The sequence below is a fragment of the Sphaerodactylus townsendi genome, linkage group LG12 (genome assembly GCF_021028975.2).
Source record: "Sphaerodactylus townsendi isolate TG3544 linkage group LG12, MPM_Stown_v2.3, whole genome shotgun sequence".
In the NCBI taxonomy this organism is placed as follows: Eukaryota; Metazoa; Chordata; class Lepidosauria; order Squamata; family Sphaerodactylidae; genus Sphaerodactylus; species Sphaerodactylus townsendi.
The window spans coordinates 17,260,163-17,404,341 of NC_059436.1; the positions used below are offsets into that span (position 1 = coordinate 17,260,163).

At 45.7% G+C, this 144,179-nt stretch overlaps 1 protein-coding gene across 1 annotated transcript; it reads right to left on the reverse strand.

The window, feature by feature from the left end:
- Positions 1-4,220: 4,220 nt before the first annotated feature.
- IGSF9B (immunoglobulin superfamily member 9B) lies at positions 4,221-111,307 on the reverse strand. Its single transcript, XM_048513098.1, has 21 exons — positions 110,998-111,307; positions 76,513-76,710; positions 71,943-72,089; positions 65,033-65,184; positions 63,261-63,378; positions 56,843-56,984; positions 53,062-53,207; positions 47,752-47,894; positions 41,587-41,727; positions 40,363-40,479; positions 36,116-36,266; positions 33,829-33,940; positions 27,711-27,886; positions 26,512-26,738; positions 24,349-24,433; positions 23,345-23,523; position 22,285; positions 21,919-21,964; positions 18,628-20,259; positions 5,224-5,345; positions 4,221-4,451 (listed from the first exon to the last, which is right to left on the reverse strand). Exons 1-21 carry the CDS (start codon positions 111,062-111,064, stop codon positions 4,228-4,230), a joined length of 4,326 nt encoding a protein of 1,441 aa, XP_048369055.1. The 5' UTR covers positions 111,065-111,307; the 3' UTR covers positions 4,221-4,227.
- Between the last annotated feature and the right edge of the window lie 32,872 nt (positions 111,308-144,179).

A 144,179-nucleotide genomic window follows, 5' to 3' on the forward strand; every position in this document is an offset into this window, starting at 1 on the left:
TGTAGACTAGACAACAGGGGCCAAAGCAACCAGGCCCCTATATTTCACATGGATATAACAAGCCTTAGGAAACACAGGAGGGAGCCCCAGAGCATAAAGTGCATCTGAATTAAGTAACATTACGAAAATATCTTAAAAACCGGCATGCTGAGGTCTTAGGATGCAAATCCTAAACATGTTGCCTTGGAAGAAAGTTCAAAGAAGCTGTTATTTTTAATAGAAGGCTGTCTTGCTGCTAATAATACACACTGTTTGCAGCTTTCGTAGGTAGACTTCAAAGTATTTTGCAAAACACAGAAGTATTATTATCCCTCCTTCGCATGTTGCAAAATGCTCAAGTCAACTGTTATCCCTCCTTCATCTATGTATAGCCATTTAACCATTACACCTTCTTCACAGTTGGAGAACTCTTGAGGCCCAGGGCATGCAAGCAGACTACCCAAAGTCCACAATAAGAAGATGAGCAGAGCCAGGAAAAGCAAAGCAATCTACATATTCCAGGACTGGCACACCTCATGTCAATAGGTCCGAACTACCATTTTTAACAAAGATCTTTTACAGCCTTGATAAAAAAGGAACTTTCATTTGACCGTGCAAAAGTGGGACAAAAGACATCACAGATGTGGAAACAACAATCCTTCTGACAAACAGAGGGAACAGCAGTGCTATGCATGATTATGGTAGGCTGGTTACTGTATAAGTATCCAGCACATCCTCTCTAAAGAAAAGATCAAACTGATGCACAGAGGATAAGTTTATATCACACAAGAGTATCTACCCATCCTCCTGCTCTATCGCCTGCTCTCACAACCCTTCAAAATTTCATAATGACAAGCTTTTGTGGGAATCGCCTGGACAGAAGACTTCGAATATATTCACGCTAAAAATAAAATTCAGTTGTCTTTGGATCAGATCCAAAAAGGTACACTTCCAGGAGTGGAAGAAGTCTTTTGAACAGGGAATGTCCACTTCTTTGAATAAGAATGCACCTTTGGATTCAGCCCATAGTTTCTACCAAAGACTCATGGGAACTGTAGTTTTGTAAGGGTGTCGAGAGAACCCTAGCACCACTCATAGCACTGCAGCTCCCAAAGAACTGGGAAGGACTATTAAACCAAACTTAAAAAGCAACTCCTCTGCCCTGCAACTCCTCTGTCACCACAGGTCAGGATCCACTGGAGCACACAAAGATTCTTACCAGCCCAGTGATACTTTGGAGTTTCGTTTCGCAGACAGCTGCCCCAAGCTTCCGAACAAACAGCTGGGACAAGGGAGTCAAAATTCATTTGAAGAGGAAAATATCCATCCAGGACACACACTTATAGATGTGCTCAATGCAGCTCTTTACATCCTGGCCAGATGCACATCCACACTAAATCATTTAACCATTACACCCGTTTACCTTGGAACCCTGCTAATTCCATCTGTCAATTTCAGTTAGCACAGGCTTCAAGCCAAGACCAAATGCAGCTTGCTAGCCTTTCCTTATAGTCTGGCAAGTTTGGGATATGCTCCCTGCCCCAGTTTTTCAGTCTGAAAACTGGTAACAAAAATATGAGATTTACAGCCCAATTGGGGGTGGAGAGGTGAAAGGAGATTGGGGGGGGGGGGTGAAAGGAATTGTGGATGTGGCACGGGCCAGCACCAGAGTGTCTGCCCACCCTGCTGGCATAAGGGGCAAATACGCTGGTGCAGAGGGTGAACACATCGGTAGGTGGGTGCTGCACAACTCTGCTACACCTGACCCAGAAGAGGCTGCCACCAGGGACCTATGCCAACACAAAAGGTTATGCAGCTGGCAGCAAACTGTCATCAACTTCCAAAGGTTTAACAAGTGGCATAAGTCACTTGGTATGCTGCAGTGGCACTGCCCCAGGCACCACCCAACGCCCTCCACGCACACACACACACATTGCATTGGGCTGTTAATTGAGCTCCTGGGAACTACCATACATCATGGGTGCACCAACTTGGGCCTCAAGGGTCACAAATTAGCAGAAGCTACCAAGTTAGCTAGTTTATGAACTCACAGCTCCCCTCTTTTGTAGTACCAGGCCAATGTCCCCCTCCTCTGTTAGCCTGGCTCATTTGGGAGGGACAAAGTGCAATGCTGTGGGGGTAGGAGCGGTGAGGAGTACTTATTTTAAGTCAGTGAGGAACTGATTAGGAAATGCAACAAAACAAGGAAGACTGTTGGTCTGGACTCTCTCAACAGATCAGAAGAAAACTGGGTTACTGAGATGCACACAAATGTCGCAGGACAGGAAAATTGAATTTGGTTTCATGTCACTACTGGAAATGAGTTCTGAACTCAACAATGCAAGATCAACCGTGGCTGCACCATTTGCCACTGGTGGGCACTGTGACTTGATTTAAACATGATGATGGTATGGCAAAAGTACTCTCCGGTGGGGCTCTGCATGGGTGGCAGCCCGGTTTAAATAAGATGCTGTACAAAATAAAGCTCTGTGGGGAGAATGCTTTTACTCTGGCCTACATCACATTTAAATCTTGCCTGGAGCAAGACCTGCGGATGGAACCCAGAGGGGATACAATGGGCTATGTTCCCATCTCCATTAAAGCCTGGGAGACCATTTTTAAATTCCACATCATGTTAAAAGCAACATGCCCCATAAGGAAAAAAAAACATTAAAATCTAACATATTAGGGAGGAAGGTTCTATTTTTGCCCTGTCCATCCTCAGCTACCTTTCACCTTGCAGATTATTTTTTGAATGCACAAAGGAATGCTCAGTATATTTTTCCAGAAGATTCAGTCCAAAATGGTACAGTCCGTTTCACCATCTCCAAAATCTACCCCCTCCTGCAGCAACTGTAGCCCAGACCTGACCAGCATAATAGGTATGCGTAGAAAAAACCAAGAGTCACAGAAATCACAGCAGAAATGTGACTAGTTTACACTTAATGCAGAACAGCGAAACAGCCTCTCCTCACATCCCAGCAACAATCTTGTGGACAAAGGCCCTGATGCAGTGAGGTTTCATAGTACAAAAACTAACTTTTTTCATAGCATAGTACAGTACAGATACTACCCTATCATGATGATCATCTTAAAATTTAGCCAATCTAAAACCTACAATTTGCTGGAAAGTACAATTGGAGGATGCAGAAACCTGGCATTTTTTAAAAAAAACAGGCCCCCCCCCCACCTTGCCAGTCTTTCATGTAAATTCTCACATATTATGTTGATTCAACTGTGCAAAATACAATACACACTCTAATCCTAGGTCTTCATTTGACAGATAAGAAAGTAAACTATAATTTGTATTTTTTTCCCCCACGCAGAATATTCAGACATCAAGAAGGTGTGACAGTTGAGACACAGAGAATTTGTTTCGTGCTGGTAGGTTTTTCTGTTATGATTTTTGCAACACTTAATACAGTTATTGGATCCAGTGGGTCATCGGTTGCAGCTTGGAATCTCTGACACTTAATTGCATCTTATGGTGTCCCAACCTGTTTCCTGAATTCAGGCTAACTTCTTTTCTCCCACCCATCCCCCAGTGTTTTCTACCTAAAGTGAACACACATTGTATAAATAGACATTGTATCCTGCATCTATGATGTTTTTTTTAAAAAAAATCTATATATAAGTTTGGAATCCAGGTCGCAAAATTTCATCCCCTTTCCATGACACGTAAGACTGAAGCTACAGCACAGAGAAGAGGCTTGAGGCTCACCTGATTTTTACACAGGTAGTTGTTTTAAAGCTCGCTCGCTCTCTCTCTCTCGCTCTCTCTCTGCTTTTCAGACACCAAGCTCCAGGCTCCTAATTTGTGAGACCTTCTGCTGGAGATCCAAGCAAAGTGAACTAGATTAACTGGGCTGGATTATCTTCCCTCTATCCCTTTCTATTTTCAAAAAGGACATTTTCTATCCGGATGGATTGCATTGCAACTAAAGATGCTGCAGGAAGATGTAAGCTCTGCCCTGAAGGGGCTGAAGACTCGATGCTCAGTTTTCCCCTCGACCGAACATCGCACAACGGTTCCGTGCTTCACACGTGGTATTCATTGTTGTGATGCACGGGCGCCCTGCCAGCACACAAAACAAGACTGTAGCCCACCCCAAAATATATTAACGACACACCTGTGCTTCAGTGTCTTCTTCACCTGCCACTGAACTGTGGATTCTGCTGGCCGTGTGATCTTTGCACCCCATTCCCTGCCCCCGCCTTCCCCTCATCCCTTCTCTGGCTGGTGCTACTCTAAAGTAAGGTTGCGTGCCCACTGGAATCATCATGGTCCACACTGTTAAGAATGGCGGTCTGATCTTCGGGCACCTGCCGATGGCAGAGGTCGTCCTTCAGCGCCGACAGGCGGGCAAAGGGGTCCTGGCGAGGGTGTCTCTTCTTCTTTCGGAGACAGACGGCTTCATCGGGCCACAGTACCTGAGAGTTAGGATGTTGCTGAACCTGGGAAGCAGAACCATCTGGGGGGAAATGACAGAACAGAACGGAAGGAGAGTTAAGCTTTGCCGGGGCACTCCGAGTAGACCAATGGGAATTTTTAAAAAGCCAACAGCAGTAACCCCCAAAAGTGCACAACAGAGCACCAATGTGCAGTCATTATTGTCACAAATGAATAGTTCTCGAGTGTAGGAACAAGAACCAAAAAAAAAAAAAACCTCAATACAGGAAGGTTGCTTGATGCAGTTGAGGAGAACATGGAGGAAGATGTAGGTCATGGGGTTGCTGTGAGAATGGATGAACCTCAGCCAGGATTTAATCTGAATAAAAGACATAAATCAAAGGTGGGGGGAGGGGAGAATAACAGGGAAGGGGAATTAGGGGAGACTGAGGAGAGCTTGAGGAACTGGAGGTAGATGGGAAGAGGAAATGAGAGAAAAGTTGGGCCTGAATTTAAGGCAGATTGACAGGGAAGCCTGACGGTAGACTTGTGTGAAATAACAGCTCAGGAGCAGTAAAGGTGAGGATTAGGGAACAGGGCTATAAACTATCTTTGAGGAAACAAATATCCTAAGGCAAAAAAACCTAGCTGGTGGATCTTTCACCTCTGAAGATCCAAGGAACAGGTGACCTCTCGCACAGATCAAAATCTGGAGACAGTAGCAACCTGTGAGCCGAAAGGCAGAGCCAATTCCCATTCCAAGTCATGGACTTCAATGAGCATTGTGCCAGGCCCAAGGGGGTGGATGCAGACACAGGGAGGTTAGTTGGGAGCCTCGTGTTCCTCGCACTCACTGATCTGTTTTTTGGATTTCGAGGAGCCCTTGGATGGCTTTTTGGGCTTCTTTATCCGCTGGTATTTCAGAGCTTCGAGCCTCTCAGGTGCAGCAGCGTTCCGGGTTGGAGATGGACGTTTTCTAGAAAGACAAAACAGACAAGCGCCATCAGTGGCCCTCTGCCATATTCTGTCTCAAGGAGGTCTCTCTGCTGGGAACAGGGCATAAAACCTCAGCCAGATCTGTCATGGAAAAGGAAAAGATGAGGAAGCCAAGTGTGGTGGAACAAAGCCCATCCCAACGCACGGCAGCTGGAGGCAAAGCCATTTCCTCACCTCTTTGTAGAGGATGTTATCCCCCCCGCCCGTGATGCCCTCAACCAGCCCAGTGGTTTCTTTCCCTGGGGATTTTAATGTTTGACTCCATGATAAAAACTGCTCAGGTCGAACCAGGCAAAGGTTACAGAAAGACATTGAAAACCAGCCCTGGCTATCCCTGTGAACAAAATGAAGGCTCTCGTGAAGGGCTGTGACTCTAGAGGAACCTGTTGAGCCACACTGCAAAAAAAAAGATATATTTTTAAAGTAAAATTGCACGAGGCTCTTGGTTTAACTTGGTTATCTGCAATTCCAAAACAAAAATCATTAAATTTGAAATTGCTTTGTCCGATAAGGCACTTTTGGAAATTAAAAGGGAGAAAGGATAAAAAAGACACATTCATGTGTTCTTAGTGGCAGGGCAAAATTAGCAAATCTGACTACTAAAGATGCATCCCAGCCACACGACAGAGAGAAAGTGAGAGAGAGAGACACAGAGACAGAGAGAGGGAAGCAAGAAGGTTATAAACTGAACATGGAGGGTACTCACAAGTTGACAGATGCAATGAAGTAAGACTTTTAATCCTGACCCATTTCCAGTATACATTTAAATCTTCCATGTATTTGTGAGGACTGACTTAGAACTTCTGTACATTCGTAACAAACACATACTGATCAAGGAGGAGTGAAGCTTGCAAACCATCTTGCAAGAGACAACGGTGGGGAAGAAGCAGACCTTCTTGACTACAAATAACTGTCATTGCCCAGTATCAGGGTTTATCACTTCACTGAATTCCCCCTCTTTAAGCTGACAAGCCCAGCCTAGAATCCAGTTGTTGGGGACACTATAGCCAAAAGCATACTGTAGATAACACCTTCCTACAGAACTTCCTACAGAATTTACAGAATATCTACAGAACAATCTTAATTTCTAATTCATCATACTTTTCTCTCTCTCAAAAACATGCTTTATTTGATGGTCAGGGAGAAAGAAAGGAATGATCCAAAGTAAATGTTATTTTTTAAAAAAATGTGAACAAATATGCCATCTATGGTGAGACTTCATGAGGGTCCCATAAACGATTGCTGAGTTTCCACTCAAAATCTTACTCCTAACAAGCAAGTATTATGGTACAACCAATTTCACAGGGTAGCTGTGTAGATCTGTTGAGTACAGTTAGATTTAAGTCCAGTAGCACCTTATTCTTGTATCTATTCTTGTATCTACTCTCATAAGCTCATGCCCCAAAAATCTTGTTGGCCTCTAACACGTTATTGGACTCAAATCTAGCTGGCATAATAAGTGAAGAGTTTGGGAGATAGGAACAGAATGTCCAGATCACTATGCAATGGTTCACAATATTGGGGCTATCAAAGACCCAGATGAGTCAAGTGACCAAAAGGTAATGTTTGGTCTTCTGTATACCGGTAATTCTTTCCTCCATCTCAATTTCTAGGTTATGAACAGTATTTTTTAAAATCAAATTTTACATTTCCACTATGTGGTTGAGGAAGGGGGTCCCTCTCCATGGCTACTAATGACAGATAGTAGCCAGCCTGATATTTCTAGGTTCTTAGGCATCCTGGTTTTGCTCTGCAAAGCCCCATCATTCTCCATCTTCACCTATAACAGTAACAAAGATCTTATATTTTTTTGTCATTTTGAAAAAGGCACTATTGCAAAGTTTGCAAAAGACTTGGGGAACAAAGATGAAAATGAAAAATAAGTTCTGCTAAACTGGTGGCAGGCGTGGGGTGGGGCGATAAATGTAGCTTAACTGCCCAGCCCCACACTTCAGATAATAAGGTACCAAAGAAGGCTTCTGACAGCAATTACAAGAATTCTGTGCTGAGGACAAGAGTCCACATACAGATTCCAGAGGGGAAGCCTTTATTTGCTTGCTGAATCAAAGATTTAAAAAGTCTTGTAGCCTCAAAGGCAACAAATTGATTATGGCAAAAGCTTCTTTTAATTAGGGTCGACTTTGGTCAGATGCACAAAGTGATCTTAGTTATTGGTACTTTGGCACAGAGAAGATGGAAACAGCAAAGTCAAAAGGCAAAGAAATGCAAGAGGTTCTGTCTGTGACATCTTCATACAAAAGCATACAAACAAGCACAATTTCATCACTGCCTAATTAAACCATGTTCAAACTTGGGATACAACTAACGAAACATAGGCCCCTTCCGCACACGCAAAATAATGCATTTTCAAACCACTTTTACAACTGTTTGCAAGTGGATTTTGCTATTTCGCACAGCTTTAAAGAGCACTGAAAGCAGTTTGAAAGTGCATTATTCTGCATGTGCGGAATGAGCCAAAGAGTAAAAAAATATCCTTCAACAGGAAACTCCCTTCCCTTCAGCATTTCCCAAAGATTTTTTTAAAAAAATTAATTAATTTAGATATGTAGGGCCCATTTTTCTTGCTGAATCATATCACAGTTCTTCCAAATCATCTGAGAGCATGTGCCAGAAAATACGCTGATTTGTTGCTACAAATCAAAAACCTGGCTCTAAGAACTGTGGTATCCAGAAGGTACGGCTCTAACACAGTTGTCAGAGTTACTTCCAGTGTAAAACTGAACTGGTTTAAATTTTCTAGTGCAAAGGATTTCAACAGAAAGAGATGCCACTCTGCATCCATAGACAATAATTGCCCAAGGCATTAGGTTAGCCTCCCTGGAAATCCCTTCTGCAGCTGCTGGTCCGGGGGTTATTTTAATTGTTATTTTAATGGTTATATTTCATTTATGATATTCTGTTGTGTTTTGTTATTGTTTTTAGCCTGTGTAAACTGCCTAGAGACGCAGGTGGGGCGGGGGTATAAATTTTAATAAATAAGCTTGATATGTACATTTTGAAAACAGGTTGTCTGTTCTGGCATATATTTGTGTTGAGAAAGGAAGGGAAGACTTGGAGGTACTCAGCATTTTTAAAACCAAACTGGAAATTTGCAGGTTGCTAAAGTTTGAGAAAACATATAAGTGCAAGCATAAATATGGAAGCATCAAGTTGGGCCAGGAATAGTTGGAGCTGCAGTCCATAGAATCTTCTGTTTGATGAGATGAATGTACAATAAAATGGGAGGGTGGAAGAAAATGGTTCTTATTTATGCAACCTGTGGTTAAACTTCTACTGTGCAACAACAGCAAAGAAATGCAACCCAATTTGGTATCCTCTTGATTAATTTTGCAGAACATTTTGAATCCCACATCGAATGAAGAGGGCCCTACTTGACTATAATGAAATGTTAATCAAAAAAGCTTTATTGCAAAGGAATAATTAACTGCTCAATGGTAGATTGGCTATACAGTATAGCTTGTACATCATTATACAGTTTTTCGACTTAGAAGTATCAAAAATGAAAGAAAGTAATCGATGGTGTTTGGAAGGAAGTCGTCTATTAATTTCAATGAGCATTCAGTTGTTACAGCTGGGAAGTAAAACTTCTTGAAATACTTCAGTAAATACTGCCAGCTCAATGCAAAATAACATTGCAGGTGCAAGATACTTACCTGCAAAAAGTAGAAGTAATTTTTGGAACAGAAGGAATTGCAAATGACTGTTTTCTTTCATAGTTTAGATCCCACCTAAACTCAAGCAAAATGAGCATGCCTGTTGCTCATAGGGGCACATTTATCTTGGCCATTTAAATATGTTTCATGGACAGCTGGACCTTATCATCGCTCCCCATTAAAACAGCTAAGCACCTTGCTGTTGCATATGATGCCAAGCTATTGTGCATCCTTTCTCCATTCTGTACACTTGGCCCAGGGAGCAATAAGTTTGTCCCTTATTGTTTCACAGACCCATGACAATGATTCAGAAGTACGTTGCTATATTGGAGATACCTACCTGCAATTAGGAATACTGCAAGTACTCTCTGATCCCGAAAATGAAAATAATGGACATTTGTTGTTTCTCTGCTTAAAATGAAGAAGAGTTTGAATTTATACCCCACCTTTCTCTCCTGAAAGAAGACTCAAGGTAGCTTAGAAACTCATTTCTCTTCCCAGAACAGATACCTTGTGAGGCAGGTGGGGCTGATAAAGTTCTGAGAGAACTGTGACTAGCCCAAGGTGGTCACCCAGCAGGAATGTAAGAATGGGGAAACAAATGAGGTTCACCTGATTAGAATCCACCACTCCTAACCACTAAACACAACCAAACCATGTCTAAGTCTGCAAATTCTAATCTCACTCATTCCTTTTAAGCCATAAACCTGGGGGCGGAGATGTCACAATGCTTTTACAATATCCAATAATGCCCATCCATTATGGTTGAAAACAATAGTGTGTTATTTTTTAATGTAAACGAGACAGGATTTGAAACAAGGTTGCAACAGGAAAAGGACAGCATTACTGTGACCAAATGAATGTTTAGAACATAAAATCTGCCTTTCTAAATCAGACCAAGATACATGTTGTCCAGAACTCTGCTTATGACAGTAGTCAACCAGGTGCCACTGAAAATTCAGAGGAATAGTCTGAATGCGAAAGCACTTGGTACATAGAACACAGACCCTGAAAGGGGAAGTTTCATTTTTTTACTTTTGGGGCTTATATAACTAATCATGTTCCATTGAATTTGCCTTATTTCACGATGTTGGAGAAAATGTCACTGCACGCTATAAATAGCATCTGAATTATAACCAATTCTTACTTCCTCAATGTATCACAAGCTTCCTACTGTATAGGAATCTCCATATATTCGGGTGTTCTGGATGTCTGATAAATCCCAAAGTATATATTCCTTTGATCTGGAAATATCCAATACTTATTAAGCATGGTCAGTGATAATTAACTAATGTGAGTTTCCAGTGGAGGCCTACGACACATTACCAAGTTAGACCGATGTCATTCTTCCAGCATTCTGATACTGATCATTAATACATATTTTGAAAGAATGTCCATATAGTATAAGAGGAAGATACTGGTCTATTTCTGTTCATTGCTGGCTTTGTGTAAGTCAACAGATGTGGGAACATGCTACATGTGAACTTTAAACTCCCACTATTAGGTTACGTTGTGCTGTCTAGTCACGGCTGACATGGAAACCCAACAGAGTTTCCAAGGCAAGAGACATTCAGAGGTGGCCTGCCATGGCCTTCCTCTGCATGAGCTGAGAGAGTTTTGAGAGAACTGTGACTGGCCCAAGGGACCCAGCAGTCTTCAAGCAGAAGAGTGGGGAACTGAACTCAGTTCTCCAGATTACAGTCTGTCGCTCTTAACTGCTATACCATGCCGGCTGAGTAAGATTACATTGTTCTATATCGATTTGTCTTCTGGGGTTGTGAGAGCCTTTCAGTTATACCTGATGCTAACTTCTGCAAGCACTCCCTAAATCAATGTGAAGGTCCCAGATTCTTCCCAGTGCTTGGACAGACATATTATTCCTGAGCCATCAGGTTTGCCTGTGTTCCATGTAGGTGCTAGCTAAACCACAGTAACAGAAGACGAGTATGGCAGCTCACAACTCTCAAGGCTCCTCCTGGAGCAGCCAGCTCCAAAAAGAGAAGAACCACCTAAAAGAGATGTGTGATTTCTTTCTGGAACAGTGGAACAACGCCTTTGAACAATGACAGCAAAGGAGACTTCAGCAGAGAACGGTGGAGTTCTGCAAGCTTGCTATGGCAGCTTACCATGAGTTATCACTTCTTTGTGTCTTCTTGTTGGGCTGCAGGTTGGAATAACGGAGGAAGAAATGCAAGGGAAGATTGCAGAGTCTTTGCACAATGCTGGGACAATGCATTCAAAGAAGCTTCTGGAAATAAGGACGCAATGGGCATGGTTCTCCCAATGCATCAGATTCCAGATTTGCAGGCTTTTTAAAGCAAACAGACCCCCCCCCGCCCCCCCCCACTTCCTTTGCAGAGGGCTGACAGCTTCTATACTGGTGTGGTGTTGTTATATAGCAACTTGGCAAGGTGAGACAGTGCAAATGGCCAGAAACAGCAAGGAGCCCAAGCCCTTCCCATCCCCCGCGCATACAGCTGCTGCCGCAGCGGCAGCACCACCAGCAGGGAAATGACAGAAGAGGGAAGCTGATATTGAGCAGGGCACACACCAGAGAAAGGCATCCTTTCTAGAGGGTTTGCAGGGACAGCACAACTTGTCTACACAACAGATTTTCACCATGCGGACTGGAAAGTGATGGAGAAGGGGGAAGAGGGAAATATGTCGGGTTGGGAAGAGAAGGGGAAAAAATGTGGAAGGAGGAAGAAGGAAAACAGGAAGAGAAAGAATAACAATGGAACCAGGAGTGAGAAAATAAAGACAACGCAAAAATAATACATATTTTTTTTAAAAAAATTAAAAAGAGAAAAGCACTCAGACAAGAGGATTTACAATTTCTCCAAGCCAGAGCGAGTGTGAAATGCATGCAGAGGACCAGCACATGGACAGCCTTTAAAGGGGAAAACTGTTTTCTTCCAAAAAAAGACAGACAAGTCCTCATACTCCAAAGAAATACGCCAGAGTGACAACTGTGTGCTGGGCACATAGGAGTCCTTCCCCCCACCCCCAAGACTTCTCTAAGGCTTTGAAAAAAAGGTGCTGTCCTGCTTTAGGGAAGAGCACCCGAGACAAGAGTTCGGCAGTCAAACACTGCAGGCTGTTCACCAACATGCCTTGTGGCTTTGGGGTTTCCCACTGCAGTTATGTGATCAGTGCTGCTAAGAACTTTCTGGTTAAACAGATAAGCACAACCAACAGAGTACATGTATATATAGGCAGTCCCTGTGACACAGCAGGAGCAGAAGACAAAGCGTTAAGACCATGGATCAATGGCAGAGCACATGGGAGGTCTCAGATTCAACGCTTGACATCTCTGGTTAAACCATCTCACGCAGAAAGACTTTGACCCTGGAGAGCCACCATCAGTCAGAGCAGATGATGCTGAGCTAGATGGCCAAATGGCCTAACCTCCAACAAAGCAAGTTTATCTTATGCTCACACAAGGTGGCACTTGGCACTGAACTTAAGTTTCTTGAAAATTCCAGCCTTAAAAAAATAACACAGGAAAGTTTATAGCCTTTATGGATGCGAAGGTATGCTCGTACGTGGGTGGGCAACTGTGGACATCTCAGCAGATGAATAAGATATTCAGTACAATACAAGAGAAATTATTCTGACTCATTCACATAACTTATACAGGGTCAAGGTAGTCAGCACTTCCACTTCTGATGAAAGGAATTTTGACTCTCAAAAATGAACATTCCAAAATGATGTCAGTCTCTAAGGTGGTATGGGACATGAATGTTCCACTGTAGACTATTAATCCCATTTAATGTATTTATACCCCATCTTTTTCCGCAATGGGGACCCAAAATAGCTTACATCATTCTCCTCTGTTTTATTCTCACAGCAACCCAGGTTCAGCTGAGAGTGTGAACAATGGCTGTGAAACAGCACTTCCAAGGTGGCTGTAGAAGGAGGCAGGAAGCCTAGGAACTATACACAGTGTACCATGGACATTTCGACAAAGGAAATCTGATTTGGTTTAATGCAGAAACCAGGCCTATGCAAGTGATAACCAGTGCAGCTCACCAGCCTTGTCTAGCAACCAGCCAGCTGTTTGCTAGTCACTTCTGGTTTTGAAATCTCAGTCCAGTGCCAAAACAGGGAGAGGGTTACCAAATTCTTAATAAGTCACCAGGTCCCCTTAGGACACCAGTAGGGGTGGGTGGTGGGTTGCCAGCTCCAGGCTGAGAAACTCCTGGAGACTTAGGAAGGGAGCCCAGAGAGGGCAGGGACCTCAGGGTGGAGAACAATGCTATAGAGTCCACCCTCCAAATCATCCATTTTCTCCAAGGGAACTGATCTCTGTAGTCTGGAGATAAGCTTTATTTCCAGGGGATCCCAGGTCCCACTCGAAGACTGCCATCCCTATGTGTCGCTTTAACCATAGCTGGTCATCTATTTTGCAGTGTTGTTTTGTTTTGCTTTGCCATCAAGTCACATCTGACATATTGCAGCTCCTGGTGAGGTTTTCAAGGCAAGAGGTGTTCAGAGCTGGTTTGTCATTGCCTCCCTCTGCATCACAACCCTGGAATTCTCTGGTGGTCTCCCACCCAAATGCTTGCCAGGGTCAACTCTGCTTAACTTCTGAGATCTTGATAAGATCAGGCTAGCTGGGACTGTCCAGGCCAGGGCGCTGTCAGTTATACTGGATTTCAAACACAGCAAGCTTGCCTGAGAGATACTTTGGAAGTCCTTCTCACAGATCCAGGACAGCACAAACTTTTTACATTGGATAAAGAGCCAGCCAGTGCCAGCAATGTCCCCAAATGCCTGTCCAAGATAACTACATTTGTTTGCCTTGTGGGAGAGAGAGAGGGAATCCATTCATACTACTAGTGCTGTCTGGTCACATTGATCTACTACACAAGCCTCATAAACTGTATCTGTTTCCATGTTTATGGCTCCATAAAATAAGAAGCTGGTAGGAGACTCTTACTGGCCTGCTCATAAAGCTATCAGAACTCTTTACCCACTGACAACTTTATAAGCCCAACTCATAAAGCAATCACTTGCTCCAGTACTTTATGGGATCCCTTGTTTAAAAACCAGGATGAACCGTTTATTATCTCGTGTTCAGCTGAACAACCCATTCCCTCTTGCTTAAGGAGAGCCTTCCGGCAAATCGAAGTTGTGTCTCATAAATAAGGGCTTGCGCCACCAGTGGCCTTTCAAGCCAAGCACCACCCATTTATGAACCCATCAAGGGCTTGATAAAATCCATTTTTGTCATCCTGCTGGGACTACAGAAACAGAAGAGGTTGTGAAGCACCTGACAGCTGCTATACAATGCCAGCGAACTGAGATTACCTTGATGGGTCTCAAATCATGCAGATCTGTATCTTGAGTTAAAATGTTAGTGGTCAAAAAAGGGCAACCAAAGCTAATTAATGATTAGACCACCTTCCCTTCAAGGAATAGCTAAATAATATGGAACATTTTTTTACAAAAAAATACAGCTGGGGCAAGGAGATGACAGAGCTTTAAAAAAACTCTACCACAGTACCAGAACTCAGCAACTCTTGATGAAGCTGATGGAAGGTTTATTCAGGTCGTGACAGAAGAAAGTGCACCTTCATGACACTTAACTTACAAAACTCACTGACACAAGATGCAGGCTGTCAAATCAGATATTTTTAAAAAGGAGACTAGTCAAATTCTTGTAAGACACATTCAGGAACATTCTGATCTTAAGAATCATTCAGTCAATTTTAAATCTGAGAGTCGTCCTAAACTGGGAGTTCTCCTAAACCCCTCCTCCAAATTCAAGATTTCTAGTAGTAGTAGTAGTAGTAGTAGTAGTAGTAGTAGTAGTAGTAGTAGTAGAAGAAGAAGAAGAAGAAGAAGAAGAAGAAGAAGAAGAAGAAGAAGAGTTGGATTTGTATGTCCCCTATCTCTCCTGCAAGGAGACTCAAGGTGGCTTACAAGCTCCTTTCCCTTCCTCTCCTCACAACAGATACCTTGTAAGGTAGGTGGGGCTGAGAAAGTTCCAAAGAACCGTGACTAGCCCAAGGTCACCCACCAGGAGTGCGGAAACACATCTGGTTCACCTGATAAGCCTCTGCCACTCAAGTGGAGAAGTGAGGAATCAACCCCTGTTCTCCAGATTAGCATCTACCTGCTCTTAACCACTACACCAAGAAAGAAAAAAAGAATAATCTCAACTACTTCTGCCAAAATGGAAGAGCAAAACTACAATGGCTGGAAAAGAAATGCTGCATAAGTTGCCGCCACCAGTGGTGCCAGCTCCTGTCAGTGCCTCTCACTGTGCTCAACTCAAAGCCAGAATAGCCAATGCCTACCTCAGGCCCCGGACATCTTTAAAGGCCAGCAGCTAGCCATGCATGCATGATAGAGCTTTCAGAATTGCCAAGGCAATTCAGGAAACCCTACAGATCTTGCACAGTTTTCCATGCCGTCTTGGGGTTCAAAGAGGGCAGAAGCATTAGCTGCTTCTGGGGTGGAGAGGGAAAGGTTGCCCCCATAATGACAAGCAGGGGCTACAGGCCACCGAAAACTACTGCCTGGGGCTACAGCCCCATTGGAAAGTTGACCAGGTTTCCACCATTCTCCATCCTGCTGGAGAAGACCAGGGGGGAGGAGGGAGTGTATAAAATAAAGGAAAGATGACTTAGGTTCAAAGTTAGAAACAAAGTCCTTGAGACCAGAAACTAACAGAAACCCCTTAACACCTGTTGTCTATCTGCCCTATACAAAGGAAGAAAGGAGCTCATCAGGGACCTTCCTGCAAAGTTGGTACTGAAACTGGCTGATGTGGGTTTTCCAGGCTGTGTGGCCACAGTCTAGCAGTTTTCAGAGGCATGTCATGGTGGGATGTGTCACAGAGAGAGCGAAAACTACCAGACTGTGGCCGAACAGCCTGAAAAACCCACAACAGCCAGTTGATTCCAGCTGTGAAAACTTTCAACAATACATTGGTACTGGAACTCTGGTACCAGTCCTGACTGATTGTACTATTCCCTACACCGACTATTACTATGTGTGTAAAGTGCTGTTAAATTGCAGCCCACTTCCAGTGACCCCACAGACTTTTCAAGGCAAGAGACAAACAGATGTGGTTGGCCACTGTTTGCCTCTGCATAGCAATCCAGCTCTTCCTTGGCAGTCTCCCATCCATACACTTTTGTACAAGCAAACATCCCAAGCAAGAGATCTGAGTTACTGCAGAATGGGGAAACCCAAAAGCCACAGCGGCCGAGTGCGCAAAAGTTTGTCTTGGATTTTGCAACGACCTATTCCCCTTTAAAGGAAAAAAAAATGTGTGTGTGTGTTATTGAAAAAAGCCCCTTTGAGATGCCCTCCCATGCCCCTCTCCCCAACCACGCCCCACAGTCCCGGCACCGTCCTTTCAGACATTGATCACCCTTACCTATTGAGCTGAGGAGTGGCTTGTCTCGACAACACTGCCCAGATAGCTGAGATTAATCAAAAACAAAGCAGTTATAAACACCCGCAAGGAGCCAAGCTCCACAAGACATCAGCACGTCAAAAGAAAAGAAAAAGAAGAAAAAGAAGAGAGAAGAGGGGAAAAAAACTCCAAAAAGGAAGAGTGAGGGAAGGGGGCAAGAAACCCAAACACAAAAACAATCAAACAAAGCTGGAGAAAAAGAAACTGCCAGGGAGAAACAAAGATAGGACAAAGAAAGCGAATGGAAAGTATGGTTTCGCACCTGACACAAAGGGCAGAACTACACTGCGGGCTTTGCCGCTTGAACAGTAATTTCCTCTTCCTGGGTTATCTTGGGAGCTGTAATGCTGAATGGGGTGTTGAGGCTGGCCTTACCATTAAGTTGGATGAGAGGGTCCACCTCAGAGGGGGGCGGATTTTATAGATTATTTTGGGGCTTTTTTTCCCCAAAGAGGTACTATTTGGCTGGGACGGATGGCCTAGGAGTCTCTAACAGGCAATACTTAGCACCTCATCAGACTCATGGTGGGAGAGCCATGATAGTCCCCATAGCACAGAACCTATTATAGGTCCCTAGCGTAGATGTGCCCTGAAATATCTCTACGGATGAGCATGACGAGCACATCAATAATCCATTAGGCTGTCAATCTCTCTCTCTCTCTGCCTGCCTATGACATATTTCATATATTTTAAACTACATATCTTTACAGGTTGGTGAGGTCTTGCTAACCTCCAGGTCCCTAAAGTACAAAAATCTCCCTCCTGTCCAGTCTCCTTTAATCAGCACCTGGTCACCATGTTGAATGGCCTTCTGAACAGCTTAGGATCTTCCAGGTAACAGAGAGTGGAATCCAAAGGGGGGGGGGGATCACAGAGTGAGAAGCAAATCTCCCACACTGCGCTCCCATACCACATCTTTATTTATTTATTTATTAATTATTAAATATTATTAAATATTAAATATTATAAAAAATATTAAATATAGCAGCCCAAACCGCCGGCACTTACTCATGCACCAGACCAGACCCGCACGCTAACCCACCACCCTCTTTTAGAGGTTCCCCCTCCAGTGTAATTTTTCTTCGGCTGCCTACCCCCATGCGATTAAACATCGGTTCCCATAAGGCGAGGATCGTAGAGGGTGGGGGGATACAAGCACCACTATGCAGAAAACAAAAACTGGTTTCAACAAAGACGAAAAGATGGCAGGAGAGCATGGCCTACAGATGCTGAGAAAGACAGAGGCAGGGAGGGGCGAGAGAGAAGGAAGAGACAGCAAGAAAGAGACGCTTTGCCTGGTGCAACCCTGGTACCTGGAAAAACCAGCTGCCGGAGATGAGCAGCTGTAGTCCCTTGCATGGACAGGATCCGAGCATGCTGACAGCCTCCTGATTGGACTTCTGTGTGTTTGGGGTGGACTTTTTTTTTTCCTCTCCTGACAAGCTGTTCGTGAGGCTAATGTCTCGTTCTCTCTCCTGGCCCAAGTCTCGGGGGCTGCAGCACCCCTTTTGGAGATGGTTGTGGTAAAAGGCAGCTCGGGCGGCCATGTTTCGTTCATGGTGGATGACAAACCCGCTCGGGGGGAAGGGATGTGAAGAAGGCAAAGAGCAGACCAAAGGCCTTACTGTCCCAGGAAAGCAAGCAGCCAGGAACTAGAAGAGGAAAATACTGGTAATTTCTCGGGTCGCTTGCCCGACGGGGAAGGGGGGAAAAAAGTAAAGAGACCCAAACTTGTAACTTGACACAGTCAGACCCTCTTCATTCATCCCAGCACACAACTCCCAAGCCAGAGTAAGCCTGAATTTTTATTTCTTGTGAGGGCAAAAGTGGACTCCTGAGCTTCAGAATGACACACAATCACAAACTAGCCAAAAAAATTAGGTACTCAGTTTATCTAAGCTACCAAGGTGAGCAGTAGAGATATGGGGGAGGGGCCAATGGGATGTGGCCCAATAGCATGTTTTAAATGGGAAGGAACCTTCTCAATGCCAGCTGGAGGTCATCTCCAAAAAGGATGCTGCAGAGTGCCTAAGAAAACTCTATGAAACGGTTGATGATGGCAGGGGAAGAGCTCATGGGGAGGGCAGGGGGGAGGTGAAGGGGGAAGGGAAAGGGGGGGTCAGGATAAAGGGACCAGGAGATGTCTGCACACTTACCCTGAACTGGTTGTCGGCGTCGGCTCCGGCCTAAGGATCTCCTCCCCGCCTCTTCTCGGTGAGGGGATTGGTCCAAAGACATCCATTGGCTCTACAGGCAGAGAGGGGCATTGAGTGGGCGGGTAACCAGTGGCCAAAGAGGTGAAAGCCATGGCAGGACGAAAACTGGGACTCCCTCCTCGGCTGCTCGGGGCAGGAGATCCTGTGGACGGAGTAGACTTGCGGGAGAAGCTGACCGCCGCCGGAGGCTGCAGGGTGATTTCGGACATTTCCGCCTGCTGGATGAGGCCCGGCCGGGGTCTGGCACGTGCTGTTAGCTCCGGGGAGCTGTTGCGGGAGCTGAGGGGGCTTTGGGTCAAGGGGGAAAGCCTCGAAGGTTGTAGCACCACCTGATGTAAACTGGGCTCAGCCCTCCTGACTTGCCGAGGGCTGGGCCGAGGTCTAGGTTGGGGGTCGTACCACCTGGTATCCAGGCCGAATGTGCTTGTGCCACTGTGGCTGACTGACTCGGACGGCCCGTGGTAAGGCAACACAGGTATGCCCATGCCTTGACTGGTATGTCTTAGCTGCCCTTGGCTCACCATTGGTTGCATAGGTTTGTCCTGCCATTTGGTGGCGGTGGGCACAGGGGGTTGGCTTCTGCTTGGTGACTTGCCAGTCCAACTCTTTGGTGCCTCCAGGGCCAGAATGCCAGGGTAGGATGCAGGGACCTGGAGAGAGGAAGGTGGTGGCCCCCTAGGAAGACTGGCCTTTGGCTGCACGCTCTCAACCATTTCACAGTGGTGAAGCTGGTGAGGAAACATGATGGGTGAAGACTCCAGACCACTGAAAGGGAACTCAGACCTGCCCCATAGTTCAGGGGATCGTCCCCCTGTTGGAGTCTGAGTCAGGGGCAGCGTGCTGTTGGAAGCATTCTCTCCATTTTCCTCTGGGATGGTCGGATGTCCAAAGGGCCCTTCCGGGTGCAGAGGAGGAGAAGACATGACAGAACTGAGAGGGCTGACCTCTGGCATGTAGAAAGGTGGAAGATCCATCTCCCCTGGGCTGCTGCTGCTGAGGTAACCATAATACGGGCCGTGGTGGAAGGGCCTGGGAGCTGGAGGCCTAGCCTGGCCAGTAGCTTGGAGCCGGCTCTCCAGGATACCTGTCCCCTCTAAGCCCCGATGGAATCTGGGACTATATGCTGGTGGCTGAAGATAAGACTCCTGGCTAGAGGAGAGAGGTGTCAATTGGGACTTGAGGGCTGTCACAGAGGAGGGCATCACAGGGTCATCGTTTTCTTCATCTGACTGGCGGAACTCTGGGTACATGTCTGTCTCCTCCACAAAGGGAAAGCCCTCTATTCGGCGGGTCTTAAGCGAAGGCTCCATTTCTGAAGGGTCCATGACAAAACGGCCGTCAGGCCCACGGCTGATGAGCTCGATAGGGGTGGTTGCCTCAGCTTCTGCCTCAGCCTTGGAAACGCTGTATTTCTTACTGCTGATGGCTCGCTTGGTCTTCTTGTAAAGAGACAGCTCCTTCTCCTTGCTAGGGCTCAGCATTCGCTTGGCCGGTGGGCCTTGGTCATCAGAAGACTCCGAGGGGGGCCGAAGCGTGCGGATGCTCTCAGGGCTCACTTTGCCAGAGGACAACCTGGGCCGCAGAAATTACAAAATGGTGAGTGGGTCTGAAGTCTGCTTGGTACCAGACCAGGAACAGAAATGGGATGAAGACAGAATCTGGACCTCTTTAATGGTGTGTCAAAGAAATGAATGGAACTTAGAAGAGAAAGATCAAAATCCTATTAGAATGGATTTCACAATCAACTCTTGTCCCTGACTCACCCTCTGATGTACATAAGAAACTGCCTTTTACTGAGTCGAACTACTGGTTCGTTGAGCTCAGCACTGTATTTTAGCCTGGCAGTGGCTCTCCAGGTTCTCACTCAAAAGTCTTTTTAAAAACTCCCTATCCGATATTTGTAAAGAGAGAGACCTGATCTGCACCCTCCCTTCCTTTTCCTGGATGATCACTGAAACATCATCAGGGGAAATATTTCTCTTTAAAGACCTGAGCGTTTCCATTATGCTGAAATTCAGGGATCCTGAAAAAACTACACACATAGAATAATGAAACATTTCAAAAAATACGACTCCCTTCAGAACTAGTCCTTTATGTGCTGAAAAAGGTACTCCTCTTCCTTTCTCAATTGTTTGTCACAGACAGGACTCATTTTGAAGGAATTCCTAGTTTGGTTTGGTTTTTTAAGTCGTGACACGCGGGTACATTTTTTTCTGGGCTCTCCACTTTTCAGAGTTGTGGAAGTTTACTTCTCTGGAGATTCTGAAAATCTCTTCCGGAGGTCCTGGAGCATCAGGGAGGAGCGACCTGACTTAAATGCCTGAGCTCTGCTCCTCAACGCACCACACAACTTGACACAAGATCGAGCAAAATCCTGGGTGTTTAGAAGGAATTAATCCCAACTCAGACAAAGCTAGGGGAGTCTCTTTGATTGTGGTTCCTGAGATATTTGAAAATTAAAAAATGAAAGATTTTTATAAAGTCCTATCCTTTTCAGAACAGTTAAATAAATTGTGGGAGAGGGCATCTGTAAATAAGATGTCACATTTCATGCAAATAAAATGAAAAACGGCAACAAAGAATGGACTTTTTCTATCTATCAAAACTGACAAACTTGTATTGATGTTTGTAAAAGGGGGAAATGCACTCATCCCAAATAACTGAAATGGCTTTGCATGTTTTATTTATTTATTTATTTATTTCTTAAATTTATATACCGCCTGATCCCCGAAGGGCTCCGGGCGGTGAACAACATTATTTGAACATCAACAGGAACGGTCATACAAATATAAATACATAAGCTCCATCCCATAAAATAGCTTAAAACTCATAAAAACAGCAAATAACCATAATACATAATAACAACAAGAGGCGTCCAACCCCAATTTAAAACCTTCCCCCATGAGGGGGGGGCGGTGGGGCCCCTCAGTATGAGGGGACCCTGATGTAACTGTCCCAGGCACAGAGCAGTGAGGGGGCAATGTTGCTACTGTTATTATAGTTTGAATATTCCTTGGTCATTCTTATTCTTAATTAATAAATCAAAAGGAAAAGGAATGATTCTGGACAGCTCACAAGGGGCTCAATCAGCGTTTCTGCTGAATACCCAACCTGGCTCTAAAACTCTACGCTACCCCCAGCCAATTCTGTTTTGTGGAGGCCCTAACCTTTTGGTGATCGCTGCCCAATATGTCACTGGTTGGGTGGCACCTATAACAGAGAGATACTTACGGCGATTCCAGACTCTTCCTGCAGTGGGTTATTGAGAGAGGAGGGTCTGAAAAAGAATTTAAGAAATAAAGTGTGGAGAGAGATTATAATTGTAGGTTTTAAGCATTAGTTGTATAGGATTTAGGACTGGGGTGCTTTCTTTAGACAGTCTTTTAGCAGAAGCCCACCCCATCTAGTGAGATCAAGTGGCCCAGTGATCCCATTTGGGAATCATCCATTTGGAGTGAGCACGGGGGGAGTGGGGGGAGATGCAGACACACAAACCTCTCACTCTGATTCACATTCCTCTTACTAACACTGGGGACAGTGTATCAGAACCTGCTAGCTGAATAAAAATGGCAAGGAGTTTTGCCTACACAATTTCACCCTTCATTTCAGTTTCAAGCTTCACACATCATTGTTTTCTATAGGTGGAAACTGAATCCTAACACATCCCATGCCTATCGTACCAGACACATTGACATATTTTTTCCTAATTCCACCAATGACATGGGTCTTTTAATGAAGAGGAGGCAAAGTTAGACCCAAACTCTGTCCTGGGAGCAGGAAAGGAGGGATGGTAAAAGAAGAGCTTAGACAGCTTGAATATCTAAGAATAACAGAAAATAAAATGCTGCCCTCAGCACCAAGGACAGAGCAAACAGCACACAGTGGGCCTTTCCCCACTTACCTTAAGCCCTGCACTACTTGAGGAGAGTAGCGCAGGGTCTCCTGGCACTCCCCACGAGAGGGGCGGCGACAGCGCAGCCTACCTGGAATCAAGTCTGCAATTGAACCTTATCATAGACTTGGAAAAGACCCCCTTGCAGAGAGGACTACACAGCCAAGGGCAGGGAATTTGTCTACTTCCCAACTAGCGCTCACTGTAGCTAAGGCTCATTCCGCACATGCAGAATAATGCACTTTCAAACTGCTTTCAGTGCTCTTTAAAGCTGTGCGGAATAGCAAAATCCACTTGCAAACTGTTGTGAAAGTGGTTTGAAAACGCATTATTTTGCGTGTGCAGAAGGAGCCTAAGAGAGACTTGTTTTTGACTGTGGAGAAGAATGAATTACCTGCCTTTTCTAGCACTGCATTCCTAATTCAAATTTGGCACCACCCATTTGCTTCTTAAGGTACAAACTCCCCACCCCCCATCCCCCGTCACAGGAGATCCAAGCCCTGATCTTAATTGAGAAACGCTGTATGGGGCCCAAAATTGAGGACATACCTACCTGGGAGTAAGCCCAACTGAGCACAGTTGGATTTATTTCTGAGTAGACATGCCTAGAAATAAACTATTAGTAAATAGTCTCAGCCTCAGAATGCAGCCAACATGCACATAACATACTTCCCCCAAATTTTTGATGCATCTGTCTGTCTTCACCCAGAGATGACAACCACTGAGGAAATTCTCTAGGCATGGTAGCAAAATGGATGGTTTTACTGCTTTTCTTTGCGCTTGAGGCTTTGCTCGCTTTGCCGCCTGCTTGTTGACGGCTAACAAGCTGGCTAAGCGTGTGCTGAACAGGATGGCAGCTGCGAGGAAGCAAATGGTGGCGACAATCCCCGCCAGCACAGGTCGGGCCAAACCTTCGTCTGTCAAGTCTGGCGGGGGGAATATGTCTGGGACAGAGAAAAAACAGAACCTTTCAAGATGGCTTTCTTGGAACGATAGCTTCAACAGAGACAAAAAAATAGCTAAACAAAAGTCTTTTCCACAGAAATTGCACCACCCTCATCCAAGGAGGCAGCTGCGTAGAATTGGCTATGTAGAATCAGGATAGAGGAAACCCGGCTCTTCAAGAGACCCTGGGACTTCAGGCATCTTAATGATTTCAAACACATGTCAAAAAGAGATGCTTCAAGGACTATGCCAGTATGTTTCCACTTTTAAGTGCAAATATAGCAATCACAAATATTTTCAACCAACACACAAAAAAAGCTGACATCAGGAATATTCAAGTTTGTCCAAAATTTCTGGGACTATTAAACCCAAACTAAAAAAAATAGCGATAAAAAAGGTGTCCACCCCTAGTATATATGTCATGGGGGAAAGTTTAATGTAGCTCTCTTCCCAGTGTGCTAGTTTAGGACGCAGGGAGCTTTTTAAAGGGGATACCATCCAAATACATGGTAACCAACCTTCTGCAACTGCTTAAAATGATACAGTCCATAATTCTCACTAAGACATGCAGACATGAGTAATATTGTTTTGGATACTCATACTGCCAGTTGGTTTTTATAGCATCTGAAAAATAATTCTATACCAGTAACTGAAGTGCAATACAATCGAGTCTTAACATTAATACTTAGCATTTATCCACAGCCCTTAACATATACTAACATAAACTTAATCGCAATGGCAAGTTCCCATTTGAAACAAATCAACCCACCAGGGGAGCACTGGGGACTAGGATATGTTTCTGCAAACCCTGGGTCTTCCCCTACCTGTGCTGGATACCCCGGCAATGTTGCTGGGTTCACTGATGAGGTCCTGCATGACAGCCAGAACGCGGAACTCGTACCATGTGTCCTACAGCATGAAGAACAATACATGCTATCACTCGCAGCCAGCAAATGAAAAGGGAAACACGACAAATGGTGATGGATTTACTCTTGATTTAGGTGTATCACACTTCACCTAGGGTCTTGCCATGTATGTATTTTGAGAGAGATCTACCTGTGCTATATAGTCAAAGAGATATTAGTGCTGGTGGCCAACCCAGAAATGTGAATATTAAAAGTCTTGCCAGAAGTATGATCATAGATAAAGTGGTGGTGTCAGGGATAACAATTGACATCCAAAGGTATTTGGTGGGTCTGACTTGGCCCTCTCCTTTACCTCTTCATATCTTCAATTTACACGCACCAAATATTAAGGAACCGTAATATGTAATGGCTCCAATGAATGAATGAAGTTAATGAATGAAGCTCCACTGAAAAACATTGTGTCTGGTGTAATGTCCTGTGTCCTTTTAATTTTTTTTCTTCTGTGGTTTTTCTCTTACAGAACTCAAGATAGTTCTACAATGGCTCATTCACTGCTTCAGCAACCATTTCACTTTCCATTTTACATTAAGGAAGACACTTGACTGAATGTTCCAGCCAGGACAGCCCTCCAACCAATCAGCATTTCTTTTGCTTAAGAGGTTGTAAAGCACTGTAATGGATGATGAAATCGTAAGTGTGGCGTTGCATGCAGTCGCAGGATTCCTCCCTGAAAAAAAAGCCTTCCTACTACATAGTTCTTTTTCATTACCCCAAATGTACCCTCAGTTATATCCTAGGAAATACTTGTATCGCATGTTAACAGATATGACTGAGTGCTAGATGTAGGGACTGATGTAGGTCAAAGACTTACATAACAATTTTTAACTTAAGTACGTTGAACAAGGAAAAAGAAGAAAAGTGCAATAAAATTAACAACCCTCCCTGAATAAATCATGTTCGGAATACAGAGACTTCTCTATTTTTCTTCCATTTGCGTCTACCACATTACACTTTCCTTGGATGCCGTCTTAACCAAGCCTGTCCAGATCCCATTTTCTTAGCAGTGTTTCCTTCACTTTTCTTCAACTCAGATATCTAAGTAATCCTCACAGCCTTGGACCAGAGAAATTAGACTTGCTGAGCAGCTCACCATCACAAGCTATCAGAAGGCAAGCCTCTTCAGTTTCAAACCTTTTCCTGTATTCACCCCCCACCCACCCCCGCTGCATTTTTCTTGTTCTTATAACATTACAGTCTGGTTACACGAGGCCTTATCTCACAAGCTGCAATGTGAAAATATAGTATGTCTACATCAGCGTATCATACACAATGCTCAAAAGGTTTTAGCCATCTATGTCAAATTAATGGCCAACATCAACTCTAGTTTTGCCAGGAGTACCTGGCATGGAATCCCTGAATACATTTGCAAAAATACTGCATACAGCAGAAAAATTCTGGGACTTTTTCTGAGTTCACTGTTGTGTGGAATTATAGCAAGTGGGTCAGTTGAGCCCACTGTGAAGCAACACCACGCTAAACATTCGGTTGGCCCTATGAGGGGCAGGACCTTTACGGCCCTGGCCCCTACATGGTGGGACACGCTCCCTAGTGAGATCAGGGCCCTGCAGGATTTGAATATTTTTCACAGAGCCTGAAAAACGGAGCTGTTCCACCAGGCCTTTACATCAGGCCAGCCGGATCTAAACTGAAACCTAAATGGAAATCAACTGTTAATATGGCCTCCCAGGGATGTATAAGGGTATGGGGATGGCGCCATTATTGTTAATGTTTTTAAGTTGATTTTATCCTGCAATGTTGTATGATTGTGCTGTTTTATGTTGTTATTACTGTTGTTCGCCGCCCTGAGCCCTTCGGGGAAGGGCGGACTATAAATTGAAATAAAAATAAATAAATGAAAATAAAGACTATATAAGCAGCTCCCCTGCAATTCACAGCCTCAGTGACTGTTGGTGGTAACAATGGCCAACTGTCATTCTAATAAGATGGTATGTCACTGCTAATCTTCTCACTGAATCCTGAGCAGCCTCCCCGGAAATCCAGGGTTCACCCAAATCATGGTTGGAACCAATGTCTCATCAGATCAGTCATGCTTCCTCTTACCTGAGTCAAATCCTTGGCAAAAAAATCACTGTCACTCCCCAAAATGGCATCGTCTAAAATTTCCCATCTTTCTCCTATCCGGAATTCCATGATGTAACGGTCAATCGGAAAGCTATGATTCGCTGGAGGAAGCCATGACAACAGGACACCTTGCTGTGTCCGATTGGCTGTTAGGCACCTCGGTGGAGTAACCAGTACCAATGGTTCTGGAGTTGTTACAGGGAATGCTGAGGATAAAATGAAAGAAAATAAGGGGAACAGAAAGTGAGAAAAGCAAATATTTTAACAGAAGCAGCAGGGTCAAAAGAGAAAGTTGAATTCATAGTGCAGTAACACCAGAGTAATTCCGTCTCACTGTGGTTCCCTTACTATAGCAGATGGCCCCTCCCCTCCCCCTCCCTTGCTATCCCTTCTGCCTTGAATTCCCTTCCCAAAACACCTATTTTATTTCTATCCCACCCCCTCCACTGCTGCACCCATATTATGTCATCTCCTTCTTTTCCACCAAAGCCTTCTGCAAAACCCACCTTGTCCACAAAGCCCTTGGCTTAGTCCCCCCCCCCCCCCCCCAGGAAATCAGCCAGAAATAAATGTTAACCTCACTTGCTACGAGAGCCAAAGGGAACAGCACTGGAAGGGAAGATGGAGGTGGGGAACGTGGCACCCCCTAGAGAGGCTCAGGCCCTGCAGTCTGCCGTTAGAGCCCTGCCAAATCCAGGGACTGATAGTCATCCCTTGGCCTACACACATGCTCCTCTCAAGTCCTTTGTTCCTGAAGAAGAGATTTTTGGTGCTCCTATGATCCATACCGTCACTGATGGACCAGGAAGGCTGGGATTGCAAGGAGCTTCATGGCTCTTCATTCTTACTCTGAACAACTCCTATTAAAGCACCATGAGAATCCCATGACCTGGCTCCAACCTTAGTTCATTGCAGGAGAACACGTCTGTCTTGCTTACTGTCCTGCGACAGAACATCGGAAGACCTCTCCTCCCTGGGTTGCCTTCCCACTTTTAGAATTTACTAGCTCCTCAGAGTAGGGATCGTATGTTTTTGTAACGTTCCATGTAAATTGAAAAAAAACATATAAAGAACAATTTCCCAGCTTGTTTCTTTTTAAAAACAATATCACAGCCGCAAAGCTTGATCTGTCAGACTGTAGAATGCCATATTTCCCAGTCCTCTTCTCCAAGGCTCACCTAGAGTATTCACAGTGACCACCTCGCTGAAAGAGCTGGTGCCCAGCTTGTTTTGAGCCAAGACACTGAACTGGTAGGCAGTCTCTGGTTCAAGGGTGTCCATAAGCAGCCAACTGGGGCCAGCCGGGACTGGGAGAGAGAGCCAGTCATGAGGTCCAAACTGGGCTCGTTTCATCCTGGTGAGACAGAAGAAAAACAATCCAAGGGACAGACACTTTGCAGGAAAGGAATCAAAAAGAAAGGACAAGAAGAAAAGAGGGCAGAGAGAAATAGGGTCAATCAACTAATAGTGGAGCTGTTAGAGAGGTGGGATCGAATCTTACCAAGAATGATGACCGCACTGTGCTTACAAAAAAACATTTCAAAATTCTACACCCGAGTAAGCAAAATCTACAGCAAAAGCTGGTCCAGAAACCTCTGTGCAAATTCAGCTAGTCAGAAAAAGCTGTCCAAATTCAGTATATTTTGCATATTCTATTATTTAGTTTCTGCTGGTTATAAGGAAAGGAAAGGACCTGTATGGAACAGAGTAACCAACATCTTTTGATCACTGAAAATCCTATTCATTAGGTCAGTTCTTTGGGCTTCCAAGATTTCAGCATGCATTACCTACATACCTGCAAGCATCCTGCTGCCACCATAACCACTAGGTATTCATAGGAAGCTAAATTCAGAGCTCTTTTGGGGGTGGCTGGTATACTAAGTGAAACGGATAAATAAATAAATAAATTATGTAGTTTGCACAATAGACAGCTGATGCAGTGCAGTGGTTAATAGATTATGTAGACCAAGACACGTGGGTTTAAATGCAAGCTCAGCCATAGAATTCAGTGGGTGATCCTAGACCTACCCCTACCTCCCAAGACTCTTTTACCCTTCCTGAAAAAATAGAGAGGAACAAAAAGTGATCACTCTTGTGTGCTTCTTCTGTGATTACACAGAATCACATTATATCTCTCCCACATAGACCCATTTATTCCACAACAACAAGAGGCAAAGTAGGGTTTCCAGGCCCCCTTGGCCACCGGTGGTGAATGAGGAGGGGTACAATTGCCAGATTCAGATTGGAAAACTCCTGGTGATTTGAGGATAGAGCCGTGGGAGGACTGGGACTTCGGTGGGGTGCAATGCCACAGAGTCCAGCCTCTAAAGCATCCATTTTCTCCAGGGGCACTATGTAGCTTGGAAATAAGATTATTGCAGGGGATCACCAGGTCCCACCTGGAAGCTGGCATCTCTAGGGTCAAGAGACCTCACGGCAATTTTAAAATAAAGGTCACAAGGACACTTTCATGTCTAGCTTGGTCCTAAGGTTCATTTATATAGACACAACTCATGAACTACAAGCAGTCCCCCCCCATTAGGGGAGTAATGGGCAGGAACAGTAAGTTCCACGACACTCTGCTGCTCTCTATGGATCCGGAGCCTGATTATTTCCTGCTAATGGATACTCCTGTGCCACAGAGCCAGTTCCGATAAAAGCCATAGATGCAGATCTTAGGCAGCCTGAGTCACCATCAACAGGACTGCTGAGCTCAGCACACAGCCTGGTTTTGCATTTAATCAGGCCCACCTGTACTGCAGCCCCAGTGAAGAAGGTCTCCGCTTTGTGATTTCATTCCCTCTGGCCTCATTCCCAGCTCTGCTAACGCAACTCAAGGCCAAGCACCCAAATGGCAGAATGCCCGTTTATCTGAATGCTCTACTTTATACTGTGGCAGTCAGATGCGCTTATAGGGAACACCTGCTTCAACGGGATAAGAACTGCTGGCTGTGGCAAATGCAAGGGCACACACAGTCTTCAGCCTGGATCCAGCTAAGATAGCAAAACCAGTGGCTGATACCTCCAAAGGTCCATTAACAAAAGGGACACTGAAACTGCAGACCTTTGAGTTGCTGAAAGGAAACCCAGCCCACGTTGCCCTTTAAATCCATCCATTCTCATATTGATGGGTCTGTGCCTTTTCCCATCTAACCTGTCCTTTCTATCAACAGACTTTGGCCCCTTCCGCACATGCAGAATGATGTACTTTGAAGCTGGATTTTATTGTGCAGAATAGCAAAATCCACTTTCAAACAGTTGTGAAAGTGGATTGAATGTGCATTACTCTGCATGTGCAGAAGGGGCCTTCATCAGTGCAGCAGGCTGCCTCAAGCAGGTCTCTGGAATAGCAGCCTATAATTTTTCTCAACGAACATCTGAAAACACATACTCTGCTCCTTGTTCTGCATCTTTTTCATTGCTCCTCTGATTCTGCAGCTTTATGGATCAGAAGAAGGTGCCTTACAAGGTTAGGCACACTGTTGGTCCATCTAGCACCTAATTTTCTCCTCTGACTGGCAATAGCTGCCCATTTAGGCCACACATATACAAAATGGCACAACACAATTCTGAGACAGTAAGACAAAGGAGCTTAATGGGGCAGGGAGAATTGGACAGCCAAATATAGTTTCTAAGTGCATTAAATGATGAAGGGCTTTTTCGGAAACTTACTGGGGGGAATACTCAATGAGTGCATTGCAACAATGGGATTGTAGACTCACAGGAGGTGCTGTGTGTGCTTTAGGCCACATTATTTGTCCAGTGCAGTGGTGAGGCCTACCAAGTCTGTACAGTACCCTTCACAAGACAGTAAGCTGCCCTACTCCCAAGAATCCTCTGCAAAGTACTGAAGTTCAAAGGTGGATATGGATTTCTTGAGAGATGAACTTGTGTGGCATAGATTCTCTGATGGAAGGAAGATTCAAAGCTGCCCTGCCTGTGATCCAGAACCTTGTAACCACAGATGTAGTTTAATATGGGAATCTACCACCACAGATGCCTGCACTCATCCCCCACGCTTCTGGCAAGTTCTCGCACAGCCTTATGCCAAGAACCAACCCCCTCCACCACCCGCTTAATGCTTCTTTTTCACGCCATATTAACCTATTTTTAAAACCAGGCTCTGAAAATATCTATGGTCCTTAATAGTCAAGTGAAAATGTGCCAAGAAAACTGGCAACAGGCACTGCAGAAGCAGCTGGCACTTCTCTAACAAGGTGAGATGTTGCTCGGAAGGAAGTTTAGTCATTCCTTCTCAAGGACATTTTACTCACAGGACAGCTGTGCGAATTTTGCACCCTACGCCTGTTCCTACAATTGGGCGGGGTTTTTGTCTTTCCTCTGCTTTCCTCCCGCTTCTTTTTCTCTCATATCTTTTTCTTCCTTACGCCAGCTTCTCCTTTTGTCTTCCTATATAATAACTCTCTGCTTCCTGAGTGCCAGCAGTATTCTGTTTCTGAAGCAGAGGAGATTTTATTATGAGAAGCGTGTAACCAGCCTTTATCACAAAACTCCATCTGGTCAACTTTTTAAAAAGGGAGAAAGGAGAGAAAGAAGGCAAAAAGTGAAAACCAACAGGTCTGATAGAAAACACGACTGGATCGGAGAAGGTCACAGTCACCTCTACAATTCTACATTACTGCTGGACGCCAATGAAGGGACAGAATGCCAAGCAGCTCAGAGGCCAGATGAGGGAGCAGTCACTCCTACAGTGCATAATAGTTCAGAAGGCAAGAGATCTGCTGGAGCAGCATTTTGATGTCTGGCCACTCTGTCTATCAGTCAGGATTTTGATCCCTAAGGGATGGCTCAGTCGTGCATGCTAATCACTTGATTGTTTAACGCTGGATGATACGCAGTAGAAAGTGTCAGCTGACCCCAAGGCTGAAATACAGGGCCAGGTGGGGGTTCCTTTGATTCAAAGTGCATGTGATGACCCCACAGAATCACCTCTGGTTGTTATGAGTGTGTCTTTAAATAACCACAAAAGAATGTCCCTAATATATGGAAATTTGGATAGATTCTGCTTCCTTTCAAACTCCTTAGATTAAGGTCTTGAACAATAAAACCATAAAACTTAAATACAACCCATATGTAAAACACTTCCCTTTAACTCTTCCCTGCCGTCTCTAAAATTAAAATGAGCAACAAAATAAGTAGATTGAGGGTCAGAGTCCAGGACACATTCTGTTTACATTCCATTTTCCATTCTACACTGATTCCTATTTCTGTCCTGCAGACACCTTTCTCCCACCCTGCTCCATCAAACCTAATAGACACCATTAGAAAGAATCGCCTATGAAATGACAAGAGATAAAAGTTCTTTCTGTAATGACTCATTCACAAATTCAAATCATAATTTCATTCCACAGTCAAGAAGCAATGGATATGTAAGGGAATCATTCTGTCATGCAGATTATGATATTGAGTAGCTCCTTAGCCAGGATCCTTGTGGTTTGGGGATTTGGTTTAAGAAGGAAGAATGTCCACATCACACAGAGAACTGAGATTTCTCAAACTCTGGTAGATTCCAGTGCACTTTGCAGCTGAACTTTACTGTGCGGAACAGCAAACATCCACTTTCAAACAATTATGAAAGTGGATTGAAAGTGCATTATTCTATATGTGCAGAAGGGGCTCTAGCACAGAGGCTTGGCAGCATGATTACAGAAGTTTTTGTTGATGGAGAGGAAATCACTGATTCACCATTCATTTCTTTGAAGTACTGCCTGAAAACAGGGCAACAAGTAAGACTACTAACAGCCTAGTGGTTAACTGTTGTTCAGAAGTTGCCCGCTCCAAAAGGGTTTACCCAGTTGGAAAGGCTTTGTTGCCAGTGATCTTGACACACACTTTCTGTGCGTGTGCAGGTGTTTTCTGTTGTTTTTACATAAAGATGGTGTCACAAGAGTGGCTGAATGATACAGAGTGGCTTTAATAATTATATAAGAGAGAATTTCAGAAGATACAACTCATCATAGTAGAGTTGTCACTGTCAGAATTGCTGCATCTATAACTGCAGCTCCACTTCTACATAGTTCTTAAAGTCTGGAAAAGAGATAAGAGAACTCTCTGGCACCATTTGAAATTTCAGCTTTTTGGAACTTTGCCAGAAAAATTTAGGGCAATGCCAGATTTTCTTCTGAAAGTCCTCTGAAATCTCCAAAAGATTATTGTATACTTTCGTGCCAGTATTCAATTTGTCCCCGGCTTTCTCTTGTGGGGAGAGGAAGGGGAAGGAGCTTGTAAGCCACCTTGAGTCTCCTTACAGGAGAGAAAGGTGGGATATAAAGCCAAACTTTTATTCTTCAGACTCTCCTTCATCTTGTAAGCAGTAGTTTCTCAGGCTATTCAAGCCCTTATCCAGCCCTTATCCCATAGCTAAGGTTTTGGGGTTCTAACGAAGGTCTGAGAAAGAGCAGCCCTGAATTAGCAGGGCCCACCATTGCTGCCTGGGAAGGGCACTGAAAAGAGGCCCCACCATGCCTCCCCTTGAAGGGCAGAAGGCAGGCAGTGGCCACGCCCACTATGGGCATCAGCAGGAAGGGCGGCCGGGAGCCTATGTGAGGCTTCGACCCGGCCCTTGGCCCCACCCTGGAGCAGAGTGGTGCCGAGTTTCCCACCCACCTCTCCCCCTTTTCTTGCTGCACAATCTCCCCAACTAACTGCTACAGGAAACAATTTTGAGGGAAGAAAATGTGCCCAAGGCCCAAATCCATTTGCAAATGGATTTTGGCTCATAGCTTACAAGCTTGTTACTTCTGAACTGGGAAGGAGGGGGAGCTTGCTTTCAACTTCTACCAATTATGAAAAACTTGGCAACATCATTGAGTGCAGGAGGACTGTCCCGAAGTTGACCTCTGCTTGCATTCCAGAGGGATGTAGCACATTCTATGACTTCGGATGAATGCACATGATGCAGCAGCCCTGTGGCTGGCAATGTGGTCAGTGCCTGTGGATGGAATCCAAAGTGTTGAGATTCATGGGAAAATAAGGTGAATGTAAACACACGTAATATAAATAAAATCATCATCTCTCTTCTGAGCGCAGTCATTTAGCCCCATTCTGTACTTCGAGCAGGGACCTAAAATCTTCTTTAAAGGCAAATCTGTATCTCTTGTTCCTTCTGCTCATCACGAGAAGACAGCAGACATTTAAGCACATCAGTTGGACAAACAGTTAAAGTGAACTCAGCCTGAGAATGGAAAATCCCAGACCTACTCCAAGCTCTGGCCGAGTAGGAAAGAAAAGAAGCAGAGAGCAAAGCATGCTGGGATGACTCACAGAGGGCCGTACCAAACTGAGAATGTCTGTTCGTATCCGCCATCATAGCCAGGCTCCCAGGAGACGTTGGCAGAGGTCATGGAGACTGTGACACGCACACTGCCCGGGGCGTGGGGGCTGGTGCCTGAAGGGAGAGGGGGAAGGACAGCAGAATCATAAATTAGGATGCACGGAGAGATGTGGAGATCTACAAGCTAAACAACCGGGATGTCCTTTCAGTTTTGAGCAAATGCCACTGTTTTAGAGATCCCCCCGCTTCGACTTCCCTGCTGCTTAACCTCAGCTTTTTCTAGGGGATAATTTTTTAAAAAGCATTGAACCCATTACTCCTTGTTCCAGTCTCTGGAGCAGCAGAAAACAAGCTTGCTCCCTCGCCAACATGACATCCCTTCGAATATCTAACCATGGCCATCACATCACCTCTCATACTTCTCTTCACCAACCTTCGTTCAACCTTAACCTTCATTTGTACCTATATGGTGGCTTGTCTGAGGAAGGAGCTACTGGTCTGCTTTCTATAGCACCACCAGGAAGAAGACCAGAGAATGGGACTAAAGATGCCAGCCCAGCAGAGATCAAGTGGCACATGGCCATCAAGGCTCTCATTCCTCAGCATGAGCAAACTGAGGTAGGCAAACCAGGAGAACCCTACAGAATGGCTCCTTCCCATTTCAGCACAATTCCAAACTCCACAGAGGTTAAGTTTGTCTACAGAGGACCCATGTGATTGACTTCTCCCACGCAATCCTGAAGTTACCAATCAGCTCAAGAAAAAGATGTAGCTGCCATGGGTCCTAAATGATGAACATAATGGCATAAGTGGTAAGGGAAACATGCTCAGCCCAGCAAGGAAATAACCTTTTTCTCTCCTAAGCTACCCAGAGATGTGGACAAAGTAAAAAAAAAGGGCAGAGATTTAGAGGCAGCATCACTAGAGCATGAAATTAAAAGAAAATGTTGCTCTTCATCCTGGGAACCATTTCTGACTTGTGCCTTTGGACCCAACATTTGCCAACATATGAGAAATATGATCTTTCCTTGACACTGAATAGCAGATCATCTTTCTCCTAATTATCTTCGGAACAATGTATTTGCCTGGGGACCCAAGAAGAGGACCCACAGAGCTAAGAAACCTCACAAAACTCACAATCAAAAGGACCAGTCTCTAAAATGTAGGAAGTCCATAAAATTCAAGAAAAAAATCTGGACGAATCTCAACAAGCAGTCTCCCTATGGTCCTTCGGACCAGGGAATAATGAGCCAATGGTTTATGGGGGCACAACAAAGCTATTTCCTATCCTCTCTGTTCAGTCTCACTCAGCCACACCTTTATTAATGATCTGAATCATCTTTATTCATCATTAATTATTGGTTGGATCATTGTTTGTACGGACTTGGCTGATTACTCTTTTATGGAAATGTTTATTGTTGTTTTGCCAGGTTATCACTTGATTGATTGTACTACACACATTTACTGGGGGAGGTTAGGAATCAATTGTTTCTATTTGATAATTCTGCTTCATCTGGGGCATTCCTTAGAATATAAGCATGGGGGAGCAATCAGTTAGCTAAATATTCTTCTCTGTTTTCATTATTCAAATGTGGTTCTACTTTCCAAGTCGTTCTCATCAACACACTACTAATTCTCCTTCCATTCTCCTTTACAAGAGACACTTTATCAGCCACAGCACAGGGATTCCTCTTGCCAAATCATGATGTCCTCGGTGCCTGTATTTAGTCTTCATCCACTCTGACCTTGCTGCTGAACATCCCATTCAATCACCTTGTTCTAGTCTCCATCACTTCCCTGGATCTCAATATAGTCTGCTGACAACTTCTCTTACTTTCTTTCGGAACAGTGATTTCCCAAGGATGTACAAAGGCTATTTGCTTCCTTTTGTAAACGTTTTTGTCTTCCAGAACACTTTCTGCACACGTTTGGAACACCTCTCTGCAAAAACAAGTCTGCAAATTTTGCGCTGGGACGTTTCCATGACTCCTCAACCACCACAGTTGCCCATTCAAAAGCACAGTGTCGCATATCATGAGCAGACTGTTTTCTCAAAAGTCGATATGAATCACTACTGAACAACCAGCTTCATTGCACAAAACCTTGTGCTTTCTTTTTTTTTAGCGCATAGAGCTATTTGCAAACTTATTTGTACGTTATGTCCCTTTACTTCAGTAACGAATACAGTCTTTTCACTTAAGGGGGAAAACCAATTACAAGTCTCTGCAGTTCTTTGATGGCCAAGGTGCAAGAAAAGCTAACAAACCTTTCACACTGTTCCATACCTACCAATGACTGTCAGATGAGTGCTAGCAGTTATGCTTGTGACAATGTTGGTAGCGACACATTCCCACTCTCCGTGGTCCTCCTTACTGAGAGATCGGAACTGCAGGCTGCCACTTGGAAGGGTGTTGTGCTTGCTTCTGCTGGGCTTCCCTACCTTGGTCAAACAAGAGAGAAAGCGCAGGGAAAGGAAGGAAAAAAACACAACTCAGAGACATGTTGCAAGGGCATGGGAGCAGGTATCCCATGCCCTCCCTCCTGGGGCCACGTTCAGATGTCTAACGAAGGGCGAAGCAAAACTGATGACTCGGATAGTCAAGCCAGGGCCACTTCCCCAGAAATAGTCTGGATGGGTAAGGGAGGTGTGGAGAAAGTAGCTAGGAGCAAAACTGGTGGGCTGGAGAAACAAGGAAAGACTTGCAGAACAAAGTGTAGCAGAAACAAGCAAAGGCAGAGCAAGGGATGGAATCTGTGAGCTGCACTTCAAAGTGCCTCGTTGCACAGATAAAGTCTGCAGACAGGAAGAGGAAGTTGTAAAAAGACAGGAAAGGGCAAGCGTCAATCACTACGTGGAAGGGAGGGACAAGATGGAAAGCTCTTTAGTCTGCTGGGCCCAAGGAGGCCTGTGACAGGGATGACTTCGGACACATGTTCTACCATTAAAAAAGCAAAACTCCTTGTGACATACCAAGGTGTTCAAAATTTTGAAATTTAAAATATGCAGGCTGTCTCAACTGTTAGGGCATAATTAACTAATTCTTGTTCAGAAGCTCTGAAATGCTTCGCAGGGTCAGACCAAGGTCAACATGGTCCTGCATTCTTTATAAAAATCCAAGCCACCAAAAGGTGCCAGAAGGTCTACCAGAAACAAGCCAGCGGTTCACTTGTGGTCTGCAGGCTTCCTTCCGTACACTCCAGCTCATGGTTTTCCAAGAGATGCAGAGTTGCCCTCCCCCAACTGGGCTCTATCCCAAAGAAGAAAAGGAAGAGGAGGAGGAGGAGGAGTTTAGATTTATACCCCACCTTTCTCTCCTGTAAGGAGACTCAAGTTGGCTTACAAGTTCCTTTCCCTTCCTCTGCCCACAACAGACACCTTGTGAGGTAGGTGGGGCTAAGAGAGCTCTGAGAGATCTGTGACTAGCCCAAGGTCACCCAGCAGGAATGTAGGAATGCAGAAACACATCTGGTTCACCAGATAAGCCTCTGCTGCAGCCTGCATGGAGGAGCAACTGATGATCCTTCAGGGGCCACTGCCTAATGCCAAGGGGTGAGAATTCATCAACATATACGTGAAGATTCAAGAAAAGACTCAGAACATCATGCGTGTTGATTTTTTTTCAGATAAATGTGGTGGTAGGAATAATGTAAATGTTTGCTACGACATTAGCAAATAGGGAAGAAACACCTCAAGATCTTTTATTGAACTAATCTCTGCCAAAGCCTGTAAAATTCTGCAGAACTCTTCATGAGGCAGGAACTAAGTGAAGAGTTCTGTAAAGACTGCATATGCTGACCTAAGCAGGAAGTACCACAGCAAGATATATCAGCCTTAAATGACTTAGAAAGGAGGGGAAAGATATGATAAAGGCAGGCACTTGAAAAACAGAGATTCATATTATATGACCAGTATAATATGTGCATATTGATTCCTTAATCCTTGACAATCACAGTTGACAGCTGATTCAGTCTGGAACCTGAAATATGTCTGGCACGCCCTGCTAAAAGGCTCACCCACACAGTGCTTTTTATGATTCCTAATCCAGTCCCAGAAATCTGACAACTGTAGTGCTATGAAAGGATTGAGGACCTCCAACAATGAAATTTGATGCATGGTCAAAATAAATTTGAATTCACAAGACTACAAGACTACAGGATCCTTTTTTTGAAAGAGGGCTGATGGCCGCGATGGATGACCTCTTTCAGTAGATGAGTTTTAAATTAACAAATTCTTGCACTGTTATTGCTTTCAGCCACTAGATGGAACTGTGGTCCCGTGGATTTTGGTCTGCGACTGCCATGACATCATTCTGGCTGCATGACGAGGCAATCGCCCAGGCTTCTTTGGGGATTCAGGTTTTTCCATTCTACTAGAAGGTGATCCTATACAGCTAACATTTGCTTGGGACAGTATTTTTGTGGGAACAGGGTATTTTTAAAATTTATCTTTCACACTATGGCAAATAAAAGGAAGAAAGGACATATGTTATGGGTGATGTGTAGATGGGGTATGCCAACAGGCAAGGAATCCCAGAGGTCATGGGTGAAAGAGAAGTCCAGCAGGTCCAATGCTAGACATAAGATATGACCAGATTCTGAAGAGGATAGATTACTGAGGATCCTGAAGAGGATCAAAGGAAGCCAGACAAGGTGAGGACCGCAGCAGTCAGTGAACACAGCTGTAAAAATGCTGTGCGCACAGCAGAGACGGAATATGATTCAACAGGACATGAAAAGCTATCAGTACGACTCAAGCTCAAAACTGGTCCTGACTGGTGTGGGGGGATTTCAGATGAGGATTCAGCTCTGGTGGCTCCACCTAGCAGCAGCCAAAGGGAAAAAAATATATAGGGAAACCAGTTAGATTAAGAAACCCCTTTATACTGATAGGTTAGAGCAGCTCGTGTGACACTGGCCAGCTCTTGTAAGGATTTCCACTTTCTCCCTGGGGTGATCAGGAGCCTCAGACCAGATTCGCCCATGTCACCAAATAAGCTGAGAATGAAGCGGTAGGATGAACTGACCCACTTCAGACTGCCAAGAGTGGATTCCAGCTCTGAACATCCCTTTCCCTGCAAACAGAAAGCTCGCCCACCAGGGATCTACCTCCCCTCTTTGCTCTCTACGCTGGCTTTTGGTCTATAGAGAGGCAGTAAATCCCTTCCCATGCCAGAAGCAAAAGAATGAACTTCTCCATACAATGGAATGACTTCTGGCCACTAGCTTTGATCATTTAAAAGCTTACTGGAGAAAATTATGAAGGAGTGCTTCATCAGTGGTGTTTGTCATGGTTACATGGAGCCTCCATGGTCAGAGGCAGGATACCGCCATACCAGCTGCTGAAAATATCACAATGTGGGTAGGAGCCATTGCCTTCATATCCTGTTTGTGTCGTGTCCAGAACTATTTGACTAGCTGCAGCAGGAAGGGCAGCCATGAAGGAAGTAGAAAAGATTCTTAAGTGGGTTACTGGCAACCAAGATCAAGTTAATTCATGCCATAGTGTTCCCTATTTCCATGTAAGGGTGTGAAAGCTGAACAACGAAGAAAACCTGACAGGAAAAGAGTATATTCCTTTAAAATATGGGATTGGAAGAAAATATTATGGATACCGTGGACCACCAACCTCCCCACACCCCACAAATAAGTGGGTTCTAGATCAAATCAAGCCTGAACTGTTCCTAAAAGCTAAAATGACTGAATTGAAATTGCTGTACCTTTGTCATATAGCAAGTAGACAAAAGTCACTAGAAAAGACAATAACGTTAGGAAAAGTTGGAGCCAGCAGGAAAAGAGGAAGACTCAACATGAGACGGACTGACTCTGTAAAGGAAGGCCCACAGTTTGCAAGTTCTGTGCAAGGCTTTAACAATAGCATGTATTGGAAGACATTGACTCTTCGGGTTGCCATGAGTCAGAAGTGACTTGACGGCACTTAACACACACTGTAGGAAAGGATGCTGGACTAGACAGATCTTTGGTCTGACCCAACAGGACCCCTTTTCTGCTCAAGTGTTAGGGAAACACAAACTGTGACAGTGGGACAAGGGAAAGTAAGTTCAGGAAGACACCACGGAGGAAGAGGAAAAAAACTCAACTTGAACTCCCTCCTCTCAATCAACCATGATCTCCTGCTCTTAGCAACTCATCATAGCCTGCGGACCCAAAAAATCAATAGGGTGCACCATCTCGGCATTCTTCTGCAAAGAGGTTAGTTTGTCCTGCACGGAAGCAGTGGGAAGGGAAGCCTGAGGGGGGAACGGCCTGCAGTCAATACTAGTGCAGAGCGGCAAGACAAGGGGGCGGGGAGCGGCTCGTTTTGCAGATGCTGCTGCTAAGGGTTTTGCCGTACTAATGCTTTCTTGCAAGGAGCTGGCTTTCCCCCACCCACCTGCGGGACAGGGCAGCAGTGGTACAGCCTGAAGCAAAGCAGCTGCATCTGCAGTTTGCTCTTACCAGGACAGAGTGTGGCTTCTCTGTCTGCAATATTCATCAAAAGCCAAAGGCACTGCAGATTTTTCTGGCAGGCCGGGTACCTTTCTCCAGGCGATGACAGGAAAAGGGTCTCCTGCAGCGGCACAGGGTATCAACAGCTCCCTCCCTGCCTCTTGTCTGTACTCCCAGCCTGGTAGCACCGTGAAATAGGGCGGGTCCTGCAGCGTGGGTGGTGCAGGGAGAGAAGGGGGGGAAACATGGGTAGCATGGGGAGAGAAGGGGGGGGGGGGAAACCGATCAATTAAGCTATTCCCAGCCAGCCTGCAACCAAGTGTGCATTAAAAAGGGCTGCTAAAGGAACTTTTAGTCAATTGAATGTCTAGCTTTTAGGGCAGCCATTAACAGATTACACTTTAAAAACATACAAGCATCCTCTGTAAATTCAAGTATCCTCTGCAAATTCAGCGATATTTTCTCCAACTCGACTACTCCTTCACTGCCTCACAAACGTTTGCTCACATGAACTTGTTCACATACCAGAATTCGCCACCTAGTTCCAAACATTATAATAAAGGGAATAGGGCTGCCATGAAATAGAATTGTTCAGAAGGTCACTTGGGCAAAGGGACCCAAGCTACAGTTCATGGTTTCATTTATGGTATGCATTTCTTGTTTTTACTGCATGGTTTCCTAGTCCCTGTAATCCACTTTTTGCATCATTGCATTTATGGCATTAGGTTCTAATTTTTCCAGTCTTATTGCTACTATTATTATATGTCTCATTACTACTATTATTATATATCTTGCTGTTTCTATTGCACTGCTGCTCTTATGGCATTGCCTGACTTGCAGAAAAGTGTACTAGAAAGTAAATGCATACATAAACAAACACCTGCATGCCCCAATTTCATGCACAAACAGCTGACCAAAGTGGCAATAGCATTAATGACTGTCCACTGAAAACATGACTGCATAGTCTTTCCTCTTACCTGGCATTTGTGCTGTCTTTCAATGCTTTAAAGAATGTGGAATGTTCACCACAGAAACAGAGCCAATTAACTAGAAAGGACACATTTCCATCAAATTAAACCAGAACGCTCAGAACCAATAGCTATGGAGGTTCCCATAAACCAGTCTCTTCTGCAATTTCTTCGGTTTCTTCTGTTGAGTTGATCTGATTGGGGAACCAGAGATATGCACTATACCCCTCAGATCCCTTCCAATACACCACCTTTTTGTCCTGACAACTGGCACTTTGCTGAAGTTCTTGTACATGATCTATATTTCTAAGGTTTTCAGAATAGCCATAGATTAATATGAGATACCTTCAGTACCAGTCGGGCAGGGGGGGACTGGCCCATTGTACCCAGGGCATTATAAGGCACGCAGGTGTATGTGCCGAGAGCTTCTTCTGTTGCCTCTTCTATTCTAATTGAGCCATCTTCCATCAGACTCCATCCAGAAAACTGCAAAAGCAAGAGAAGAAATAAGAACATAAGAACAAACCAGCTGGATCAGACCAGAGTCCATCTAGTCCAGCTCTCTGCTACTCGCAGTGGCCCACCAGGTGCCTTTGGGAGCTCACATGCAGGATGTGAAAGCAATGGCCTTCTGCGGCTGTTGCTCCCGATCCGCTGGTCTGTTAAGGCATTTGCAATCTCAGATCAAAGAGGATCAAGATTGGTAGCCATAAATCAATTTCTCCTCCATAAATCTGTCCAAGCCCCTTTTAAAGCTATCCAGGTGAGTGGCCATCACCACCTCCTGTGGCAGCATATTCCAAACACCAATCACACGTTGCGTGAAGAAGTGTTTCCTTTTATTAGTCCTAATTCTTCCCCCCAGCATTTTCAATGTATGCCCCCTGGTTCTAGTATTGTGAGAAAGAGAGAAAAATTTCTCTCTGTCAACATTTTCTACCTCATGCATAATTTTATAGACTTCAATCATATCCCCCCTCAGCCATCTCCTCTCCAAACTAAAGAGTCCCAAACGCTGCAGCCTCTCCTCACAGGGAAGGTGCTTCAGTCGCTCAATCATCCTTGTTGCCCTTCTCTGCACTTTTTCTATCTCCTCAATATCCTTTTTGAGATGTGGCGACCAGAACTGGACACAGTACTCCAAGTGCGGTCGCACCACTGCTTTATATAAGGGCATGACAATCTTTGCAGTTTTATTATCAATTCCTTTCCTAATGATCCCCAGCATAGAGTTTGCCTTTTTCACAGCTGCCATGCATTGATGAGGGTCTCCAACTCCAGGTTGGGAGATTCCTGAAAATTCAGCGTTGCAAGATGAGGGTCTCCAACTGCAGGTTGGGAGATTCCTGGAAATTCAGAGTTGGAGCTTAGAGAGGGAAGGATTTGGGGAGGGGAAGGAACTTAGCAAGGTTTAACGGTGTACAGTCCACCCTCAAAGCAGAAATTTTCTACGGGGGAATTAATCTCTGTAGACTAGAAATCAGTTGTAATTCTGGGGATCTGCGGGTGAGTAACTCTAGATTACAGCATGGTGTTTCTTTGCATCATTCTCCATCGGGGCCCTCACAGAGGAGCTCTTTCCCTGTTTGTGGAAACATAAGACACTCTCTATCTTACAAGTAACAGTTCACCAGGGATGTTTCAGGTTGGAGAAACAGTGCAGGAGGAAAGGGTTAAACCATGGCCCCAGTCTGAATTGGGTTCCTACTCAGCTATTATTTACCAAGGAAAAAATGAATGGGAATGTCAAAGCCACGTTTTCCCAGAGGCTTGTCTAATCTGACAAGTGCATTTGTGCTGAAGTTTGCAGCATCCTCGGTCTTGATCATGGGCATGGGCTGGATAGTGCAGCAGTAGGGATCTGAATGTGTGGGCCAGACGTGCAGTGATGAGGATCTGTGATGAGATCCCCAGAAATGTAAAGTCATGTGTTTGCCCAGCCCGGCTGTCGTCTCTTCTGACCGGGCTTCCAGGAGAGCCTGATGTCACCCGAGCAATCCTAAAAATACCGCACATTCAATTGTCTCATTCTCCCAGACAGTCAATGAAAACACTAGACTGTCCTAGTCAATACCGGATACCCGCCAACCCTATAAGAGACACCATAATTCTAGGATGAGCTTCACAGTTGCAGTATCTTCTTTTTCCTCTGGCTATTCACCTAACTCAGCTGCAGGCATCTGTTTAAATGAGTGTGTTTCTGGCCTGGAATTTTTAATATGCTGTTGTTTCTCCCCGTGCCATCAGCTGGCATTTAAAATATACTTTGTTGTAATACAGTTAATAGGTCAAAAGATGCTGCACAGTTCTGTTTGTATAGCAAACACTACAGCTGCACCTACTATCTAGGGAAGGATTATGTATAGTTTCATGCTTTCCATGATGTGGTTGCTTTTATTTTGCACGCACACACAGAGATGATAAGCCGCTAAGTCCACAGTTTTAAACGTAAGTCTGCCGAATTGGATGGGGTTTTCTTAATCTTTTCTCTTTTTCGCTGTTTTCTGATGAGAATCACCCCACCCTGCTGCTTTTACTTTGCAAGGGAAAAGATATTTAAAAGAAAAAAATAAGCATTACCTTGAAGTGTGGCAGGAGGCATTATCCCCTGTATCAGTTTCAGTACAAGAATGAACAATGGCCCCTGTTAAATGCTTACAAAGAAACTCTGTAGAGGCCTCTGCCTGTAAACATTTGCCTTACTGCCAGGGCAAGAGTGAGCAGCAGGCACTGAATCTGGGATGGAAGAGATATAAGGTGGAGAGACAGCCAGTGTGCCTAACCCTGATCCTACCTAAAAAGAAAACTATGATAGAAACCAGCCAAATGAGTAGAGATGTATTGCAAAAAGCAAGCATCATGGGTCTGTTTCTCTCAAGAGAGAAGCAAAATTGAAAAAAAAAGGAATATATGAACTTGCAGGTTTGTAAAATCTAGTCCTTTCTTTTTTGCCCAGATGAAAAGCTGAAGGCAGCAAATTAGTCATCAAAACAAGGTAACACTGGGAAGCCCCATACAGAATGGAGATTTCTTGCAAAACACAAAATCCCTTGTCGACATTTTAGACAGCATTTGCAAGCCTTTCAAATGATGTCAGCTGGGAGATGGTCAGTTATCATAACTGGCCTACTTGGATGGCACAGATGTATCGCTTCAGGGAAACATGTTGACACATAACCCTGCTAACGAGACATGGACAATTTCTCCTCCTGGCATTGGTTTGAATCTAGCTCAGGTCAGTAGCGCTCAATAGTCACAGCTACTGAACGGCCATATGGGGGCTTTTGGAAATGCAAGGACCTCCAATTAGTTCCATTATCATTACAGCTGGCATGAAGACTTACTGAAAGCAAATCAAAGTACCAGCCCTGGTTACAGACAACTACAGCTTACCCCAAAGTAAGCCGCTCTTTCAAACCAAGTTGCCCCGCGTTGCTTCCCGATGGTGAAGTGCAAGACCCAGACCAGGGAAACTGCCCATGCTAAATCAGGTCAAGGATTTATCAAGGTTCAAAGTTGCCACCAAGGCTTCAAACACGTTTAAAAGGTGGAAGAGGTGAAATCTCATGTAACATTAAAACGAATGCAACGAGACAGGCTATTTATTTCATTTTTTTAAAAAAAAATTGCATGTTGCCTCTTCAGGAAACTGCCTGAGGTGGATTACAAATAAAAAATGATGAAAACAACACATTAAAAGATCTCAGTTAAAATCTACACTAAAACAGTGTTTTTGCCCGAAGCCCAAAAGAAAACAATACAGGCACCAGGTGAGCCTCAAAGGGGTGGGCAATCCACTAGCAAGGGGCCCCTACTGAAAAAGCCCTAACCTTGGGCCAGTCACCTGCTCTCAGCCTGACCTACCCATACAGTTGTTGTGAAGATACGAGGCGGGGGGGACAGGACACAGTATAGGACCCTTTGAGTCGCCACTAGGGCAAAAGCAGAGTGAGAAAGAAAGAAAGAAAGAAAGAAAGAAAGAAAGAAAGAAAGAAAGAAAGAAAGAAAGAAAGAAAGAAGAAAGGAAAGAAAGAAGGAAAGAAAGAAGAAGGAAGGAAGGAAGGAAGGAAGGAAGGAAAGAAAGAAAGAAAGAAAGAAAGAAAGGAAGGAAGGAAGGAAGGAAGGAAGGAAGGAAGGAAGGAAGGAAGGAGGACGGACGGACGGACGGACGGACAGATCTGATTAGCTTGAAAATAGGCAGCAAATTAATGTCACTGGATCATCATGTCATGCGCTGAGAAAAAAATAGCTGGAAGCCTGCCTGGAAGAGAGCTTTATTCAGCATCAGATACTTGTGTCATCATTGGACCCAGGAAAGAAAAAAAAACCTTTCCTCCTGAGAAAGAAAAAAAGGGCTTCCCTTTGTTGCAATGCTATACAGAGTTATGCCCAGTGGTGGGATCCAGCAGGTTCGCACCACTTCGGCAGAACCGGTTGTTAAAATGCTGCTTGTAAACAACCAGTTGTTAAATTATTTGAATCCCACCACTGGTTACGCCAGTCTAAATCCATTGATTTCAACTGGCTTAGACTAGAGTAACTATACAGAATCTCTCTGTGAGATAATACATGTCATTGCAGTCCACTCCCAAATATCTTAATTTTATTTATTTATACTTTAGATTTATTTGCCACCCTCCCCCGAAAGGAAGCACGGCTCACAGACACATAGAGGCTTGCTCCTCTGTAAGCATGTATCACAGTGCCCTGGTATATATCGATGGTGAAGCTTCAAGAAGGACTTGTTTACTCTGAGATTAATTAACTTGCAGAACTGACTGCCACTAAGGTGCACTGAAGAACACTAACAGGAAGACTTGGCACACTCACAGAAAACAATGCCATCAGAAGCCTCAATGACTAAATGGAAGTTCCAGGTCCAGAACAGCAACCTTCAGAATACTAATGATGGGGTGGATAACTATGGGAGAGACTTGTAGACCACCTGGGAGCACCTGGCTGGCCAACGAAACAGAACATTAGACCAGATGGAGGCAAGGTCTCGTCCAACATGGCTGTTCTTATGTTCACACATACAGGGTTGCAGCCTTAGGTTCAGTAAACTTCCACAGCTATAATGGCAACATTAGCCATGTGCTTAAATGTCTCCCATGGAGACCCACAGGGTTTCAAAGTACTCAGCCTTGGCTGGAGTGTGCCCATGCTTAGCACCACCACCGCCACTGAAGTCAAAAACCACACGGCTAAACAAATCCAATTTGAAATGTGCAGATTATAACCTTTTAAATTGTTAATATTTCAAGCGAGCTCTAAATATTGAGCATTCCCCTTAAATATTTAAAAGACTGAATTCTTTGCTAGGACTTTCAAACCAAGGCAATGGCAGGACCAAGTCTCGTTAAAGAGGATCTTTTAAACACCAGATTCCCATATATAGCAACAACTGCAGGATGACACTTTATGGCTCCATTGGTGTTAGATTAATGATGCTTACCTCCCACAGTGACAGGAGAAATGAACTCCCTATAAGACCTTAGACAGGAAGATTGCTGTTGATTAAACTGAAGAATGGGAAGGAGGCACACTGGGCTCTTCTTTAACACCCCCGTGGTGAGCAGAGCTGATTTATTTATTTGAAAAATATCCACTCCTCACCACGATGAAAGACAACTGCAGAGTGGTGGACAGGCAGGGTGGTGAACCTGGCCCCCTCTCAGACTACAACCAGGCAGGACTGGCCACGAAAGTTCACTGGACCAGTTACTTTCTCTTAGCCGAACCTATCACTGGGGGCACTTGTAAAAATATCAGAGGATGCTGAAACTCCGCCCACCACTCTAAGCTTCTAGTAAGAAAAATGGGGATAAAAGTCAAAGAAGAAGAAGAGTTTGGATTTATACACCACTTTTCTCAACCATACAGAGTCTCAAAACAACTTACAAAGTCCTCCTCTTCCTCTCCCCACAATGGCCACCTTGTGAAATAGGTGGGGCTGAGAGAGTTCTGTGAGAGAGAACTGTGACTTGCCCAAGGTCACCCAGCAAGCTTCATGTGGAGGAGCGGGGAAACAAACATGGTTCACCAGATTAGAGTCCACTGCTCATGTGGAGGAGGAGTGGGGAATCAAACCCGGTTCTCCAGATTACAGTCCACTGCTTTAAATGACTACCCCTCTCAATTTATTATTCATAAGCAGTTAAGAATAATAAAAATGTGCTAGATAGATATCTGAATGTTTCTTCTTTTCTTTGTTCCAAGGACAGCCCATTTTGACCTCACTACAACCTTGTGAAGTAGGCTGGACTAAGAGAGTATTATTTATTTTACTTTATTTGTGGATTCATATCCCACCCTATCCCGAAGGGCTCAAGGCAGCCTGTGAGCTTCACTACAGAGCTCTGAACCACGGTCTCCTTGGCTCTAGGCTGACACTCCAACCACTACATTGCACTAGACACCTATGGATGCGAGTATCTAGGGCTAATGTCACATACATGATGTGGCTTTAAATCAGCGTAAGAAAGAAACCCGTCAAACGACTCCCTTTACCTTTTCAACGTGCAGAGGGCGTCCATCTTTGTTCCACTTGACCAGGGTTACCGGTGGCTCAGCCTCAACTGGGCATCGAATATATCCATGAATCCCAACAGGAACATATATGATGGGGGGCATATTCACCACACGGGCAGGATCTAGAATCAAACAATAGGACATTCAGAATTTCAAGTCTGACTGCTCTTGTAGCTGCCAGCTAAGCATACCCACGTGATCTTCTTTCCATTGTATTCAGCTGGAAAGAGGGTCAGTAATGTTTTCATCATACCCCCAAATGACAATTCAGTAACATTCATAACTCCCTGGCCTCCAAAGACCATTATCCTTGCGTTCATTATCTCCTCCAGACCCATTAGAGCAACATTTAGCATCAACATGGGAGCTTTAGTTATTGTTTTATCTTTATCTACACTAAGCTCTAGGAACACATTTTTTTTCTCAGAGACCAGCTAGTACGTGCACAACTCCAGTTACCAACAACAACAACAAAAAGCCTCGCTTTTTATTTTTGAAAAGGAGAAAATCTTCCCACTCATTGTTTAGCAAATACAACCCACACCATTTCCAAGGTCTTTTCTGCAAACAGGAGGGCTAGATACGAACTGAAGCCCTGTTGTGGGAGGGGGCAGGGATGGGTAGTCACTTCAGTACATTTCACTAGAAGTTGCCTACAGGAAATTATTGATGGAGAATCTGAAGGCCCCTTTGGGGGCAAAACTTCTAAAGAATTTGGAGGGAAACCTATAAACAAAAGAGAATGCTAATTAAAAACGAGCACATTTCTTAAGTGGGTTAAGTTAGGTGAAGCTGAGGTGGGTGGGTGGATGGATGGATGGATGGATGGATATAAGTGTGTGTATATCTATATGTGGGTATATACATATATGCATGCATATTTACACACACACAGAGAGAGAGAGAGAGAGAGAGAGAGAGAGAGAGATGGTTCAGAATGCTGCAGCCAAAATAAGAGGAATGAAGGGATTGTATCAATCCAGTCCATTTACACTGGCCCTCAATTTGTTTCAAGGTGCAATTCAAGGTGCTGGTATTGATCTTATAGCCTGTGTGGTTTGCAGCCAGCAACTTGAAGAACTACCAACTCTCTTATAAAGCTAACTGACTATGCCGGTCACATTTGGAGGCCTTGCTTCAGATGCTGCCTTTGTCTGAGGCTAGACAGGTAGCAACCTGAGGACAACCTTCTTGATCATGGCAACTCTCCCCAGAGATTTTCATCTGTCACCTTCTGTCATTTTTTTCTGCCAGAAGGAAATGTTTTTATTTTTTTCAGCATTCCGCCACAAACTCTTATAAGCCTTCCTCCCTGTTTGCATGTTCTTATGTCTGTTTTAAATACCGGCATTTTTATATATTTGAATTTATTGCTTTTTAGCATATTCAATGTTTTGTTTTGAATGTTTACAACCTTGGGGACCTTGAACTGGATGAAAAAGCAGAGAAGAGAAGGTTGAGGGGTGACACAATAACCATGTTTAAATATCTGTAGGGATGTCATGTTGAAGAGGGAGCAAGAGGGAGACTAAGACCAGGAGTAATGGGTTCAATGTGCAGGAAAAGAGATTCCACCTAAACATCAGGAAAAACTTCCTGACAGTAAAGGCTGTTTGACAGTGGAATACGCTGCCTCAGAGGGTGGTGAATTTCCTTCTTTGGAGGTTTTTAAACAAAGGCTGGATGGCCATCTGTCAGGAGCGCTTTGTGTCTTCTTGCATGGCAGGGGGTTGGACTTCATGGTCCTTGTGATCTCTTCCAACTCTATGATTCTATGAATTTAAGCCTCCCCCTTATGAAAGATGCTTTGTGTCAGGGAAAGGTTTCTTCTGAATGAGAAATGTGCATTTGCCCACACTTCCTGCTCTCAACATCCATGTGTGGGGTACCACACCATTAGAGGCCCCAGTGCAGAGGATGTGGGGCTCTGGGTTCTGGGTTTGCTACTTTGGTTTAAAATGCAGTTCCATAACCCAGTCCTTTTATGTTTTTTTCATAACCCACAAATATCACAATATCTTTAGAAATGTGCCAAATTATATTCATAAAACCATTCAGACACACCTTTCCCCAAGGCTTGAAACAGTTTACAAATCCTAGTATTTTTCAAAAAATACAAAATACAATCACCCCCTCTTCCCAAAAAAAACCCTTCCCTAAAAAAATACACATGCAGCCAACACCCCATTAAAAGCCCTAGCAAATGAAATGGTCTTGCAGATCTCCAGAGATGGCAACCCCTCAAAACAGATGATCAGCTTTCTCTGTCTGGTCCAGTGGCTATTTTGGAATCCCATATTTATTTCCTTTCATTTTTCTAGGCCTCTTCTCTGTAGTTATGGGCAGGGAGAGAAAACGGGGGAGGGGGGAAGCATCAGTGCTTCTCAGAGTCAAACTGAGAATGGTTGAATGACACCACCATTGTCAGGGATTCGAGGTTTCTCAGTGGTATGATTAATGGGAGCATAAACAAACCAAAAGGCAAGAATTAATCCTTATTATTCTGGTTTTATAGGGGTTTCTATTTGTTGCTTTTCTTTTACATCTCCAATTTTGATGGTCTACTGGGGACAAAATGAAAGAGGAGAACCAAGACTACAGAGGTATTAAAGATTAAAAACAGAATGATTAAAATCCATAAAAGAGCTCTGTATATGCTCTCTCTACAGTGCTCGGGAGGTGTTCAGCATGCAAATTTTCAAGCACAGCTTTCCCCTGAATGCGACTCCCCCCGACCCCGACGACCCCTGAGGAGCGAGCATTTATCAAGGTCACCCACTGCAGACTGTGGCATCGTAACCCAGATTCAGCTCCAGAGCATAATGAAAGACTTCATTTGTATACATGCAGTTTAGCACCATGTCTTAGGAAATGTAATCAACAGAGGCTCAGCGGATTGGTAACAGGACACTGAGCTTTTTCACTTCTAGGTCACTGGATGGAGTCAGAGCTCGGTTGATTAATGACCAACCAAAAGCCATCACCATCTGACAGCTACTTGGGGGAAGTGGCGCAAGTCAGCTCCCAGTCGAAGCAGACAGAACGGATCAGGAAAATCACAGCCCAAAATGGAGCTCCCTCCAGTCTTTCCTCTAAGATTAGCTGTGGATTCAAATGGTGCCAAAGACCACAATCAAACCTTACTTTTAAAATCCTGCTTTCAGTCAAGAGACTGAAAGCATGTCATGAGATCAAATGTCCTATCCATCCTTCCTTTTCTCTCCCTCCCTCCCCCCCACCCTGTCCTTCCAGGGTTTAGGCCCCTCCTACACATGCAGAATAATGCACTTTCAATGCACTTTGCAGCTGGTGGGGCTGCGAGAGAACTGGGACTAGCCCAAGGTCACCCAGCAGGCTTCATAAGAACATAAGAACATAAGAACAAGCCAGCTGGATCAGACCAAAGTCCATCTAGTCCAGCTCTCTGCTACTCGCAGTGGCCCACCAGGTGCCTTTGGGAGCTCACATGTAGGATGTGAAAGCAATGGCCTTCTGCGGCTGTTGCTCCCGATCACCTGGTCTGTTAAGGCATTTGCAATCTCAGATCAAAGAGGATCAAGATTGGTAGCCATAAATCGACTTCTCCTCCATAAATCTGTCCAAGCCTCTTTTAAAGCTATCCAGGTTAGTGGCCATCACCACCTCCTGTGGCAGCATATTCCAAACACCAATCACACGTTGCGTGAAGAAGTGTTTCCTTTTATTAGTCCTAATTCTTCCCCCCAGCATTTTCAATGAATGCCCCCTGGTTCTAGTAGACAGGAGAGAAAGAGAGGCACTTCTCTCTGTCAACACTTTCAACCTTATGCATAATTTTGTAGACTTCAATCATATCCCCCCTCAGCCGCCTCCTCTCCAAACTAAAGAGTCCCAAACGCTGCAGCCTCTCCTCATAGGGAAGGTGCTCCAGTCCCTCAATCATCCTTGTTGCCCTTCTCTGCACTTTTTCTATCTCCTCAATATCCTTTTTGAGATGCTTACTCAGAACTGGACACAGTACTCCTGGCGCGGTCGCATTCACTGCTGAGTATAAGGGCATGACAATCTTTGCAGTTTTATTATCAATTCCTTTTCTAATGATCCCCAGCATAGAGTTTGCCTTTTTCACAGCTGCCATGCATTGAGTTGACATTCCCATGGAACTATCAACTAAGACACCCAAATCCCTTTCCTGGTCTGTGACTGATAGCACTGACCCCTGTAGCGTGTATGTGAAGTTTGGATTTTTTGCCCCTATGTGCATCACTTTGCATTTTGCTACATTGAACTTCACGTGGGAGAAGTGGGGAAACAAACCTTGTTCACCAGATAAGCATCTGCCGCTCATGTGGATGAGTGCGGGATCAAACCTGGTTCGTCGCTCTTAACCGCTACACTATGCTGGAAGCTCAAGTGGAAGCCACTCCCCCAAATTCCCAGTATTTCCCAGGAAGATGACACTACTAATAAACCACTTTAAGTGTATGATCAGATCTGCCCATTCTGCTTCAGAGAGCATGAGCCAGAATGAAAATCGAACATTAAAAGCACGCATCGCACACAAACTTCCCAGCTTGGAATCTCTCCCACGATTTATCATTCACAGATTGTCCAAAGAATAATCTAAAAGATTACAAGGCAGGTATTACCACCAAGGCCAAGTTCCTGTAACACACCTGGGCAGGAGGCAGCCCCTGACCTTTGTGCTTTGCACTGAGGCAGACAAACTGTTCAACAAAGCCCTCCATTTTACAAGAGTTGTTGGGATTTCTCATCTTTGAGCAAGTGCCACAAAAAATGTGGAATAAAACCATGCCCAGAGGAGGCCTGCGGGAAACGGGTTTTTGAAGAGCACCCTGGCAGATTGGCAGCACTGAAATACAACAAATGATAACGTCAAAGCGATGGTCACGAATCCTGCCTAAGCAAGGAGTGGCAGATTAACCCTCCCCTGAGACATCTAATACAGACATGATACTCCGCTTTGAAGCATCTGCTGCTTGATTTGATACAGCAGAGAAGCTAGGTAACATTGCATTAATCAAAGCAATTAACCCAAGAAACTGTACCAATCAGCCGACACCTCACAAGTCCCTGCAATTTAGCACGATTTATTCTTTACTCTCTGGCACTGCTGCTGTGGCAACCCAGTTACTGTGGCACCAGTCCAACATTACCAAGAGACTGTACAGGGAAAACACCAGCCCCATTTCTTAGGTTGATAAGAGCCATAATATGACCAGACAAGATTGAGCTTTTTTTAACCCATCGGTTGGGCCTGGCCCGTTTGCCCCAGACCAGCAGACTCACACTGCACTGTCAGGTAGGCAGAAGCAGATGGCGAACGACCCAGGCTGTTGCTCGGAATGCAGGTGTATTTCCCGGCATCGTCTGGCTTGACTCGGAAGATGATGAGCGTCCCATCGATCAGGATCCGCACCCTCAACTTGAGGTCACTGGAAGGGCATGAGAACAAAGACAAGAGAAGTGGGAAAAGGGCAGAGGGAGAAATGGAACAGATGAACATCTCTGCACCTGAGGCGGCCACTGTGTCCCAGCTGCCTGGAAAACCAACGTTTTGTGGTCAGTTCAGGCCTTTTTGCTGATTGGGAGGAATGTTAGTTCACAGGAGCATAAAGCACAGTTGGAAAGAGGCGTGTTTCTCACCCAAACCACATCAGATGTTCATGAAAGATGCAGCAGTAACTCAGTCATGGGCAAGCTCACTACACATGTTTTGCAACTGTCATGTCTGTCACAGTCCATGCAGAACAAATTGCACTGAGGAGCTTTGGTTGGCCTTGGTTAGCTTGAATGCCTGGCCAAAGAAGAGGAGGAGTTTGGATTTATACCCCACCTTTCTGTCAAGGAGGCTTACCAACTCATTTCTCTTCCTCTTCCCACAACAGGCACCTTGTGAGGCAGGTGGAGATGAGAGTGTTCGGAGAGATCTGTGGCTAGCCCAAGTTCACCCAGAAGGCTTCATGTGGAAGAGCGGGGAAACAAATCCAGTTCACCAGATAAGAGTCTGCTGTTCAGTTGGAAGAATGGTGAATCAAACCCGTTTCTCCAGATTAGAGTCCCCCGCTCTTAACCACTATGCTACATTGACTCACCAAAAAATGCGAAAAAATAATTTATCTTTGCAAGGGAAGCCAACCAAAAGGGAACGTCCCAACACTGCAAGACTGCTTCTGATGTCATGCTCAAACAAACCATCAGACATCTCCTTCCAATAGGTCCACACACTCCCCTAAGGTGCAAACTACACCAACACTCAGAAGGGAACACATCCCCATGCAACAGTATGTCAAATCAGCCCAGAATCTTTCCTCTGCCAGATGACAACCATGCCAACATGCAGGGGGGAAGAAGAAGAAGAAGAAGAAGAAGAAGAAGAAGAAGAAGAAGAAGAAGAAGAAGAAGAAGAAGAAGAAGAAGAAGAAGAAGAAGAAGAAGAAGAAGAAGAAGAAGAAGAAGAAGAAGAAGAAGAAGACGAAGAAGAAGAAGAAGAAGAAGAAGAAGAGGAAGACGAAGAAGAAGAAGAAGAAGAAGAAGAAGAAGAAGAAGAAGAAAAGAAGAAGAAGAAGAAGAAGAAGAAGAAGAAGAAGAAGAAGAAGAAGAAGAAGAAGAAGAAGAAGAAGAAGAAGAAGAAGAAGAAGAAGAAGAAGAAGAAGAAGAAGAAGAAGAAGAAGAAGAAGAAGAAGAAGAAGAGGAGGAGGAGGAGGAGGAGGAGGAGGAGGAGGAGGAGGAGGAGGAGGAGGAGGAGGAGGAGGAGGAGGAAGAAGAGGAGGAAGAGGAAGAGGAAGAGGAAGAGGAAGAGGAAGAGGAAGAGGAAGAGGAAGAGGAGTTGGATTTATATCACCCTTTCTCCCCAGTAAGGAGACTCAAAGGGGCTTACAATCTCCTTTCCCTCCCCCTCCCCCACACACAACGAACACCCTGTGAGGTTGGTGGGGCTGAGAGAGCTCCGAAGCCCAAGGCCACCCAACTGCGTTGGAGTGCACAAGCTAATCTGGTTCACCAGATAAGCCTCCACAGCTCAAGTGGCAGAGCAGGAAATCAAACCCGGTTCTCCAGATTAGAGTGCACCTGCTCTTAACCACTACACTACACCAAGTATCTCACAGGAATGTAAAATCCAGGCGTGGATTTTGCAAGGAAACAGCATAATCCCGATCCTCTGGCCTTACTTTCTCGCAAATCCATGCAAGTCTGGCAATCAAACACAATGCTTCTTCTTTCATACCCTTCCAAGAGGATTTTCCATAGAGGAAGAATGTTATGTCAGAACTGGGCTGAAAAGGCAGTCTCAGGGGGATCAGCGCCACCCATCTGACTAAGAAAAGGAATGCTCTAAATCTTTAAGGACAACAGCTCTTCCCAGTGGGGCTGGATTATTGGGTATGCCAAGCACTCCATAGAGTGGAGGAGCCTGGATACATGGCAGCTCCTGCTGGGCTTTAATGAGTCGAATTTCTCAGTATGAAAAGCATGCTCTGCTTGTTCCCCGAAGAAGATTTCTCGAACACTCTCTGCTACTTATCCTATGACAGCTGCTTCCTTATCTCAAGACAGAGCAACTCGGCTCATGTTTCCAGCTGTGGGGGAAATTGTGAACAATACCAGTAATCCCCACCAGAACAAAAGGACAAATTATTTCCTGGACTGCAAAGAATTTGCAAATTTAATTGTGATTTCATGGGAGAAAAAACCCACTGTGCCAGACGCATGAAGTGGTTTGCTACACTGATAAGTACACAGTGAGACCTTCTGGAAAACCAGGGTTTGCACATCAGAAGCCAGTCTGCAGAATCCACATTCCCTCCTTTCTCTCTTTTCCTTCATCAAAGGACTCCCCTGTTCCTTCCCTTCTCCCCCTTCACAATGATTTAGATTTGCACGTGCATTGTTTACCACAGTTAACACTAAAACATAAGGGAATGATGGCTAATGGCATCCTGAGTGCTCTCAAAAGCAAACTATGAAGCATGCTGGCAAACCTTGGTTACAAGAAAGCTTGACACTGGCTGACATGTAGTGACCAATCTTGATCCTCTTTGATCGGAGACTGCAAATGCCTTAACAGACCAGGTGATCGGGAGCAACAGCCGCAGAAGGTCATTGCTTTCACATCCTGCATGTGAGCTCCCAAAGGCACCTGGTGGGCCACTGCAAGTAGCAGAGAGCTGGACTAGATGGACTCTGGTCTGATCCAGCTGGCTTGTTCTTATGTTCTTATGTTGAACCATATTTTGTGCCAATAGTGGATAAATACATTTGCTGTGGAATGTCAAAGTCAAGGGGGGGAATAATTCACACCCCTAAGGTCAGCTCCAGGGATCCAGGGCAGATAATCAGACAAAGCAAGCTAAGAAGTTTAGATGGGCGAAGTACCAGGGAAGGCAATGGCAGCTCTCCCCTTTTCTCACTTGCCTTGAAAACCCCTTGCGAGGGTCATCATAAGTCAATCGCAACTTGAGGGCACATACGTACATAAGAACAGCTCCTGATCTCAAAGCTGAGATTTGCAGGAAGGCAGAGTAATACCTGCAAATCAAACCTGTTTCACATACCCAGCAAGACAAAAAAGACTTCACCTGGAAAAGATGTACTGAGACATGCGCGGAACACATTTGGCTTTAACGTTTCCCTTTGGACCTGTTAAAAACATTTGCTACTCAAAGTCAACATTTGCTACATTTCTGACATTTATCGTAAGATATATGTCTCTCCAGACTCATACACACCAGTTTTGGTAACAAGGCATCCAATGAAACAACCATTAGGTTATATGACATAAGCTTGTGGCACAATAAATCTATTAGCCTTTAAGTAACTACAGGATCTCTTTCATGGACCATTTTTTTTGTCATAGTGCGGGATAGACAATAGGTGGTGCTTTGAACATATAATCGCAGCCAATGTAACTGCTTTTGTATACAAAGTAAAGTGAGAATGCACAAGTCATAGATTCAGGACAAGGAAGAGGCCTAGAACGTCTCTTAACTTCTGGTCCAAACAGTACTCTTTAATTTATTCCCTGCTGCTGAGCCAGCAGAGAAATTCCACAAACCAGGTCTGAGCTCACTTCTTAAAGTAGACGTTCTCCTCCTCCCAGTACCAAGTGTAGGTCAGGTTGCCTGGATATGCCTCGGCCTGGCAGGTGAACATTGCATCCTGGGAGATGTTGACTGTGATGTTCTCTGGAGGGGAAACAATGAAAGGCGGCCCTGCGGGAGAGCAGAAGACAAACAGTTACCTCAGCCTCTGAAAAGGAGAAGATGAGCTCACAGCTCAGCGTGCACAGCAACAGTGCAAGGAAGATCAGGACAGAGAAGACCTGGGCAGACACCAACGTGGAGTGAAGGACAGCCTGCGTCCTCAGCATTCTGTCCAAGGAATCCTTTCCCACAGTTCCCCTTTCTTATAATAAGCTGGCTTAAATCCCTAGCACTGGGTTATGAAGAATGAAATGCAGTTTACTCAACAACTAACTTATTGGTGAAACCTTCCCACTAGGCTTCTGTTGGGGTCAACAACGTAACTACAAATCAAGCCAAAAATTAGGAAGTTGTCCAGTTCACACTTCTGATCAGCCCAAGACTCAGTGATTTAGCCAAGCCACCGTGCCCTAGTTAAAGCATTCCACCGTCTGCAAGGTTAAAATAGTACTGTCCTACCATAGGGGTATTACAAAGATCACAGAGATTCCATTATGTGAACTACTTTGAATCATTTAAAGCACTGAAATGTATTTTGTTATTGGTATCATTACATTTGCTCAAATGACAGAGTCTGACAAATATTTTAACATGTTTTGTAAATGTACAGCAGTTATTACAAGAATGATACCAACCATCATATTTGGCCATCCAGCTAGATGCAAGCTACCAAGAGCCAAGAGGAAAGGCCGATATGTGCAAATAATTAAATAATTAATAATCAAAGTGGCAAATCTAAGACCCAGGGTTTTATCTATCAGATAGTCAGAGCTCCATAGGAATTTCAAAAGCTATTTCCCTTTTTCTTCTCAAAGCCTCAAGGCTACATGGAGACATCACAGAACAGTCAGGAGACACAAAAGGCACTAGATTTTCACATTCTCACCCAAGAGGGTCCCGTCTTACTTTACTTTGGTCAGTTCTATAATGAGGTGACCAGGGTGGCTGACCCACTTACCAGACTTTCAGGGGCATTAACGCCCAGTCCTATTTTTTTACTAGCAATACTGAAATTCATGAATTCCTATCTGATTCCTCCGCCTTGTCAGAGTTCACCTACCATTTCTGGTTGCCGGTTGCCATGGCAATCAAAATGGCAGCCACACTCCTATGAGAAGAAAGAATTGCACAAGAGTTCAGAAAGCCCTAAAGGGGACTGAAAGGAAAGGTAAAGAGGGTCTTCTTCTTCAGCTCCTGATGGGGAGACAATGGTGGCAGCAGAGAATGTAGGGGAAGTGGCCATACTTCGCCTCAGGCAGTAAAATTCTTTGGGCAGCTATGGTACTTTGTTTTCTCATAAGTAAAACTTCCATAGAACAGAACAGCCGCAGTGGTGTAGTGGTTAAGAGTAGGAGACTTTAAACCTGGAGAACCAAGTTTGACTCCCCAATCCTCCAAATGAGTGGCAGACTCTTATCTGCTGAACAGGATTTGTTTTCCCATTCCCACACATCAAGTCAGCTTAGTGACCATGGGCTAGTCCCAGTTCTCTCTGAACTCTCTCCTGCTGTGAGGAGAGGAATGGAAAGCAGTTTGTAAGCCACTCTGAGACTTCATAAAGGAAAGAAAAGTGGAATATAAATCCAAATTCTTCTTCTAAACCTTATTTGGGTAAAGATTGGTCCTCTCCCTCCTAATGATGTGTGAGAAACTGAATTTTGAATAACTTGACTGTGCATGTCAATTTCTATCTGTACCAAGCAGTGAAACTTAGTCTAGGTTTCTCAAAACTGGGGACAGGGACCCCTGAGAATCCAGTAAAACACTCCAAGGGATTGAGGGGTCATTGGTAAGAACTAAGATTTAGCTTTTCTTGCACCCACCTGGAGCCCACTGAAGTATTCTTTGACACTTTCTTCTGGGAAAAAAGGGGGTCAACAGACTGACAGAAGCAACTTAGGAGGCTGCACTGGGAGGGGAAATAGGGGGAAAACTGCCACCCTCTCTTAATAACAGCCTCCCTGCAGAAATTTGCCAGGGACCGACACTTTATGGATTTCGGCGCCTGGTTAAACCTTCCTCTTTACCCAGGTTGTGGCCTGTGCAGCCTGATAAATTATTTCATCAGCCCCTACCAGAATGGCCAATTGGCCAATTCCCATCAGCCCCTACCAGAATGGCCAATTGGCCATGCTGACAGAGGCTGATGGGAATTGTAGTTCCTGAACATCTGGAGAGCCGCAGGTTCCCTACCCCTGACCCAGGCCTTCAGTATGTGACCCCCAGGGTCCCCCGCATTGATGTCAGTTGAAGGGTGGGGGGAGAACGGAGTGGAGATTTTTAATGATGTTTTTATTCTGTTTTTAAAGGATGTTTTTATGGTAGTTTTTAATGTTTGATGTTTTTAGGATTGTATGTTCTAAGGGGGCTTTTAACCCCATTACGTAAGCCACCCTGGGACTTTGGTGTAGGACGGGGTATAAATGGAACGAACGAACGAACGAACGAACGAACGAACGAACGAACGAACAAATGAAATTACTTAGAGGTCAATCAGAGGGGGGTCTGTGACCTCTCTCCAAGCAAAAAGCCCAGACACATGACCTCTCACCTCAACAGGTGCTGCTCTTACAAAAAAAGACCACCTGAACTGTTTGCTGAGTTGTGGCAATAACTCTAACTGGGGAATGCTTCTGGAATTACTCTTTTAAGACACCAATCTGCAAATCCTAATGGTCAGCTGCCCTTATTGTTAAGGCTAGGGAGGGACAGAAATATGAATTGATACATAAGTAATAGCTCAGACGCTGCCTGCTAAGCGAAGGGCAGGAGAGGGGGACGGAATGGGGTGGGGGTCAATAATAAATGCAAGCACAATCAATATGAAATCCCCCCCTAGGCAAGGCCAGTTTGGTTTCCTTTTGTCTCCAGAACGAGATGATAGAGCGCTTCTCACTGCTTCGCCTACTTTGGGCCTTTCAGCTGAGCTAGCAGCCTTCAACGTTATTTAAGTGTCTGGGGTTTGGACTTAATCCCTTTATTTGTTGATTGATGGCTTTTTTAAAATGGAAGACTCGACAGTGGCCTAGCTTTCTGAGTAAAGGTTATATAGTAACTTCCAGTGGGTCATCTTCAATAGATACAGGCCATTATATTCTGGAGCAGCAACATTTATCCCATACAAGAGCATTTCTTAACCTTTCCAGCACTTTAGCTTCTGCAATTCCTCTTATAAATGGCAAGATATGAAAAAGTGAACTGGGAAAGAAAAACAAATTTATGTGTTATTTCTATTATTTGTTCAGTCCACTGGTTGAAAAAAATATAGCATTCTCTTCCCTAAATGAAACTGAAAATTTCTGATGACCAAACACATTAAAAAGCAGAAGGACCTATCAGTACAGTGGCCAAAATCACTTCTCTTTAAAGAATTGTGAGATGAAAGGCTTTGCCATAGCCAGAGAACGTTACATGAATATGACTGGAGCATTCCAGCAGAGAGAATCAGGTATTCACTACCAGCTTTCACCAAAACTTTAGGAAGTGCTAAACTTCCTGAGAGCCAGCGTGGTTTAGAGGTTAAGAGTGGCAGAGTTTAATATGGAGAACCGGGTTTGAGTCCCCACTCATCTGCATGAAAACTTGTGGGTGACCTTGTCCCACCTACTTCACAAGGTGCCTGTTGTGGTTGGGGGAGTGGGAAGGTAAGTCACTCTGAAACTCCTAACAGTAAAAAAAGAAAAAAAGAGGGGTATAAAAAGCAACTCTTCTGCTTTCCGTCAAATATCTTCTTGAAATGCCAGGAACTCTATTTTTCAGGCCATTCTTATCTTGGATGATTTCTTCACCCACTGAAGAAAATCTCACAGCAGGCATGTTCATCTAATAGTGTTTCAGACCAGGGAAGCATCCATTAATCATCTGTGTCATGAAAAGCAAGTGTTGAATGATAGCAACAGCAGATGAGAACTTCCCTTTGGTCACCTCTCAGCACTGCCAGTTTTGAGAACATCATGACATCATCAGCCTGAAGTCTACATTGGTAAAGTGGGAGTTTGCCAAGGAAGCTGGGAATCTTTTCTTGAGATACAAGACTATTTGTCATATTTCCATACACTGAAAGAGTCAACTGATTGACCTCTGTGAAACATCTGCAAGCCAGACTTAGCTTTAGAATTTAATTTATGGTCTATGCTCTCTTCCTGTATGTTGCTATCCTTTAGCCATTCTCCCACTTTCCAGGAGCATGGCAAAAATTCCCACTCGCATGAACTGGAAGTACTCCAGGTACAGGGATCAGCATGGTGTAGTGGTTAAGAGCAGGTGGATTCTAATCTGGAGAACCCAGTTTGATTCCCCCACTCCTCCACATGAGTGGCAGAGGCTCATCTGGTGAACCAGATATGTTTCTGCACTCCTAGTATAAATCCAAACTCTTCTTCTTCTTTGTACTGGGCAACACACAGATTTCCATGTTCAGCTTTGTTTCCTGCAAGCCAGATCTCCTGTTTTCCAGAGCTGTGGTTTGCATGAACAGAAGCTTTATCTGTACGGAAAATCTACATGAGTATCGGGGAGCAACCATAAGTATTGGGAGCCTGGCAGGGCCCCGCATGTTTCCAATACACACAGATGGCAAGTTCCTCATTCATGTGGATGAAGCAGAACAGATTATCTGCACAATGTTATAGCTTAAGACTTTCACTTTGATGACCTGGAAATGTCTGCATAGAGCAGGAATACACTGAATTTGGCTCCAACTTCTTCACATAATACTGTGAAAATTCTGGAGGCTGGGTCATCAACCGTGCCCTATCAGCGTATATGCCATGTTAATTTTTCTCAACTGTTGCTATTCCCCAAGGACAAGCCTCACCACTTCTGCTAGATGGAGCAACAAGATCCTCTCCAATTGTCTGCAACTTCATACATTCCGCAATATAGAGAACAGTCGGATTGGGGGCTTCAAGAACTCCTTCATTTCTTTGTGCAAAGCAGTCCAGTGGAATGCAGACTGCAAAGTGCACTCCTCTCCTTCAGTTCAGTGCATTTCCCTGCAAAGCCTACATGACTTCAGCCAATGAGGTCCTTTAATTTGCTCGGCTTCATGCTCTCTGCGCTAAGGGCTTTATTGCAAAGAATGCATTGAAGGCTTTTCAATGAGCTTGTCAACAATGCGGGTGAAGCCCCGCTGTAAAGGCACCACTTTGTCTGATGGCTTCTTTCCCCGAAGCCATGATCGTTATGTCTGGGTGCCTGCAGTTGCAACAGCTTCGCCGCCACCCCCTTCTCAATGACAGCCGAGGGGTTACATTCCGGGTAAGGCCAGGGCCTGTCCAGAGCTCACGGAGGGAAAGGAGGCAAAGGAATCCACAAGGAATTAATGTCCGCACTTCAGCAGCAGCCCTGCTGTCCTCCTTGGCACACAGCAGCAAAGAAGGAATCTGCTGCCTGCTAATCTGGGCTCTAAAATCTGGGTCCTAAAACTGTCTTTTGCATCATAGATTTTGAACGGTCCTTTCAACAGAGAACCCTGACTTCAATATCCCAGGCTAGAACAATCTTGTCCCATCTCAGTCTCTTGCTTTCAAAACCCTACGAGGTCACACGCATGCATATCTAGGGTTGCCCCTCAGCCACTAGCAGGGAATAGGGGGCTTAGGGTTGCCAGATCCAGGCTGGGGCACTTTGGAAGGTTTGGAGTTAGAGCCCTCCACAGCAGTTATTTTCTCCAGGAGAACTAACCTCTGTAGTCTGGAGATGAGTTGTAACTCCAGGGGATCCCTAGGTTGCAACCTGGAGGCTGGCATCCCTGCATATACACCCCAAACCAGACAGCAATACAGTCCTAGCAAGACCACTGCTACTAGTGATCCAATGCTTGTTATCCCCTCACCCCACAATGTTAATTACCTCCCCTGTCAGGTAACTACACCAAGTGAAGAATCCAGGTCAAAGAGGCTTGTGATGCAGAATGTAATCGGCTACTGAAATCCCCATCATGACAATGGAAGAGGTGCATAGCATATCCAACAAAACTGAAAAGCAGTATCATGAAACCTAATAAATTCAAAACCACCATTTCCACCCATTCGTGAGTTAAAAAAAGAACCAAAACAAAAAACCTCCAGTTGTTTAGATTATAAACTCTTGACAAAAAAATAAGCCTCCTAGACAACTCCATCTTCATTTATTTTCTAAAAATGTGACCACCCCACAGGGATCTTTGGAAGCCACAGCTGGAAGATTCTCTGTTCTCTTCACAACTTTCCAGCAGTACTTTTGACCCAAAGCTAAACTCAGGTAAGAGGATGAATCCAAAGACTCTCCAGACTAAGAAATTACCTTGGACAAGCAGGCGGGTGGTGTGCATTGCCTCTCCTTGAATACTATAAGCCCGGCAGGTATAAGCACCTCTGTCATCCCGACTGATGAACATAACAGTCAGGCTCCCATCGCTAACCTGAGAAACGGGAAGAAAGTTTAACATGAGAAACATACACACACAGAGACACACACAGAGAAAGCCAGCGTGGTGTAGTAGTCAAGAGCAGGTGGATTCTATTCTGGAGAACCGGGTTTGATTCCCCACTCCTCCACTTGAGTGCCAGAGGTGAATCTGGTGAACCAGATTTATTTTCCCACTCATACACTCCTGCTGGGAGACCTTGGGCTAGTCACAGTTCTCTCAGAACTTAGAAGCCACCTTGAATCTCCTTACAGGAGAGAAAGGTGGGGTATAAATCCAAACTCTTCTTCTTCTTCTTCTATCCAAACAAATAGGGCCAGTGGTATGAATCTTGAGGATTCCTAGAGGAAGCCATTACCTCTGACATGTCATCAGCAATCTATAGTAGATCCCCTTCCCAGGGGGACTATGCTAGTGTGCCAGCTCCCCAGGCAATGTACAATCCCCACATACAAGCAGTTTTATCTGCCTATTCTATGCTTTTTTCGCTATCAAGTAACAGCTGGCTTCTGGCAACCCTGTACAGATTTCAAGACAAGGGATATTCAGAAGTAGCTTGCCATTGCCTGCCTCCGGGTCACATCCTTCGGGGATGGGGCGGTATAAAAATCGAAACAAATAAATAAATAAAATAAATAAATCCTGTTATTCCTTGGAGGTCTTTCACCTAAATACTAACCAGGGTCAAGGCTAAGAGTGTGTGATTGGCACGAAGTCACCCAGCAAGTTTTGGGACCTTAACCGCTACACCATGCTGGCTCTCATGACTGTGCCTGAAAGTGGGAAGATGAGACCTGAGCAGCATTATGAACCTCAAGCTCTGGGAGGAAATGGCAGGCAGGGAATGGAGTTCCCAAACAGGCAGCCATGCTCACCCTTCCCAGCCTACAGTTCCCCGCTCCTTTCTTTTCTCCTCTCCTCTCCTCTCTTCTTCGTCCTTCCCGCCACTTGCTGCCAATTCTGATGTTCATTTCACTAAGGCCTTTCATTTCGGCTTATAACAAATGACTCCTAATTACTCTCATTAGCGCTACTGCCGATTCCAAAGGCTGATTTACCAATTGCAATTCATATGAAATCCGTGCCGAGGGAAAGGACGGAGGCTTCACAAGAGGAAGCCGGAGCTTACAGGCAAAATGGTAAGAACCGGCAACCACCTCCGCCTCCTCTGGTTTGGCCAAAGGCACACAGGAGGAACTGCAAACGGATCTGGGAGCTGCTTTCAAGAATTGCAACAAGGCTAGGAAAATTTAGCAGAACAAAGAACCTATGCTTTGTAACTGGACAACGTTGTTCGCTGAATTTAATATCCCACATACAGAAAGAATACACTTCAGTCCACATTGCTGACAACTTCCCAGGCAAACCCCAGTTGCTACCAGTTGGGAGTCTCAAAGCAGTTTGCAACCACCTTCCCTCCCCTCTCCCCACAACAGACACCATGTAAGATAGGTGGGGCTGAGAGAATTCTAAGGGAACTGGACTGGCCCCAGGTCACCCAGCAGGCTTCTTGTGGAAGAACGGAGAAACCAAACCTGTTTCATGTGGAGGAGTGAGGGGTCGAGCCCAGTTCTCCAAATTAGAATCCGTCTCTCTTAACCACTACGCCATGCTAGCTCTCAACCTTACCTTGAGGCCACAACCTTACCTTATATTTATTGTTGGCACCCAACAGATCCCCCTCCTTCAGCCAAGTGACGGTTGGTTTCGGATTCCCAAAAGCCATGCAGGTCAGAGTGATACTACTGCCTTCTTTCGCCTCTACGTATTGGGGGGGAGTTTCTGTGAAGGTGGGGGGAGCTGCAAGGAAGACGGAAAAAGAGTGGAAAGTCAAGGGGAACTCTTCTCTTTGACCAGACCTCTGGAATGAGTGTTCATTTCTGCGTTGCCCCGGACAAGTCATTAAACTAATATTTCCCCATTTTCCTTCCATCTCAGTGTTGGTTTCATTGCTGCTTGATATCCTGACTTAATCTGCCAATTTTTAAAACAGACTGCTGCGATTTTTAGAACGATATTTACTGCCACCTGACAAGTGATTTTACTGTGGCTTTTTATGGACTTCAATGCTGGTGGTTCTATTAGTTTGATGATGTTATGGTTTTTAGTAGGATGTTGCCAGCCACTGTGGGAATATGGGATACAGATTTGGGTATAAACAACCATGAAGTTATTTGCAGGCATCATTGCAAAAGAAGATGGAGGCAAGAGTGTGGGGCGCAGGGGTTGGTATGAAGCAGTCGACACAACTTTTGGGGATGATGTTGCTTCGGATCCCCAGAAAATTTCTGGGATGCAAGTTTCATCCCACTGCGCACCGTCACCATCAGCCCACCAGCTTTCCAGGTTAAATACTTTCCATCAAGGCACACAAAAGCTCTGCAGTGCAGAAACTAATTTGCCTTTTGATTAAAGCATACTCTTTGCAGCATTATACTATAGGCCTAGTCGTAAGTAGCAGTTAAGCACAATTTTCTGGGAAGCCGTTGCAGCAATCTCAGCCAACTATGAAAAGAATTGATTTTCGGTTCCCGCCCTCCCAAAACATGATTAATTTTTTTAAAAGAAAAAAAATAAACTGGGCTAATGCGCTGTCAGGGGAGGGGGAGGGATCCTTCCGCACTGCAAAGGAATACGAGTTGGTTTATATTTCCACTGTTGGGTCTAGAGGATTAAGACTGTAATAAGGTTATTAAAACCCCAGAGGGTTTGATGTCACATGGAAAGGGAGAGATTCCTCAGGAGCTGCTGCATCTGACTGGTATTAGGTTACGGAAGGGGTGCTGGGAGTACCTTGAGCTCACAGCTTCCAATGCGAATTACGGATGCTGAGAGATTCAGCTGAATTGAGGCCAGAAGACGGGCTGAGGTAGAAGTATGCTCACTACAAAGCGGTGGCCACCTCTGGCCTCATTCTGCAAACAGCCAGAGATCTCTGCAGCAGCAAGGATTTTACATCTTTTTTGCGGCCTTTTCGCAAGCTGTTAGCCTTGGGCATCCGAGGCACAGGCCAAGCACACTTCCCCATTCCTTTATTTTTCTGATGCCACTTTCACCTACTTGGATGTTACACATCATTTATGTGCAATCACTGCTCCCCCCGCCCCCCGTTTACAACCGTAAAATTTTAAATAACGGGAAAACTTGGGGCAAGGAAACAGAAAAAAGCATTTGACTTGGTTCGATTCACACAAGGAAGAAACAAGATCAAAACTGTGGTTTTAGACTCAAGCAGTGAGACTACTGCATTTGGTAGTATTCTTTGGGGGAATGGGACATTTGTAATAACAGTGAGCATTTCAGATACATAATTTTTTGGGTAAAATGCCTGAATACATCAGTCCCTATTTTCTACTCTGAGTGGAGGGAAAGCAAAAACATTTTTTATTCTGGCTCCAGACAACCATTCAAAACCTCATTAGTTCTTAAATTCCAAGCCCCTCAACCTCCACCCCTGAGTCTACTGAACGAGACACAAGTTCGTTTACTTCTCAAGATAACATTAATTTTTCACAATTAAGCTCGACTGGCAGATTTCAGTTTCTGAAACCCACAATGCTGTCAGGTCTGAGAGGCCAGTTCATCAGTCTGAGAAGAATTATACAACAGAAATTCAGGGCTGCACGCTGAAAATGCTTTCAACGTTTTTGTTCTTTTAAAACACAAAACGCACAAACTTGTAAAGCGTGGCTTCCCTGCCAGAGTATGTGAGAGCGTTCTGGTTTTGAAGCAGCTTCACAGCAAAACAAAAAACCCTACAGGTGGCAAAGATGGGCTGGCTTTGCGTGGTCCCTCTCATCTCCTCCTTGGGTCGATATATATTTATAGTTCTTAAAAGTTAACAAAGGTGAACACTTAACTTCTTAACTTTATTTAAAACCATCATAAGCTAGCAAAAAACACAGGAATACAAGCACAGTAGTAATATTAATGAGCAGTTAACACGCAATTTCACCTCACCATGTTCTACTAGCAATGGAACAAAAATTTGACACTGCATGGACGGAAATCGCTGCTGCATCATGTTTAACAGCTATTACTTTTGCTAAATTTTGATGGGCTTTCTCAAGAGGTCAGCTTAATGCTTTTCCATCAGTCCTGCTTAGTGGGAGATTCCAGCACTATCCTCTGGAAACACATATATGTCCTTGAAATCCAAATGCGATTGATGTATTGTGAATTTTACAAGGACGTTAGAAACTGTATCATCTTGTATTGTCAGATCCTCTGAAGATGCCAACCACAGACAAAGGCGAAATGTCAGGAGAAAATGCTACTGGAACACGGCCATACAACGTAAAAAAAACCCACAATACCCTACTGTTTAATCTTGCTCCTACTAACTAGGCCTTTTGTATATTCTAGTTATTCTAATTACCCTAGTGACCTACTCGTTAAGTTTTTACTCAAAGATAAGGATTCCACCATTTCATATGCAGTGTTGAACACAGGTGAAAAATCTTTACACTGATCTTTCAACTGTGCTCTCATTTTAGCCTGAGAGAGAATCAAATAATCAACTTGCTTTTTAACACTTTAAATTACTTTAATGGGGGCTTTAAGACTATATTTGTGAGGGTATAGGAGCTGTGCCATTGATTCGTTTATCAGTGTCTCAGATCCCCAAAGTCCAAGTGACAACATTTCTCTCCCACTTTAAATCGTCTATTTGGAAATACCAGGGCTGAATGCCATATGAGTAAAATTCACAGGCTGCCCCTAAACCACAGCTTTACCTATAAATGTATCTATCAGCTGGCATAAGATTTGAACCCACAAACCCGTGGATGCATTCCCAATAAGAGAAGCACAAATAAACTACCGAGTTGTGTTCTGCAGACTTTTTAAGGCTATGTTTAAAGGTACAGCTTACAGCTCACTCTTGGCACGGGGAAGGAGGCCTATGAAACCACAATCCCACAGACTCAAGGGAAAGCAGCTGGACTGAGCCGGTGAGTCATTCATTTAGAATAAATGCTCCAGTTCCAGCATATCTATTCGTTTCCAGCTCTAAAAGCATTCCACATACTGACAGGAAGATTCAAAATGGACCAGTTCCTTCCAAGATCATTTCAGGACTCCGAAGTCAGCAGCGATTATCTCCAAGTCGAAACCTCCGTCTACAGTCAACAGGGAAACAACCTCAACTCCCCTTTATCCCACATTCTGCCCTCGTGCGTTTCTAAGAGGTGTGAAATCGTAAGTGATCGGAAAAGATGGAGAAGGGAACAAAGCAAAAGAGAACAAGTTCAACTCTAATCAGTGTTACTGAACTGCAAGAATGATCAACTCTGGCTTTTTTGAACTGTGCAGGAATGACCTACTTAGCCTGGGAGTTAACATGAGCACCTGGCAGCCCTCCACGAAAAACATGGGCGGGGGAGTAAAATGATTCAATGATCGCAGAACAAAATCAAGGGTCTGCATCGCTGGACTCTTTGTTGGCCACCCCCAATTCAATACATTACTGCAGAAGTCCCAGGGGTCTAAAATTTGTTCCCAGATTTTGCATTCCGTTAAGACTCAAGCATCCCACTGGAGCAGCTAAATATCCACAGAAGTTGCCTCGAAAATAGAGATAAGAAATCAATCAACATTTAGGCAGTCCAGGGAGGGGGACACTAAAGCACCCCCCTTGCCCCAAAAGCAGCCATTCCTTTTTCACTTTTGAAATGAGATGTGACAACATTCCACCTTTTTCACTTGACAGGCTTTATTTATTTCCATTTCTCAATTTACTATGTTTATACTCCACTTTTCTCCTCAACAGGAGCCCAAAGGTGCTTACACCATTCTCAGTTCTTCCATTTTACCTTCACAACAGTCCTGTGAGGTAGGTTAGGCTGAGAGTGTCTGACTGGCCCAAGAGTGCCCAGCCTGCTTCCATGGAAGAGTAGAAATTCCAGCCTGGGTCTCCCAAATCCTAGTTTAGCCATGACACACCACACTGGCTTTGCTCAGTCAAAGCAAAAACAGAGCCCTCATGACACCTTTGGGAGCCATCCTCTGCTTCATCCAGACGATGCTTCCGAAACTTTGCATCTGCACAATCTTGAAGCTGCAGCAACAAGGAGCGGAGCGTGGCTCAGTGAGCATGCCTAATCCTTCCAGAAACGCACATTACAGGATGCTCCGTTGAGTGCAAAGCTCTTATTAAAAGTTAATGAGGCCAAGTTGCTCATTCTCCTGAAGGTCTCTCCCTCGTCTCCTAGCCAGCATCCTCAGATAAGACACAGAGAGACATTTAATGAGATTGCTAACTTTCCCTTTCTACTTCTCGCAAACGTTTTGTCCTCCTTTAGGCTTCCTGATCTCCCCAAAACACTGGTCACAGTTTGTCAAGAAGTTACATTTGACAGCGGCCCTCCTTACTTGAAAGAGTTCACTGGTACCTGAAAAGGTATCAGGAAAAATGTACCTGGCTCCATTGGAATGGCTGGTGAGATGCGAAGGGACAGAAATGAGGCAAACCTATGCACCCCGTGTATAGTTAGTTGACTGGAGGACCAAAACCACATAAGGCTTCCGCTCTCCAGAAATGCTTCAATGAATGTTCAAATGGGGACAGTTTTCTCTACTCATGCTTTTGGTTTGGCTAATTAAGATTTAATGAAGCTAGATTTGGCCAAGAGATGCCAGTTGCTCACCCTTTCTATATGACAAAACTCCCGTTCTGCATCATTGCCCTGAAATAGAAAGGCCAGGCTAGGCCAGTCTCATCAGATCTCAGAGGCTGAGCAGGGTCAGCCCTGGTTAGTACTTGAACAGGAGACCACCAAGAAAGTCCAGAGTTGCTACACACTGAGGCAAGCAATGCCAAACCATCTCTGAACATCTCTTGCCTTGGAAACTTAATGAAGTTGTGATAAGACAGCTATAATATGACAGCACATTCCACCCCTACTACATCCTCACTGCAGTCCCAAGAGTCAGCCCTTTCTTTTACTTGTGCTTCAGATGACTTAGTTCTACCATAAGTATTCCCAAAACAGACACACAGCTACTGCCGGCCAGACCCTAAATTCTTCCAGTGACACCTGGATCACCAGTTCATACAAACTTCAGGCAATACAGCAGGTGTGATGCCAAAGTGCTTCCCTCTCTCAATGGATCATGGAGCTTTGGAACTCTCTTGAACTTTTGGCTCCTTATCACCTCTCTTTAAGCTCCTGACCCCTATGACAGCTACATGTCCGTTGGTCAGACTGCTCTTTTTCCCAAACGACTTCGCATTTCTCCCTGAGCTCTAGCACCCGATATTGATTGGTGCCACTACAAAACTACCCGTTGCCAGCTGAAACATATTTACGGGTACCTTTCAGAAGTATCACTGTTTTCAATCCAATGCAAAAAGACCCAGGCCTGGGAGCTGCTAGACAAGACCAGGCCATGTAAAACTCAAGAGGATCCTTAGCTTTTGCGGGATTAACTAGTCTGCTTCCTATGAGCTGTCCTTGGTCCTGCAAATCTTGCTTCTGCTGCCCTTTGATTTTATGACCTGCCTTCCAAACATTCTATTACCTGCCTGTCATCTGTGGTCAAAAACAACCCAAATTCCTGTCTTGAATCAGCCAAGCTAGCACATGAAAACAGCCACCTACTAAGGTGATCTCCAAGAAGAACGCTGATCAATTCAATGAAAGGAAAGAACAAAATTCTCGCAGGGGAAGGGACATTTCTACATGGAAGACAGTTCTCAGTCACTGGACTCATGAATACATCCTTGGTCACTTATGTAATGGTAAGGGATGCAGTCACTGTGTTAGAGGAAAATTACAGCTCCCCATATTTGCTCTACAAACGTCAACTTGATTCAGTGTTTAGGCATCGATGTAGTGCTATTGAACAGGCATTTTGTTTCTCCAGGCGGGGGGGGGGGGGGCGCAAGGAAGGGAGCAGGGAAACAGCACACATTACCACACAGAGCACAGAAATCTGTATTATGCAAAGAAATTTGTCTTCTCTGTTTCTGTCTTCTACCATCTTCCCAGAGAAGTTAGCTGGAATTCTCTAAACACCATCTTTTTTATAGTAGCCTTTTACATCAATGTTACGTCAATTTCTGTATTTCCCTCTCATCAGCCATCTTGAAAAGATTTTGATTTATTCCAATCTGAACCTTCTGTGAGCTTTGTTTGCTACAAATGCAGTTTGAGAAAGTAACAGATGGGGCGGGGTCCTCAGGCCCTGTTATCAACAGATGGTTCCTTCAAGTATAGCTGGGGAGAATTAAAAAAGCACCTAGCAACCAAGACACAGGTGCTTGAAATGCCCACGTAAAACAAGGAGCAGTGTATTACTGGTATTTGGCATGTACCCATCCATACAGGCAAGACACAACTCAAAAAACACATAAAAACATTATTGCTGTTGGCTTTATGGTTGGGTCCATCCGGAACTATTCACCAAGTTGGATGCTCCTAAGAAAAAGAAGAGTCATGCAATGCACTTTGGCAATGGGTGTGTTGAAAACCACGCAGGGTGTGCGTGAGAATGGTTTTGGCACAAGGGACCAATAGACTGAAGTGGGCGTGGACCAGGACACCACTGCTACTTACCATTGACTGTGAGATGCACCCAGCTGCCGTTGTGAAAAGTGTCATACTGCTGATCCAACATGAGCACCTTGCACTCGTACCAGCCCTGGTCCTCGGAGCGAACCTGCTCAATACGCAGAGATGCCTTGTCATGAAGGCTGGCACGGCCTAGAAGAGACGGGCAATGTGTCATCAGCAGAGACTGAAAGGGCGACCTGCATTCATTTGCTAATGTAAATCCAACATGGCACAAAACGTACACAGCTATCCCCAATTCTCCCAAAAAACACATGAAGCTGCCGCACAGTAATCAGACCATTGGTCCATCAATGTGTGTCAGTATCGTCTGCTCAGACTGGTCCCAAGGGACACACATATGATGATAAAGCTGCCATATCTTGAGTCAGTTCCTTGGTTCATCGAGGTCAGCATCGTGGACTCAGACTGGTAGGAGCTCTCCAGAGGCTCAGGTCAAGGTCCACTCACGTTGGAAGCAGCACTCAAAAATAGGAGCATCAAACGTATTTGTTATGGGGGGGGGGGGGGGCATGTTTGCTGCAGCTGGACTGCCCATCAATTTAAACCACATGGTCATGATACATCAGCACTGTGGTTCTTAAAAACTTCCTTTCCAAATGGTATGTTAATTGTATTGTACAAATACAGTTCTGTTTTTCTCCTTCCTCATTCTGCAAAACATCTTAATCTGCCTTGGACTCTCTGCAGCAGAATAACGTCCAAATCTAATTTTGCTTTGCAATATTGCTTGCATTCTTTGTGCACGCAAATGGCAAATTGCAAATCTGTGGATAGGAAGTCGCCCTGTATGAGCTCAGACTATTGATCCACTAGCTCGCTGCTGGCTACTCCGACCGGCAGCCACTCTCCAGAGTCCCTGGAAGAGAAAGCTTTTCCGCAACACCTGCTCTCTGGAGATCCTCGAACGGGAGATGCCAGGAGCTGAAACTGCAGCCTTCCGTATGCAAACCACGTGCTTTGATTCTGAGTCATAGCCTCATACCCAATTTCTGCTGAGTAGCAGCTCATAGAAACGGAAGTAAAATTTATGCATCAGACTTGCTTAATGTGAAGCTCGAGATACATAAATCTCTCCAAAGCAGAACAAAGAACGGCTCAAACCTTAACTGCTCTAGTAAAAGTCTGGATGAACATGTATACATCTAAGGCTAAGGACTGTGGGGAAATCTGGACGCCCCACTCAATTCGTTGGCTATTAGCCGCAGATCAAACTTAGTCTGACTGAGCAATATTGTGAAGTGGTTTTTAGGAATTGGTTTTAAGATTTATCATATAAATGCTTTTTAAACATTGGCATATGAGTAGTGCAAGCCATATGATGAATAAATAAATTATAGCTGCAGAGAGCCAGCATGGTGTAGCAGTTAAGAACAGATGGGCTCTAATCTGGAGAACTAGGTTTGATTCCCCACTCTTCCACAAGAAGAAGAAGAAGAAGAAGAAGAAGAAGAAGAAGAAGAAGAAGAAGAAGAAGAAGAAGAAGAAGAAGAAGAAGAAGAAGAAGAAGAAGAGGAAGAGGAAGAGGAAGAGGAAGAGGAAGAGGAAGAGGAAGAGGAAGAGGAAGAGGAAGAGGAAGAGGAAGAAGAGGAAGAAGAGGAAGAAGAAGAGGAAGAAGAGGAAGAAGAGGAGGAGGAGGAGGAAGAACAAGAGGAGGAACAAGAGGAGGAGGAGGAGGAGGAGGAGGAGGAGTTTGGATTTATATTGCCTCTTTCTTCCCTGTAAGAAGACTAAGGGGCTTACAAACTCCTTTCCTTCCACCCACCAACAAACACCCCGTGAGGTGGTCGGGGCTGAGAGAGCTCCGAAGAACTGTGACTAGCCCAAGGTCACCCAGCTGGTATGTGTTGGAGTGCACAAGCTAATCTGGTTCACCAGATAAGCCTCCACAGCCCAAGTGGCAGAGCGGGGAATCAAACCCGGTTCTCCAGATTAGAGTGCACTTGCTCTTAACCACGACACCATGCTAAGCGGCGGACTCTTATCTGGTGAACTGGATTCATCTCCCTGCTCCTCCACATGAAGCCTGCTGGGTGACCTTGGGCTAGCCACAGTTCTCTCTGAACTCGCTCAGCCCCATCTGCCGCACAAGGAGTCTGTTGTGTGGTAGATGTTGTGGGGAGAGATACTGTGAGGAGAGATATTGTGGGGAGAGAAAGGGAAGGAATTTGCAAGCCACCTTGAGTCTTCTTACAGGAGAGAAGGGCAGAGTGTTCAAGTCCATCCTGAAATGGCCAGGGATTCAAGATCTCTGGGCCACAAGGGAACTTGGAACGACGACTAGGCAGGCAGCTCCCATTCCCTCCCGGTATCAGACCTCATTTCCATCTCCAGAGCTCTCCCAGAATCCAGATGTCTATTCAGCGCACTGAGCAAGTGGCAGCCACTTCCCCCGCAGAGATTTATGGAGGACAGTCCCCAAAAGAATTGCTCGGGGCTCTGAGCTACTGGGGGGAAGCCACGGCAACATGCGCTGCAGAAGCGGTCGCCCTCCTTTTGGCTGCCTCAGCTTCTCTGGGCCCAGGCAGCCCAGCTGGCCTCTCTCTGCCGCTGCTTAATTAAAAGCAACCAGGCAGAAAGAAGGGAATTTTTTAAAAAGGAACGAGAAAACGAATGAGTGAGCTTCCGAGGGGAGGAAGGCAGTGAGATCTGCCCAACTGTGAATTAATCAGACAATGTGCTTATTTTTTATATTTATCTAATTTTTTCTCCTTGATCGGAGATTCAAGAGGCTTTCTGTGTCGCTCTTCCTGCACTTAATCCTCTCAACAACAACCTTGTGAGGGAGGTTAGGCAAAGAGATTGTACTGGGTCCAAGGCAGCCATGGTTGAGCGATGGATTCAAACCAGATCATCCTGTCTGGTTGTTTCCTTGATGCAGTTCCACTGACAGATGAATATTATTTTGTTTTTTAAAAGCTTTTGCCGGCAGAAACACTCACTCTCTGGAAATGCAATGACATCATCAGCTGTTGCTGTGGATTTTTATTGCATTTTACTGTAATTGTACTCTATTTACCTGGAAAGAAGACATGGGTTTCCCCCTCCCACAGTGAGAAAAAGATGAGGCCATCTTAAATTCACATAGAAGTTACAGTTAAGTATGGTAATAAAAACCCAAATTGACATAACCTCTTTAGGGGCATCACCTAACATTCTGGGCATCTTGCATTCAAGTAAATAAAGTATTTTGTGTTTTTGTGCCTCGTTTTGTTAAAGCGGGTGCATTGCATTGGGCACCTGGGAGCACGGAGTGTGTTTTATAAGCGCTATAAATAAAGGATTCCTAAACAAAAGCTTCCGCCAGATTTTCAACGCCAGATTTTCTTATACTACTAGGAGAACTTTCAGAATTGCTTTTAAAAGACTGCAATTTAAAAGCAGGTAAATGCATATCTACCACTTAATTGATTTAAGAGCAAATTACTTCATCTGAAATGCAAGGGACTTACCAAGATGGACATCCCGTCTTTGACTTTCTTTTGCCCCTTCCGCACATGCAGAATAATGCACTTTCAATCCACTATCACAATTGTTTGCAAGTGGATTTTGCTATTCCACACAGCTGCACAGCTGCAAAGTAGATTGAAAGTGTACCGAAAGTGGATTATTCTGTACGTGCAGAAGGGACCATTTATTACGAAGTTGGTATTCATCAAGGTGGGCTATCACGACGGCTGCTGAGAATGATAGGAATCCAGTGTTTAGGAAGTCAGACTAGGGTCACGGAGGGCCAGGTTCAAATGTGCACTCCACCATGAAGATTGCTGGCTGACTTTTGGCCAGTCACTTTCTTTGAGCGCAGTTTACCTCCCAGAGTTGTCATGAGGATGAACTTGAGAAATACACACTGCCCTGAGCTTTCTGCATGAAGGCATAAAAATATCCCCTGTCCTATGTAGCACTCCCCACTATGGCTCAGTTGGCCAGTGGGGGAGATACCACCAAAAGTCAGCATCGTTGGGGCTCAAAATCCAGCAGCAGAGATTCTGCAACCCATCCAATGGACTGAAGAGTACTGTGCTAAAGAGACTGAGCCAGCATGGTTTCGTGGTTAAGAATGGTGGGGCTCTAATCTGGAGAACTGGGTTTGATTCCCAGCTCTTCCACATTAAGCCTGTTGGTTGACCTTGGACCAGTCACAGTTCTTTCCAAACCACCTCAGACCCACCTACCTCACAAGGTGTCTGTTGTGGGGAGATGGGTTTAAGTTTTAGAATGAAGTGTGGATATTAAGTTTCTTCTCTTCCTACATGATGCTGTATTAGTTTTGCTTGTTTGCTTTTTTAAATCTTCTCTGCTACATGAATTAAATATGCATATGATATATATTAGATAGAGAGGCAGAATGGAAGATACTAATTTCTCAGATGGATGTGAAGATGGAAATCAAAAAGTCTGTATAACGCTAATAAAGTGTGTGTGTGTTTTAACTGTACGTATTCCTTTTGAAGAATTTAATAAAGACTTCATATTTTTTAAAAAACTCAAAACCAATAGACGTTTATAAAGCAAATATGCCCTTTGATGGTGGTCCCAGAGGTTTAAGGCTCACCGGCATATTCTGGGTCCACGTGGGGTGGGTAGAACCCAAACTTGATGAAGATGGGGATAGGCACTCCAAATTTGAACCACTCCACCACGTAAGGAGGAGGCTGGCCTGTCAGAGGATGAATTACGTCGCATCCCAGGATCACAGTCTCCCCAGCACGAGCTGTCACAAACTCGGGTTCCTCCCTTAAACCGTGGGCACCTGCAGGAAAAATAAATGTGTTGGGAACATCAGGTGCTCTGTTTACTACAAGCCTCTCCAGGGCAACAGAGAACTGATACTATCAATACAAGTGCCACAAAACGAAATGCTGGGTGGCAGCGGTCTTCTATAAGGTTGACAAATCTTTCCAATGATCAAAATGCTTATGGCTTTGAAAGGTGTGCGGGGGACCAATGAAGCAAACCACATTCTTAATTATAACAAAGTATGGTACGGAAGAGAAGCTAGGAACTTGTTTTTAACCCCGGTGCATTTTTAGTTGAATAAGGGTTGATTGGCCAGTGTCCATGTCCACCCTCCATACAAACCATTGGCCTGTTGCTGGCACAAAAGTACAGTGCCTTCCCTAACACAGGTTCAAGAACACACTCCTGGGAACCAGTACGAACTTATAACAGCCCTCAACATGCATGACTCAAGAAAGGAAAATATGTGCCTATTTTATCTCTGAACCAACTTGGATCATGTCATATGGCCTTGGATCCAGAGAAACTTCATTCCACTCCTGATGGGGGCCAGCCCCAAAAATAATCATGCCCCCATGGCATCTCCCACACCTCCTGCCTGGTAAATAGAGCCAGGCTACCAGAAGGAAAGGTGAGGTTAATCAAAGAGCACAAAACAGGGGTCAACAACCTTCTTGGACAGAAAAATAAACCGAGTCTCTCTGTGTTGGTTGAGAGCATTTTGTGACTCCAAGCAAAGTACATACCCATCTCTACACGGTAGACATGCCATTTGTCCATTTTCAGAGTGCAACCCCAGTGATAGAATCCAAGATCTCCACTAGTGGTCACATGACCAGCAGGAGAACATGGTGGGAGGGCTGATGCAACACTGTGACGGCCAGCAAAACCCAGACATGGTGTCACTCTAGGAATTTACTGATATTTATCTTGAAACCCCTACATAGTCACCATAAGTCACCCGTGACTTGATGGCACACTTACTCTCACACACACGGCAAAATCCTAGATAACCAGTGGGATTACTTCCTGGTTTTATCTGGAAGTGATGTTAACATGTGGACAAATCTGAATTCAGTGTGCCATCTTGGTCATTCTTAGGGTGCCATAATGTGCTTTGTTGTTATGTCTGATTAACCACTGAGGGTTTCAATCATCCTATGTGATTTCATTCATTATTTCTGAAGCCATCTTCAAGCCTGTTGTAAGTCGCCCTGCTTGTCAAGAAGGCAGGGTATAAATTGAATAAATGGAGAAACGAACCCACACTCTTTCCCCCAATCTCCTGCCCCCAAAGACTTCTGGGGGATTTCAGGCATCTGGAAATCCTATCTCCTGGGGCTGTGCTGCCACCAGCCCAGAAGGGATGCCAATCTCTCCCCCCACCCATGCCACAGATGGAGGGACCAAACAAAAAGGTTAGAGGCCAGCAGAGCCTCCCTTGTGGGCTGCCCTAGACAGATGCCTGGGTCTCTTTGCCGGAAACCCAGTTTCCAGGTGGGGCCTGGAGGTCTGCCAGAATTGCAACTGATCTCCAATCAACAGAAATCAGCTCCCCTGGAGAGATCAGCTGGAAGCTGGAAGTTGATATCTACGCTATAATACTGCCCTTGAGGACTCTCCCCTTCCGGAGCCATGCTCTGTCAAGGATCTACCCTCCAGACTCCGGGAATCTCCCAACCTGGAGCTGGCTTTGCAGAAGACTCAAGGTGCCTCCAAGGGCTCGGGAGCAGAAATGGACAAGGAAAGGAATGAAGAAATGTGAGGAAAGAAGAGCGTGTGCTTGCTGATTGGAAAGAAATGGCACCAGACTGTGAAAAGGGCTAGGACCCAGGGTAGTGTGACAGAGGTGGGGGCTGGACTCTGATTGTTCTTGCAACACTAACAGGCATCCTCAAGATACTGCCCCCCCATCTCAAGGGCTTCTCCTCCCAAGCCTAGAAAAGCAGGCAGCTGCAAGCCTCCCTCTGCCTCCCAGCATCCCTCCAAGGTGACCTTCCCGCAGGGGCTCCCATCCCCCACCCCTCATGTATGCCGGCTCTCATTCTGGAGAGAAGGGGAGGCAGAAAGAACCGTGTGGCTTCTTCTTTTTCCCCCCTTCCTTTTTTCTTTTTCCTCTCTCTCGTTCTCTCTCTTTTAGCCTCTCCGCATTGCCTAATAATACCTGCAGGGAATTTCTGTAACAGGGGAAGCATCCATTCATAAACCAATTTGCCTTGCCAGCCAATGGGAGGCAAAGAACTCCAAAAAATCCCTGGAACGGGCTTTCGATGGGGAAACCGCTGATGCAGCCTGGCTGCAGCATGAGCGGTGACGGCATTGTTAAAATAGGAACATGATAAATTACAGTCGCGGATACACCTGAGAGGAGAGAACCCCTTCTATTCTACACACACACACGCACAGGTTAGAGCTGAGCCGGTGTTGCCAATTTCCAGAAAGTGTCCTGGAATTAACAACTGCTTTCTGGACAACATAGATCAGATCCTCCAGGAGAAATGGCAGATTCAGAGGGCAGATGCTATGGCAGCATATTCCTGCTGAGCGACCACCTTTCCCACCCTCCCTGGGCACCACCCCCAAATCTTCAGGAATTTCCCAAGCTAAAGTTGGCAACATGAGGGGCATCGAAGCCTGAAATTTCACTTCTCAATATCGGCATTCGAGAGTCTGTCCCACCGCAAAAATCTACCCGTGAACCCGCAGAGACAACAGGCCACTCAAGGCCCCACTAAAGAAAAGAAGACTTTCGATTTATACCTTGCTTTTCTCTCCTGTAAGGAGACTCAAGGTGGCTTACAAGCTCCTTTCCCTTCCTCTCCCCACAACAGACACCTGTGAGACAGGTTGGGCTGACAGAGTTCTGAGAGAACTCTGATTGGCCCAAGGTCACCCAGCAGGCTTTGTGTGGAGGAGCAGGGACTCAAACACGGTTCTCCAGATTAGAGTCCACCACTCAGGGGGAAGAGTAGAGAATCAAACCCAGTCCTCCAGATCAAAGTCCACTACTCTTAACCACTACACCGTGCCGGCTGTCCAAAAAGAGACTGTTCCAATAGCATAAAGACATCCATTCTGCAGCTTTCCACTTTCTATCTCCACCACTGTTCTCAATCCCAGCTCAGAGGACCAGCATTTTTGCAGCCACACCTGGTGACCTTGAAAACAACAAATCCTTTATTTTTCAGATGCAATTGGTAGGAGGGAAGGGGAAGCAATGGAAAAGGCACCACAAGTGGCTTATGCGCAGTTCCGAACATGTATTATTATGCCATTTCTGAGCATGGATTATGTGATGGGATGTTCCTTGCAGCTGCATTTTTTATTTTCATGTTGCAGTAGATGTGGCTGTTGTCGCTTCTCAGCACTGGCAAGTGATATCTGATTTGAGGGTTTGCAAAGAAGAAGCGTTGGGCGGCGGGGGTGGGGGGGTGGGGGGTGATGGCTTCATCCGGGGTTTAAAGAGAAGAATTTAAGAAACAGGTAGACTCATGAGCTGAATATATGAAACTATCTGAAGCAGGTTCCTTTTTCCTGATATTGGGATTTTCCTTTGTCTCAGAATTCCAACCCCAGATGTGCGGGGTCTGGAGTTATACAGTGCTGAAAAAATGGGAAATGAAAGGGCTGCACACTATGGGGTGGGAGCAAAAACTCAATATGCCTGTGTGCAGCCCAGCCTTTCAAACATCAAGATTGCTACATGACCCCCCACATCTCTATCCCGGTAACAGGAAGCCGCTTTGTGCGAAATCAGACCACTGATCTGGTAAACTCTGCGGGGTCCTCTTTGAATGGTTCTCTGCAGTCCCAGGCAGAGAAAGGTCTTTTCCCACACCTGCTGCAAGGATCACGCTGGACCTTTTGGCACAAACTGTGTGCGCTCTCCCATTGAGCGATATCTCCTGCATGCAACAACATGTTGGAATCTGGGCAGCACAAATGATGCAATGCAACATCACTCCTGGATCAGATTGACACCTTGCAGGAGCCCCACAAAGCCAGCCTTCTCTTTTCCCCGCAGCCAGCAAAGCCCCGCTTGCCCCCTCCTCCTCCAGCAGGCTCCTTCGGAAAGAAAATCCCTTTCCCTCCCCCAGCTCCCACGCTCTGCTCTGCAGGGCTGGTGCTGATTGGCCCGGGATGACATCACTGTTTTTTTCCACAACAGGAGTCTAGTGTGCAGGCAGGTCTATTTTTGGCACCCTCGAGGCAAAGGCATTAACCGGCAAGTGGCCCCAGCGAGCCCCCAAACTGGCTTACACTGAAAGTTCGAGCGGGGGGAGGGAGGGAGGCAGGGGGCTTCAGATCATAGGACCTGACTTGCTTGAGATGCAAAGACAAGCATGCTCACATACGCACACAGACACACACACAGATGATGGATGTCTGCACAGATGGGGGTTTACCAGGAGAGGGACAGGGAATAACTGGAGCACGGAGCAGCGAGAGTCTTCATGCAGCTTGCAGAGCCGGCATCTGCATGCCAGCGATCACCCGCACTGCAAAGGCATCTGGGTTTAACCCCATGCATCCTTCCCTTGATCTCAATGCAAGACGCCGAAGATCCAGCCTCCACCCCCACCACGAAAGATGCTTGTACAAAAAGCAGGCATGACCTTCTTCCGCCTCCCTCTGCACAAAGCCGCCCTCCAAGTGCACCCACTTCGTTCACACCTTGATCTGCCTCATTATCGCCGCATTGCCAATGTGGCTGAGGCTTCGGCAAGCTGTCAGCTGACAAGATGATGACTTCGTTCTCCCTTTCTGTGAAAATCCTTCCTGATGCAGGAGGGGGAAGCAGCGGGGAGGGGGGAACGCAGACCTAGTTTTTATTGCAGTTAGCCCGCCAACCCTTGCAGGCAGGCAGGGAGCTGGATCGATCCAGAGTTTGTTCCTGAGGTTCAAGCTTGACAGCCACAATTTTGCTCCACCATAGCAAATTTGAATGGAAATTGGTTGATGCCTAGTTCTTTAGATTGGATTTTTTTTAAAGGATGAGATGATTGGTTGTGGTGGATTTTCCGGGCTGTCTGGCCGTGGTCTGGTGGATCTTGTTCCAAACATTTCACCTGCATCTGTGGCTGGCATCTTCAGAGGTGTATCACAGAGGGAAGTCACTGGACACAGAGTGCAACAGACTTCCTTCTGTGATACACCTCTGAAGATGCCAGCCACAGATGCAGGCGAATGGTTAGGAACAAGATCCACCAGACCACGGCCAGACAGCCTGGAAAACCCACCACAACCAGTTGAATCCGGCCATGAAAGCCTTCAACAATACAATGAGATGACTCCTTGAAGGATAGGTTACATACACATTGGAGCTTCCATGTAGTGAGGCAGTGTACCTGTGGAAACCAGCTAAGGGAACAAGGGAAAGAAGCTGCATCTTACATTCACAGACACAGCTTGTAAGCTTCTTAGGGGCATCTGGATGGACTTTTTTAAAACAGAAGGCTAAAATAATTCAGTAAGTTCAGGGAAGGCAATCCTGCTCAATTTCGTATTCAAGTTAGAAAAGCAGACAGACCCATAGCAATAAATTAGGAAAGGACCTGAAACTGAGACAGTTTCTTTGCCAGAGAACACACCTTACTGAGACATGCCTCTGAAGATGCCTGTCATAGATACAGGCAAAACGTTGGGACAATGGCCACACAGTCTTGGAAACTCCACAGCAACTGGTCTTCTCCATCCTGATAATCATTGGATCTGTTGTTTTGTTGATGTTGAACGGTAAAGAAAGCAGTTCCTCTGGTTGGATGGGTAAATTCGGTCCTAGTAGTTTTCATCAAGGATTCTGCTGCTGTTTCAGCAACAGAGATGAAAGCTTTCTGGCCCATGCTTTTGACACCTTGAAGGCAGCAGCTTCAATATGGAGTCATACAGTCATGGATCTTTGCCATAGTAGTGGAGAAATTCCACTGGATTCTTTTAGCCCAAGAAACAGTGCGTTTCTCACAACAGCCAGATGATTCCAGCCATGAAAGCCTTCAACAATGAGACGTGTGGCTTAGCCGTTCAACAGGGATACATCTAAACTGTCTTAAATTCACCCCAATAAGGATTGCAACAAACTCAAAGAGACGTTTTGCTGATGAAGTAGCAATGAAAACGTGAATCTACCATGGAACATGTAGTCAAAGAATCTTAGGACTACAGCCCTGAAATACCTATTTGGGACCTTGGACACAGAGGTTTTTTGCGAACTTTGGCACAGCATTCTTTATGGACGCTATTCCAGGTATACTTGTGTAGAGATTATCTGGTGTTGTGTTGAGTGTTGTACATGGAGAATTTAGATGTTGTTGAGCGGTATTATATATTGCACTACATTGCACTTTATTTCATTATTAAATTCCATGATTCACAGCCATGCTTGATAGTTGCCCTTAGCAGACAGGGTACAGGGTAGGGGGGTTATGTGTTGTGTTGAGCTTTGTACCCTGTACCTATAGGATATTTTTGTGTTGGTTACCTTTGGACTTCACGACTTGGCATGGTAAAGTGGAATCCAGGTAAATTTGTGCTGAGTACCAGCTCTTTGTCCTTGAAGTCAGACTCCAAAGTTGACTTTCAAGCAGAGCTCCAGGCACTGCCAGAACCTCCAGTTGTTGCGTCCAGAGCATCACAGCCATGGTACCAGGTGGTGCCAACATTATTCAGAACCTTTAGAAGCCTTCTGCAAAATGCTGGAGTACCTCAACCTAGACATCAAGTATATTGTGGAAGAGGCAGACAGGTTAGATTGGGGCCCCAAAGGTGATGCAATGGTGCCCACCACCACCTTTCCTTATACCCACCAAATGGTTTTTAGAAAGCAAGCATGGTCAGATAGAACTCTGCCACAGGAGGGCCTCTGATTGGCCAATGGAGATCTGATTGGCAGTACAGATGAAAAGAAAGGTGTTTTGGCAGCAGGCACTACCACAATATTGCTTTTGCATTAGGACTTTCTCTGTATTTGTGCAACCTTCCATGGAGCCATGCACACACATTGCCCTGTGCCAGAATTTCAAATGTTCCTGCAGGCTCAGAAACATTAGGGACTCCTAGATCAGACGTAGCATGAGATACCTAGATCCCACTGAGCCTGAATCGAGAACAGAGGCAAAGATTTCAGGCAGGAGAAGGCTATTCTTGCATCAAGGATGCCAAGAACGTAGAAATACAGTCTCTGCACCAACGAAGACAAAACAGAGTCATTTCATCTACAGGCAGAAGATGTTACTTCAGTTTTTTTCAAGAGAAGGCAACAAGATATACAGCACCCTTGGGATCCATGTTCAAATGTCACAGTGAGCCGAGCCCGCAGGAGACAGGTGACATATGCCTCATGCTGTATCAAGTGTAGCACACAAGAGGCGCCAAAAGGTCATAGACAGAACAGCAAACTCAGACATGGTTGCCTGCCTGGTATCCAACCACTGCGCATTCTAGTGATCCTCTGGTAAGGACAAATGGCGTCACCATGCCCAGTGCATTCAACTGCAGCCAAGAAGAGCTTAAGGAAAGCCAAGACGTATGCTTTACGCATTCCATGGGTGTGATGCAACCCGAGGCAACAATGAACTTGTTTTCTTTAGTCACAGATCCCAATTATGATCCAAGCGGAAGTTGCAACACAAATCCCAGACAAGACCCTGGGACTACGCGAGAAGTCTGTAACACTTCTGCAGAACAGAACTAGATGGTAAGACAAAGTCAACGAAGAAGGCAGCATCTGTTTTCAAGGAGGTGATGATCCCTGGGGAATATTCCACAAACACAGGTGGCTCTGGAGCAGCATACGACACACGCAGCCCATCAAAAGAGAACCAACGGTTTTTCGAACTCTGTAGACTGGGCTTGGGAGAGGCAGAGTGGGCCCCAAAGGCAGCCAAAGGGAAGAATCCTGGCCAAGTTGAGAAGAAGGAATATGAACACGTTTGCTGTAAGTGAAGGACAGTAGTATGCTGCCTTGACCTCCACAGCAGAACAGATTGTAAAATGTGATGGGGAGAAAAAACCTTGAGTACACTTTTTTTTATTGATGTCACCGGCACAGTACCAAACCAAGATCAAGGTTTTGGTGACAACCTTCAAAGCCCTGGGTCATCTGGAACCTTCATCCCCATGAGACCGCCTCTCCAAATTCACTGCCAAGACAGTGATGTGTAATGATTGTGAAGGCCAACGGCCAAAGCAATAGGCTTGATCTTGATATTGTTACACTGATAACTTGTTGGTGATACAGTCCAAAAGATATCCAACTGATATCCTTTTCAGCCCTGGCCCTGGAATGGTGGAATGCTCCAACAAATGAGACCCCAGCCCTGAGGGCCCTACTGCAGTTTTTCAGGATTAGAATCACAGAATCATAGAATCACAGAGTTGGAAGAGACCCCAAGAGCCATCAAGTCCAATCCCCTGTAATGCAGGAACACACAATGAAAGCACTCCTGACAGATGGCCATCCAGCCTCTGTTTAAAAACCTCCAGAGAAGGAGACTTCACCACACTCCGAGGTAGTGCATTCCACTGTTGAAGTGCCTTTACTGTCAGGAAGTTTAGGTGGAATCTCTTTTCTTTCATCTTGAACCCATGACTCCTGGTCCTAGTCTCTGGAGCAGCAGAAAACAAGCCTGCTCCCTCACGAACATGACATCCCTTTAAATATCTAAACAGGGCAATCATGTCACCTCTTAACCTTCTCTTCACCAAACTAAACATCCCCAGCTCCCTAAGTCTCTCCTCATAGGGCATAGATTCCAGACCTTTTACCATTTTGGTTGCCCTCCTCTAGACCCATTCAGTTTGATAAGACAGAATTGCTCTGTCAGTCTCATGTTTGAAGGCAGCAATGGCATTCCATCACAGCTGGCCTCCCTTTCCCCCTTTCCTTCTGGGTTTGCAGCCTGTGGACCTAGCAAGGCAGCAGCCAGCGCAGTCATAAACTCTAGCTCCCCTTCTTCCTGACATATGACTCTGGGAAGCGACTGATGCTACAACACAGTAATCGTCCCACATAGTTTCTGGCTGGAGCTCCTCTTCTCCCTTCTAGGCAAGGGCAGGAACTCTGTGGTCAGAACCTCTGCTAAGGAGCCAAAGCCTTTTTTTTTCTCTCAGGACTACGTTCTCTTCCACAATGCTCCCAATGCCCAGCAACAACACATGATTAAAACTAAGCAAATATTCACACAACTGCTCAGCGCAGGGTTGGGAGATATCCTGGCAGCTCCAACCATGGTGCTGTGGATGTCCCTGTGGAAAGAAGAAGGGCTGCAATAATACAGTGAAATTCCCAATATGATGATCTGGGCTCTATACAATATATATACCAAGGACAATATATAAAAAGAAACTGGCTAGGTTATTGGGCCCTTCCAACCTTGTCTTTGTGTTAGTGCCTAATAAATGAACAAGTGAGATGTTGTGGGTTTTCTGGGTTGTATGGCTGTGTTCCAGTAGCATTCTCTCCTGACGTTTTGCCTGCATCTGTGGCTGGCATCTTCAGAGATCCTCTGAAGATGCCAGCCCCGGATGCAGGCAAAATGTCAGGAGAAAATGCTACTGGAACACAGCCATACAAACCAGAAAACCCACAACACCCTAGTGATTCCGGCCATGAAAGCCTTCAACAGTAAAATGAACCAGTATATATCATGTAACACCCTTGGGCAACCAAATGACCTTGAGCTAACCTCCCCCCACCATTAGGATAAAACAAGGGGAGGGGGCACTCAGCTTCTTGGAGGAAGGGCTGATGGAAAAAGGAGTGTGTATGTTAAGTGCCATCAAGCGACAGCCGACGGAGAGACCCTGTAGGATTTTCAAGATAAAAGACATTCAAAGATGGTTTGCAATTGCCTGATGACACAGTACTAAAAAAATCCTCACTGAACTTCTGTAACTGTGATTGTAAGCAGGTAGATTTGGTGCTCACAAGCAGAGCAAGCTTCGTTTTCAGCTCTTTGCACACTTCAGCGGCCTCACATTCCTCGGCCTGAAGCTTATGCAGCGTGGAAGTCCGGCCTCATTCCAAACTGCATCGGGCACAAAGCAATTGCGGCATCTCCTTAAAACACGGAGGAGGCCCTCCAGACAGCAAGAAGAGGACTTGATGCATCTTGGCACAGGCCCCGGCATAACTTATCACAGGGTGGAACTGGTTTAAATCAAATCGATTTAAATCACTACTCAATAAGACCAGAATTAGATCATGATTTTCTACATGACGACTCATTCTTGCTGATATAATCTTAATATTGACAACCAGAGGAAGGTTTTAGTTTCAGAATAATCACTTTACACATTAGTTTTACATGTGGTTTCAAGCCATCCATCCATGCCATACAATTCTAAAAACAGGAACCTGAACGAGTTACCCTAATCCCGGTCCTCTAAGTAAAAGGGAACATTACAGGGAAAGCTGGGGAGGAGACAGTTCAGCATAACACATCAGAAGGAATGGCAACCTCTCCATTCCAGCGTGGCGTAGTGGTTAAGAGCAGGTGCACTCTAATCTGGAGAACTGGATTTGATTCCCTGCTCTGCCACTTGAGCTGTGCAGATTTATCTGGGGAATCAGATTAGCTTGTGCACTCCAACACACGCCAGCTGGGTGACCTTGAGCAAGTCACAGTTCTCTCTCAGCCCCACCCACAGGGTGTTTGTTGTGAGGGAGGGTGGAAAGGACACTGTAAGCCCCTTTGAGTCTCCTTACTGGAGAGAAAGGGGGGATATAAATCCAAACTCCTCTTCTTCCACATTGAAATCACATTGTATCATTTCATGCAGGCCACCAAAGTTGTTCTGGAGTAAATGGCAACTGAACAATCAAAGGCCCTTGGGGCTTGGCAGGCCACAACAAGTTTTCTGGGTGTGCCAGGCTGGTAGAAACGCTGGAAGCCGGGGCCTTCTGTCCATGCCCAGTCAGCACAGCGGTGCCTTCTGTCCACCAGACTCCAGGCTCAGCTCTCAGCCGCAGCCTCTTGCCAGAGGGGCACCACTCCAAGTGGGGGAACATACGCTGCTCTCAAATTGCATACGGCTGTCCGCGGCCCCAGTCTGGCTCTGGTCACTGGGAAAAACAGGACAGCCAGGCCAAAAAGAAAAGGGTCAATGAATGGCGCAGGGCCTCTGGTCTGATTTCTCATCCTGAGAAAATACAATTTCCGGGACTTTCATCGGAAAAGATAAGCTCACCACAAGCCAAATGGGAGATAGTTTGGGTTTTTAGGTTATTACTATCTTACATACACCCAGTTTTGATGATCTCACATGACTGTACTAAATCAGTCCTGGATCTTTGACACAGAAAGTGGGAGCACATCTGTACAGAAATCTTTCCCCCAGAGGAAATTTACCCTCGCTGTGGGGCAGAGCACCAGTGAATAATCGAGCTTGTGAGGTAGGAAAGAACTGGAGGAGAAGTGGGTAGTCCTCAGCAGATCTAGGAAGTTAAAAAATCATTTATTCCTCCCTGATTGGCTGCTGGAGAACACCCAGATGCCCTAATGGAGAACAGCAATTAGTCTGAAGTCACCCAGCAGGCTTCATGTGTAGGGAAGCAAATTCAGATCTCCATATCAGAGTCAGCCGCCCTTAAGCACAACACCAGGCTGGCCCTCCAGCTGTGCTCTGCAGTGGGGAGATCAGCTTACTCCTCCAGGCTCCACCTGAAGGTTGGCAACCCTAGTAATAATACAGCCAGCAAAGGCTGCCTGCACGTGCCCAGTTCAAGCCCTGAAATCAATTCCAGCTCAGAAAAAGCTAGGAGATTCAACCAAAAACGGAAGTTCAGCACACTGCCCAGCTAGACGCCGGATCGATCCCCTGTCTCCAACAGCCTTAGCCCGGCTCCGAGTTCCCCCCAGGCTATTAGCAACTTTTAAGTTTGCTCTCGACTAGATTGTATTTCGAGACCCTTCTTTATGGGACCCACTCACAGGAAGGAAGCCAGAAATTCAATCTCCACACAATCCTTTAATGGATTCTCAGCAGAAGAAAAAAAAAACCCTAAAGCACAACCACAGCTGAACCACATCTGCCCGAGACTGAAGATAGAACTGACAGTCAGATGAACCGACCATTTGGAACAATGTCTAGCAGTCTCTCCATCCCCACCTCCATTCCCCTGTGGTAGGTATCCATTCCTACTTGGAAGAATCTAGTCTTCAGTATTAGCAGAATTCACATCTGGTAATCTCAAGACTTGACTACTGTAAAACCGTCTTGGTGGGACTGCGTTAGACAGCTTCTCACAAACTTCAACTAGCCCCAAATGCAACTGCTCGCTTATTGGCCAAGGCCAACCACTGGAACTGCACACTTTTTAAGAGTGTCCGCTTCCAATTTGTCTCCATTGGAAATTCGGAGGACTATTTGGGGACCCTGCTCTACACCTCTGCCTGCATGTCAAACAGACTGATTTGGGGACACTTTCCCACCTCACAAACTAAGGTCCTAAAGCACATGGCCCACCCGCTATGTGAAGGAGAGAGGGGGAGAGGAGAAGGGGGCCCATCATCTGGTTGAGGCCCGCCTTGCCTGGGGTGAAGGGGAGGGAGGAGGGCCGTGGAGGCTAGTGGCTTTGGAGGAGGCAGTGGGTATGGCTTATGCTCACCAGACAGGGTTACCATCCTCCAGTTGAGTCCGGGAGACTTCCCACTATGACAACTCATCTCCAGATGACAGAGATCAGATCCCCTGGAGACAATGGCTGCTTTAGAGGGCGGCCTCTATAGCATTATCTCCTACTGATTGATACAGCTCCCCTCCCCAAATCCTGCCCTCACCAGGCCCCATCCCCAAATCTCCCGAATCTCAACCCTACCATCACGTCTCAGGTGACACCACCACCCCCCTAGCGGAGGTAGAGCTACCAGGGCTCAGCTCATTCCCAGGACATCTGGCCAAGTACAACTACCCCAAGCTGTCTGCTTGCGCAGGATATTAAAAGAGCCTTTTTGGTACAAAACCTGGTGGCCGACCCCTGCCCTATTACATCTCCCTCTTCCGGCCCCCTTTTTGCTCAGGTGCTCCTGATGCTTTCACCTTCACAGCAGAAGCCTCTCCCGATGCCTGTGTGACGTTACGCCAGCTTACTGCTGCCTAAACCCCCTTGCCAGATGTTGTGAGAGTTGTCCCCAGAGGCCCTTCACACAAGCAAAGCTACTCGGCATAAAGTTAAAAAGGAGGCGCGAGGGGAGCGAGAGAGTAATTGCAGTATAAGGACAGCTGGATTTATAGCCGAGGCTTATCCCCGGAAACTATTTTTAAAACTCAGGCCGAGTCCCGGAATGCAGGTAAAAATAAAGATGAGTGTATTGCCCTCTTCACCAGTTTGCTCTGTGCGTGTGAGATTAAGAGAGAGCCTCAGCTTCTTAGAAATTAAGTACTGCATTGGGGCGTCCACTTTGTACAATGGTGAAAAGGTACTATTGGTTTGGACCATTCAATTGTTCCAAGAGAGGCCTCAAAGTCCCCCCACCCCACCCCAGACCCATTGAAGTATAGTAGACAAGAGTGGTGGATCATGTCTCTGGGTAACCCGAGGTTTAAATTCCCACTTCTACTATGGAAGGGCTCTGGGTGACTTTGGGCCCATCACAAGCTCTCAGCCTGGCCTACCACCCAGGGTTATTGTTGCAAGAAAACAGGGGAGGGGAAGATCATGTCTTACAATCCTTTAAGTCATGAATCCAGAGGGGGAATTGAGATATAAACACAGGAAGTCCAGTAAGACTCTGGGTTGGGAAATTCCTGGAGATTTGTGGATGGAACCTGGCCAGGGACCTCAGCAGGGTTCAGTGCTGCACAGTCCACCCTCCAAAGCATCTGTTTTCTTCAGGAGAAATTATCTCTGCAATCTGGAGATAAGCTGTAGTTCCAGGGAATCCCCAGATCCCAACCTGGAAGCTCGTATCTCGACAAAAACAGAGAGTGATACAGTCCTGGCAAGATCACTGTCACTTGTGATCCAATGCTTGTTATAACGCCACACACACACACACACACACACACCCCAGAAAGAATGACCCATCCTTGATCTCCAGGTCTCACCTGGAGGCTGGCAACCCTAAGTCCCAAAACATGGGGGGAATCAAGTGAACCTTTTCCTCCCCTCCCATCACATCAAAGTCCACAACCAGCTCTGGATCTCAGCATCCTTCTGCAAAGACCAAGAAGTCACCTGCCTTCTTCCCCCTCCTCCCGTCTTCCCTACTTTAGCTTCATTTGCATGGCACAAGCCTATTGGATAAAAACAGACAGGAGGAAATGACCCGCCTTTGATTCATTTGCATCCTGAAAGCTCATTGGAGGAAGCAGGTCACCTATTACCAAAGGAAGGCTTTGCTTTGGCTGCTCTTTCCTTCTCCCCGCTCCCAACACCAACAGGTCTGAATGTCCAACAGGTGCAAAATGGGGAGAGGGTCTTGCCTGCAATTGCTTTGGCAGCAGCTAAATGCCCGTGGCATTATATGGGGTGAGGAGGTGGACAGGAGGTCAGGCCCGCCTGCCTCGTGAATTCTCTGTGCCGGGTCAGAGACTGCCAAGTAAAGAGATGGATGAACTACAAGCCCCGGCAGGCTCGAGGCTGGAGAAGGGAGGAGTGCCAGGGCAGCTCCCCCGGGACAGTCGATCCCAAGGCAGAGGCAGAGGCAGGGCCAGCTGGGGTCTGGGCCAAGAAATCCATCTAGAAGGCAGCTGAAATGGCCATATGAACAGACAGCGCAGAAGAGAAGCGGGCAGAATTTGACAGCTGCAGAAGGGAGGAGGCGGGCAGGATTAAAACACCTGGAGCTGCCGAGCCAAAACTGGAATCAGGCGGAGCGCCAAAGAAAGGACCCATGCTTCAGCAGCTAGCCAGAAAGCCACAGTAACCTTCTCAGAATGGGAACAGATCCATGATAGGATTGGGGAGCACAGCCCCACCTCTTCTCCCTCCTTTTGTAGCCTTAAATGGCACAGAAAAGGGACTGCTGGTTTGAACCCCATCAGCCACATCTTCCTGGCGGCTGGAGCTGAAGAGCAATTCTGCTGTCCTCCAACAACCCAGCACCAATCCCATTGCAGGGGCTGTCTGGTCTCATTACACATCCTCATCCCCCCACCCACCCCATCCCCTCCTCAAGGGAAAACAAATTATAAAAATGCAAGCCCTGGTACAATTTTTATGGCGTCCTCACAAAGAGGAAGAAAAGGGACTCTGAGATCATGAAAGGAATGTGTGCAATCTCTTGATGTGTTTTTGAGCCCATCTGAGAGCATCCAGAAACCAGCATTCAAAGACATAATCACCAATCCCCCCCCCCCCGCCCCAATTCTTTTGGATACCAACACAAATACCCAATTGTATTACTTCTACATAATGAACAGAACAGTTGAACTGCACAGCAAAATAGCTTTGAGCCTATTCTTCATTGCAGGAAAGAGACAACGCTGCAGCAATGAACAAATCTTTTAAAGACAAAAGTTGTACAGTTGCAAATGCCATGCCAATTTTATTGCAATTTAGCAATGGCCTCCATTCTGCCAGAGAGTCACCTTCATTTTCTTCCGCCTGAGCCATTTTGGCCTATTTGTTTATTTTATTTTATGGGTTTCCCCAAAAAGTTCCACAAACTATTCCTGAGCATCTGGAATCTGTTTTGCCTCCAAGTGCTCAATGCATTTTAAAAAATCGTTTATTCCAACCAACCATGAAGACACAGATGTGTGGGGCAGAGCATCTCCTATTAGCAACAGTTCCCCCCCAAACAGACCTTGCATCTCTGTCCTCTAACACAGGACCCCTAAATGTCATATCTTATAAAAAGGATTCTCTCAAAGAAATTTGAAACTGACATGTTAGAAAGAACAAAAGATAACCAGTTGCTTTTAAATAACTTAAGTAAGTGCATATGGGGGGGGGGGGTGTGGCCAAATGATTCAAGCCAGAGAGCCAATATAATCCATTACCCATGCCTCAACCAAGCCTCAACCAACCTTGACAGAAAGGTTCTATCAGATTGTAGACTTGTTGCCTACTCGCCAAGAGCAAGCAAAAAAACACCACAATATAGACCAGATAGTCCTCCTTCAAAACCAAACAAGCATAAAATGTTAGTAGCTGAAACAGCAAGGTCAAAATGCCCAGAAGGCCCTTTCCCAAGCAGACTCTTTGCCCAAAAATGTATCTTCCCCATAAGCACCCAATCCATGCTGCTGTCAAGATGTTGAGATGACTGGTATTGATTTATTTCATTTATTTCCGAAGCAATTCACATTGTTATCTTCTCCTCCATTTTACCCTCACAACAACCTGGTAAAAGAGGTTAGGCAGAAAGAGAGAGTAACTAGCTCAAGGCCACCCAGTGGGTTTCCATGGCAGAGCAGGGATTCAAACCTGGTTCTCTCAGATTCTAGTTCAACACTCTAATCACTTTATCACAAAAGCAGTAGCTGTCCCTCCAAAGAACAGGAAAACAGGCAGCAAGAAGCAGTGTCATGTGGTTAAGAATGCTGGGCTGTCATCTCGAGAACCAGGTTTGATTCCCCACTCCTCCACATGAAGTTCGCTGAAGCCATTTAGTCACATGGGGGTGGAAAATCACCCCACACGTCTCCTCTTCCTCTCCCCCAGTCCATACACTGACCAAGATCTGGTGCAAAAAATATTGTTTGGTCATAGTGTGGGAGGGCGGCCGCCCATGCGGGAAAGAGGGGACGGGGGCAGAAACCTCAGATTTTGCACTGGACTACATTTTCCCTAGATACACCTCTGCTAGGGGAGCATCTACCTGAGTATTTTCTACTCAGAGAGGCAGCAGTTTTCCAGAGACCAAGTCAGGTCCCTCAGCTATATCTGCATAGACACAAGAAGAACAACTGCACAAGTAACTGGATTCTATTTGATTCTGGGTATACATGGCAAGGATACGAAGGGCCGGCTAACACACTATTATGTCCTCATAACCACCACATGTCCACTTGACACCTGTGGGAATTACTAGTGTGGCCTGCATTCAGACCATAGTTACATATAACACCCGAACAGAGGGCCTAAACTATACATTATACTTTCTTCTAGTTCTCACAATACAATAGGTATGGTGACTTCTGTGCTGGGGGACCAAGCCATCCACAAGAACCACCAAGTGAAATTACATTTGATCTCCAGACCACAGAAATCAGTTGCCCTGGAGAAAATGACAGATTGGGAGGATGAACTCTGTGGCCGCACATTTCCCTCTATCCCAACCTCACCCTCCCAGTGGGAAACTAGGGGGGCATGGGGACAGCCATCCGTGATGATTTGACATCACTTTCTGAGAAACCCAAAAGTGATATCATACCTCCCTATGAATCACTGAAAACTATAGCTTCACTATAGAGTTTTCAGTGATTCCTAAAAAAGAATGACATCACCTCCAGGTTACTCCAGAAGTGATGTCACACCATCAACCCAGGCATTTTTTTCTTCTTCTGATGTTGCTTAGGGGGCAAACAGAAAAGGGGAGCCGGAAGGATCCACTACCCTGACTGGAAGGCTGCAACCTTACAACCTCGCCAAAATCTCCCAGAATTTCCCAACCCAGATTTAATAACCTTACAGGGGCCCAATTTGTACCAGAACTGAAGTATGCAGGGGAAAGGAGATTAAAGTCTTCCCTCTGTACCTTTTTCCCAACCTGAAAGAGCTTGGGGGAAAGGGGCACCCATTTGCCCCATCATGAGTTCTGCAAACACTGATGGGCCATGTGCTGAGAATCACTTGAGCCCCCTCTCCTTATGTTAACTGGTCCCAGGTCTAAGCCAAACCCCATGGGTGCCTGGAATTACACTCTAGCACAGAATTCACAATACACACAACTGCATGCACCCAAGGAGGGTCTTGAAAACATCCAGTAGTTAGGCCCAAAGTCCCTTGGTCAAAGCTTTAACACGCTCCTAATATTCCACTGAAAGAGCTCGACCCGCAGAGTCCCAAATCTGCTCCCCATTTTTCATTTCATCTACCTTCAGTATAGATTAATTTCAAAGTAGGCTACCCATTGAGCTCAAACAAAGCAAGTGCAGAATTTACTACGTTTGTATGACATTTAGATCTCATTAATGACAGAGTTTTTATTTTTAAAAAATGATGTAACCCAGACTTGCTTTTCAAACCAAAATAGAACTTCATCCACCCTGCTGCGCTCGGACAAAGAAAGCAAGAAACAAGGCTTGGAAAATAGCCTACGAGAAGGCTGCGAAAGAAAAGAAAGAGGCACAGGCTGGTTCTTGGGTTCTGAGTATTCCCTCCTTTCTCTTCCGCTGTTCTCTACAAAGCGAGGAATCGATCCCTTCTGCCTGAACAAACAGCAGAATCCCCAACCTCTCGCACATCCCCTCGGAACCTGACTCCTCCGAAATGCCTTGCACGCTGGAGTGACCACACTTTTCCGTATAATCTCAAGAGTTCACTCAAGGCCATTGAGAGGAGGGGAGGGAAGAGAGAAGCTTACATGGTTTTTAACATCCTGTCACCGCAGGCGATGCTGCCCGAACACGGCTTTTTGCCGTCCACAGGTAATTAAAGAGCTCGGTGGAGCCATTTTTTACAGGCCCATCTGGAACTGAAAGCAAGCAGGCCGGGGAGATGTAGATCCTGTACAAGTCAGGCCAGAGAAACCGACAGCCACTGGCCCATTCCGCACAACACAAATAAAACGTCTTGTTCGGAAAAAGAACTCAGCATGGATGAAAGGCCATAGAATCTGCCTTTCAAAGCTTCCATTTTCTCCAGATGAACTGATCTTTGTGTTCTGAAGATCCGCCACAATTCTGGAATAGCTCCAGGCCCCACCTGGAAATTGACAACCCTAGCTGTGGGACTTCCCCAGTGCATGGTGAAGAAAATCCTGAGATGCACTGAACAGAGAAATGGCAAACTCAGGAAGAACCAGAAATTTGAACCTTTGGTGCACCGTTCCTCTCCATTAGAACATAAAACTGCCCTCCTGGGGACAAAATCCACTTAATGAAAGTTTGTTACCAACAGGTAAGGGCCTCCAGCTGGAGTTCACTGTCTGTTTTCAGCATCTAATAGCCAGCATACTGCCCTTGAACATGGAGTTTCTGTTTAACTACCATGGCCAGTATCTATCCAACAAACATTCCCTCTGTGAATGTCATCTTTTTCAAAAAGTCATGGAAGTAGACATCACGTGGCAGTGAATTCCACAGGCATTGTGCAGGAGACAAACACTTCCATTTGTCTATCGCAAACCACTGCCCGTGAACTTCCCTAGATCTCTTCCAGTGACATGAATGGAAGCAGATAATCTAATCTCACCTAAGTCTCACTACTGACAAAGAATGGATTACCTAAACCTATCGCCAGCGCAGCAGCAGTTGTACGTGCTGTACTCTTAAGGATTTCATCCCGTCTTCTGATTTGAACTTGGAACTACGGAAAGGAGCAGGATGGGGGGAAAACTCATACACAGAGGATCAAAGATGCATTTTAAAATCACATGCGGAAAACACAAGGCTCTGTTTTGTGTCTGGCTACTCCTTTTCCCTCTTTGAATCCAACCTTCCATAACAGTCTGCTGAGGGGGGAAGGGTGTTGGTATGGTTGCCAATTGTGCTCAGGAAATACCTGGAGAATTGGGGAAAGAATGTGGGGAGGGTGGGGTATAATGTGATAGAGCTAACTAATTTCTACTGTCTGGAGATACTAAGGCTGGGGTATGCTCGAGGACCCACCCGCAAAAAATATTGGGGATCTTTAGCAGAGGAGGTCAAGCATGAGTGCCATGAAAACAATTGCTGTTTCAAGCACAGCACAGACATCTTCTGGGAGAGCTCGCACATTCCTTACATTTTGGCATACATGACAGTGAATACAAAACCAATTCCGGTATACAACAGCTGGATGGAGCAAGATTGTTTTCTGCTGCTCCAGAGACTAAGACAAGGAGTAATGGATTCAAAGAACAGGAAAAGAGATTTCACCTAAACATTAGAAAGAACTTCCTGATGGTAAGGGCTGTTTGAAAGTGGAATACGCTGCCTCAGAGCGTGGTGGGATCTCCTTTGGAGGTTTTTAAACAGAGGCTGCATGGCCATCTATTGGGAATACTTCGACTGTATATTCCTGCATGACAGGGGATTGGAGTGGATGGCCCTTCTGGTCTCTTCCAACTCTATGATTCTATGCTTCTCCTTTTCTAAACAGTCCTAAAACTGATAACCAGGATGTAAAATACACTTTACTTTGAAAGCTGAGAGAGGGCAACACTCCCTTCAAAATACCATTATGGACATTTCATAAACATTCTGGAGGTCTTTAGGAGCACAGTCAGAAAGCCAGAGTCCCACATGGGGGCAATTCACAAACCCAAGACCCTCTAAAGTGTCACTATTATCACAAAAAGTATGCCCTGTTGGCAGCCAGATGCCACTAAGTGAGGAAAGGGGGTCTAGCCCACTTAACGGAGGGTATTAGGAAGGGGCAACACCATGCAGTCGCTGCTGCCCAGTGGGTAGCTGCATCCCTCATTGAGCAGCAATTTTGCTACCTGCATCCTCCTGGAGGGCTGCAAACTACTCTGCAGGGGTGTCCTTCTGCAGCCAAGACAGCGGCTCCAATGTGGCCTCTTGATGCCCACCAGTAGGGTGCCCACCATTCAGCGGGTGAAGACTGGATATTCCAGCAAAATGCTGCCTGAGCCCCCGCTGTTCCAAACCACACCCACACACATACCAGGCCTTGCCCAGACTATGGACAATGTACCGCAATTATGCATAGACTACTGGAACCCATGGGAACGTTCTTCCCCCAATACATCTTTGAACTGTTTAAGATTCCTCTTGTCCAAGAGATAACATCTCAAACCAAGGTGGTTAATGGCTGGCAGCAGGATAGTTCCAAGACAACCAACATGGAATAATCACCCATCGGCAGGGACAGCAATAACATCCACAGGTAGGTCGACAGCATATGAATATTCATAAATCTGTCCTATACTGAATCGGGCTATCAGTCCAACAAGGCCAGCACTGTGAACTCAGACTGGCCCCATCTCTCCACGGTTTCAGGCCACATCATCTACTGTGAGATTCTTTAACGGGAGATGTCGGTGATTGAACTCGGGACCTTCCACAGGCCAAGCAGATGCTTTACCACTGAGCCACAACCCCCCATCCCACACCGGGCTGTCCCTGTTAACAAGTCCTGGTGATTACTCCCTTACCTTGATTACAGCTTGGGAAGTAATCACGAAAAATCAGATTAATCTTCGCCCTACCCAGCGAGACTGGAAGATTACAGAGCTCTCTCTCTGGCAAGAGCCGGGAGCCAACAGGACCTCATGGTGGGGAGGAGGGCTGGGAAAAGTCCCCTCCCCCGCCCCAAGTCTCAGCCAAGATTAAAAGGGATAATATAGGAATGCAGCCAAGCCACCCCTGCCAGGCACTTCTTAGAGCAATAATGTCTTACAAGAGGGAGACAGCAGGATGCCAGTTTGCTCTTCGCCGCCAAAGCATACAGGCCTGGATCGCATAAAAGGAAACCCGAGACTTACTGAAGGGTTAGTACAGCCAAATATGAAAAAAAGGAAGTTGAGCCCACATCGCTGAGAAACGCTGCTACCGAGTCGAGTCGGAGCCCAGAGGACAAACAGATGTTCCGCAACATTCCTGAATGACCCAAGAGTAAGCCTGCGGCACTTTGTACATCCAGGAGCAAATCCTGCAAAACCCAATGGGACTTCCCCTGAGTGAAAGGACCAGGCCATGAAGCCCAGTCATTCCAATTAACTTTATATTAGGGTAGCCTCAAGCCTGCTTTTTAAAAAAACAAAGATCCCAAGTGAGTGAGTATCCAGACAACATTTGGCACTTTGCAATGACTCCAGTTGCCTTCGTACATTTTGATCGGGCTACAGAACACAAAACAAACTTTGGTCCAGAGCTGAGCTTTTGATGGAAGGACAAAGAAGTGAGAGTTTGATTATTCTCTTAGACTTTTTGATACTGTCAACTATGGCAATCTTCCAGGGAGTCTTGAAGAGTTGGACCTTGGAACCCTTTTTGTTCTTCTCCACAGTCCCCTCGTGTGTTGCTCCTCAGGGTTCCAGTTGGTTTCCCAAACGATTTAATGTCTATATAAAGCCACTGCAAAATGGTACCAGTAGTTCAACCTCACTTATACGCACAAGACATGAAACTCCGTCTCTGGCCATTTATGCACTTGAGATCTCCTTCCCATTGAGTATACATTCCCTTTGGGTTTGATTCTCGGTTACACCCTCTTCGACAGTCACCCCACCTTCAGATCAGAGAATCCCCCAAGTTTCCGACAACTCTGAAAGTACAACTGTTTATCTCCTTTCACAGGGAAAGTGAAGGAGATTAGTATTTAACTTTCTCTGGATTTTCTCACTCATCCCAGCCTTCCTTTGCCCATTCCATAGTAATCCTTCCCATTCTTCAGGCCATCATTTCAGAAGGATTGGAAGAGCTTCCTTTTTTCATTAATTTTCACACTGGAGGTCTATCACTTCAGTAACAGACCTAGAGAAACTGACAAGAAATATACATGGTCTAGAACACTCAAGACTGCAGGGGGAAAAGGCAACAGGCAACCTCCCCAAATGAGGAAACAATGAGGAAGTGGCAGGTGGGCAAAATGGTGGATCGGACCAGCTAATTGTCAGGGGCAGAATCCCTATGTAAACAAAAAAAACCCCATGGGAAAACCCCACAGCAAAGCAAACAGCCACAGGGTAAGTAGTGCATGCATAAGTGACCAAAAGCAAAGGAAGCTGTAATTTCTGAACAGGTGACTGAAGAGTGTGAAGGATCGGATCATATTAAACAAGCTCAGAGCTAAGATTGTGTGTTCCTGCATGGCAGGAGGCTGGACTTGATGGCCCTTGTGGTCTCTTCCAACAAACAAGATGGCCCTTGTGGTAGCTTCTAACAAAATAGAAACTATGTTGGCAGGAGGCTTAGAAAAGCAGGTTGCTGGCAAATTCCCATCTTGGACAGCAATGAGCTTTCCATGAAAGATCAGGTTAGCAATTTGTGGGTTTTTCTAGACCCTGTTTTGCTTCTGGAATCCCAGACAGTGGTTTCAACCAAGGGTCCAGTCCAACACTGCTCTTCTTATACATGCAAAGGGTCCCAAGTAACTCCCATTAACAGGATTTTGAGTTGCAAATGATGGGGAAAAGCCATCTCCTTGCCACAGGTCATTGGTCTGACTTGTGATGAATCAGACCCTGCATTCCTCATTGGACTTGTTTTATTAGGAGGTTTTAAGATGATTATTGTTTTTTAAACTTATCCCTGCCCTGCTCTGAAAGCTTATCAAATCCACAAAGCTGTAAAAAGCTTGGCAAAGTAATTGCATCCCTTTAAGTAGAAAGTTGGAAGAGAGTAAGAGAGAGGCATTGTTACCCAGGGGATGCATGTTCATTTCTCTTGTTCCACAGGGGCTCAGAGTGCTAACAGACATTACTTAAGTCCAAGCTCTACTCACAACTTGAGTTCGATCCCGAGAGAAGTCGGTTTCAGGTAGCCAGCACAAGGTTGGCTCAGCCTTCAAGGCTGGTAAAATGAGCACCCAGCTGGCTGGGGGTAAAGTGTAGACAACTGGGGGATGCAATGCCAAGCCACTCTGCCTAGTAAACAGTGTGATGTGTGATGTGACCTCATCCCATGGATCAGTAATAACCTAAAGGTCATCTTCCAGTCAAGTAGATTTTTGAAGAAAGACAAAGCTGTGACCTGGGAGTCCACTATGGACCAAGTCTGTTTCTAACACACACCATTCAATTGCTTCTTTGGAGGGGAGGAAGTCAGTGTTCCACATCTAGATTCAGTTACCCAGCTGCCACAAATGATTGATTTGTGTGACACAGCAAAATCCACTTGCAAAGAATTGCTAAAGTGCATTGAAAGAGAACCAAAAGAACCCATGGTCTTGGGAGAAGCTGTCCTGGCCATCTATGGCTCCAGATAGTCAGTTCTATAGATTGGGTACAGAAAAGGTCTCATTCCCTGCTTGGAATCACAGTATGCTAGAAAGTTGGTCCAGACACTCCGGTTCTTTGTGTGGAGTCACTAGCAGCACAGCACAGTGTATTATTCTGCATGTGCAAAAGGGCCAAAGGGTTGCCAGCGTCTGAGGCTGTCGTCCCAAACCACCATGTCTTACCGCTTTCCCCTGCCACTCACCACTCATCCCCCACCCAGGGGCCACAATATCTAATGCTCCTTCGCATTCACTGGCCATCTTTGAACACAGCATGACAAGCTGAGCATGTCCACTGGGGCTTTTGGAACTGAGAAGGAAATCTACACCAGCGGTGATGGCAGCTACAGCTCCTCCTCCCCAAATCTGCTGCCTGAGACCACTACCTCACCTATCCTGATTGTCCGCACACATGAAACTGCCTCACCCGAATCAGACATCAAGGCCGGTAGCAGCTCTCCAGGGTCTCAGGAAGACCGTCCTGTCTGGTCAGGATTGAACCTGGCGCCTTCTGCATGCCAACCAGCTGCTCAGCCACTGAGCCACCACTGCTAACAGGGCAGGATCTTCCTCATCCCATATATCTGCTCCCCATATATGGAGATGGGGGTGGAAGCAGTTCAGCCGGACTCTCTTGTTCGAGCAGATGGTGAGGAACAGACCAGCCCTTAAGAGTCTGTCTTCCTCCCCGCTCCTCCTCCTCCTCTCATCTTTTTTGTATTGATTAGGATAAAGCTCTATGCTGAAGAATCCAAATGAGCCAATCAGGAAGGCAGACATTTATTGACCGGGGGGGGGGGGGTCACCTCAACACTCCCTTCAGTACTTGTGGTGCACTTCTACCAAGAGAAAAGTCAGCAATTTCAGCAAAAAGGACCAGGTGCAGAAACACAGTCCATTCTGGCAGCCCACGGATACTTTTCCGCAAGACTCGCATGGTCTGCTTCATCTCTAAGACTGCCCAGAACTGTGTGGCTTTGATCATCTACGCTGGCTACAAGTAAGACCTGGTGCAGACGTCAAGTTACTGCATGAGAAATTGTAACCAAGTGAATGAGACAAACCACTACAATGCTGTTCTAGCAGCAGGCGTTGTAGAGCTCAATGGCCCTTGCAAATAAGGTTGCAAACCCCCAGGTGCAGCCTGGGGAACTCCCAGAATTACAGATGGTCTCTAGACAACAGAGATCAGTTTTCCTAAAGAAAATGGCTGCTGCGTAGAAAAGACACCAAATTCTGCGTAGAAAAGACACCAAATTCGGGTTCTACCCACAAAATCGCCAGGAATTTTCCAGCTCAGTGCTGCCAATCCTACTTGCAAAAGAACTCTTTCTAGGGGCATATAAGACCTTGGTTCAGCCTTAGCTTGAATGAAGTTAACGTCCTTGTTTGGAGTTTGTGCACAACACATCTGCCTTGAATGCGCAGCCATTGGCATGAAATATGGAACACCTGTTCAGAGTTTGTTTGTAAGCTTTGACATCGACCCCCACACCCATTTTATACAGAAGGGATAAAATATGCACAATCCTTTGCAATAGGATCTGTGACACAAAGCCTCTCAAATGCTGTCATTCGGTAGTTTAAAAAAGAGAAACCACCTTGTGCCCCAAGAGCTTGGGTCCCTTCCACACTTTTTGTGGCTTCAATGAGACAGAGGCATGTCCTCATGCGGTGCAGATCAGAGTAGTCTTGAAGCCTTATGTGACCTTTGCAGTTTCCCATAGAGGTACGGGTGGACAGTAAGTTCAAGATGAGCAGCCAGTATGATGCACCAACAAAAGAGCCTAATGCGATCTTGGGGTGTATGTATCAATAGAGGCATAACATCCAAATTGCAAGATGCCATAGCTCTGCTGCACTCTGCATTGGTCAAGCTGCACCTGGAGTATTGCGTTCTGGAGGCCTCACTTCAAAAAGCATGTGGACAGTATGGAGCAGGTGCCAAGCAAAGCATCTGGGATGATGAGGGTTCCAGAGACCAAGCTCTCAGAGGAAAGGCTGAGGGACTTGGGGATGTTTAGTCTGGAGAGGAGGAGGTTGAGGGGGGGACATGATTGCCTTCTTTAAGGGGGGGACATGATTGCCTTCTAGCAGAAGGCGTTGTAGAGCTCAATGGCCCTTGCAAATAAGGGTTTGAAGGGCTGTCCCTTAGAGAAGGGATTTGAAGGGCTGTCCCTTAGAGAAGATTTGGGATTTGAAGGGCTGTCCCTTAGAGAAGATTTGAAGGGCTGTCCCTTAGAGAAGGGATTTGAAGGGCTGTCCCTTAGAGAAGATTTGGGATTTGAAGGGCTGTCCCTTAGAGAAGATTTGAAGGGCTGTCCCTTAGAGAAGGGAGCTATTGCTGTTGGCAGCAGAGGATAGGACTCGTAATATGGGTTTAAATTATGGGCAAGGCTCCAACTGAATATGGGGGGGATGTTATGGTAAGAGTTGTGCAACAGTGGAATCTGCAGTCTAGGGAGGTGGTCCTAGGCCCGTGGTGGCGAACCTTTGGCACTCCAGATGTTATGGGCCACCGTTACATGGGCACCAGGTGGGCATGGCTGGGCAGGGGCTGATGGCTCTCAGTCCATAACGTGGGAGAGTACCAAAGGTTCGCCACCACTGTCCTGGGGCAGTAGTGTTTAAGGTGGGCAGACAAGAGGCACTTGGCAGAGGCGATTTATCCACAAAGCCTAACCTTAACCCTAACCCCATTAATGGCCTCAGCATTGTTTCTTTGCAGCCAGGCGATAGAGGTACTTTGCTCTATGAAAGCTGGGAGGGATGGGACCCTTCTGTTTCCTGGGGGCAGAGAATCCAAGTGGGGCACACACACAATTAAATCTGGGGCGCATGCAACCAGCAAGCTCTTCAGCCAAAGCCTCAGAGAAGTCGACGGGACTGAGCAGTACCCTGCCCAGGGCGACTTTAGAGTAGACTGCACCCTGCGAGTGAGCGCTATCTGTCTGTCTTTCACTTCCATCACAGCTGTGCAGCTCTATGGAGTCCTGGCAGGTGACACCAGCATTTTACGAGGCCATCACATGGGTCACCTGCAGACCCCCCCCCCCTCGATGAGAGGTCTGTTGGGAATCCAATCGGACCTATCAGCTGCACCCACCTTCACTACAGCATACAAGAAGCCACCTTCTCTGTGAAGCCCTTTGCCAGCCATGCTCTCTCTCCGCCCACCAAAGTGCAGGAAATTGGGGAGGGGGAGAGGGGGGGAAGATGTCTCACATGCCACTTTGGCAACACGACAGAACAGAAGCGTCCTGCTGGCGACCGGGCTGGTGGGGACAACCTCTCCCGTCGTAGAGGAAACGCTACCGATCATTTCTCATGGCAGGAAGCCAGGAGGCACGTTGGAAAATCCTCGCCCAATTTCTCAGCAGATACATCATTTTGCTTCACTCCCTGTTGGGGAGACTGGATGAAAGGCGAAGAGGGCCCCGGGACTTCCCCGGGTGGTACCGAAGAGGTAATTTGAGCAAGTGCAGCTTTTCTCAGAATCAAACAGAATCCTGGTCACTTCCTTTGATTAAAAAAAAACAGACAAATTCATGGGATGGTCAATCTCCCAACAAGTATTAGCCAATTCAGCCAGAAAGACCTTCCAAGTCCAAGAACAGTCTATCAGAGGGCCTTTGCTGTCCTTCCCTTTCCAAGCTGACGATGTTTGGCCAATTCCAGATCAGATGGGCATTCCGTTAGGACCAGCGCCATGCTCGTCTTCCTCGGCATCCTCTTCAAATGCTCTACTTGATCTTTTGCAAAGAGTGAGCTCACTTCTCCGATGCAACAGTCATCTGAGGGAAAGCCAAGATGAACCCCGCCCCCCTCCATACCTGCCATCTCACAACAAGCACAACCATCTTGCTCCTGTTAGAGCGCATGGTGCCAAGCCCATGCCGTATCCTGCCTGCGGTTGGGGTATCTGCTGCCCAAGTGCACTCTCCACCTGCCTGGCTCCCGCCGCACATGCTTGAGCATGATGTCACACTTTCTGCAGAAACTCCGTCTTGGTTACGCTCCCAGAGCACTCTCCGCCGACTCCCACGCACTGTTCCAAGCACACAGCCATCATTCTGAATTCGCTTCTGCTCCGTACACCCAGCCACAGTGCACTCACGCTGCGCGCACGCACATAATGCGCCTCGGGGGAAGCATGCACTCATCGTAACTCACAGCCCACCTCTTTGCCTCCCTTCCTACTCCCAGGAACTCCCGTCTCCCTTTTCAAACCAATTTATTCGCTCTCACATATTGCAGCAGCGTTGGGAAACATACCTCCCTGTTCTCAAGGACTCGGGGAGGGATTCGCACGCCCTTTCTCCTTGAGGAGAAGGCTGCGAGACTTTCTGCAGGACAGCCTCTTCATCTCTCAAGGATGGGGGAAGGGGGCGGGCTCCCCACACCCGGAATGTCACTTGGCAGAGGGAGGGCGGCATTAGCAAGGGGGAGAAGAACCAGCCCCAATTCCTGGCCGGCCTAGCAAAGGCTACTGCAACAGGCAGGGAGTTAAGAGACCTGACAGGCCAATCCATTCAGCAAAATTTGGAACTGCCCCTCCCCCAAGAGAGAATCTTTATTTGGGGACTTCCGGCAGACCCGGAACACATGAAGTTGCCTCACCCTGGATCAGATCCTTTCATTATTGTCTACTCAGACTGGCAGCTGCTCTCCAGGGTCTCAGGCAGAATCCACCAGACCCCTTTTAACTGGGGATGGCGGGGATTGAACCTGCAACCTTCTGCAAGCAAAGCAGAGGTTTTACCACTGAACCACTACCAGCGTGGTGTGGTGGTTAAGAGCAGGTGGATTCTAATCTGGAGAACCAGGTTTGATTCCCCACTCCTCCACTAAAGTGGCAGAGGCTGATCTGGTGAACCAGATGTGTTTCCGCACTCCTACATTCCTGCTGGGTGACCTTGGGCTAGTCACAGTTCTCTCTGAACTCGCTCAGCCCCACCTACCTCACAAGGTGTCTGTTGTGGGGAGAGGAAGGAAAAAGAGCTTGTTAGCCACCTTGAGTCTCCTTACAGGAGAGAAAGGTGGGATATAAATCCAAACTCTTCTTCTACTACTGCAAAATGTTGGAGGGAAGGTAACTGGGACTAACAACAGAGATAGTTGTCTCATTTTTTGCAGCACAGGCTTTGTTGCTTAATTTATGGGCTCTCTTGCACTGAACAGACTCTGACAGTTCAGGATTCCCAAGCAATCATCTTTGGCCCAAAAAGACACCATGCAGGTATGGAACCTCATTCCACATTCTGAGCTATGGGAGAACCTGAGGTGGGGGGGGAGCAGAACAGGACAGTGGAAACGATGCTTAATTCATGATACAGCTGCACATTTTGAACGGGACAACTCGGAGCTGATGGCCATAGGGAGTTCATAGCAAACCTGTTCAGCTCTGAGTTGGGAAATTCCTGGAGATTTGGGGGGCGGAGTCTGAAGAGGGGAGAGACCTCAGAAGAAAAGTTTGGGTTTATGCCCCACCTTTCTCTCCAGTTAGGAGGCTCAAGGTGACTTACAAGCTCCTTTCTCTTCCTCTCCCCACAACAGACACCTTGTGAGGTGGGTGGGGCTGAGAGAGTTCCGAGAGAACTGTGACTAGCCCAAGGTCACCCAGCAGGAATGTAGGAGTGCAGAAACACATAAGTCTCTGCCACTCACTTGGAGGAGTGGAGAATCAAATCCAGTTCTCCAGATGAGAATCTACTTGCTCTTAGCCACTACACCATGCTGGCTCCCTATGAGGGCACCATAAGTTAGCTGGAACTTGATGGCACTTTGCACAGAGAAGAAAAGGGGAACTAGAAGCACCCTTCTCACGGCAATGGACCCTTTGCAGTTCTGAAGATCCCACCAGTGTGAATTCAATGGTTAGAGCAACAGATCAGGATCTTGGAGCTGCAGACTGAAATTCCCAGTCTACCCCAGAAGTGCCCTTGGCCGACCTTGGGCCAGTGACATTTAGTAAGTCTAACCTACCACACAGGTTGTTGCTGGGAGGATAAAATGGAACAAGAATGTTGCCCTCTGCCGCTTTGGAGCCCCACTATGGATAAATGTAGGGTATAAATATCTAAATAAACATAGTCATCCTCCAGGGATAGCCATACTTCTTAGACCAGACATTGCAAACAAGATCTTAGGGAGTCAACAGTATCTCAACAGGTCACTTTGTTCAGTCGATTGTCAACATCTGGGCTTGGCACACATGTGTATGCACACCTGAAAAAACCAGTTCCCACAGGAATCCAATTTCTGCACCATGAAGGAACGCATTCAATGTACATCACCCTAAACTGTGTATAGTGCTTCTCATCTATCTGTTCTGATCCGCAGGGGGCCTGAGCTCTGTCCCATAACGCCAAAAGCTCTACTAAGCAGCCTTCCTGGTTTTGCTGACTACCAGGGGTCGCCCACTCATTTAAAAACCTCTTTGCCACAATCGCAGCTAGCAACTTCTTATCAAGGGCATCTCAGTATTCTCAAAATGCATAATTCTGCAGCTAATTTCCAGTTTTGCAACTGTTCTGCTCATGCACAAAACTACAGAGTCCACACACCTATGCAAGTATCAGTGCAACTGAAATGAATGGGCTTAGACTGTAGTAATTCTCATTAGGTCACCTGCTGGATGACCTCGGGCTAGTCATAAAACAGGGCTCTTCTGGTCACCTCTGCTAAATAAAAGCCACCTCCTTGTGACTAGATAAACTTTTTTAAAAGCCAAATTTACTAAGAAATGCTGCACTGCAATAGAGAGGTAAACTTCACTAACATTTCTGTTCCTTTGAAAAGGGAATCTCTTGTCAGCTATTTTATGCACCCCTCTGTGAAAGGGTATGATGAAACCATCCTCAAGAGGAAGACAGCCCAGCCGTCCCCTGCCAAGAAAGCCAGGCTGGGGTTTCGTGGTTCTGATCCAGCTGGACGAGTTAAGGTAGAACATACGTAGAAAGGTACACATATATGTGGATATCATTCTGATTTTGAGAGAGATGGGCACCCCCATCTCTATGCCTGGCGTGGCAAGACATGACCAGCCCAGAAGCCATAGGATTGGGAATACGGTGCTCCTCGCACACAGAGCAGAGAAAGAGAGAATTCATTCACCCTCCATGGCTTCATTTCATAACTAGACCTGATTGGCTGCCTGGCACCATGACATCTTCAAGTTCACTGCAGGAATCCGATTGGCTGATCAGGCAGATGAGAAACTTTTCACGTTTAAAAGACATGATGCTGGTGAAGACAGCAAGTAGGTGCAAGCAGCCAGACACACACACACACACACACACACACACACTGATACATGCCAAGGTTTATTCAGAGGGGATCTACTCTCTCCTGAAACAGAAACTTCTTCAGCAAAAAGAATAAGATTTTTCCAAAGTTTAGCAGAGTTCTATCCTTCGCCCCCTCTTTCGAATAATTGGTGCACCACAAATGGGCCCACAGAGATGGGCCAAGTCACCTTGCTGCCACGACTTCATCATAGCAGGCTAAACTGATATGACTATTTAGAAGGCGGATAGGGACCTGCTAAATGCTCTGTTCCCATCTTGGAACACTCAGAAAAACCCAGACCACTGATTGCTAGCAGAGTAAGCAAGCACAGGTTTACTAACAAAGTAGAACAAACTCAGGAAATCCCTCCCCACCCCAAAAAGTTTCCCGTGCTGTTCTGCAGTTTTATTTTTCCCCGCTGCCCTTTTAACTAACACTCAGATGCTCCGCACAATCCATCCTCCTCTGCAACATGTTCAGATGTCTCCTTTTTAAAATTTTAACTGACACATTTTTTTCTGCATCGCAGGGGACCACCTGGAATAGCTCCGATCTTATATGTGGGTGACTCCGCTGCGCAGCTTTCCTCAGCCACATGGAGAATAGCCAGTTTGCCATTAGTAACAGCCACAATCTGCCGAGGCAGTGAGAGGTGTCTGAATGGGAACTTAGCAGCTGAAGCACCACCATGCGCTTCCCAGGCTGCAAGTTCCTCCGAAGTTAGAAACACACCTGCCCACGTTCCAATTTTGGGTGTGATCTCTATTGAAAGGTGGAATACGAATAAGCTAATGATGACCATATAGGAATCAGGGCTCTGAGCTGTATCTGCAGCTCTAGCACCACTCATAAAAGGAACATTACAAAGCAAAGACACTCAGCGCAAATTGAAAAGCTTGCACTTGAAGGAGGAAAGTGCCTGCCCTGTTTCATGTGTGCTAGTTTTCTGCATGCAAGAGCTTCCCTCCCTCACGAATGCACCAGCTGAAGCTCAGAGAAGCAGACTCCGTTCCCCCACCTCACTCTGCCGCATGTGTAGATCAGTCATATTGCAGTGGGAATAACAGCCTCCACGGGAAGAGTGACAGACAAAAGGTGCGCACACGCAAGATTCTTCGCGACTGGCAAAAAAGGCAATTAAACTAATGGAATGAGAGCTTCGATTCAGGAAAATTTGGACCTCATCCTGAAAACGCATGCCTGATGCTACTTTTAGCAAATTCAGCTTTTACTAAAACCTTTGTATCTCCAAAGACAAAAAAAAATAATAATTGCTAAATAGAATAAGAGAGCTACTGAGAAAGTTTAGACTCAATTCAGCACAAACTCAAACTAGACATGTTAACCACAAGCCCTCCTGATTGTCTACAACAATAAAAAATCACTGGCATGTGAACAAATGGAACAGCTTTTGTAAAATGGAGGAAATGCCCTTTTTTCAGGGCATCGATGTCTGATGAATGACTTTTGCAAAGGTTAAAAAAACAATGGGGGCTAGTAACTTCAGCAGACCTATTTGCAAAGCCGGGTTGATTCCAAGCCCTGAAAAGAGCATGCCTCCTGCTGGACAGCAACACAAACAAATCTGCTTCTCATTCAGCAACGCATCTGGGCCAGAATCTATTCTGCTTCCCAGTAGCAGCACTCGAGATAACTTTCTGAAAAGGAAAATATCTCCGTTCCTCTCTCCCCTGGATTACCACTGACAGAATCCCACAGCCTCCCACACCGACAAGAGAACACACAGCCGCTGCTTGCAAGCATATCATAAACTTCCCAGGTTTGGCTCGACTGCCTTCCAGGAGGTCATTTTAAAAAATTATTAGCATTTTCATAAGACACGGAGGGCATCCCTGGCTGCTCTCCCTTCCTGTATAAATGCTTTAAAAGCCATTTTAAATTTAAAAAAACGTTTTGCCAGATGTTGCACAGCCCCATTTAAGTACTTAGCCATCATACATAAGCAATGTAGAGATGCAGCAAGCAAGATATACATTTCCCTGCTCCACACAGCGAGCGACAGCCGCGGAAGGCGCATCCTGGTTCGGCACTGCATCAGTAGCAACAAAAATATTTTTTCGGGAAATTGCACGCCAACTCAGTAGAAATCGCCTCCCAAGGTAGCAGCCCACACACTTGTCTGGAGAAGCCCGAGGGAATCCAATCTGGCACTTTGGAAATAGAGTCAGACACCAACGCTTGTCAAGCATCTATGTGCTTGCAAAAAAAAAAATCATATAATAATCATGAAGTAAATATACTCCGACTTGCTACTCCATCAGTCTGGCTCAGATTGCAACAAGCCAGTGTGACATCCAGTCCTGATTTGCATCAGGGGCTTAAAACAGAAAAAAATGTCTGGAGGTGTCTTTCCAGTCTGGGGGCGGGCAGGGAGGGGGGGCAAGGACACGTACCCCTCCAGTAGGGTTTTTCTCTCTTTTTCAGCACTGCTGCTAGACAGGGGAGCAAAACTGCACGTTCTTCTCAACAGCCCTGCAGAGAAGTCCAGCTAAATGTGCACCTTGCTTTGCTAACTTCCAACACTCTCCTGGTGGGATACTTGGGGCAGCTTTGCCTACAGGGACATGATGCAAACCAAGCCTGCTCTCTCCAAGAATTAGACAAGGACCACCACCACCACCACCACCACCCCCCCACACACACACACACATTTCCATAAAACCATGAATAATTTGTGCTGTCTACCGGCATGAAAGGCAAGTCCTGGAAAGAACTCGCGTCCACTTTCACCGTCCTGATCTAGAGGGGGTGATTTCCTTGCATGCCCTTCTCCCACCTCCCTTCGCCCCCACCCCAAAACGTTCCCCATTCTGGAGGGCCCCCTCTTTGCAAGCGTCGTCCCTCCCTCCCTCAGTTTCGTGCAGTGGATCCCCCCCCCCCCCAAAGCAAAGCCCCTGGCCGAAAGCAGGGGCTGCGGGCCACCGGGGGTGGAGGGGAGAGAAGGAGAGCCCCCGGGAAGGGAGGAAGAGGGAGGGGGCCCACCTTTGCACTCACCTTGAGCGGCGGCTCCTCCCCGGGCGCTGACCAGACTTGCTATCAAAGCGGCCACATACCAAATCATAGTCCTACCGCCCCCCGCCCGGGCGCACCATCCTAGCTGCCCGGCGCGCCTCTGCCTGCCGGAGCCCCGCGCATCCCGGGCTGCTCAGTGCCAGCGCCTGGCCGCCTGCCCCGCCGCCACAGCCGGGCCCCCCTCCTGCATGCCCGCCGCCCCCGGCCGCGCTGCCCGGTCCGGCGCCCCCATGTCCCCCACCGGGCGTCCGCCGCACCGCGCCGCCACCTGCGCTCCTTCTCCCGGGCGGACACCCAAAGTCGCCCGGGCGCGCAGCCTAGCCTGGGCTCTTGTAGCCGCTCGGGCGACGCCCCCGCCGCACGCCGATTGGGCAGGGCGAACGGAGTCGGACGCCCATTGGCTCCTGGCGAGGGGGGCCGCGCGAGCCTCCCCTCCCGCGCCAAGGTGGGTTGGAGCGCGCAGTGCACAGAGCCGCAGAATCATGCGCAATGCCGGGGACGGGGCTTGCGGCGGGGGGAGGGGGGTCCTTCGCCTGCCCCCCCTTGCTCATACTGCATGGCCAGTTGCAAGGGAGGGGGAGGAGGAGTATGGGCCTGATGAAGGGGCTGCAGGGGGTTAACGAGAGGGGGGGCATGCACTGGGGCCTCTTTGCAAGAAGGGCTCGCAGGCACGCGCCTACGCATAGCATCCCTCCTCCCGAGGAAAGGGATGGGGGTGTTTGCCTCGCCCCCATGCAACACTTTGCCATTGCATTGGGCTGACTGGCAGCTGTTCGAGTTGGGGAGGGGGGCTTTCAAAAATGCCCTTGGGAGTAGTACTCTATTGATTCCCCCTCCCGGGAATCGAGCTTGCTGCTGCATGGGCATTCGTGCTCTCCTGTCTCTTGGTCACGCTACAGGGTGACCGAATGCTGGTTTTTTAAAGGGGCTGTGCAAGAAAGCCCCTCGTAGCAGATTTGTCCTGCTGGAGTATTGCAAGAATTTCCCTGATGCAAATGAGGATGTCACACTTGCAGGCTCGATGGGGGGGGGGGAGGGGGATGTAAATTCAGCTCCTCTCAGGATTGCAGGGCAGAGTACACACCTGTCCCTCTCCTGCTATATCTTCCCAACATCCCTGTAAGGAAGGCTAAGCGGGTTGATGGGCCCTGGACTACTCGATGAATGTCAGAGTGGGGCATCAAACCGGTATCTCTCAGATCCTAGAAACTCTGCATCACACTGCCAACACAATTTTAAAAAGAGTTATTCCAGTCTAAGCCCATTTCAGATTAGGTTTAGGATTACACTGAATGTCTTCATCTCTAGATGATGACTTCCCCACCAACCATCTGCTGCATTGCTGGGGCAAATTGTGAAGGGTCTCTGTGTGTGTGTGTGTGAGAGAGAGAGAGAGAGAGATCACATCTTGAAAACAGAATGCCCACAATTGATGAAGCAGAACATTGCTCAAGTTAGGGGTCATTTGGGTGCAGCTAGGATATTACATGATCCTAGGCATTCTTTCTTAGAAGTAAATCCCACCAAGCTCAATGGTACTTACCTCCAAATATGTCTGCTCAAGATGACACCTTGTAACTAAAATGGTGGGCCTCTCCCTCGCCACCACTTGGAGATCATGTTTGCTATTAGTACTTGATAGGCGGATATCATGCTATTTCTTGCAAACTAGCTATATGTGTGAGAAATGCCTGCCTGTGTGCATTGGCCCCAAGAGGCATTCTGAGACAATCCTGACAGCTCAGCAGGAGAGAAAGGAGTGTACCAAACAGGTTCAAGAAGCATTTGTTTTGTAGCGAACAGAAGAGGGAGCATAGTGTACTGGTTTAAAGCAGTGGACTCCTCTCTGGAGAACTGGGTTTGATTCCCCATTCCTCCACATGAGCCGCAGACTCTTATCTGGTGAAGCGGTTTCCCCTCTCTTCCACATAAAGCCTGCTGGGTGACCTTGGGCCGGTCACAGTTCTCTCTGAACTCTCTCAGTCCCGTCTGCCTCACAAGGTGTCTGTTGTGGAGAGAGGAAGGGAAAGGAGGTTTTTTAAAAAAAAATATTGATCTATTGATAGATTGATATATCAATCTATTGATATATCAATCTATTGATAAGATAAAAAATTAAAGATTATATTTAAAATTGAAGCATGCATGCACAATAGAGAATCCGCAAAACATCACACACGCACATGAATGCAAGCAAAAAGCCAGCTGATTGGCAATGCCTGCTCCACTGCAAACAGGGGGGTGGATAATAACACCTAGAAACAAAGACCCTTTGGCCAATTCTCTCTGAAGTCACGGGAACCTCGCCATGCGTAATCAGCCTATGAGAAGACTTCTTTGATTGAGTCAACCCATCTCGTGTCGGATCTTCCTCCTTTCCCGCTGCCTTCAACTTGTCTTAGCATTTTCCAGTGAGTTTGTTTCATCATAACGTGACCAAAGTACATTAGCCTCAGTTTAGTCATTTTAGCTTCACAAAGAAAAAAATAATAAAAACACAGATGTTCATATTCTAAATTTAAATCACATATGGTGTTCCTCAGTCTGGCCTCTCAAGAGAATGTCCTTCGGACTCCTAGTATATCTAATCAGCAATGCAACATCAATTTCCTTGCAGAGCACCGAAAGTTATAAGAATTGCATGGTTTGCAACTCATTGGGAGTTTTCTGGAACAGATGTCATTGCATTTGGAAAAAAAACCCTCAAGTGCTAATAAAACTCTTAGCTTCAGGGTAACTTACTACCTGTTGTGTGTTTCAAGCATGTTTTTTTTGTTGTTGTTACTGCTCAAAGAAAGAAGCTGGGTGTTGAAGCCAGACTAATTCTAACCAACTCAGACTTTTCTCAGTGGAGTTAAAGTGGGGCTAGACCTGGGAGACTCAGTTTCAAATCCTCATTCTGCCATGGAAGTTTGCTGAGCGACCGTAGACTGGTCACGCTCTATTAATCTAACCAGGATCCAAATATGGGGTCAAATGTCCCCAGGCTGTGGCCATTTAGTCACGTGGGGGGCGGAAAATCACCTCCACCCCATCCTCTGAGATGGCCTGGTGCAAAAAAATGTTGTTTGGTCATGGTGGGGGAGAGTGGCCGCCCATACAGGGGGGAGGGGGGAGGAAAACTCAGATTTTGCTCCAGGTTACATTTTCCCTAGATGCACCTCTGAACCTAACCGACCTCACAGGGTTGTTGTGAGGATAAAATGGAGGAGAGGAGAATGATATAAGTCACTTTGGTCCTCCATTGGGAGAAAAGGGAGGGTGAGGGTCTAAAATAAATGAATAAGTTGTATGGACCCAAATGGGGCAACCAGCTCTGGGTTGGGAAATACCTGGAGATTCTGGGAGTGAGATTTGGGAAAGGACCTCACCAGGACTCAATAACAGAGTCCACAGTCTAAGGCAGCCATTTTCTCTGGGAGAAACCAGTCTGTGTCAATTGGAGATCAACTGTAATACCAGGAAAACTCCAAACCACACCTGGAGGGGGGCAATCCTAGGCTGTGATGGCATGTACCTTTAAGAGTTTGAGTTAATGGGTGGAGTTAAGAGACCCAGGAAAAGCAGTTAGAGCTGGGGACCAGGAGAGTTCAGACTGAGAGCTTCTGAGCAGCTGCTAATTATTCTAATTGTTCCCATTGTTAGCTGTTAACAGTGGTGTAGTTGGGGAAAATAGAGCCCGGGGCAGACTCCCAGTTTTGCCCCCCCCCCCCGCACCTTTACCACCACCTCCCCCCCTGCGCCCAACTTCTCTTAGCTGGGGGGGCTGGTGGAGCGGGGGAAAGTGGGCAGGGTGTGGGGGGCGATTTCCCACCCACATGACCCCAAGGGCCACCCACAGTGTCCATCCCCACCCTGCCCCGTGGTAGCTATGCCTATGGCTCATTAAAACCACAATGGTTGTCCTATCATGCATCATAACATTGGCCCAAAAGTCATCTAATCCCACATCTAGTTTCCCCACAGTGGCTCAGATGATGCTCCTAGAAGGGCGCTAGCAGGGCAGAAAGGCCAAAATCTCTTTGCAGATCTTGTTTAGGAGCCAAACCCTGAACACTGAAGATTTCTCAGTATTTTACAGATACCAACTAGCTTAGTAAAGCTAGAGAAATGACGCTTTCACCAATTACGGCTATTGTGGCTGCTTTCTCTACTTCTCTTCATCACACTTGAATAGGACCTAATTACATTTCACTTTGGACTTCCTGCAGTTTGACCCTGTAGTTTCAAAGTGTCTTTCTTCATAATCTTGTGTGTGTGTAAATATAGATGCATGTCTATTGTAGCTAGTTTGCCTAGTGACAAGTCACTAGGTGCATCTGACAAAAAGGGCTCTCGTCCATGAATCCTTATCCTAGAATTGTAATAATAAACATTTGAGTTTGTTCAGGTGCCTCGGGCTGCAGACGATTTTAACAAGGCATCTCCCAAAAAAGAAAAAAAGGGGATTTTTTTTAAATCAGGGAAGAACTAAGGACAAAACAGAGGCTGCTCCATGTTAAGGAGAGACACTTGAAATCTATGTCGACATACTTTGAATCTCAGGGGGTCAAGTCAGACGGTCAGTATCTGACTCTATCCCCAAACACAGTTGCTTAAAAGTCTTGTGCGCAAAATGGTTTCTGAGAATGGCTTTCCTTCCCTCTTTCTCCAGTTCAATATTTACACACACAACTCCTGCACACACTTTCCAGTTCCACAAACAAGATTATTGGGTGCGAGGTGTGTGGGTATGTGTGAATAAGTAGTGGATTCTTGCAATAGAAATGCTGAGTCAGCTGTCCCCCAGGGTGCCTGTGAATTCCTCCCAGCAGGCCAGAATGAGGATGGTAGCGTAAAATAAGCCCCTTGAATGAGACTCTGGAGGACAGAAAAGGTTAAACGTCTCAAGGCGTATTATTATTATTACTTTGGCTTTTTGTATCTTCTCTTCCCCTAAATGATCCTTGATTTATCACTTGGGCACTATCACAGCTGGCTTGAGGGAGGAAACTATTTTTGATCCTCCGGTACAGCATTCAAAATGATCTGGCTGTGATTTTTTTTAATTTTAAAAGTAGGGGGGATTAAGTGCTGGGGTAACTCATGCAGAATGGGTCAACGGTATCATATTAGCAACTCTCCCACCTATTAGCACATTTCTGAACATATCGTATTAGTCATCAATCCTTCTAATAGACTCACTTGCACAACACTTGCCGTAGCAGACGCCAACAATTGTCTGTTGTGTCCTATTAACCTAGAAGGATTCCGCTCAAACAACAGAATGGCCCAGATTTACCTTGTCAATTATTATTTTTCTGACAAAACCCTTTGCTTCAACCTCCTTCTCTCTAAAACTTGCCTCTAATCTTGCACAGGAGACCGGTGTCGAATCTCAGCATTAAAAGAGGATTCAACATTAGCCATGCAAGCAAAATGAAACTTCCATATTCAGATGAAGTCTATCTCTGAATACCAGATTTGGGGGAGGAGCAAAAAAATACCCGGGAGGCTTGTTTCCTTCATATCATGCTAATAAACTTCTCCACAAGACCTGACTAGTCATTTTTTTAACGACAAGGTTGGAGGCATAGCTCAGTGGCACAGAATCCGGTTTGTATGCAGAAGGTCACTGGTTCAAACAAAAGAATCTCCAATTAAAAGGATCTCAGAGTTGGAGGAAAACTTCCCTCAGCCCTAGGGAGGTGTTAGTAGGCACCTCAGAATGGTGTGATGTAAAATCAATACAATTAAGTACCTGAATGTCAAAAAAATACAAATAAAGAGTCGCTAATTACAAATTAAAACAATATATGTTAAGGGCCCATAACAACCTACATTACTAATATTCATTTATATTTACATAACACAAATAGGTGCAGTTGGGGAATTTTGGACCCATGTGAACCAGACATGTTTCGGCCTTCCTCAGTGGTCAAAATGGCCTTCCTTAGTGGTCAAAATGAAAACATCTAAACAGCCAGACTAGACATAATGCTAATTATAATCTTTTTGACTGAGATGAATTGGTTTGCAAAAATAACTTCAAATGGCATCTGGGGTACTCACACAAAAAGAGTTTGGATGTATACCCCACCTTTTTTTCCTGTAAGGAGACTCAAAGGGGCTTACAAACTCCTTTCTCTTGCTCCCCACACAACAGACACCTTGTGAGGTAAGTGGGGCTGAGAAAGTTCTGAGGGAACTGTGACTAGCCCAAGGTCGCGTAACAGGAATATATGTGCAGGGAAACAAACCCAGTTCACAAGATAAGACTCTGTCACTCATATGGAAGAGTGGGGAATCAAACCCAGTTCTCCAGATTAGAGTCCAGCTGCTCTTAAGACCTTCAATAAGAGATTGATATATTGCACTAGTACGTACCAAATTCTTGAAAGAAAGATGATATATGTCTACTATAGCAAGGTTTTCATTGTATGAGCAACAGAATAATTGCAGAATAAGAGTTGCAGAATAATAACAGAATAATAATTGTATGAGCAACAATAATGTCATTGATGAGCAACAGAATAACGTCCCTGGGTTTCTAGTGAGTACAGGAGTCACAGCAAATGGCAGGTTCAGGGCCATGAGCTCATAACGTCATGGCTCCTTCTGCTAGGCAGAGGGAGAAAAGGCTATCCTGCTATCAAAACTGCAGAGTCATGCAGAGAGTCAGCGCAATGGCATCGCCTCCCACCTACATAATTATCTAGTGGGACTCAGCACATTACAAAGCACGGAGAAATATACCGCACAGGTGTTGGCCGAGCAAATGAGACGATCTGACATCATCTGCAAATGGAGCAGAGTGTCAAAAACCCATTCTAAAACAGCCAAATTTCTCATCCAGCTTCTTGCTCGCGATCAATGGAAGGAACAAAACAAGTGACTCGATTTCCTTGATTTCTGTTCATACTTTGCTCTGTGCCAAGAGTTTCTACTGGGTTGGAACACCAAACCTGCAAAGAAAGATCTAAGAGCCTGGAAAAAAAGAAATGACGAAGGGGGAAATGACACAGGTTTCTAAAATTATCCATAGGTCAGAGAAAGTGGATAGAGACAATATGTTTCTCCATCTCCTGTAACGGATGAGAAAAGAATAAAGACTCTGAGGATTTTCATTTTAGAAAAAAGAGGACTAAAGAGGGACGTGATCTGACCTGGATGGCTCAGGCTAGGACTATCTCAATAGACTGTGGAAATTAAGCAGCATTGGCCCCGGTTAGTACTTGGATGGGAGACCACCCAGGAAGTCCAGGAATGCTGTGTGGAGGCAGGCAATGGCCGATAATTTCTGCTCATCTCTTGCTTTGAAAGCTCCAGGCAGAGAAACTTCATGGCATCACCATGGTCCCTTGTGCACACGCTGAATAATGCACTTTGAATTCACTTTCACAATTGTTTGCAAGTGGATTTTGCTATTCCACAAAGCTGCAAAGTGCATTAAAAGTGGATTGAAAGTGCATTATTCTGCATGTGCGGAAGGGTCCCATGAGTTACTTGTGATTCAAAAGCACACTTTGCTCTTACAGTCTTTCAAGTCATCCTGAAGTTTTAGTGCAGCCAACAATACACATTTTTAAAAACCCTCAAAGGCTTTTTTAAAAAAGCTGCTACAGTAATCACATGGCCAGGGTGCCTGCAACCTGATACGTGGATAGTTGGCAGACTAGGACTTCCTCCGCAGTAAACCCACAATAAGACCAGGCTGTGCGAAATGCTGTCCAGAATAAAATGGCTTTCCATTGCTTCTGGCAAAAATTGAGAGTGAGCAAGCACAAAGATTTCCAGGCTTACATCCACAAAATTGCCAAATAAACATGGGTAGGATTGGACTGAAAGCTGTTGCCTAAGCAAACTTTGCTGGAAGACAAAGAGTCACGCTGCACCATGCCATTTCTAAAGCAGTGTCAGCCAACAGTTTATTTTCTGGTCTTCAAACTGTGCTGAAACACAGCAACTCCATTGGTAACCTGCCTCCTTGTGCAGCATCTTCCAACAACTTACAACCCTCTTCATTTAAGGTTGCTTAGCATAAAATCTGTCCTTATGTATTAGAATCTTCATTAAAGAATGTGTGTGGGCAGAGGACAGGCAGGAGTAGGTGGTGTAGGTGGGACTGTTTTGCCGATTTATACTTAGTAGACGGTCTACAGCATAGGAATCCTGCCCCCACCACCCAAGGTTAGCTAAGAGGAGTAAATAGAAGAGTTTTAACTATGGGCTTAATCACTCTATACAGGGCACTGGTATGATACTTCAGCCTGGGGCTATTAATCCTATTTATACCCTCCACAAACTTTCCCACCCTTCCGATCAACAGTTGCCTCCAGATCCAAAGGTGGATGTTGCATTCTCAAAATACCCATTTCCCTCACTAGCATGGAGCACCAGCGGACAGCAGGTGGCGCCAGCAGAAACCACATCCCATTAATAAGCAAAAAATTAAAAATAAAAGAAATCATGAAAGTCAGCAAGGGTGACCTCTTCTTTTTCCAGTGCTCCCATTTCTAAGGGTACATAAAGGGACACATGAAATGTACATTCTGTCATGCATTAACCAACCAATGAGCATTTCCGCTGAATCCAAGGTCAATGGAGACAAAGGGATCTATGCCGGGACAAAGGCAGAGCAGGGACAATGAGACACAGCTGGAAGAAAAGCATACGAGGACAAGGCGATTCTTTTCAAGATGGGCTGAACTGAGTGAACTGGGGGGAAGGGAAGCACAGAAAGGCATCCGTGCTAGCACGCATATACCCACACACGCCTCCCTGGGCGCATGTTTTGAAGACTCCAAGGATGAGAAGAAAACATACCCTCCTGTATATACTACTTGTTAACAGCAGTGAGAATCGTAGTTGCCAGACACTGGAACAGTCAAGATCTCCCATCCACTGAAGAATGGCTCCAGAAAATTCAAGAATACAGATCTGCAGACAGACAACTCTTCTAAATAACAACAACCTGGACACTTACACCAAAGTATGGGATCCACTGATACAGTATCTATATAAATTAGATCCAACTAATATGAGGATATTAACAACAACGTAAGAATTGTATATATTGTAAAAATATAGTTATACTATTTCTCTTCTCTCTCCTTTCTTCTAATCTACTGATTCAGTAATTAGCTATGCTATCTTCTTTCCATTATGGATATAGTATCACACTCGCTCTGTCTAAAAATGTAAAACTAAAAATTCTTGTAACAAAAGAGAAGTCTCCTTTATCACTGTTTCACTTCTTTACATAATACCAGACTATATGTTTTTGTAAGTTCTTTTTTAACATCTCAATAAAAATTTAAAAAAGAAAAAGGATCTATGTTTGAAGCTAGAGCCAAGGAGGGAGAAAATGCTCTTTGGTGACCACATCCACATAGCAAGCAAAGCAAAGCAAAGCCTTTATTGGCATAAACAGAACAACGCAAAGCAAAGCAAAGCCTTTAATGGCATAAACAGAACAACAACAACAACAAAACACATGGTGACCACATTACAGATCCCAACCTCTATGTGGAATCTGGGGAACTTTCAGAATTGCAACTGATCTCCACACTACAAAGATCAGTTCTCCTGCAGAACTTGGCTGCGGCTTTGGAGAGTGGCCTCTATCACATTATATCCCACTGAGGTTGCTTTCTTCCCCAGACTCTGCCCTCCCCAGACACCCCACCCCCACCCTACCCCCAAATCTCCAGGAATTTCCCAATCTAGGGTTTGCAACCAAAACACACCTCGGCCCTTTCCGCACAAACCTGCTAAAACGTTTTGAGGCAGGAAATAAAATGTTTCCTCCACGGAGTTCAGCACTGTTTTTTCCCCTTTGGGTCCTGAAAACATTTTATTTCCAGCCTCAAAACATTTTCAGTGAATCCCTTTTTAAAAAATGATTCTTTAGGCTCAAACGTTTTCAAAATGGGCTCCACTTTTGTGCGGCCTCTGTAGTATGTTTTTCAAGCCTTGCTGAGACTCAAGGCAAATTGAGGGGAAAGTGCTGTCAAGTAGCAGCTGACTTACAGTAATCTAGTAGGATTTTCAAAGGAAGAGAAGTTCAGAGGTGGTTTGCCATTGCCTGCCTCTGCGGAGTGATCCTGAATTTCTTTGGTGGTCTCCCATCCAAGTACTAGCCAGAGCCAACCCTGCTTAACTTCCATGATCCGTTGAGATCAGGCTAGCCTGGGCCATCCAGATCAGGGCAAAGGTGGATTTTTTTAAACTGTCAAATGACAACCACAGGTGGGGTTCTCAATGCAAAAGGCAAGTAGAGGTGGTTTGCCGTTGTTTCTCTGCCTTCCTCTATATGACACCCCTGGTATTCCTTGGAGACCTCCCATCCAAATACTCAGGGTCATTGCTGAGAGTGTGTGACTGGCCCAAGGTCACTCAGCAAGTTTCCACAGCAGAGTGAAGATTTGAATCTGGGTTTCCCAGATCCTAGTCCAACACCGTAACCGCTACACCACACTGGCGGATGACAAAATACAAAAACATCAGGCTAAAAATAGTGTAAGAAAAAACATAACCAATGCAGCGGAGCTAGTATTACAAAAATTATAAGCCAGAGCCGCCCCCCAAAGTGAAATGATCTAAACAGTACAGAAAATGGATTACAAAGTAAAAGATGAGGCCACAAAAACATGATTATACCTACAACAAACATTGCAATCAACTAGAATCCTATTTCCTTTATGAAAAATGTCCTCCTGAACCATTCCATTATGTTACAGCCCTCTACTCTTCATAAATCACTCTGCTAGATATTACTGCTTTCTAGAAAATGACAGAAGCATGGGAGCCTTCCCAATCTTCTCCAGCATCTTCCTGATCACATGGGGGGCCAATTTTGCACCCCCTTATGACCAGATTAGTGGCGCCTGGGGACAGAGGGTACCCTACATCCCTAGGCAGATATGCCACTAATAAATGGTACCTTGAATGGAACCTGACAACTGATAAGTAGTCAATGGTGTCCATGTAGATGTGATACACATGCTCCACCTAACTCCTGATAGCAACTGAGCTGTGACATTATGTACCAACTGGAATTCCCAAGTTGATTTTAACAGCAGGGTCACATAGAGGCCCTTCCCATCACTGAAAACATTTGCAAAACATTTTTGATTCCTCCTGTTTGTCTGCTCTTACCCTTTCAAAATGCTGCCTGGTCACCATTTTGTGACACTTCCATTAAAAAAAATCTTTGTTGATTCAATGCTTTGTCCTGCAATTCTCTGTACATCGTGTATTCAATACTTCATAGATTTATTCACCCCCAGATTTAAAAAAATGAACAGTCAAAACGGAATAGAGAGAATTCAGAAAATGGCACCAGATTTCCATGGGCAAGTACTAGATCAGACTAGCTGGATCATCCAGGTCTCCTACTGAATAAAAAATAATTCCTAAATCTTCATTTGACCTGGTCAAATCCAAAGCCATATATGACAAAGAACCCCCCCCCCATTGTAGTAATTTTCTTCTAGAATAACCAATTAATTTAATGTCAGCATAGCTCTTGAATTGTGATGGCCAGAACAAAATGTAGCATTCCAAAAGAGTACCAGATACAATTCTAGATGTGATGCCCCATAAATTGGATGCTGCAATCTCCTGGGTATTTGCTCTACTTACCTAACCCTTCTGTGGGTAACGAGGATCATTACCATTGGGTATGTTCACAACCTGAGTTACAGGACCATGGATAGCTCCATGTTCATGAGCCATGGAACTGTAGTTAGTGAGGGACTCATGAGATAAAAAGCATTTTTTCACAGGGTCCCCAAAATTATGTCTTTATTTCAGCCAAGCAATTTTCATGATGCATGATATAAATACCTTAGTTATACAGAGATATTCCTTACCTAAGATCTGGATTTGTTTTTCCATTGATGTTTTTTTTCCCTTTTAAGTCCATGATAATAACACAGCCAACAATTAGTTAACTTTATGGCCAGCTCTATTCAACCTATCTCTTGCAGGTCTCTTATATGATATTAGAAGGATTTTAAAGAGAACTTGTTTTATTCTTTTCTTTAAAAACAGATTAAATCACAATATGCAAGCAGGGGAAGCAAAGATTTCTGAGCCAAGGCGCTGTGTTATATCTTGCATATTTCTGCTTGAGAGTTATTTTAGAGCTATGGCATGATGGAGGAAGTCCGGGCAGACCTAATTAGGTCAGAGTTATGCTATGTGGTGATGTCTCAAATTGTACAGGGGCCTGCTGAGATGAAGCACTGTGGTTCAATGGGAAAATGGAAAAACAGTAGGTCAGCTATGACCAGGACTCTGTGTAAGTGTGTGTGTGCTAGCACACTGAAAATCTGCACAAGAGCAAGGAAAAGAAGGGCACAAAGTCAGAAATCCACTGTCTGCAAACCTCCATTTTCTTGCTTATTGAAAAAAAGAAGCAAGTTTCCAGCCCTGATGGTTAAAATGATCTGTTTGACATACGGGGAGAGGAGACACCCTGCAGAAATCACACAAACTAATGGTTTGAGAAGATATGTGGATTTTCTGGCCCCACACAGCTGCACACTCCAGCCCGTGACTTTAGAAACAGAACCAAAGATGCAAAACAGTTTAAGGTGCCAGGGAGGAAATAATACCAATTAAGAAAAGCATGTAATCCAGTTACAGGACTAAAAGGTACAAGTAGGTACAGGACTAAATTTCTGATCCATGGGGTGATGTCACTTTGCAACATTTACTAGGCAGACTATGTTGACAAGGTGGTTTGCCATTGCCTTCCCATACACATTATCTCTAGCAAGCTGGGTACTCATTTGACCAACCTCAGAAGGATAGAAGATTGAGTCAGCCCTGAGCCAACTACCTGAAACCAACTTCTGTCAGGATCTGGCCATGAGCAGAGCTTTGACTGCAGTACTGCAGCTTCCCGCTTGGCGACACAGGACTCTTATATTTACAAAATTAAAAGAAGGCTATTTATTTTGCAGAACCACTCTTCTCTTCAGCACATGGCTCCTGAGAGAACTAATGACATACTATGTAGAATGTCTTTTATTAAACATCAGTTAATTTAAATCCTTGAGACATAAATCAACAGCCACATCAGCAACATTTTACAAAATGGGACTCCCAGAGTAAAGGGTAGCTCACAATGGATCGGATACCACAGGGGTGCCTTCTTCCAATGTCTGTTTGCTTCCTCAACACAAGAATGCTCTTCTACTAGCAGAAAAACACTTTGCATCAGGAGAAAGCACTTAGTACTGGAGAACCACACTGATGTTAGCAGGACAAATCCAAAGGCAATTCCTTCATAAATCAGAGTTTTGCTTCCTGATGCCCTATTTCTCACCTTTTTTTGCAGCAGGAGAGGTTGAATAACCCCTATGTTCTCAGCAGCATTATGAAGAGCAACTCTGTAGTTTTCTTCCATCTTCCTGTTTCCCTCAGGACTGCATGGCCTAGAAAATAAATGCCACAGAAAAATACAGAAGCAAATTCCACAGCCTGTCTTGATCTGTCTATTTCCCCTTCTCATCTTTCCTGACTATGGGAACTTTGAAAAAAAAATTTGAGATTCCATGCTGTAACATTTCTCTCTCTTTTGGGGTGGGGGTAACGGAAGTGCTAAAAATGAGATGTAGGAACAATAACATAGAAAAATTAAACTCGATTATGGAACTCATTTCCCTAGTCCTTAGCAATGGGGTCAAGAGAGCTAAGATCTCACAGATTTCACATTCCCTCAGAAGACAGCAAGATTAGTTACTGTATAGTCATGGCAAGATGTAATAACTTTAACTGGGAAATGAAATAACTACATGTTTAACTGATCAATCTGTGGAGCCAAATTGTTGTAACCAGGCAGGAGGACAGCAGACAATTCCTGTTTGGAAAAAAGAAGGCAAATGTCAACAATGCCCCTTCCTTCTAAAAATGAGATCCACCGTTGGTTTATTAAACCAGTCACTATCTCACACTTCCTTCAGTATCCAAGGTGACCAGGGCAGCAAATATGCTTCCCCCGCTTTTTTTTCAGCCTCACAGCCATCCTGAGGGACAGGTCAGGCTGTGAAAGGGACCTTTTTTTAAAAAAATAAAAGGTATAATGATTCCGCAATCAAGAAAAATACAAGCGGTTGATACAAGCTATTCATCTGTACAGATCTGGAAGGGACAACTGAAAAATATTGAAAATCTGCATTGAAATGTGTTCATATGATCTATCCCAACATTGGAAAACCATTCTGTAGGTTTGAGAAAAAATACTGAAAGATCCACTGTCCTTGGCTATAAATGGGGATGCCAGACTCCAGATGAGACCTGGGTATCCCCTGGAATGCCCACGCATCTCCAGAAGACAGAAATTTGTTCCCCTGAGATAATGGATGCTTTGGACACAACAAGAAGAGTTGAAGAAGAAGAGTTTGGATTTATTCCCTGCCTTTTTCTCCTGTAAGGAGACTCCCTTCCTCTCCCCACAACAAACACCTTATGAGGCAGGTGGGGCTGAGAGAGTTCTGAGAGAACTGTGACTAGCCCAGGGGTAGGGAACCTGCGGCTCTCCAGATGTTCAGGAACTGCAATTCCCATCAGCCTCTGTCAGCATGGCCAATTGGCCATGAGAGTGCAGGCACCAATTGGCCATGCTGGTAGGGGCTGATGGGAATTGTAGTTCCTGAACATCTGGAGAGCCGCAGGTTCCCTACCCCTGCTCTAAACTGAAATGAAGGCAGAGATGGACTTGGAAAGCCATTCAGTTACCAACACTAGTTGCAATACCGTAGGATGAGGACTCCAACCTTCTTGAGTTTACAACAGATGTTCGGGAAACACAGATCAGTTCCCCTGGAGAAAATGACCAGAGAGTGGATTGTATCAATGCATCTGCATTCTACTACAATCAATGATGCTATATTCTGAGATAACAAGAGATAGCGGGAGAAAGGACACTCATGTATGAGATAATAAAACAGATGAATAATATCTACAGCAGTACATTTAAAAAAACTAAAGTCTATGGGCTATGTGCAACTGTACATAAAATATACTGCAGTATATGCACTATTAAAATACAAACATACCTATGGGTTGATCAATCAAGTCAGCTATGACTTGATGTCCCTTTTCACCACCATCATGCCCTTCAGTGTCAATTAAATCTCTCCATTATTTCAGACTCTCAGCTCAAACCACATGGAGTCAGATAAAACCAGATTTTCCGCTCATAAGGAAGACTGGAGTAAGTCCCCTTTGAACATCCAAAATGTTGCACTCCACGGGATCCACATGAAAAAACCCAGAGGCGTATCAGGGGGAAATGGCAACCAGAGACAACCCCTTCTCCGGGAGCCCCCCATGCCCCCCACCCCTGCTTGGGGTGGCTCAGGGGGCATGGCTCAGGGTGGGGCCACCCAATACTAAGCCCTGTCCCTGGCCTCCATGCAGGGCGACATGGCCTGGGGAGAGCAAAAGCTGGCCTGCATGGAGACCTGGGGGGCAGGGCTTAGTGGCATGCGGCTGGGGCACACACCTTTGGTCACGCAACCAAAAGGTGTGCACATAGGTCAAAAGCCTCTGACAAAACTATACGGAACAGGGCTGGCAAAAAGCAAGTGGGATTGACAGGTTTCCCTGGCCATGGGCAGGGGATCAGAGAATAAGGATTGCCAAATCCTGCTGAGACCTCTCCCCCCAAACCTCACCCTCCCTAGGCTCCACCTCTAACCTCCAGAATTTTCCTAACCCACAGCTGGCCAAGTGCTCCACTGGAAACCCCCACTAAAAAGGTCCTTGAATACCCAGAGACCTCACCCTAATATTTCCAAAGCAGGTCTCAGACAAGTTTATATGGGTGGAGGTTCTATTTTAACAGTATTTCAATATTAATGCTGGAAGTGCCCCCATTTTCATTGATACAAGAACCACACAAGCGACTGGAACAGCAATCTCTCTCCCCTTCCCCCAATCTCTCTTTTCCATTAGAAAAGGAAGGATTTCGCCGGTAATCAGGAGCCATTCAATCAAGAATTCTACTTAATAATGAAAATGTTTCCCCCAGGCAGTGAATTAAGCTTTAATGATACTTAATGGTGAAGGTCGCTGATTAACTGGGATGACAATATCACTAAACTGGGGAGGGGGATGCTGAGGTGATTAAGAATGGAAGCGAGCTGTTTGGAATGCCGCTTCTGGAAGCCTGACCAGATCAAGTGTGACCAGATCAAAGGAGAATACAGGGGACTCAGATCTGAGACTCTGAACACATGAGTTCTTAAAATGGCACTTGTAAACAACCGGTTGTTAAATTATTTGAATCCCACCACTGTCCAAGCCCCTTAGAAGTTAAATCTCTACATGAGGGGAAGAGGGAGGTGTAGAGTTGAGAGGGAGACATTCATAGCCTGCCCAAGGAAATCAGGCCAATGCATAAAATTCCCCCTATTTCATCCTCAAAACAACCTGGTGAGTTAGGTTGGACTCAGAGCAAGTGACTAGCCAAAGGCACCCAATGACTGGGGGAAAAGTCTGAAACTTGGCCTTCCCTGACCTTGTGTAGCCCAAACCATACCAGCTCTCAAAGTCAGCCACTAGAACACCATAATGTACACAGCCTCTACTTTAATATACTTCAGTTCTGATCTACTGATAGGAGAATTAGGCTTTCAAAATAATTTTTTTTGGGGAAAAGTAAACCAGATGTGCTACTGTAACTTCCTTCTGTGGGTTCTGTGGGGCAGAACCTGGAATGAGTTGCAAAGAACCAAATTTAAACAACAAAATGGTTTACTTTTCTTTACAATTAACATTAAACATCAACATTTAACGTTACAATTCAAGGTCCTGTTCAGGTTGCATTTCAAGTCCTTCTATTTACAGTCTACTGATATTGCCAAGTCCAAATCTTCTTTGCAAGTTGGCTGGCTCCTGAAGATTCCAAGGGCTTGATGAACAGGTTGCAACATGATGAAGGTCTCCAGGAGAACTCTCACCCATTACAACCACAAAAGAAAACCCTGAAACAATAAACTCCAACATTTACAACACAGCAAAACAACAACTACCTTCCCAGTAGTTCCCAACAATATTGAAATTACCTTAACAAGGTGTTAAGGGCTTATAGAAATCAAGGTCCAAGTCTGGTAGCCTTGTTCTTCTGCAAAAGAGCTCTTTCAGCCTCTCTGCTGCTCCGAGTCTCCACCCCTTACTGGGCCAACCCATTCTGGGCATGGGGGTTACACTACCAGTTCTCGTTCTTAAGGCATAAAATGTAATTTGTGAACAAACCTTGCCCAAGAAAAGAAAACCTTGCTTAGCAATTACATCATGCTTTTCCGGCAGCCATGATATCCAGCTCAAGTCGCATCTGAGACCAAAAGTTGCTAGCTTCAGGTTCTGACATACATAAAGGTTTTGGGGGTGGAGCCTGAGGAGAGCAGGGTTTCAGGGGGGAGTGGCTTCAGTGAGGCATGATTCTATCCAATCCATCTTCCAAAGCAGCTATTTTCTCAACCTATCTCTGTTGCCTGGAGATCAGTTGTAACAGCAGGAGATCTCCAGCTACCACCTGGAGGTTGGCAACCGTATTGAGGTACCAAGTAGCTTCTCCTATTCCTGTAGAGACTACAACCCGTTCTCCATGGGCGGAATGGGTTAAGGATGGTAACAATCCTTTCTGGGGGAGAGCTTTGTACGAATTCTGCCCCTAAAGTGAGTCTGCCGGGTGTTATTTCCCACAAACCAGGTGTTTTGAGAATCGCACTATTCACAAGTCTTGAAAAATCCCGTGTTGCAGCAGCTGGGCAGGAGGCAATTGATTCAGCTGCGCTTTCCCCAGCTTACATCTGCATAGCCACACAGGTGCAAATGGTCGTATCATGGTATTGTGAGATGTCAGCGTGGCTGTGGGGGTTCATTTGTACACGCCTGCATAGCTACGCATCAGAGGGAGGTACATGAAAAAAGATGCGCCTCCATGCAAAGGTGCAACCGCAACCCGCATTGTTTCTGTGGGCTCCAATCGCTGCCTGCATGGATGCATGCAAACGCGAAAACAGGAAAGCGGGTTATTTTATCCCGACTGCAACCTGCTATAAATAAGCTGTGTGGAAAGGGCCTACAAGAGGTTGCTCTCAGATCTGACAATCTAAGGAGGCAGTAAACCCATTTCCCTTCCCCCAGAGTAATTAATTTAACCCACAGATGCTAGAGGAGCCACACTGTTGGAATCAATGTGGAAGATTATTGAGCTGAGAACAGGCACCGGTTATTACCCAGGACCAGGGATTAGATTCCATGCCCAGCTGTCGGGGATGGTGGGGGAGAAGAGAGCCATATCTGTCTACAGGCACAACTTTCTGTTCTCTCTTTCTCTCTCTCTCTCTCTCTCTCTCTCTTCATCTCCCTCCCTTTCATTTTTCCTGGGGGACTAAACCCTCTGCACTTCTTTCCCTGCCAAAGAGAATGAAACAGCAGAGAGCTATACCATGAGTTGCTAAGAGACATGAACGGGAGAGCAAAATGGGGTTAAAATAAATAGGAGTCTGGTGGCATCTTAAAGACAAATGAGAACTTATTCCATCATCAACTAGAGCCCACTTCTTCACATCTAAACCATGAAAGTTTATTCTGGGATAAAATTTTGTTAGTCTTTAAGGTACCACAAGATGCCTGTTCATTTTTCTGCAACCGACTAACAAAGCTACTCTTGCAGGAAAAGGGGTTAAAAACAATATTACATGTTTACATGCAAGGAGAGAGAGAGTAAAACATGTGAAAAATCTCGCCTCTGCTAGCGACCCCATAGAGTTTTCAAGGCAAGAGATGTTTGGAGGTGGTTTGCCATTGCCTGGCTCCGGGTGGGCTGAGAGAGTTCTGAGAGACAACTCCGCATTCTGTGTTCTTCATTCCACCACAACTGTGGCAAAGGAAATCATATTACATGTTTTGTAGACAGAAGGCAACTCTAGAAAATATGCAGAGTATGGCAGACAAACAGCATGATGCAGTGGTTAAGGTGTCAGACTCGAATCCCCACTCTTCCATGGAAATTTGCTGGGTAATCTTGGCCTACGCAAACCCTCTCAGCCTTGATCCTGGCCCTCTCCCACACCCTCCCTCTCAGGCATTTGGACAAGGCCAGAGCTCGAGGGACCTTCATCGTGGGACAACTACCAAGGTCCCAAAACTAGCAGCACCCCACTGCCCTAGAAACATCGCCCTTTGCATTTCGCATGGATCATCCAAGCACGTTCCTATTGCATGGGTAATATCAGAATCTTTACATAGGTTTTACTTTGACATGCTGCAATTGTTCTTAGGCTGTATTGGATTTTGTGACTTTTATGAGGCTTATGTTGTAACCGACCTTGAGACCTCCAGGCAGAGGGTGGGATACAAATGCATATAAATAAATAAGCATAACTGAATTCTTGGTTTCCATATTGAGGCTGCCTCGCCCAGAGTTCCCAGTGCTGGACCTGGGATTTGGAGCAGGGAGATCCCGAGAATCCTTCTGTCTCTTCTTTGAGCAGTCTAGTCTGGTTTGGCCTTTACAGCTACTCCGGATATGCTCAACACGAGTCCAAATTTTACAAAGATATGCTGGTAACCTCATTCAGCGTTTGGGATTTATTTTGATGATCCCTATAATCCCCGGCCTTGATTGCCAAACCTCCAAATCCCATTAGCATTTTTGATGTTATATTAATCCCATTTTTTTATGATCTTGTGTATTGGTTTTTATTTTTGCATTTCCATTTGTTGTTCTAAGTGGGGGAAGAACAAATGCGGACATCTTCTTGCTCGCAGCCATTATGCTGCCTGTGTTTTGGGGTCACCACTGCAGGTTCCAAGTAGCCTCATTGGCTGGCAGTTTTCCCGAAGCCCCACAGCATCCAATACAAAGAGAATTAACTATATTGCCCATAATCCTTCCACACACTGAAGAATCTGGCTTTGTTCAGGGAAATCTGATTCTTTTTGCCAGAAATCTGATAATCCAGTACTAACTAGTTACTTAGTATGTTTTTATTCCACTTTTACTTCAAGGGCATCGATGGTTTTCTTTTAGAAAGGAAGATTCTAAAGGTCTGTGGTTTACGTGCTATCTAATGTATTTTAAACCTATCCACCTTCCAAGGAGCTCAGGGGTTGCCTTTTTCCATCCTCACAACAATCCTGTAGGGTAGGGTAGATTGAGAGAAAGTAGTGAACCTCAGGAAGCTGCGTGGCAGAGTGGGGATTTGAAACTAGGTTTCTGAGCTCCCATTCCAACTCTCTAACCCAGTGGTTCCCAACCTTTTTTCACTTGCATACCTCTTGGCAACCCAGCTCCCTAAAATGGTATCCCCATATGAGCAAACTCATTAAGTAATTTTTTTTTGCATACCCCCAAACACTGCAGTGCATACTCCTGCGGGTACACACACCCCATGTTGCAAACCACTGCTCTAACCCCTTTGAAAGAATGACGAGGGTCTATCCCTTATCAACCTTTTTCACACAGGAGTGCCAGAGATGACCCGCCTTGCCACATCAATGGAACAGGGCTGGTCTGAAGCAGAAAAGAAACCTCCCATAACACAGAGCTCTGACCTGGATGTCCCAGGCTAGCCGGGTCTCATCAGATCTCGGAAGCTAACCAGGATCAGTCCAGGTCAGTATTTGGTTGAGAGATCACCAAGGAATTCCAAGATTGCTACACAGGGGAAGGTGATGGCAAACCACCTCTGTACACCTCTTGCCTTGAAAATCCTATGGGATCACCATAAGTTGATGCCACTTTCCACCTGCACTGAACACAGAAGAAGCCTGACCCTGAAGGTTCCCCTCATAGCAGGCAGTTTGCTCTGATCTGTTGTATAGGTGTTCAAGAAGTTTCTTTGCTGGTACATTGACTCTCTTTTCACTTCCTTTGGTGGTGAGCAAGCTAAGTAGCCCCCAGCAATATCATTCAGAACACCAGATCAGGAGCTGTGCCACACATCTGCCACCAACACACCCCATTGTTCATAGCTGAGTAAAGGAGGGGCTGTGGCTCAGTGATAGAGTGTCTGCTTGGCACGCAGAAGTAGCCAGGTTCAATTCCCAGCACCCCCAGTTAAAAGGCCAGATGGTGGACAAAGTGGAAGACCCTTGAGAGCCCCTGCCAGTCTGAGTAGACAATACCAACTATGCTGGACCAATGATCCAATTATAAGGCAGCTTTGTGTGTTCAAATGCTCTTTGCCACAGTGAGTGGATCACACTGCATCGGTTGGGGCTGCCAGGACACATTTTGATTTTGAGCTCCAGCAAAATGGGGAGGTTGTAGGCCAGGCCCAGCCTTATAAAGGCTGTCTAGGCCCACCTCCCTACCAATGTCAGGGCACCCAGTGTCACTGCTTGGCACCCTAGGGCCCGGAAAAACCTCGCGAGCACTTGGAAGCACGCGAGGCCCCCAGGGAAGGAGGCTGTCCCTTCCCCATCAGCAATGGCGGCCGTGGTAAGTCGCGGCCGCTTCTTTCCTTACAAGGCAAAAGAAGGCTTCCTCCTGTATTCTCCCTTTGCCAAACAGGAAGAGATCAGCCAATTATGAAAAGAGCCATTAGCACCCTGTCAAAACACCTCTCTCTTTTTTAAAAAAAAAAACCCAGCTTTTACAAAAATTGTCACATTGGATGTGTCTGAAATTAAAAAGAAAAGAAGCTGGCACTCTTTCACACAATGAGACATTTACATCATTTTGACAGCTCCTGTTAAGCTTGTGCAAATACCCCTGGGAAATTACCTGATTTAAATTAAGGATGTGCAAACATCCACCATCACCACCCTTGGCTTCCTCCCTGCTTGCCCGCTGTGAGCAGAAAGCAGACCCTTTAGTGGGCTCTCCAGCCACCCTCAAGGGACTGGCATTTGCTGGGCTGCTTCTCATGTTTAGCATGGTACAGAACAGTGGTTGTGCCACACTACATGTGAAGGGAGGTCTGTGGAACAGGGACAGGCCCGTCCTGGACATTCCCCTGTCCTGTGTCTGGCCTCTCCCTCCCTCAGTTAGAGCCACCAACCTCCACATGAGGCTGGGAGATCTCCTGGATTTTATAATTAAACTCTAAACAACAGAGATCAGTTCCCCTGGAGACAATGACTCTTTGGAAGGTGGACTTTACGGTATTATGTGCCACCGAAGTCCCTCCCCTCTCCAAACCCCGTAGTCCCCAGGCTTAATCCCCAAATCTCCAGGAATTTCCCAACCCAGAGTTGGCAACTACCATTTCGGTTGCCCTCCTCTGAACCCATTCCAGCTTGTCAGTATATCCTTCTTGAATTGCAGTGCCCAGAACTGGACACAGTATTCCAGGTGAGGTCTGACCAATGCGGTACTATTGAGAGGTACTATTACATCCCTCAATCTATTCACTATACTCCTAATGATGCAGCCCAGAATTGCATTGGTTTTCTTAGCTGCCGCATCACAATGCTGGCTCATGTTCAGTTTGTGGTCATATTCGTGTACCCTTATTAGCAGGGACACTAAAGCTTAGTTTCCATGCCACTCATCTCTGGAATAGAGGGAGACATGTAGGAGTGACATCCTATTATGACATCAGTTTGGTCCTCCATCAAAGCTCTTCACAGCATTACAATACCCGTAGTCCAGCCATGAGAGCAGGGAGCTTGTTTTACATGCAATCCTATCGACACATACAGCTGCCGTTTTGCATGAACAGGACAATGCACATGTTTTCCAACCTAGCGATGCTCAATCAGAAGTGTGAATATAAAGGATATGTGTTTGCACATACCAAATCTGGAAAATGCGCATATAGCCCAGTTCACACAACATGGTGACCACGATGTCAAGGGGACTGCACATAGCATTCTCTCCATGATGAATGGTAGGGGGACCAAAATCATAACAACTACAATGGGATCAATGTGACCTTAATTTGATGCAACTTGTAGCTGATTCCAGGACACAGAAAACGAGGTGCTTGACTACATGAACATACAATGCTCCCTTCTACTGAATCAGGCCACTGGTTCATCAAAGCAGCAGGGGCATACCACCCAAGGTCATATGGAGTCAAATGTCCCCGGGCTGCAGCCATTTAGTCACATTTAGTCACACCCCTCCCCCCCTCGGGTCCATAATGTGATGGCGACTGAGATGACCTGGTGCAAAAGCAGTTGTTTGGTCGTGGTGGGGGAGGGTGGCCCCCCATGGGTGGGGGACAGAAAACTCAGATTTTGCACCAGGCTACATTTTCCCTAGATATGCCTCTGCAAAGCAGTATGGTCTATTTAGGCTCACAGTTTCTCTCCTGGGTCTCAGGCTGAGGTCTTTCCTATTACCTACCTCTTGGTATTTTTATCGGGAGATGGGGATTGAACCTGGGACCTTCTGCACACCAAGCAGATGCTCTTCCATGTGAGCCACAGCCCAACCATCCTAAGCAAAGTTAAACCTTTCGGAGCCCACTGTCTCCAATGTAGTTCGAAAGGGGTAACTCTGCTTAGGATAGCACTGTCAAAGCAGAAGCTTTGGGGACATGGAGTCTGCATATATTTGCAAGATTCTCTTAAGTAAACAGGTGTCATATTCTTATGTGTTCCTGTTCTTCCCATCAGCAGACAGCCTCCAGAGCAACCAAGATCACTAAAAATACCTTACACGTAAAACGGTAAAAACCATGAAACTTAGAAATAAAGTGCCTGAGGGGAAAAAAATCAGCACTTAAAACATATTAAGGTGCACAAGCTTAAGAAGGGAGGAAGAACAAAGAGGAGGCTGAACTATCCAAATAACAATGTCAGAAAATCAGGCAAATTATTGGACAAGCAAAAAAAATTAGCTGGTGCCTGGAAGCAAAAAGATCAGGCACCAGGTAGATAGTTGGGGAGAGACTGTTCCAAAGGAGCCACTACCAAAAAGACCCTTTTTCTGGTAGCCGTACACCTCTTTTCTGAAGGCGGAGGAACACAGAAAAGGGACTTGGCACGTGATCTAAGTTTAGGTTTGCCAGCTCTTGATTATGAAAAGCCTGAAGATTATGGGGGAGGAGCCCTTGGAGGGCTGGGTTTAGGAAATGGAGGGACTTCATTTCATTTCATTTCATTTCACATTTCATTTATATCCCGCCCTCCCCCGGAGGGCTCAGGGCGGCAAACAACAGTAGTGAGCAAACAATAAACAGCAACAACAATAAATCATAATCAACAGCATAATAAATAGCAGCAACAATAAATCAATATCAACAGCATAATAATGCATCGCAATGATATACTATAAACAATAACCAATTATATCAGCTAACCCCCAAATCACAGTTCCCACAACTACAAAAACTAAAATACAGTGAACTAGCATAGAGTTCTTCTTCAGCGGGTATCATGCCATAAAGACAAGCTTCCAAAGCTGCCATTTTCTCCAGGGGCACTGATGTCTGTTGGCTGCAGGCCAGTTATAATTCCAAGACATTGTAATTCCATTACTGAGTAGCGGGCAGCCCTACCTGAGTTCATGAGCTGATGTATGTAAAAGTAAGTCCTTAAAATGTCCTGGGAATTCTGGGCTCTTACAACCAGAGTTTTGACTTGGGGGCCCTATGCCGCACAAGCAGAGATGAGTTGTGTCAGCAGTGACTTTCCCACCTCCCCGTTCCTGCCGCAGAGTGCTGTTTCCCCTAAAACTGGACCACCAACAATGAAATCACTAAAAATCACTTCTCTGTGAGCAGGAAAGAAGAAGAATCTGGATTTATACCCCGCCTTTCTCTCCTATAAGGAGACTTAAAGGGGCTTTCAAAGTCCTTTCCCTTCCTCTTCCCACAACAGACACCTTGTCAGGTAGGTGGGGCAAGAGAGTTCCGGAGAACCGTGATTAGCCCAAGATCACACAGCAAGCTTCATGTGGAGGAGCGGGGAAACCAGATAAGAGTCCACTGCTCAGGTGGAGGAGTGGGGTATCAAACCCGGTTCTCCAGATTAGAGTCCACTTGATCTTAAGCACTATACCACGCTGGCTCCAAGGGGCAGCCTTCACAATTTTGCAGTGCCCAACGAAGTCCCCAAGTAGGCCCTTAAGCCAGCTGCTGGGTATCTGTAGCTGCTACTAAGCTGGGAGCCTGAGTCCTGCACGAGCAGGGGTACAGGTTAGCAGGAGCTCCTCCTTGATTCTTCCTCCTTCTATGAGCAGGGGGAGGGAATACAGGGTGATGAACAGTTGGGGTCCTGCCCAGCCCAGGACAGCTCTCCCTTAGTTAAGACTGCCCCAGTGCCTGTTGCAAGCAGAAAAGGTTTCAGATCTCTGGATGTCAAGGTCATAACCTGCACATTATAACTTGTGGATCAAAGGACAATCCCTGCGACCTGTGAAGCAAATCAGCGTCTAGCTTGAAAAACTGACTTCTGTCATTTTGTGATATCATGGCAGGCTTTGCTTCCTATTCTCCCGATGAAATCCTCTGAGCAAAGCCAATCCAGCTTTATTTGTGACATCTAGAAGCTCCGGCCTAATATGTCTGTGTGTTTGATCTTGCATTAGGAGGAGATTTGGTGCTCTGTCAGACAGTGCTTGGCTCAAGATCGGAGCCTTTCTTTGACAAGGATGGCACATGGATGACTCCCATTCAGAAGGGAGAATTACTGTACATCCTGTGCACATTGTCTGCCACAACTGGGCATCCTGTTTCCTATCAAGAAGCACAGATTGGGGTTGCCAGCTGTGCCCCCAAGTCTCCAGGAACTTTCCCGGCCCAAAGCTAGCAACCCTAGTGAGCAGAGACCTCATCATGATTGACTTGAGCTGGGATGCAGAGCGTCTGCAGTGCGCAGAGCCTGGCAAGCCACTGCACAATGGATTAGCATAGCCTTCTTCCTAATAGCCAGTGTGGTGTAGTGGTTAAGAGCAGGTGGATTCTAATCTGGAGAACCGGGTTTGATTCCCTGCTCTGCCACTTGAGCTGTGGAGGCTTATCTGATGAACCAGATATGTTTCTGCGCTCCTACATTCCTGCTGAGTGACCTTGGGCTAGTCACAGTTCTCTCTGAACTCTAAGCCCCACCTACCTCACAAGGTGTCTGTTGTGGGGAGAGGAAGGGAAAGAAACTTGTAAGCCACCTTGAGTCTCCTTACAGGAGAGAAAGGTGAGGTATAAATCCAAAACTCTTCTTCACTCTTCTTCTACCGCATAGAAACTGCAAACCTAAAAACATTTACTGCAAACCTAAAAACACTAAAAACACTGACTGAATAATATAGGATTTACCTCTGAGAGTTGGGATTATTTTAGGTGGGAAAGATCTGAAAATATATTGCTCTGTTACCTCCTCCCTTGCCTTCTGAACAAGTGCAATCCAACATTGTCCTTATTTTCAGTGTAACATGTCGAACAGCTTCAAGAAGAGAAGTTTGTATTTATTCTCCCCTTTCTCCCTGAAAGGAGAATCAAAGGGGCTTACAAACGCCTTTTCCTTTCTCTCCTCACAACAGACACCTTGTGAGGTAAGTGGGGCTGAGAGAGTTCTGAGAGAACTGTGACTAGCCCAAGGTCACCCAACAAACTTCACGTATAGGAGCAGAGATAAAGAGTCCACCACTCCTGTGAAGGAGTGAGGCATCAGACCCGGTTCTCCAGAGCAGATTCCACTTTCTCTTAACCATTACACCATGCTGGCCATTGAGTACCATTGAGTTGCAGCTGACCTGTGGTGACCTAAGCAGAGGCATTTTGCCCCTGCATTTTGCCATTTACTTCCTCTGCATAACAACCTTGGTCTTCCTATACAGGTTCTGACAGCAGCCAGCTCTGTTTAGCTGCCATGCTGTAACAAGACAAACCCTAGCCAATAATTTCTCAGACCCAAAGACTTCCATGTCTCTGGATCAAATATAAACCCAGCCCTACATCTTTTGGAGAACTGACATGCTTTGACTCCGAAAAGTTCCCACTTGAAAATATGTACCCCAATTACTGTTATTTTAATATTTGTTCATATTTGATGAAAGCAGCAAATCACAAGCCAGAGCAATAATAATAATAACAACAGCCACTGAACCCAAACAGCATTGCTTGGCAAGCTACTCTGAGCCTTCATTTTACAAGCAGGGGTCCTTCCACCATGTACTTTCGCATGACTTGACAACTAACATTTGTAAGTACAAGTGAACAGTAAGTGAAGCTGAAGGAGCTCCAGCAATTCAAATTCCACAAACGGCAAAATGAAAGCCAGTTGATCTCAAAGCACGTTTGCTTTCAACAGGAATTCGCCTTCAGCTTGTCAGACGGGCCTTGTTCCTGTGATTATATAATGCCTGCTTCCCTGGCACTCGTCTAAGCCCTTTGAAAACATGGCAGGCCAAAGACACTCAGACCCTGCTCACTGAAAGACCCGCTCACAGCCACAAATAATGCCTGGCTGTAGCTTTGAGGGGAGGCTGAGGAGGAGGAGGAGTTGTATTTATTTTGTATGCAAAACGGTCCCAAGTTCAGTCCCTCGCATCATGGGCTGTAGGGGTTGGGAAACAGCTGGGACTTTGCAGAGCTGTTCCCAACCAGAGCAGACTGTTGTCCTCATTGAATCATGGAATCATTGGCCCTTTCTGCACGAGCAGAATAGAGCGCCCCAGGGACGGCAAAAAAGCCATCCCTGGGGAAGCGTTCGCACAGTGTCCTGGCAGCTCTGGAGTGGCGTGAAGCCACCACTTTAAACCTCACTCCTCAAGCGAGGTTTTTGAAAAGCGGCTTCTTCCCGTCGGTGCGGTGCGAACCGCACCGGGGGGATGCCGCCGCTTTTCCCATCACCTCCACTGACCTGCCTGTCCAGTGTCGCTTTGGAGGGCTGCTGAGACCCGCCCACACTGGCCTCCGACCCCTGGAGTTCGGAGGGCAGCATGGGCGGGTCCCTCAGCTCTCCAGAGTGATGCTGGACAGGCAGATCAGTGGAAGCGATGGACCAGAGGCAGTGTGGCGGATCTGCGGGGCCTGAGCCTCCACCGGCATATTTTATGCCAGAGGAGGTGCATTTCCCTTTCCGTGCGGAAAGGGCCATAGAGTTGGAAGGGACCATACAGGCCATCTTGTCCAATCTCCTGCTCATTGCAGGATCAGCCTAAAGCAAGGGTCCAAAGTGGTCGATATTGACTTCCTCTATAGTGACCCTTGACTTTGAGAGCCAGCGTGGTGTAGTGATTAAGAGCAGGTGACTTCTTATCTGGAGAACCTGGTTTAATTCCCCATTCCTCCACCTGAGTGGCAGAGGCTGATCTGGTGAACCAGATGTGTTTCCGCACTCCTACATTTCTGCTGGGTGACCTTGGACTAGTCACAGTTCTTTGGAACTCTCTCAGCCCCACCTACCTCACAAGGTGTCTCTTGTGGGGAGAGGAAGGGAAAGGAGCTAGTAAGCCACCTTGAGTCTCCTTACAGGAGAGGAAGGTGGGATATAAATCCAAAATCTTCCTCATCATCTTCTTCCTTGGAGGTCTCCTAGACAAATACTGACCACAACTGATCTTGCTTAGCTTCTGAGATCTGATCAGATTGTAAAGTTTTGGAGATGATTGGCTGGCTGCTGAGGAACTGTGACTCAATGATAGAGCACATGCTTTGTATGCAGGTTTATGCATTGACGATTCCCATTAAATGATATCAGAGATTGGGCTAGCCTGAGTTCTGAAGAGTTTGCCATTGCCTGGCCTTGCACAGTGACTTAGGTACTCCTTGGTGGTCTCTTATCCAAGTAATAACCTGGACTGACCCTTTTTAGCTTCCAAGGTCTGCCAAGGTCAGGCTAGCCTGGGCTATCCAGTTCAGGGCAAAATGCAATGAAGACATGCCAAATGAAAAAAACTCAGAAGCCATGCTTGATCATGGCAGAAGTTCCCTGACAGGGCTAGAAGTACAGAGGAGGTGAAGCAACTCAAAGGCTTGTCTTTTTAATGCAAGTGAGGTGGAATTATGAAGAAAGTAGGTAGGTGGTCCATTGTCAATTACTCCCATCCTTCCCACCCAAAAGCCAATTTCCCAGTCCAAGGACTTGAGGCCAAGTCATACATTTTATATAGCCAGGCGGAATCTGATTGGTCTCTCATGATCTCTGGCCTTTACTGACATAGCCGCTCCAGTACCACTCTTTGGCCACTGCTGGTAGTGGCATCTCTGCGTAGCAGAGACCAGGCTAATATCTCTCCATTCTGGCAATCTGGCTCCACGTCAGATATTTGGTTGAGCTATTTAAGCCCCCAATACCTCCTCCTTAGTGGTATTCCATAGCTTCCATTTGTGCATATGGTTTATTTTTATTTGATGAATTTAATTTTACCCTGCTTTAAAGTTAAAAAATCAGAGAATCACAGAGCGCTTAGAGTTTAAAAAGGGAAAAGCCTGCAGAATGCTGAGCCATCACCCAATCTTTCTTTGTGACAGACTAGAAATGTTTTCCCCAAAAAATATTTTTTTGGCACGGAGGACCAGAGTATTGCAAAACAAAATGTGTTGTTTTAAAGATGTTTTTATAACCCAAAGTAATTTGTCTCTCACACTTCATGGCTAGGAACAGGAGCTATCCCTACTGCTGAGGACGGCAATTTGCAACGACTGCTTCCCTGAGAAAACGCTAAGGAGTTCTTGCCAAAAATGTGCCAATCAAGCACTGCCAATGAGAAGTTCTCCTGCACAAGCCCCATCAAAATGAATGAGAGCTGAGCAGTCTTCCCATTTATCTCCATGAGGATGGCAGAGGATTGCGCTCAGTGATTTAGAGTCAAGTTTTTGATTCAATCAGCATTACTGCTGGGCACCAAGAAGAAGAAGAAGATGAAGAAGATGAAGATGAAGAAGAAGAAGAAGAGGAGGAGGAGGAGGAGGAGGAGGAGGAGGAGCTGGTTTTTGTATCCTGCTTTCCCGACCTTTGGGTAGTCCCAAAGTGGCTTACAATCATCTTTCCTTCCTATCCCCACAACAGACACATTGTGAGGTAAGTGGGGCTGGGAGAGTTCTGAGAGAACTTGAGTAGCCCAAGGTCACCCAGCAGGCTTTATGTGGAGAAGGGGGGAATTGAACCCTGTCTTCCAAATTGGAGCCCACTGTTCAGGTGGAGGAGAAGAGAATCAAACATGATTCTCTAGGTTAGAATCCACTGCTCTTAACCACTACATGATACTGACATGACAATCCAAGCAGATGCTACATCTTCCTTGGTCTGCCACGGGAACTCACTGCCGTTTTAGAGTTGCCAGTGAAAACTCTTTTTAAAAACATTGCAGAGGCTGATTTGGCTTGGTTCTGCTGCAATGCATATGAAACAGGGGCTACTATTTTCTGACCTGTCCTCACAGCTGCTTCATTTGGGGAAAACAGCACAGGAAATAAGGTAGGAGACCTCTCCCCCATTGTTGTGGTGGTCCCGAGCCAAATTGGGAGCTCTGTGGCACTGCTAAAAAGAATTACTCCTGGGAACTTCCTGCTGCAAAATAATGGAAGTCCCCATGGGGGATTCAAGGATGACATAACATCTAGTTTGGCTGTGAAACTCAGGGAGCAAGGATAAGGAACACCATCTGTAGGACACATATATTTAGGCATGTTTCATCAGTGAAAGGACAATCACAAGTCCAGACTCTGGATTTTAGGCTTTCAGGCCACAGAAGTGAGTCATGACATAGCAGGAGAAGATATATGCCGGTTGATATATTTATTTATTTAAAACATTTCTATCCTCCTTTATTTCTTGAAACTCAAGATGGTTGCAAAGCCACAAAAAGTCGCAAGGACAGAAAACAGGTTCAAAAGACAGCCAGATGTGCCAAAACAATCTGCCCTCTGCCAAATGTCCTCTGCAATAACCCCCTCCCCTTACATGTATTCCTGAATGCAGCAAGTGAAGATGCCCCCTGCACCCATTCTGGTAAGCCATTCCAGAGGATGGGACCTACCGCAGGAAAAACCTGTAACCTCACTGTTGCTATGCAACCAATCCAAAGAGAAGATACCAAGACTTGGAGACCACGCTGGATGAGGAAAGGCTGAGGGGAATGTTTAGTCTGGAGAAGAGGAGATTAAGGGGGGGACATGATTGTTTTCTTTAAGTGTTTGAAGTGCTTCATGTGGAGGAGGACAGGGAGCTGTTCCTTTTGGCAGCAGAGGGTAGAACTCACAAGAATGAGTTTAAATTATGGGCAGAAAGGTTCCGATTGGATATTAGGGGAAAAATCACAGTAAGAGTTGTGCAAAAGTTGAATCAGCTACCTAGGGTGGTGATGAACTCCCCTACTCTGGTAGTCTTTAAGCAGTGGCTGGACAAATGTTTGTCTGGGATGCTCTAGGCTGATCGTGCATTGGGCAGGAGGTTGGACTGATGGCCTGTGTGGCCCCTTCCAACTCTATGATTCTATGATACCACAAGCTGTTGTTCAATAGTTAGGATTGAGAGGATACCAGGCTCCACAGAAAAAAACATCACAGCAGGTAAAGGGTATGATTAAGGGATTTGACAGTTTGGGGTTCTGCCACAAGATAAAATGTCATCATTCACTTTTTTCAAAACCCCAAATCCTTTAAAACTGGCAGCTGTAAAGCTGTGCTGACCCACACAAGCCGCTTCCCAGAAAAGATGTTTGCTGGTGTGAATCATCTCCTGGGATCCAGATTCCACAGACACGTCTCTACACCACGCACACATCTCCATTTGGAATTATGCAAGGCATTCAACCTGCCGTTAGGTGACAGCTTGAGAAATATCGCTTCACACTTCTCCCAAGTGTGGGACGTTTCACAGCAGACTGCCTTTTACATGGTCCGATTCCTTGCAGGGAAATAGTTCCAGAGACTTCTAGCATTTCTGTTACAGCTACAAATACAAACTTAGAGCCCTGGGAACTTCACAGGCAGGTCTGGAGATGTAACAGTGCTAATCTGCATGGTGTAACCTCAGCTTGTGGGTTCTGTGGGACAAAACGTGGAATGAATCTTGCAAAACAATTCAAAACCAAATTTCTTTTTACTTTTCACTTCACATAACATAAATCAACATAGAACGTGGGAATACAACAAAACCATTATCTTATTCAGGTTTAACAATTAACTTTTCTTCTTTTCCCCTTTCCCCAGCTTGCCAGGTCCATTTCTTTCCTCTTGTCAATGGGCCGGGAAATCTCCAGGGGAACTCTTGGTGCGCTGGATGGTGGGCCAAAGAGCACTCTTGCCAAATAAACAAGCTATTTAGAGCCTATAATTAAAGTTCAAGCTCCCAACCAGACAGCGTTGCATCCTTCTTCTGCTTTCCATACATTCTGCATCCTTCTGCTGCTTGAGGCTCCACCCCTTCTGAGCTCATTCCATTCCAATTTAGGGGGTTACAAGAGCAACTTTAGTTCCACCAAAAGCAAACAGCACAAGACTCTAATCTCCCTGATGTCCTCTTTAAGCCCACTTCAAAAATCCTCTTTCCACTGGCTACCTTGCAGCTTCAAGATGCTTCATGGAGGGCTGCCAACTCCCATCTGGGGCAGTAGAGAAAAAGAGGAACTGCATTCACTACAACTACACAGTGATGGGCCCTCACGAGGTCACGGTGCACCATCAGCTGCCCAGCAACATTAATTACTGATATCAGCCTTTTTAGGAAAGATCTGAGCCTCAGAACTCTCTAAGTTACCACCCATTACCATGAAGAGAACAAGCCTTGGCAATTTGATGACAGTCTGAATTCTTTCAGGCAGCTCCTTAGACTGTTAAAACTGATGAAACCCAAGATCTTATTGCAAATCCAGTGAGAGGGAGGGAAGGAGACAATAATCACTTTTCAGTTGACAGATGGTGCAACTTTGGATTCTCTCCCTCCAGGGAGAAGTTGGAGTCCGGGGCCTTGATTCATTACACAATCTTTGTGGTCTATTTTTGAGGCTTAGACATGAAACCATTTTCTGGAGGAGGAAAAATCTCTGCTAAGCAACTCAGCCCTCTTGCCTGTGAGCTGATTCAGTCTGATATACAAAGACAATATGGTGGCCAGGCTGTGATCTGTTCCTGCCCCCCAGAGCACTTGGAGGGTGAGGACAGGCATGTTAGCATCATGCCAGCTCATGACATCACTTCCAGCAAAAAGTAGAAGGGTTGTTGGCAAATCTAGAGTGACCCCCCCCCCCATGTCATGATGTCACTTCTGGCTTTGACCACAAGCCACATGATGTACCCATTTGCCACCATTTTCCCCTT

Excerpts from the sequence above, each read along its gene's own strand:
- IGSF9B (XM_048513098.1), bottom strand. The coding sequence starts at position 111,064 with ATGATTTGGTATGTGGCCGCTTTGATAGCAAGTCTGGTCAGCGCCCGG. Across the intron at positions 72,090-76,512 it reads CGTGGACCCAGAATATGCCG|GCCGTGCCAGCCTTCATGAC; the intron begins GTGAGCCTTAAA and ends CGTCTCTTCTAG. Across the intron at positions 36,267-40,362 it reads CTGTCATCGCCTGGAGAAAG|GTAGGGAAGCCCAGCAGAAG; the intron begins GTACCCGGCCTG and ends TGTTTGACCAAG.